General features: G+C 40.1%; 1 long non-coding RNA gene across 2 annotated transcripts; it reads right to left on the bottom strand.

Annotated features, from left to right (window-relative positions):
- Positions 1-7,361: 7,361 nt before the first annotated feature.
- LOC133542403 (uncharacterized) lies at positions 7,362-69,546 on the bottom strand. Of its 2 annotated transcripts, none has more exons than XR_009804155.1 (3): positions 69,431-69,546; positions 19,967-20,037; positions 7,362-7,432 (listed from the first exon to the last, which is right to left on the bottom strand). It is a non-coding gene; the product is annotated as an uncharacterized LOC133542403 (long non-coding RNA). The 2 variants fall into 2 exon arrangements; XR_009804154.1 differs by lacking the exon at positions 69,431-69,546 and adding an exon at positions 20,151-20,222.
- Positions 69,547-128,887: the final 59,341 nt, after the last annotated feature.

Below are 128,887 nucleotides of genomic sequence, written 5' to 3'. Positions count from 1 at the left end.
ACTCCTTTTTTTAATATATATAGATTTATTTATTAAAGGTAAATTGAGCAAATTGGCTATTTCTGGCAATTTATTTAAGTGTGTATCAAACTGGTAGCCCTTCGCATTAATCAGTACCCAAGAAGTAGCTCTTGGTTTCAAAAAGGTTGGTGACCCCTGGTCTATATGAACCTTTAGATTGAGCCAAATATGTCTCTCTGTGCGAACGCTTACCATAAGTTAAGTTAAAGTACCAATGATTGGTGGGGGGAGCAGTGGGCAGCATATTCCTTCCCCTTCGAGCTGTCCTGGATGAACTGAAATTATTTTTTTTCCAATCATTTTGGAACTTGCAAGCATACTTGTTCTTACTCGTCGTCCCCATGTCTGTTCTTAATTATTTTGCTGTTATGTTTTTGGACATTACTACTTGCCGTAGTTTCGTAGCAATGCATGATGGGAGTCCGGATGTTGTGTGTCCGTATATTAACGTGCCGACTGGAATAAACACACTTTGAGAAATAGCTCCGTCCCTGCCTACTTGATGGCTTATAGATAAACCTATGGATAGCGGAGACGTATGTAAGAGTCTCTTTTTCAGGTGAGAAAGGACGCTAAAGGCATGACCCCAATATTTTTGTCCGGGTGGAAATCGGGAGAAATTGGGGAGAATGGTTGCCCCTGGAGATTTTCGGGAGGGGCACTGAAATTCGGGAGAAAATCAGGAGGGTTGGCAAGTATGTCTTCAAGTCGCTTCCGGATGCACCGTTTTGTGGGCGGGTCTTATTTACGTGGCTCACCTCCGACAGCATCTTCTAATGTCATCTTTGTTGTAGCGGTGTAGCGTGCAAGGACGGGATTGGAAGAAGTGGCAAAAGATGGCTGTGGTCCTGCCCAAGATGGCGCCCAGGAGGCGGAGCATGCAGCGGAGCGGAGAGGCGGGGCACGCCTGGAGCGACACTGCAGCCATCAGAGTCAGGTGCGTGAATGACACACCTGCTCTCAATCCCTGCATCTTCGGGTGCAGCATAAAAGGGGAGAAGGAGGACCAATCGTGGCAGAAGTAGGGGAGGAAACACCCGACAACAAAAGCGACCCAGAGAGAGATGAGCCCCCGCGGAAGAGAGGTCTAGCTAGAAATTGGCGCGGCCGACCGGCAAGAAAACTTGGTTATTAAAATAATAAACAAGAGTCGCACCTGCTACAATGAGTCCGATGACGGCTGGAGACATGTCACAATGGCGTTAACTGTTTTAACGACATTCAGACTTTACTTCAATCAATAACGGAGCAGCATCTCCTCATCCGTTGCTCACTAGCGCAACGACAACGCCGGAAATGTGTCCCCATGACAAAACGTCTGACCAGAACTCTCTAATAACTAAAGTTCCTTGGGTGAATAATGTAAATGTCACAGTTTTTTTGGTGACGAACCCCAAGATGCAGAGATGGAGGCAGGCATGGAATGTGAAAACATGATTTAATTAAATACTAAGACAAAAACAAAAACAAAAGGGTACAAACACAAAGCGCGCACGAGGCGGCTAATCAAACAAAAGGAGCTAGCCTGGGAGCTAGAAAATAACGAACAGGAGCTTAGCGTGGAAGCTAGCAGGTAGCGAACAGGCAAACAGGAGCAGGGAACAAAAAACAGTAAGGGACGGTGTGGCGCAGTGGGAGAGTGGCTGTGCGCAACCCGAGGGTCCCTGGGTCAAATCCCACCTAGTACCAACTTCGTCACGTCCGTTGTGTCCTGAGCAAGACACTTCGCCCTTGCTCCTGATGGGTGCTGGTTGGCGCCTTGCATGGCAGCTCCCTCCATCAGTGTGTGAATGGGTAAATGTGGAAGTAGTGTCAAAGCGGTTTGAGTACCTTGAAAGTAGAAAAGCGCTATACAAGTACAACCCATTTATTTTTTTAAGCTACAAACATCAACTGAATATAGCTTGCCGCTACGCTGCAAAGGTACGACACGACAGGAGCGATAACACATCACAAGAGCGACTATACGTGACATCGACAAGACAATACAATGATCCAGCAACTGACACAAGACAAAGCAGGTACAAATAGGAGCAGGCTGATTGGCAACAGGTGTGGCCAGGTGCCAATCAGCCGCAGCTGAGGAGGAACACATCACTCAGGAAACAAGACAGGAAGCTGACAAAATAAGAGCACTAGACAGGAACTAAAGACAGGAGATACTAAACACAGAGGAAACAGAGAAATGCAGAGGAAAAAACTAAAACATAGACAAACTGTCAGTAAACTCAGGTTTTAGCACCTTCAAGGTGAGTTTAATGACAGATATAAGTAAGAACTTTACACTACTTTATATTAGAAATGCCAACAGCGGAGGATGAAAAAGAAGAAGCGGATCGACTCTAAAGGCGGACCCGCGCATTTTCAGGACTTATGCAGATCCCAAATACTGATCAGCAGGTACCAGAAGCTAAGAAAAGTTGCTTTTGAATAATATTCCGAAACAAAACACCAGATAATATGTCTTACCTTATACACACACCATAATAATACTCGTATGTTTAAGCACAGTACAATCCATCAAGCGGTGTGGCTTCATAGCTTACCAAAGTTGTACTAAAACATTTTAATATATTTTTGCGCGCCGTGTGTAATGTTCTAGATTTCCAATGGAACATATACAATGTTGGTGTCGTTTACTTGAGTCATATTGCAGTCCACACGTATCTCTTATGTGTGACTGCCGTCTACCGGTCACACTTATCATTTCTCCTTGTATCAAATAAAATAGTTTCGAGGTCGGTAAGCACAACCGAAATTATTCCGTACATTAGGCGTCCCAGGTTATAAGGCGCACTGTCAAGTTTTGAGAAAATGAAAGGGTTTTAAGTGCGCCTTATAGTCCGTAAAATGCGTTATTCATGATGTGTGCCGGTGGTAGGGATGGGAATTGAGAACCGGTACTTGTTTAGAACCGGTGTATAAATTGCTTGGTAACTAACGCTTGCTATTTTTTCGAATGACTCAAATCAAATTCGAAAGTTTTGCCAGCATTTTGCAAAAAAAAATAAAAAAAATGCAACAGCACGACTAATATTAATTGCAAGGTTGCTATTTAATCAAGAGGAGGACATATGAGCAAAATGCTATATGCTAAAACATTTTAACATAGCTACAATGGAATGTCCCGTTTTTTTTAACCGTACCAATCTCAGAACCGGTGAAGTCGGCACGTCGTGTAAAATGGTAAATAAAAACAGAATACAATGACTTTTCAACCTATATTCAATTGAATAGCCTGCAAAGACGAGATATTTAATGTTCAGACTGAGAAACTGTGTTATTTTTGCAAACATTAGCTCATTTGGAATTAGATGCCTGTGACATGTTTCAAAAAAGCTGGCACAAGTGGGAAAAAAAGACTGAGAAAGTTGATGGATGCTCATCAAACACTTATTTGGAACATCCCACAGGTGAACAGGCTAATTGGGGAAAAAGTGGGTGCCATGACTGGGCACAAGTGGCAAAAAAGACTGAGAACAACGAGGAATGCTCATCAAACACTTATTTGGAACATCCCACAGGTGAACAGGATAATTGGGAGCAGGTGGGTGCCATGATCGGATATAAAATCAGCTACCATGAAATGCTCAGTCATTCACAAACAAGGACGGGGGGGAGGGTCACTACTTTGTGAACAAATGTGTGAGCAAATCGTCCAACAGGTTAAGAACAACATTTCTCAACCAGCTATTGCAAGGAATTCACGGATTTCACTATCTACGGTTCGTAATATCATCAAAAGGTTCAGAGAATGTGGAGAAATCACTGCACGTAAGCGATGATATTACAGACCTTCAATCTCTCAGGTGGTACTGCGTCAAAAAGTGACATCAGTGTGTAAAGGATATCACCACATGGGCTCAGGAACACTTCAGAAAACCACTGTCAGTAACTACAGTTCGTCGCTACATCTGTAAGTTTGAGTTAAAACTCGACTATGCAAAGCCAAAGCCATTTATCAACAACACCCAGAAACGCTGTTGGCTATATCCAGAAATTAGCGAACTTTTAACCTTATAGGCCTACTGAAACCCACTACTACCGACCATGCAGTCTGATAGTTTATATCTCAATGATGAAATATTAACATTGCAACACGTGCCAATACGGCCGCTTTAGCTTAATTTTAAATTTCCCGCTGAGTTTCTTGTTGAAAACGTCACGGAATGATGACGCGTGTTTGTGACGTTATTGGTTGAGTGGACATGTTTAACCCAGCACCACTCACAGCTAAAAGTCATCTCTTTACATCGCATAATTACACAGTATTTTGGACATCTGTGTTGCTGAATCTTTTGCAATTTGTTCAATAATAATGGAGACTATAAAGAAAAAAAATGCTGTTGGTGGAAAACGGTGGATTGCAGCTGCCTTTAGCAACCGAAACACAGCCGGTGTTTCTTTGTTGTGAAGCTTTAGCGAACATGTTTCTCTACCACATGTCAACCAGCAAGTTTTTGAATGAGAAAATTGTGATATTAAGTCGGCTCTTACCGGAGACTTGTGCGAGTTAGCGTCCTCCTGCAGCAGCTGTCATCTTGGCTCCGCCATTGGCTTTCTCAGAGACACTGGCGGGCACCGCAGCCCTCCGACTTTCAGGTATGACTTTATAATATCACTAAAACACTAGTTACACAATAAGCAGATAAGGGATTTTCCAGAGTTATCCTAGTAAATGTGTCTAATAACATCTGAATCGTCCCCACTGCACTCGCCTTTTTTTTCCCCTAGTGCTTCACTCTAACTTTCCTCATCCACAAATCTTTCATCCTCGCTCAAATTAATGGGGAATTAGTCGCTTTCTCGGTCCGAATCGCTCTTGCTGCTGGTGGCCATGATTGTAAACAATGTGAGGATGTGAGGAGCCTTACAACCCGTGACGTAACGCGCACATCGTCTGCTACTTCCGGTACAAGCAAGGCTTTTTTATTAGCGACCAAAAGTTGCGAACTTTATCGTCGATGTTCTCTACTAAATCCTTTCAGCAAAAATATGGCAATATCGCGAAATGATCAAGTATGACACATAAAATGGACCTGCTATCCCCGTTTAAATAAGAAAATATAACTTCAGTAGGCCTTTAAGGCCCAAGCTGTTTGTTTACATGCTTTTTTTTTATTTTTCCTTGCCTATCGGGCTTATTGGACCCTAATTAGAATAAAAACTAAATAAATCATCTTTTAATATGATGTACTTAGTCCAGGGGTGTCAAACTCAAATACAGAGTGGGCCAAAATTTAAAACTGAACAAAGCCACAGGCCAAGGTTGAACAAATTAACCTTTTAATAGGGACCCAAACAAGTTTTTGCATTGAATATTGAACAAGCAAGGCTTATATAACTTTATAGTGACATGTAAAATCGAGTTTTAAATAATAATATTAATAATAAAAAATATCAATGGCATATCAAATAAAATGTAAATACAAATTGAATGCCTCTTTTCTATTTGCAGCCTTCTGAGGTAAATATCAACATAAACTTTTTCCACAGGCTAATAATACATTTGAAAATAAAATAACAATAAGAAATTAATCAAACATTCAAGCCTTGAAGTAGCAAGAGAAAGTGCATGGGTAAAACATTAATTATTGCTTGGGGGGGCTATATTGTAGCGTCCCGGAAGAGTTAGTGCTGCAAGGGGTTCTGGGTATTTGTTCTGTTGTGTTACGGTGCAGATGCTCTCCCAAAATGTGTTTGTTATTCTTGTCAGGGGCGGCATGGCGTAGTGGGTAGCGCAGCCGTGCCAAAAACCTGAGGGTTGCAGGTTCGCTTCCCACCTATTGACATCCAAATCGCTGCCGTTGTGTCCTTGGGCAGGACACTTCACCCTTGCCCCCGGTGCCGCTCACACTGGTGAATGAATGATGAATGAATGATTGGTGGTGGTCGGAGGGGCCGTAGGCGCAAACTGGCAGCCACGCTTCCGTCAGTCTACCCCAGGGCAGCTGTGGCTACAGATGTAGCTTACCACCACCAGGTGTGAATGAATGATGGGTTCCCACTTCTCTGTGAGCGCTTTGAGTGTCTAACAATAGAAAAGCACGATATAAATCTAATACATTATTATTATTATTGTTTGGTGTGGGTTCACAGTGTGGTGCATATTTGGAAGATTGATAACGTTTTTTATACGACCACCCTCAGTGTGACCTGTATGGCTGCTGAACAAGTATGCGTTGCATTCACTTGTGTGTAAAAGACTTGGTTGGCACGCTATTTCTATGTAGGAAAAGCGGACGTGACGACAGGTTGTAGAGGACGCTAAAGACAGTACCGTTAATGCACACCCCCAATATTGTCGTCCGGGTAGAAATGGGGAGAAATTCGGGAGAATGTTTACCCCGAGAGATTTTCGGGAGGGGCACTGAAATTTGGGAATCCGGGAAAATCGGTAGGGTTGGCAAGTATGAGTATTAGTGGTGAATGCGGTGTTACAGCCCTAATGTGAAGTGAAGTATTATTTATATAGCGCTTTTTCTCTAGTGACTCAAAGCACTTTACATAGTGAAACCCAATATCTAAGTTACATTTAAGCCAGTGTGGGTGGCACTGGAAGCAGGTGAGTAAAGTGTCTTGCCCAAGGACACAACGGCAGTGACTAGGTTGGCAGAAGCGGGAATCGAACCTGCAACCCTCAAGTTGCTGGCACAGCCACTCTACCAACTGAGCTATACCGGATTCTTACAAAGTTAATTTCATACAGTCTCAAATTTGGCCCGCGGGCCAGAGTTTGACACCCATGACTTAGTCCATAAGTACACAAACGTGTACTTCATGTGTAGTGACATGCTAATTTAATTTTTTACAGTTTTTTTCCCAAATTCCATTGTATGTTATACTCTTCTGACACCACCAGATGGCAGTAGAAGTGTCCATATGTCGGCATAAAGACCCCCAATTCAGTAGTGTACACAATTTTGGAAATAAGAGCTAAAAAGGTGTTGTCCACGCATGTGGCCACTAAGGTCTTTATTAAGATAGAAATAAATATTTTACTCTGAAAACAAGCTTTGTTCAAATTAAGCATTCCCGATATGTTGCTTGTTTTTCAATCAACCTTTTTTCTATGAGGGGAAAACCAAAATATTTTATTTGAATAGTTATATTCTAAATTTTAACATTTTTAAACTAGTAGAAAAATTATTTTAGGATTAGTCAATGACTAAAAATAAGTAAAATAGCTGATAAAATTAGGGACATTTTTAAATATAAAATGTTTACTCTTGGCATGTGTAGTATAGTAGCTGTTTATTTTGAACATTCTTACAAAGTTTTATCCAAAATGTACACAGTTCATCATGTCCAAAAAAGGGAGTCATAAGAAAAAAAGCTTACCTTCTTCTGTCCCGGTGGTGCATGGTTCCGGTTGTTCGCGTAGTCCCAGGGTGCAGAAAAGCCTGAGGGTCTGCAAGCAGAATATCCCTTTAATAGGGAAGGAACTCATATTCCTGGGTGGGTTTTGGGGTTAACCATTTTGCAATGCAGTCAGCTGAAAATGATGGAAAGCACCACTCTACATAGCAAATGACACTATGGGCAAAATTGAAATTGCACAAAATGCATTTTAAAGTATTTCAACTAAAATTGATAGTGCACCTCCTGGATTTGGAACGTTTCATGTGTCAGGTAAACCGTGACAAATGGGGCCATATGAATCCTCTTACTATAGCTGAGTATCCAAACAAAGACAGCAGTCAACCAATGCAAAAGATAGCAAAAAGCAGGAGAAGAACTCTAAAAAATATGAGTTACAGAACTAAGGTGTGCACTCGAAAGTAGTAATTGTCCGCAGGTGTGAGTCTCCTGATATGCCAAACAGAAACTGGTGTGTTAATCAGCACTCCAGACAGGCTGTGACGTGGCAGAGGAAGCATTCAGGAAGTGAAAAAAAAAAACAGAGAGAAATAATTGAAATGAATTATATTTATATAGCGCTATTCTCTAGTGTCTCAAAGCGCTTTTACATAGTGAAACCCAATATCTAAGTTACATTTAAACCAGTGTGGGTGGCACTGGGAGCAGGTGGGTAAAGGGTCTTGCCCAAGGACACAACGGCAGTGACTAGGATGGCGAAAGCAGGGATCGAACATGGAACCCTCAAGTTGCTGAGCTATACCGAGCTATACCGCCCCATCTCTTATGTGACTGTCATCATATTGCAGTTTACACGTATCTCTTATGTGTGACTGCCATCTACTGGTCACACTTATCATTACACAATGTACCATTTAAAATAGCTTTGAAGTCGGTAAGCACAACCCAAAATTTTCCCTACATTAGACGCACAGGTTCATAAGGCGCACTGTCGATTTTTGAGAAACTGAAAGGATTTTAAGTGTACCTTATAGTCCGAAAAATACGGCATTGTTGATGAATCATCTAGATTCGTATTGGATGGCCATTGAAGGTAAAGATGCCCACCTCGACTATTGAATACCTACTCAGTGGACTAGTGGTTAGAGTGTCCGCTCTGAGATCGCTAGGTTGTGAGTTAAAACCCTGGCCGAGTCATACAAAAGTCATACCCCAATATAAATTGGGGGTTAAATATCCAAAATTGATTCCCGGGCGCGGCACCACTGCTGCTCACTGCTCCCATCCATCCAGCGGTGCGGCTTAATAGCTTACCAAAGTCGTACTTAAACATTTTGATAGATTTTTGAGCGCCGTGTGTAACGTTCTATATTTTCAAATGGAACATATAAAAGGTTGGTGTTGTTTACTTGAGTCATATTGCAGTCTACACATATCTGAAGTTATATTTATGTAGCTCTTTTGTCTTGTGACTCAAAGCGCTTTACATAGTGAAACCCAATATACAAATTACATTTAAACCAGTGTGGGTGGCACTGGGAGCAGGTGGGTAAAGGGACTTGCCCAAGGACACAACGGCAGCGACTAAGATTGTGGAAGCAGGGATCGAACATGGAACCCTCAAGTTGCTGAGCTATACCGAGCCATACCGCCCCATCTCTTATGTGACTGTCATCATATTGCAGTTTACACGTATCTCTTATGCGTGACTGCCATCTAATGGTCACACTTATCATTACACCATGTACCAATTAAAATAGCTTCGATGTCGGTAAGCACAACCAGAAATATTCCGTACATTAGGCGCAGCGGTTTATAAGTCGCACTGTCGATTTTTGAGAAACTGAAAGGATTTTAAGTGCGTCTTATAGTCCAAAAAATACGGTATTGTTGATGAATCTTCTAGATTCCTATTGGATGGCCATTTAAGGTAAAGATTCCCACCCCGTCTGGATGGAAATCTTCCTAAAATTATTTCTTGTGTATACCGTTCGAAATGGTGATGGTAGAGCCCCAGGATAAAAATAGCAGTTCACACACACACACACACACACACACACACACACACACACACACACACACACACACACACACACACACACTTCTTATATCTTACACCGGGCTGACTTGACAAAAAGCCACATTTGCCAGCTCCATCTCAGCGCCTCCTGTTGTTTACACGTCATATCAACCTAACTTAGTGGCAAATTGGTGCAAGCTTTCGCCTCCCTACTTAGCCGCCGGGATTTCTTTGAAAGCTTGAGCAAACAGTCCAGTGGAATCTGGCCACAGTAGGAGGGGGAGCCGGAGTCGATGGTAAACCCCAGCCAACTCCGTACTGCAACGCCCTCTGGGGTCAAGAAGGCCATCAAACACCTAAGTGAATCATCTGAGGTCTGGTGAGGCAACATAGTTCGAGCTGTTTGCCAAGGTCGACCTTGTGAAGCCACGCACATTTGCTTTCAAATAATAACTATTGATTCGGGACCTTGAAACTACCTTTTCACTCTTCCTTTGTTACGTATGAGAGAAATATATATATCAATCAATCAATCAATGTTTATTTATATAGCCCCAAATCACAAATGTCTCAAAGGACTGCATAAATCATTACGACTAAAACATCCTCGGAAGAACCCACAAAAGGGCAAGGAAAACTCACACCCAGTGGGCAGGGAGAATTCACATCCAGTGGGACGCCAGTGACAATGCTGACTATGAGAAACCTTGGAGAGGACCTCAGATGTGGGCAACCCCCCCCCCCCCCCCTCTAGGGGACCGAAAGCAATGGATGTCGAGCGGGTCTAACATGATACTGTGAAAGTTCAATCCATAGTGGCTCCAACACAGCCGCGAGAGTTCAGTTCAAGCGGATCCAAGACAGCAGCGAGAGTCCCGTCCACAGGAAACCATCTCAAGCGGAGGCGGATCAGCAGCATAGGGATGTCCCCAACCGATACAGGCGAGCGGTCCATCCTGGGTCCCGACGAGCGGTCCATCCTGGGTCTCGACTCTGGACAGCCAGTACTTCATCCATGGTCATCGGACCGAACCCCCTCCACAAGGGAGGGGGGGACATAGGAGAAAGAAAAGAAGCGGCAGATCAACTGGTCTAAAAAGGAGGTCTATTTAAAGGCTAGAGTATACAGATGAGTTTTAAGGTGAGACTTAAATGCTTCTACTGAGGTAGCATCTCAAACTGTTACCGGGAGGACATTCCAGATTACTGGAGCCCGAACGGAAAACGCTCTATAGCCCGCAGACTTTTTTTGGGCTCTAGGAATCACTAATAAGCTGGAGTCTTTTGAACGCAGATTTCTTGCCGGGACATACGGTACAATACAATCGGCAAGATATAAACATACAAAACCCAAAACCAGTCAAGTTGGCACGTTGTGTAATTCGTAAATAAAAACAGAATACAATGATTTGCAAATCCTTTTCAACTTATATTCAATTGAATAGACTGCAAAGACAATATAGTTGATATGGGATGAGCTTGGCGTTTCTGGGTGTTGTTGATAAATGGCTTCCGCTTTGCATAGTAGAGTTTTAACATGCACTTACAGATAAAGCGACGAACTGTAGTTACTGACAGCGTCAGGGCGGGGTTTTTCCCCCCGAAATGCAGACGGACGACTCCGGACGAAAGCGTGAGGTAGGAACATGATTTAATTATCAAAACTCAAAGAGGTACAAACAAAACGGAACACAAGGCTAAGGCTAGGGACAAAGCAATACTCATGGAACTGTGGCATGAAACAAATTACACTTACGAAGCAAACAATGACGCCGGGCCGACTGACCGGCAAAGGCAGGCTTAAATAATGCCTCTGATTAGTGCTCGGGTAGCAGGTGAGCGGGCGAACACTAATCAGAGACAGGTGAACATAATGAGCAACCATTGCAACCAAAACAAACTCAAAGGTGTACAAATAGGAACTATCGATCCATCTACTGCTTATTCCCCTTTGGGGTCGCGGGGGGCGCTGGTGCCTATCTCAGCTACAATCGGGCAGAAGGCGGAGTACAAGGACAAGTCGCCACCTCATCACAGGTCCAACACAGACAGACAGACAACATTCACACTCACATTCACACACTAGGGCCCATTTAGTGTTGCCAGTCAACCTATCCCCAGGTGCATGTCTTTGGAGGTGGGAGGAAGCCGGAGTACCCGGAGGGAACCCACGCAGTCACGGGGAGAACATGCAAACTCCAACACAGAAAGATCCCGAGCCCGGGATTGAACCCAGGACTACTCATGAACTTCGTATTGTGAGGCAGATGCACCGTGCAGCCCAAATAAGAACTAAAGGTGTCCAAAACTAACAGAAAACACAAAACATGATCCAGACAACGGATCATGACAGACAGTGGTTTTCTGAAGCGTTCCCGAGACCATGTAGTGATATCCTTTACACACTGATATCGATTTTTGATGCAGTACCACCTGAGGGATCGAAGCTCCGTAATATCATCGCTTACGTGAAGTGATTCCTCAAGATTCTCGGAGCCTTTTGATATTACGGACCGTAAATGGTGAAATCCCTAAATTACTCTTTCTGAAATAAGCAGGGTCGTCCATGATAATGTTGCTCCAAAACCTATATGTACCTTTCAGCATTAATGGTGCCTTCACAGATGTGTAAGTTACCCATGCTTTGGGCACTAATACACCCCCATACCATCACAGATGCTGGCTTTTCAATTTTGCGCCTTGAACAATCCGGATGGTTCTGTTCCTCTTTGGTGCGGAGGACACGACGTCCACAGTTTCCAAAAGCAATTAGAAACCACATAAGAGTTTTGCGCTTTGCATCAGTCCATCTTAGATGAGCTCGAGCCCAGTGAAGCCGGCGGCGTTTCTGGGTGTTGTTGATAAATGGCTTTTGCTTCGCATAACAAGAGTTTTAACTTGCACTCACAGATGTAGCGACGAATTGTAGTCAATGACAGTGGTTTTCTGAAGTGTTCCTGAGCCCATGTGGTGATATTTTTTACACACTGATGACGCTTTTTGATGCAGTACCACCTGAGGGATCTAAGGTCCGTAATATCATCGCTTACGTGAAGTGATTTCTCAAGATTTTCGGAACCTTTTGATGATATTACGGACCGTAGATGGTGAAATCCCTAAATTACTCGCAATAGCTCGTTGAGAAATGTTGTTAAACTGTTGGGCAATTTGCTCACGCTATTGTTCACAACGAGCTTTTATAACCAATCATGGCACCCACCTGTTCCCAATTAGCCTGCTCACCTGTGGGATGTTCCAAATAAGTGTTTGATGAGCATTCCTCAACTTTCTCATTGCCACACTTGCCGGTCTCTGGTTTTGACTCTGCAAGTAGAATTGTGGTACAGCGACTTGAAGATGTTAATATATTTTGGTGGTATGCCATATAGCTGGACCATCTGACCCAGTGATTCCCGGTCGATGCCGTCGAAAGCTGTCTTGAAATCAATGTAATTGACCATGATGAGTGTCTAATGTTCTTTGCACCGTTCAATGATGTTGCAAAGTGTGAAGATTTTCTCCGAGCAGGACTTCCCCTTCCTAAAGCCAGCTTGATCTTCCCTTCAGATCTTATCCACCTCGCCTTTTAGGTGTTGTATTGAACAAATATTAATATTTATCTTTTGATCTATTATTTGTTTACATTATACTGGCTCACCTGCACTGGCTTCCTGTGCACTTAAGAAGTGAATTTAAGGTTTTACTACTTACGTATAAAATACTACACGGTCTAGCTCCATCCTATCTTGCCGATTGTATTGTACCATATGTCCCGGCAAGAAATCTGCGTTCAAAGAACTCCGGCTTATTAGTGATTCCCAGTGCCCAAAAAAAGTCTGCAGGCTATAAAGCGTTTTCTATTCGGGCTCCAGTACTCTGGAATGCCCTCTCGGTAACAGTTCGAGATGCTACCTCAGTAGAAGCATTTAAGTCCTATCTTAAAACTAATTTGTATACTCTAGCCTTTAATAGACCCCCTTTTTAGACAAGTTGATCTGCCGTTTCTTTTCTTTTTCTCCTCTGCCCCCCTCTCCCTTATGGAAGGGGGGTGGGACACAGGTCCGGTGGCCATGGATTAAGTACTGGCTGTCCAAAGTCTGGACCCAGGATGGACCACTCGCCTGTGTATCTGTTGGGGACATCTCTGGTCTGCTGATCCGCCTCCGCTTGGGATGGTTTCCTGCTGGCTCCACTATGGATGGGACTCTCGCTACTATATTGGATCCACTATGGACTGGACTCACACCGTTATGTTGGATCCACTATGGACTGGACTTTTACAATATCATGTTAGACCCGCTCGACATCCATTGATTTTGGTCTTCTCCAAGGTTTCTCATAGTCACTGTCACCGACGTCCCACTGGAATGAGTTTTTCCTTGCCCGAGGATGTCGTTGTGGCTTGTACAGCCCTTTGAGACACTTGTGATTTAGGGCTATATAAATAAACTGTCAAGTTCGTCCCTGACAGTTTGGTTATGTTTTTGTTTTTTCCTTTGCATTTGTCTTTGTTTCCTCTGTGTGTGTTGTATTTCCTGTCAGCGCTCTTATTTTGTCTGTTTCCTGTGTTCCTCCCTGAGTGCTGTTTCCCCTCAGCTGTGGCTGATTGCCACCTGGCCACACCTGGTGTCAATCAGTCCGCTCCTATTTTAACCTGCCTTCCCATCCAGTCTGTGCTGGATTGTTGTCACTTCTGTATTGTCGCTCCTGTCATGTCGTGTCGTGTCGTGCCATTGCAGCAGAGCGGTAAGCTATTTTTTGGTAGCAGTTTGTAGCTCACTGTCTTTTTTGCCGCTTGTGCCAGCTTTTTGGAAATGTGTTGCAGGCAACAAATTCCAAAAAAAAAAGGTAATATTTGCAAATAATAAAGTGTTCCAGTTCAAACGTTAAATATCTTGTCTTTGCAGTCTAAGTTGAAAAGGATTTGCCAATCATTGTATTCTGTTTTTATTCACCATTTACACAATGTGCCAAATTTACTGGTTTTTGAAATGATTTTATGTACATCTCCACAGGAGTATGTAGGATTTTTTTTGTTTAAACAATAGTATTTTTACTTATTTTTTAATATATGACATTCACTGGAATTATTGCATTTTTTCTTTAAAAAAAAGAAGAACAACATATATTTTTGTTTAAAACCTCTTGCAATAAAGAAAAAATAATAATAATACAAAAACAATCAGGGCACCCTGCAATGTAACGTAATATAACGTGTTTGTTTGTGTAACCCATCTCTTCCACTCCTGGAGTGCTGCACACCAAAGGGTAAACATTTGGCAAAACACACACCCCTGCCGTGTTCCCTGTGCTTTTTTTTTTTTTTTTTTTTTTAGACGACAACACCAAATTGTGGTGCTGTTACGAATCACCACCAGAGCTTTTAGGGACCGACAAGCACATGTGAGTAGAAATTCAGCAGGATCGATTGAAAACCTGCAATCAAGCAACATTTTTTTGCAGGAAAATATTGTGGGACTTAACTAATTTTCCTAAAAAATCTGGGTATTATCTTCGACCCAACTCTCTCCTTTGAGTCACACATTAAAAGCGTTACTAAAACGGCCTTCTTTCATCTCCGTAATATCGCTAAAATTCGCTCCATTCTGTCCACTAAAGACGCCGAGATCATTATCCATGCGTTTGTTACGTCTCGTCTCGATTACTGTAACGTATTATTTTCGGGTCTCCCCATGTCTAGCATTAAAAGATTACAGTTGGTACAAAATGCGGCTGCTAGACTTTTGACAAGAACAAGAAAGTTTGATCACATTACGCCTGTACTGGCTCACCTGCACTGGCTTCCTGTGCACTTAAGATGTGACTTTAAGGTTTTACTACTTACGTATAAAATACTACACGGTCTAGCTCCATCCTATCTTGCCGATTGTATTGTACCATATGTCCCGGCAAGAAATCTGCGTTCAAAGGACTCCGGCTTATTAGTGATTCCTAGAGCCCAAAAAAAGTCTGTGGGCTATAGAGCGTTTTCCGTTCGGGCTCCAGTACTCTGGAATGCCCTCCCGGTAACAGTTCGAGATGCTACCTCAGTAGAAGCATTTAAGTCTCACCTTAAAACTCATCTGTATACTCTAGCCTTTAAATAGACCTCCTTTTTAGACCAGTTGATCTGCCGCTTCTTTTCTTTCTCCTATGTCCCCCCCTCCCTTGTGGAGGGGGTCCGGTCCGATGACCATGGATGAAGTACTGGCTGTCCAGAGTCGAGACCCAGGATGGACCGCTTGTCGGGACCCAGGATGGACCGCTCGCCTGTATCGGTTGGGGACATCTCTACGCTGCTGATCCACTTGAGATGGTTTCCTGTGGACGGGACTCTCGCTGCTGTCTTGGATCCGCTTGAACTGAACTCTCGCGGCTGTGTTGGAGCCACTATGGATTGAACTTTCACAATATCATGTTAGACCCGCTCGACATCCATTGCTTTCGGTCCCCTAGAGGGGGGGGGGTTGCCCATATCTGAGGTCCTCTCCAAGGTTTCTCATAGTCAGCATTGTCACTGGCGTCCCACTGGATGTGAATTCTCCCTGCCCACTGGGTGTGAGTTTTCCTTGCCCTTTTGTGGGTTCTTCCGAGGATGTTGTAGTCGTAATGATTTGTGCAGTCCTTTGAGACATTTGTGATTTGGGGCTATATAAATAAACATTGATTGATTGATTGATTGAAGGTATTTACCATTTGTTTATTGATTTTACAGTTTAAGGATAAATATGGGTTAGATTTAGGCTAGCATGTCCTACAAAGCATTTTTAAGCACAGCCTGTCATTCATTTTGTCCAACTTTTTCTCCTAAATTCAAAACCTTATGTTGAAAAGGTGTATTTAGCCTACTGATGTGTATTTACAAACCCCGAGTTGGGAAATTGTGTTAGATGTAAATATAAACGGATAACAATGATTTGCAAATCATTTTCAACCCATATTCAGTTGAATACACTACAAAGAAAAGATATTTGATGTTCAAACTCATAAACTTGATTTTTTTTTTTGCACACCCTCATCACAGGGCCAGAGTTATGTTTATATAGCTTTCATATTTAGTTTGATAGTTATACTGTCATATTGAGTAAAAAAAAAAAAAAAAAAAACTTGTGTCTTTGCAAACCTTACAAAAGATATTTTTCCTAGTAAAACTCACAAAGATACATTCCTCCAGGCATTATTAGCCATTTTGCATGTGTGGTTTAGGAGTTATGTTTAAATAACTGAAATACTGAAAGTGACAGTATACTGTCATGGTGAGTACAACCTAACTTTTGTATTTGTAATTCTTATGAAAACAACTGATTCTAGTAAAACCCACAATGATTAAATATTACAGGCATTTTTAGACATTTTGCATGTTTGGTTTGGGAGTTACGTTGGAATACATTTTTTATTGCTTTTCACGCACAGTATGAAACGTTTGGTGGACAAAGTGAGACAAAAAAGTAGTGGAAGACTTTGCATGTAACCAAACTATTGCGTCACAGTCCACACTACGGTGAGTTCAAGAACCGCCAAAACTGGTAGGACAAAACAACGTTCACCAAATGCTCTCTTCAGTGAAGCATACGTATTAAACAGTGGGCTTTCTATCAATTGGGAACGTTTGTGTCGTGTTTCTCCTCAAACAAAAAACATACTAAAATTTAAAAAAAAAAAGTTTTCACCCCATCTTTTTCAGTTTTTTAATCCTTTTTTTCGAAATGCTCCAGGGAGCCACTAGGGCGGCACTAAAGACGAAGTGAATTATATTTATATAGCACTTTTCTCTAGTGACTCAAAGCACTTTTACATAGTGAAATAACCTAAGTTACATTTAAACCAGTGTGGGTGGCACAGGGAGCAGGTGGGTAAAGTGTCTTGCCCAAGGACACAACGGCAGTGACTAGGATGGCGGAAGCGGGAATCAAACCTGCAACCCTTAAGTTGCTGGCACAGCCACTCTACCAACCGAGCTATGCCGCCCCAAAAAATGCTCCAGGGAGCCAATAAGGTGGCACTAAAGACCTGCATGTTAGTTAGACACAAACTCCATTAAAATGGTATGGCAACTCTAGTAAAACCCACAAAGATTAAATATTACAGGCTTTCTTTGACATTTTGCATGTTTGGTTTAGAAGTTATGTTGGAATACATTTTTTTATTGCTTTTCACGCACAGTATTAAACGTTTAGTGGACAAAATGAGACAAAGGAGGAGTGGAAGACTTTGCATGTAAACAAACTATTGCGTAACAGTCCACACTAAGGTGGGTTCAAAAACCGCCAAAACTGGTAGGACAAAACGACGTTCACCAAATGCTCTCTTCAGTGAAGCATACTTATTAAACAGTGGGCTTTCTATCAATTGGGAACGTTTGTGTTGTGTTTCTCCTCAAACAAAAAACATACTAAATTAAAAAAAAAAAAGTTTTCGCCCCATCTTTTTCAGTTTTTTAATAATTTTTTAAAAATGCTCCAGGGAGCCACTAGGGCGGCACTAAAGACCCGCATGTTTGTTAGACACAAACTACATATTGGTATGGCAACTGATTCTAGTAAAACCCACAAATATTAAATATTACAGGCATTTTTAGACATTTTGCATGTTGGGTTTAGGAGTTACGTTGGAATACATTTTTTTAACTGCTTTTCACGCTTAGTATTAAACATTTGGTGGACAAAATGAGAAAGAGTGGAAGACTTTGCAGGTTGACAAAGTATTTCTAGTAAAAAACCCACAAAACTTAAATATTACAGGCATTTTTAGACATTTTGCATGTTGGGTTTAGGAGTTACGTTGGACTACATTTTTTATTGCTTTTCACGCACAGTATTAAACATTTGGTGGACAAAATGAGAAAGAGTGGAAGACTTTGCATGTAAACAAACTATTGCGTCACAGTCCACACTACGGTGAGTTCAAGAACCGCCAAAACTTGTAGGACAAAACGACGTTCACCAAATGCTCTCTCCAGTGAAGCATTTGCTTTCTAACAATTGGGAAGGTTTGTACTCAAACAAAAAACGTATTAAAACAAAAAAAAAAGTGTTTTCGCCCCATCTTTTTCCATTTTCAATCCATCCATCCATCCCATGGATGGATTGAAAATGGAAAAAGATGGGGCGAAAACACTTTTTTTTTCTTTTTTAAAAATGCTCCAGGGAGCCACTAGGGCGGCACTAAAGACCCGCATGTTTGTTACACAAACTACATATTGGTATGGCAACTGATTCTAGTAAAACCCACAAAGATTAAATATTACAGGCATTTTTTGACATTTTGCATGTTGGGTTTAGGAGTTACGTTGGAATAAATTTTTTATTGCTTTTCACGCACAGTATTAAACATTTGGTGGACAAAATGAGAAAGAGTGGAAGACTTTGCATGTAAACAAACTATTGCGTCACAGTCCACACTATGGTGAGTTCAAGAACCGCCAAAACTGGTAGGACAAAACGACATTCACCAAATGCTGTCTTCAGTGAAGCAAACGTATTAAACAGTGGGCTTTCAATCAATTGGGAAAGTTTGCGTCGTGTTTGTCCTCAAACAAAAACATACACATTTTTTTTTTTAAATTGTTTTCGCCCCATCTCTTTCAATTTTTTAATCATTTTTTAAAAATGCTCCAGGGAGCCACTAGGGTGGCACTAAAGACCCGCATGTTAGTTAGACACAAACTACATATTGGAATGGCAAATGATTCTAGTAAAACCCACAAAGATTAAATATTACAGGCATTTTTAGACATTTTGCATGTTTGGTTTAGGAGTTACGTTGAAATACATTTTTTATTGCTTTTCACGCACAGTATAAAACATTTGGTGGACAAAATGAGAAAGAGTGGAAGACTTTGCATGTAAACAAACTATTGCGTCACAGTCCACACTATGGTGAGTTCCAGAACCGCCAAAACTGGTAGGACAAAACGACGTTCACCAAATGCTCTCTTCAGTGAAGCATATGTATCAAACAGTGGGCTTTCTATCAATTGGGAACGTTTGCGTCGTGTTTGTCCTCAAACAAAAACATACACATTTTTTTTTTTTTAATTGTTTTCGCCCCATCTCTTTCTGTTTTTTAATCCTTTTTTAAAAATGCTCCAGGGAGCCACTAGGGCGGCAATAAAGACCCGCATGTTGGTTAGACACAAACTACATATTGGTATGGCAACCGATTCTAGTAAAAACCCACAAAACTTAAATATTACAGGCATTTTTAGACATTTTGCATGTTGGGTTCAGGAGTTACGTTGGAATACATTTTTTATTGCTTTTCACGCACAGTATTAAACATTTGGTGGACAAAATGAGAAAGAGTGGAAGACTTTGCATGTAAACAAACTATTGCGTCACAGTTCCAGAACCGCCAAAACTGGTAGGACAAAACGACGTTCACCAAATGCTCTCTTCAGTGAAGCATTTGCTTTCTAACAATTGGGAAGGTTTGAACTCAAACAAAAAACGTATTAAAACAAAAAAAAAAAAAGTGTTTTCGCCCCATCTTTTTCCATTTTCAATCCTTTTTTAAAAAATGCTCCAGGGAGCCACTAGGGCGGCACTAAAGAGCCACACGTATACATATTGGTACGGCAACTCCCACATTTAGAACAATGGTTACCTCATTTGCCTTGGATGGTCCTATCAGCCACTCTTCACACTCATCCATTATCCACCCTGACCATCGATGACCTACCATGGACACAAGGAATGCACTCTGAGGACACTGGCACAAGACGAATGAGCGAAGATGCACTCTGAACTATTGACAAATGGCATGAAACACACACCCGACACACACTTACAATGCACAGTTGAAGATGGATGATGGAAGACGGTTGATGTCCGCGACGAACCGACACTGCCTTATCCGAACTGTAGATGACAAATGAACGCTGGCCTCAGCTGGTGTTTTCACCCGACGCGACAGCTGACCGGGGGGGGGTTATTTTTTTGGATTTGTAAAACCTGAAGTGAACATTTTCTTATAATTGACCAGTATAGGATCAGTATTACATTTTAGCTTTGAATACACAAAAAATAACCTCGTAATCATTATAGCTCACGGTAAAATTTGCTTTTGTTTTTTGAGAATTTGGCATTGTTTTCCATCCATCCATTTTCTACCGCTTATTCCCTTTTTGGGGTCACGGGGGGCGCTGGCGCCTATCTCAGCTACAGTCAGGCGGAAGGCGGGGTACACCCTGGACAAGTCGCCACCTCATCGCAGTGGCATTGTTTTTTTTTGTTAAAATTACCGTATTTTCCGGACCGTAGGGCGCACTTCAGATGAATGGTTCTATTTTTTTGTCTTTTTCATACAATAAAGGGCACCGGATTATACGGCGCTTTGAAAGAGTAATATTATCACACACACACACACACACACACACATACATACACACACACACACACACACACACATCTATCCATCCATTCATACATCACTTTCTGTTTTTCATCTAAAGAAAAACACTCATTTTACACACTCCGTTTCCATATGGAGCGGCAGAGCTCGGTTGGTAGAGTGGCCGTGCCAGCAACTTGAGGGTTGCAGGTTCGATTCCCGCTTGTGCATCCTAGTTACTGCCGTTGTGTCCTTGGGCAAGACACTTTACCCACCTGCTCCCAGTGCCACCCACACGGGTTTAAATGTAACTTAAATATTGGGTGTCACTATGTAAAGCGCTTTGAGTCACTTGAGAAAAGCGCTATATAAATATAATTCACTTCACTTCATATGTGTTGGAAATTGTGTTAAATGTAAATATAAACGGAATATAATGATTTTCACATCCTTTTCAACCCATATTCAATTGAATGCACTACAAAGACAACATATTTGATGTTCAAACTCATGAACGTTTTCTTTTTTTCGTAAATAATAATCAACTTAGAATTTTGTGGCTGCAACACGTGCCAAAGTAGTTGGGAAAGGGCATGTTCACCACTGTGTTACATCACCTTTTCTTTTAACAACACTCAATAAACGTTTGGGAACTGAGGAAACTAATTGTTTAATCTTTGAAAGCGGAATTCTTTCCCATTCTTGTTTTATGTAGAGCTTCAGTCGTTCAGCAGTCCGGGATCTCCGCTGTCGTATTTTACGCTTCATAATGCGCCACACATTTTCGATGGGAGACAGGTCTGGACCGCAGGCGGGCCAGGAAAGTATCTGCACTCTTTTTTTATGAAGTCACGCTGTTGTAACACGTGCTGAATGTGTCTTGGCATTGTCTTGCTGAAATAAGCAGGGGCGTCCATGAAAAAGACGGCGCTTAGATGGCAGCATATGTTGCTCCAAAACCTGTATATACCTTTCAGCATTAAATGTGCCTTCACAGATGTGTTTTCTGAATTGTTCCTGAGCCCATGTGGTGATATCCTTTAGAGATCGATGTCGGTTTTTGATACAGTGCCGTCTGAGGGATCGAAGGTCACAGTCATTCATGCTTACGTGGAGTGATTTCTCCAGATTCTCTGAACCTTTTGATGATATTATGGACCGTAGATGTTGAAATTGATATTTGCGCGTTTACACTGGAGTCTGATAAGGATCACATTTGACTTGCAGAGTAAACACTCAGCTGGAAAAAAACTAAATCACATTTTGAAAAAATTTGATTTGAGCCAGTTTGTCTTGCAGTGTAAACCTAGTCAAAGTGTGCTATTATTATTATTATTATTATTAGATTGATTGGCAACACTAAATGTGAGTTCAAACCTTGGCCGAGTCATATCAAAGACTATACAATTGGGACCCATTACCTCCTTGCTTGGCACTCAAGGGTTGGAATTAGGGGTTAAATCACCAAAAATGATTCCCGGGCGCGGCCACCACTGCTGCCCACTGCTCCCCTCACCTCCCAGGGGGTGATCAAGGGTACTGGGTCAAATGAAGAGAATAATTTCGCCACATCTAGTTTGTGTGTGACAATCATTAGCATTTTAACTTCAATTTAAATTGGCCCTAGAGTGTGAATGTTGTCTGTCTGTGTTGGCCCTGCGATGAGGCCGCGACTTGTCCAGGGTGTACTTGCCTTCCGCCCGAATGCAGCTGAGATAGGCTTCAGCAACCCCCCGCGAACCCGAAAGGGACAAGCGGTAGGAAATGGATGGTTGGAATAATGTAAAAGACTTCCTTGCGGTCTACATAACATGTAATGGTAGTTCTTTGGTCAAAATGTTGCATAGGTGATGTTTTACAGATCATCTTCAAGTCACTTCAGGAGGCGCTGTTTTGTGGGCGGGTCTTATTTACGTGGCTCACCTTCGACAGCGTATTCTCCCCGTCATCTTTGTTGTAGCGGTGTAGCGTGCAAGGACGGGAGTGGAGGAAGTATCAAAAGATGGCGCTAACTGTTTTAATGACATTCAGACTTTTTACTTCAATCAATAATGCAGCAGCATCTCCTCATCCGTGGCTCACTAATGCGACACATACTTACCAACCCCGGGAGACATCCCGAATTTCAGTGCTCCTCCCGAAAATCTCCCGGGGCAGCCATTCTCCCGAATTCCTCCCGATTTCCACACGGACAACAATATTGGGGGCGTGCCTTAAAGGTCCTCTACAACCTGTCGTCACGTCTGCTTTTCCTCCATAATAACATGGTGTCGGTCCACTCACATAATATATGCGGCTTTTACAGACGCACACATGACCTGTATGGTCAACATCCATACAGGTCACAATGAGGGTGGCCGTATAAACAACTTTAACACTGTTACATATATGCGCCACACTTTGAACCCACACCAAACAAGAATGACAAACGCATTTCGGGAGAACATCAGCACTGTAAAACAACATAAACACAACAGAACAAATACCCAGAACCCCTTGCAGCACTAGCTCTTCCGGGACGCTACAATATACACCCCCCCATCTCCCGAAATCAGAGGTCTCAATGTTGGCAAGTAGGGTGCGACAACAACACCGGAAATGTGTCCCGTGAAAACCGTCCGAACGGAACTCTGTAATAACTAAAGTTCCTCGGGTGAATAATGTAAACTCACTACACCAGTATGTTTTAGCGCTTTCATGGAGAGTTTACTGACAGATATAAGTAAGAACTTTACACTACTTTATATAAGAAAATGGCAACAGCGGAGGATGAATGTCACATAACAAGAAGATCGAGAAAAAGAAGAAGCTTATCGACTATGGTGTCGCCACGGACTACAAAGGCAGAAGCAGGCAATTTTTCAGGATTCATGCAGATCTCAAATACAGATCAGCAGGTACCAGAAGGTGAAAAAAAAGTTGCTTTAGCATAATATTGCAAACCAAAATGCCAGATAATGTCTTACCTTATACACACACCATAATAATACTCGTATGTTGAAACACATCAAGCTGTGGGGCTTCATAGCTTACCTACTCAGTGGCCTAGTGGTTAGAGTGTCCGCCCTGCGATCCGTACGTTGCGAGTTCAAACCTCGGCTTAGTCATACCAAAGACTATAAAAACGGGACCCATTACCTCCCTGCTTGGCACTCAAGGGTTGGAATTATAAATAAATGATAAATGGGTTGTACTTGTGTAGCGCTTTTCTACCTTCAAGGTACTCAAAGTGCTTTGACACTACTTCCACATTTACCCATTCACACACACATTCACACACTGATGGAGGGAGCTGCCATGCAAGGCGCCAACCAGCACCCATCAGGAGCAAGGGTGAAGTGTCTTGCTCAGGACACAACAGACGTGACGAGGTTGGTACTAGGTGGGATTTGAACCAGGGACCCTCGGGTTGCGCACGGCCACTCTTCCACTGCGCCACGCCGTCCCTATTGGGGGTTAAATCACCAAAAATGATTCCCGGGCGTGGCACCGCTGCTGCTCACTGCTCCCCTCACCCCCCATTGTGACAATCATTGGTACTTATACTTAACTTAAAGTCGTACTAAAATATTTTGATATTATTTGGAGTATATATTCGATTGAACATTTGAAATGTTGGTGCTGTTTACTTGAGTCATATTGTGCAGTTTACACATATCTCTTATGTGTGACTGCCATCTACTGGTCGCACTTATCATTTCACCATGTACCACATAAAAATGCTCCGAGGTCGGTAAGAAAAAACTGAATTATTCCGTACATTAGGCGCATCGGGTTATAAGGCGCACTGTCGAGTTTTTAAATGCGCCTTATAGTTCGGAAAATACGGTAATAAAAAAAACACTGTTTTATAATCGTTTCCCTTCGAGGATCACAGTGTTAGCAGCGATCAGTGTTCACCTACGTCTCCTTCCGCCCGGAACTTCAAGCTAATTAAAGCAAAAGGAAGAAAAATGTCAAATGTGACCAGTTGACATCCTTTGAATCGGGTCGACAGATGATTCTGACCCATCAGTCCCGCATTGATCAGAGCGATCTTTTTAAAGAGCTGTGACCGCGCATTTGAGGCGGCCCGGGACCGTTTGTCGACATGTCAATACACAAACGGTGTTGCTATCTTCCACACAATACACACAAAGCGCGATCATCGAACTTTTGACCCTCTTGTGTGCCAGTCTTTTGGAAAACAACAACTTTTCTCTTTGATTGTTTCTGTGGCTTGCATCAATGTTGTGGTCGACTTTGAGGGCATTTTTCATGCAACGTTTTAAAGGCCTGCTGAAATGAGATTTTCTTATTTAATCGGGGATAGCAGGTCCATTGTATGTGTCATACTTGATCATTTCGCCATATTGCCATATTTTTGCTGAAAGGATTTAGTAGAGAACGTCAGCGATAAAGTTCGCAACTTTTGGTCGCTAATAAAAAAGCCTTGCCTGTACCGGAAGTAGCAGACGATGTATGCGTGACGTCACGGGTTGTAGAGCTCCTCACATCCGCACATTGTTTACAATCATGGCCACCAGCAGCGAGAGCGATTCGGACCGAGAAAGCGACGATTTCCCCATTAATTTGAGCGAGGATGAAAGATTCGTGGATGAGGAAAGTGAGAGTGAATTAGATTAGATTAGATAGATAGTGCTTTATCTATTCCTTCAGAAAAATTCAAATTTTCACCACAATCCCATTCAAGATCAGACAAACATTAGAGGGAGACAGAACAGGATCGCTGCCGTGTCTGCCGGCTTCCAGCGCCCCTTACAAAAAAGATGAGATACAGGTAAACAAGGCAGGGGGAATGGGAGAAAAAATAGAAGATTAAAATAAAATAAAATAAAAAAATATCGGTCTAAGCCTGGGCCCTGGAGAGGGGGTCCAGACTGAGGCCAAGGGAAAAAAACAAAAACAACTCATAGTCATAGTGCACATCCCTCTCACGTGTGTGTAAGAGGGAAACATCAAACATCAAAGAACACAGAGGACATTAAAGATATTAAAGTAGCATACAGCTATGAATAAAAAGAAAAAGTACCCCACCTTCCGCCCGATTGTAGCTGAGATAGGCGCCAGCGCCCCCCGCGACCCTGAAAGGGAATAAGCGGTAGAAAATGGATGGATGGAAGAAACATATACACTGTGTTGGCCTCTGCGATGTTCCATGCCATCGTCCGCTGGGGTGGAGGGAGCATGGCCAGAGACAGGAGCGGACCCAACAAAGCAACCAAGAGAGCCGACTCCACTCTCGGCCGCCAACCAACTCTCAGCCAGTGTCCAGTCCGCATGGATGAACGAGGATACGTCCAAGGAGACTGAGGTCTCGGAAAAAAAAAAAAAAAAACAACTAGACTGCAGAGCAATTCAGATGTTATTAGACAAATTTACTTGGATAATTCTGGAAAATATCTTATCTGCTTATTGTGTTACTAGTGTTTTAGCGTTTTAGTGAAAGTCAGAGGGGTGTGATGACCGCCAGTGTCTCTGAGGGAAGCCACGTTTCTCGACAAGGCGAAGCGAAGGCAGCCATTGGGGCCAGGCTGAGATTTCCCCCCCCCCCTCCTCGGTGGAAGCAATCGACAGTCAGGGGCGGCCGGTTTGTAGGAGGCAAGAGAGTCCGCAGCTGCCTCTTTGACAGGTGCACGAGGAACGATGTCTACGGTAAGAGACGACCTATTACCACAATTTTCTCACCGAAACCTACCGGTTGACATGTGGTCGGGAACCATGTCAAAATGGATACATGGATGAGACAGCAGAGGATTGGGAGAACGTCATGTGGTCAGATGAAACCAAAAAAGAACTTTTTGGTACAAACTCAACTCAAGAAGAATAGTGAGTTGCATCCCAAGAACACCACACCTACTGTGAAGCTTGGGGGTGGAAACATCATGCTTTGGGGCTGTTTTTCTGCTAAGGGGACAGGACGATTGATCCGTGTTAAGGAAAGAATGAATGGGGCCATGTATCGTGAGATTTTGAGCCAAAACCTCCTTCCATCAGTGAGAGCTTTGAATGGTTGACCAAATACTTATTTTCCACCATAGTTTATAAATAAATTCTTTAAAATTCCTGAATTCCCGGATTTTTTTTCACATTCTGTCTCTCACAGTTGAAGTGTACCTATGATGAAAATTACAGACCTCTGTCATCATTTTAAGTGGGAGAACTTGCACAATCGGTGGCTGACTAAATACTTTTTTGCTAATATTTTGAAATTGACACGTCCTATCTCTGCATCTAGTAAAATACATGTGTGTAATAATGGTATATATTGTGTAAATATGGGATGCTCACATGGCAGTAAAGTCCATCCATCCATCCATTTTCTACCGCTTGTCCCTTTTGAGGTCGCTGGAGCCTATCTCAGCTGCATTCTGGCGGAAGGCGGGGTACACCCTGGACAAGTCGCCACCTCATCGCAGGGCCAACACCGATAAACAGACAACATTCACACACAAGGGACCATTTTTTAATGTTGCCAATCAACCTATCCCCAGGTGCAGGTTTTTGGAGGCGGGAGGAACCCACGCAGTCACGGGGAGAACATGCAAACTCCACACAGAAAGATCCCGAGCCCGGGGTTGAACCCAGGACTACACAGGACCTTTGTATTGTGAGGCAGATGCACTAAACCCCTCTGCCGCCGGCCCTAGTTGGAAATACAGCCCAATTAACTCTTGAATTGCCTGAAATGCATCCAATGCTTTCTCATGCGCACGAGATACATATCTAAAAAAAAAAAAAAAAAAAAAAATTTGCCCCCCAAAATTTTTTCCCCCTTATGTCCCTTTAGGGCAGGGGTCAGGAACCTTTTTGGCTAAGAGAGCCATATAAGCTAAATATTTTAAAATGTATTTCCGTGAGAGCCATATTATCAATCAATCAATCAATGTTTACTTATATAGCCCTAAATCACTAGTGTCTCAAAGGGCTGCACAAACCACTACGACATCCTCGGTAGGCCCACATAAGGGCAAGGAAAACTCACACCCAGTGGGACGTCGGTGACAATGATGACTATGAGAACCTTGGAGAGGAGGAAAGCAATGGATGTCGAGCGGGTCCAACACGATACTGTGAAAGTTCAATCCATAATGGATCCAACACAGTCGCGAGAGTCCAGTCCAAAGCGGATCCAACACAGCAGCGAGAGTCCCGTTCACAGCGGAGCCAGCAGGAAACCATCCCAAGCGGAGGCGGATCAGCAGCGCAGAGATGTCCCCAGCCGATACACAGGCAAGCAGTACATGGCCACCGAATCGGACCGGACCCCCTCCACAAGGGAGAGTGGGACATAGAAGAAAAAGAAAAGAAACGGCAGATCAACTGGTCTAAAAAGGGAGTCTATTTAAAGGCTAGAGGATACAAATGAGTTTTAAGGTGAGACTTAAATGCTTCTACTGAGGTGGCATCTCGAACTTTTACCGGGAGGGCATTCCAGAGTACTGGAGCCCGAAACGAAAACGCTCTACAGCCCGCAGACTTTTTTTGGGCTTTGGGAATCACTAATAAGCCGGAGTCCTTATTATATTATACTTTTTAACACTGAATACAACTAAATGTCTGCATTTTTAAGTAAGTATATTATGTCACAAACTCGCACGGCAGCAGTAGTGGTGACCCCAAGTTGCAGGAACCAGGAGTGCAAAGAGCAGGTAAGATCATTTTAATATCATCAACAGAGGAGAATGAAGCAGTCTTGCATGTAGAGTTCTAAACCATAGTCAATCTTTGAGTCCTGAGGACCGCGTGAGACAAGTATAAATAGAAACATACTGATTGGCGGCCGGTGTGGACTGGCTACCAATCAACAGCAGGTGAGGGAAAAAAAAAACACAGCGCCTAGTGCGGGGGTCGCCCTAGTGGCTCTCAAAAATGTATGAAAAATGGAAAAAATTAGGAAAAAAAACATTTTTTTTGTTTTAATATGGTTTCTGTAGGAGGACAAACATGAAAGAAACCTCCCTAATTGTTATAAAGCACACTTTTCTCATTAAAAATGCTTCACTGATTTAAGTATTTGGCCAGCGCCGTTTTATCCGACTAATTTCGGCCGTCCTTGAACTCACCGTAGTTTGTTTACATGTAGAACTTTCTCCGTGTTTTATGTGTTGCCGACCTTGAGACCTCCGATTTCGGGAGGTGGGGGCTGGAGGGGGCGTGGTCAGGAGTGGGAGGGGCGGGGTTAAGAGGGGTGGAGTATATTTACAGCTGTTGTGTGCGCAGTACTTTCTAAAAGGCGTAGATGTTATTGTCACATATGCATGATTGATTGAAAATTTTATCACTAGATTGCACGGTACAGTACATAATCCGTACGATTGACCACGAAATGGTAACACCCCAATACGTTTTTCAACTTGTTTAAGTCGGGGTCCACGTTACAAATATCTACTATCAGCATAATACAGTCATCACACAAGTTAATCATCATAGTATGTACATTGAATTATTTACAATCCGGGGGGTGGGATGAGAAGCTTTGGTTGATATCAGTACTTCAGTCATCAACAATTGCATCATCAGAGAAATGGACATTGAAACAGTGTAGGTCTTATTTAGTAGGATATGTACAGCCAGCAGAGGACATAGTGACTTCAGATAGCATAAGAACAAGTATATACATTAAAAATACATTCGATTTACATTAGGGTATTTAGTAAAGGGTTGAATTTACCTGGAGGTGTTGTAGTGCATTTATAGTAGATGGCAGTATTGTCATGTTTAAGAGTTTCACATGCTGTTCACAGCCGAAGAACTGCCTTACGGTAGACGTAAACGTGACTGCTGTTGTTGTGTGTTGTTACCGCGCTGGGAGGATGTTAATGAAACTGCCTAACAATAAATCCACATAACAAAGCAAGAACTCGCCCTCGATCATTTTACAGTTATAACGTCATTGGGTAGACACACTGTTTATAATGTGGGAAAGCGGACGTGAAGACAGGCTATTTTTACTCAGGTCCTCATGGAGCTGGAGGGGGCGTGGCCTCCAGCTCTGCCTGAATTTCGGGAGAAAATTTGTCCCGGGAGGTTTTCGCTGAATTTTGGCAAGTATGATCGCTGGATCGGTTCGCAGCCGAGTGTGAAGCGACCGGAATGAGAATCAGCACCTCCAAGTCCGAGTCCATGGTTCTCGCCCGGAAAAGGGTAGAATGCCATCTCCGGGTTGGGGAGGAGACCCTGCCCCAAGTGGAGGAGTTCAAGTACCTAGGAGTCTTGTTCACGAGTGAGGGAAGAGTGGCTCGTGAGATCGACAGGCGGATCGGTGCAGCGTCTTCAGTAATGCGGACATTGTACCGATCCGTTGTGGTGAAGAAGGAGCTGAGCCGGAAGGCAAAGCTCTCAATTTACCGGTCGATCTACGTTCCCATCCTCACCTATGGTCATGAGCTTAGGGTCATGACCGAAAGGCGGCCGAAATGAGTTTCCTGGCTCTCCCTTAGAGATAGGGTGAGAAGCTCTGCCATCCGGGAGGAACTCAAAGTAAAGCCGCTGCTCCTTCACATCGAGAGGAGCCAGATGAGGTGGTTCGGGCATCTGGTCAGGATGCCACCCGAACGCCTCCCTAGAGAGGTGTTTAGGGCACGTCCAACCGGTAGGAGGCCACAGGGAAGACCCAGGACACGTTGGGAAGACTATGTCTCCCGGCTGGCCTGGGAACGCCTCGGGATCCCCCGGGAAGAGCTAGACGAAGTGGCTGGGGAGAGGGAAGTCTGGGTTTCCCTGCTTAGGCTGTTGCCCCCGCAACCCGACCTCGGATAAGCGGAAGATGATGGATGGATGGATGGATGGATGGATGCTTTTATGCCACTTCTGTTTATATCTCATTTTGTCCACCAAATTAAGTCCTCTTAATTCAATTTATATCTCATGACACACTATCTGTATGTAATATGGCTTTTAATTTTTTGCGGCTCCAGACAGATTTGTTTTTGTACTTGGCAATTTCAACATTTTGGGTTGCCGAACCCTGGTCTAGTGGGACAGGCAGGAAATGGACACAAAATAAGAGCACTGGTGGGAAGTAAATACAAAACAAAGAAGCACAAACAGAAATGAAGTGACGGATCTTCACATAATAAGTCTGTTTTTTTTTTTAATAACATTGTCATTCGGAAGCTCACTGATGATAAATAAAACACTTCTTACCATTAATGCGACTTCTTGAACAGGCGCGGTAGAAAACGGATGGATAGATTAAAATGTATGAGAATGTTTTATATTTTGAACGTTATTTTTAACACTGTGATTACCAGCGGAACTACCGTATTTCCTTGAATTGCCGCCGGGTATGTAGTATGCACCTGCCTAGAATTACTGCCGGGTCAAACTTGTTTCGCAAAATAATTAGCGCATGCTTAGCAATACCTCCGGCTCAGGATTAATGCCGGGTCGAACTCGTTTCGCAAAATATTATTTTTATTAGCGCATGTCTAGAATTTCCACCGGGTCAAACTCTTCACGTCACGAGTGACACTTCACCTGTCATCATTTTCAAAATGGGAGGAGGCTGATTTCAATCATTTGAAATCGCATAAAGGGAAGACGATTAAGAGCTATTCAGTAGGATTTAAGGTCCAAGCTATTGAATATGCTAAAAAGAACAGTAAGCAGCTATGTTCTTTATTAATATACCGTAGCTGCGTGTGTCAAATATGAGTCATTAAGTCATTAAGTAGGAGTGACAACAAACAGCGATTGTTTATTTTTTCCTCTCGCTAGCACTTTTAACATGGAGGATTACATATCTAAAATAAAACTGTTTTCTAAACTGGACTTTCAATCGAAGCAGGAGGTAATAAAGGAAGATCTCCATCGAGACAGAGAGACTTTTAAAACTGAAGAAACATAAGGAAGACTTCTATAAAAAAGTTATCGATGCTTTTGATCAGAAGGAGCTGCGCATGGACTTCATTTATAAGTAAAGGTAAGACCATAATACCGTTTTAATTTTTTTTTTAATTAAATGTGCTTTTCATGTGAATTATGTGAAGTGAATTATATTTATATAGCGCTTTTTCTCTAGTGACTCAAAGCGCTTTACATAGTGAAACCCAATATCTAAGTTACATTCAAACCAGTGTGGGTGGCACTAGAAGCGGGTGGGTAAAGTGTCTTGCCGAAGGTCACAACGGCAGTGACTAGGATGGCGGAAGCGGGAATCAAACCTGGAACCCTCAAGTTGCTGGCACGGCCACTCTACCAACCGAGCTAAACCGCCCCATGATAGTATCCTTACATCACACAGAAATTTATAAGCGCAGGCCTAAATTTACCGCATGCCTTTGGTAAGTGCCGGAGTGAGAAAAGGTTTTAGAATAATTAGCGCATGCTTGCCTTTACCACATGCCTTTGGTAAACGCCGGACTGAGAAGAGGTTTTAAATCAATTAGCACCCCGGCGGCAATTCAAAGAAATACGGTATTCATTACTTATCATGTTAAAGGGGAACATTATCACAATTTCAAAAGGGTTAAAAACAATAAAAATCAGTTCCCAGTGGCTTGTTGTATTTTTTGAAGTTTTTTTCAAAATTTTACCGGTCTCGGAATATCCCTAAATAAAGCTTTAAAGTGCCTTATTTTCGACTCTCTGCGAAGACACTGGCCATTTCCCTGTGACGTCACACAGTGCTGCCAATGTAAACAAACAATGGCGTATACCACAGCAAGATATAGCGACATTAGCTCGGATTCAAACTGGGATTTCAGCGACTTAAGCGATTCAACCGATTACGCATGTATTGAAACAGATGGTTGGAGTATGAAAATATTGAAGAAGAAACTGAAGCTATTAGCGAATAGCTATTGACGCTATTCGTAGCCATAGCATGGCCGAATAGCTGCGTTAGCATCGCCGCTAAAATGTGCGGACCAAACGATCAGGACTTTCGCATCTTTTGACATCGGAGCAACTTAAATCCGTCGATTGGTAAGTGTTTTTTTTTCGCATTAAATGTGGGTGGAAGGAAACGTAATATAGTTGCAAATGCATCTGCAGGTTATCCATACATCTCTGTGCCATGTCTGCTTTAGCACCGCCGGTAAATAGCATGTTAGCATCGATTAGCGTAGCATATTAGCATCGATTAGCTGGCAGTCACGCCGCGACCAAATATGTATGATTAGCACATAAGTCAACAACATCAACAAAACTCACCTTTGTGATTTCGTTGAATTTATCGTTGCAAATGCATCTGCAGGTTATCCATACATCTCTGTGCCATGTCTGCTTTAGCACCGCCGGTAAATAGCATGTTAGCATAGATTAGCATAGCATGTTAGCATCAATTAGCTGGCAGTCACGCCGCGACCAAATATGTATGATTAGCACATAAGTCAACAACATCAACAAAACTCACCTTTGTGATATCGTTGAATTTATCATTGCAAATGCATCTGCAGGTTATCCATACATCTCTGTGCCATGTCTGCTTTAGCACCGCCGGTAAATAGCATGTTAGCATCGATTAGCGTAGCATGTTAGCATCAATTAGCTGGCAGTCACGCCGCGACCAAATATGTATGATTAGCACATAAGTCAACATCAACAAAACTCACCTTTGTGATTTCGTTGAATTTATCATTGCAAATGCATCTGCAGGTTATCCATACATCTCTGTGCCATGTCTGCTTTAGCACCGCCGGTAAATAGCATGTTAGGATCGATTAGCGTAGCATGTTAGCATCAATTAGCTGGCAGTCAAAATCAACAAAACTCACCTTTGTGATTTTGTTGACTATCGTTGCAAATGCATCTGCAGGTTATCCATACATCTCTGTGCCATGTCTGCCTTAGCACCACCGGTAAATAGCATGTTAGCATCGATTAGTGTAGCATGTTAGCATCAATTAGCTGGCAGTCAAAATCAACAAAACTCACCTTTGTGATTTCGTTGACTATCGTTGCAAATGCATCTGCAGGTTATCCATACATCTCTGTGCCATGTCTGCTTTAGCACCGCCGGTAAATAGCATGTTAGCATCGATTAGCATAGCATGTTAGCATCAATTAGCTGGCAGTCAAAATCAACAAAACTCACCTTTGCGATTTCGTTGACTATCGTTGCAAATGCATCTGCAGGTTATCCATACATCTCTGTGCCATGTCTGCCTTAGCACTGCCGGTAAATAGCATGTTAGCATCGATTAGCGTAGCATGTTAGCATCAATTAGCTGGCAGTCAAAATCAACAAAACACACCTTTGTGATTTCGTTGACTATCGTTGCAAATGCATCTGCAGGTTATCCATACATCTCTGTGCCATGTCTGCTTTAGCATCGCCGGTCAAATGTGGAGACACTCTGGCACATTTAATGGGGGTCTGGTGGCAGACACTTTCGCATCCTCGGGCCGGTGGTGCAACTTGAATCCCTCCCTGTTAGTGTTGTTACACCCTCCGACAACACACCGTCGAGGCATGACGTCTCCAAGGTTAAAAAAAATAGTCCAAAAAACGGAAAATAACAGAGCTGAGACCCGTTTAATTCGCCAAAATTCACACATTTAGAGTTCGGAAATCGGTTAAAAAAAATAGATGGTCTTTTTTCTGCACCATCAAGGTGTATATTGACGCTTACATAGGTCTGGTGATAATGTTCCCCTTTAAGTAATGTCAGCTAAGATTTATCTGAGAGCCAGAAGCAGTCATCAAAAGAGTCACAGGTTTCATACTCCTGCTTTCAGGGCTCCGTAGTCCGTACAAATTATTCGTGAGAAATTTCAGGTTTTCCGTATTTTTGACTTAGTTATGAGTAGTGCCATAATAAAAATCCAGACTTAAGTATTTGAAATAGCATCCATCCTTCAATTGTGGGATCAATATCAAATGTTACAGAACGTGGGCGAGGATAAGCCGGTTTCCGCGGTTTTTACTACGGCTCAGCCAGTGGATAGCCCTGATAACAACGCCGTATCCATTACTCCATATACCACCCAGACACCATTACGGAAAGGCCACGACCTCCGTCCCCTCGCCAGTCTGCGTAGCCAACTGCTGTTCAGCACCACCCTATACCCCAGGTCCGGTTTCTCCAATACGTTACTCCTGTTCCCCACCCCATCAGGGTCTGGATGGCGGGGTGGGGGGGTGGGGGTGGGTGGGTGTTGGTGTTGGCTCGTAACCAGCTGCAGATGTGGCTCCTACAACACCAGCCCCTCATTAACTTCAATGGACTTCCTAATGCGACAGCTACCATATTTCACTGACCACGCACCCGGACCCCGGCGGACCTGACAGGAGGCCCGACTGATACTTCCATGCCTGTAAGCGGGGTGCAGTGATGACAGCGGCGAGGGGGGTCAGGGGGTGAGGTGCCAAGAGAGATGTCGGAAAGAAGACACAGGGAGGAAATCAATTAATTTAAGCTTTTTACGAGGCGGCGATGATGGCTGGGAGCCACGTCGGCAGTAGACTGTACCAACACGGGATTTTTTGAAGTTGCTGACATCGGATAAGTGGATGTCCATTGGGGCATTGTTGGATGGGGTTGAGGTCAGGCCTCTTCTGAATTCCACTCACCAAAACATTAGAACCAAAGAATCTATCATTGTCCCTGGCCCGGATCATGTTATGTTCTGTTAGTTTTGGACTCCTTGAGTTCCTGTTTGTGCACCTCTGGGTTTGTTTTAGTTTCCATGGGGATTAATTGGGTTCACCTGCCTCTGATTAGTGGTCGATATATACACATCTTTGTTGCCTTCATTATAAAACTGATATTAGACTTTAAAAAGTATTTTTGATAGTAGGCTATAATAACTAGTATAGACACCTACATCATGTGTTGCCTTCATTATAACACTTATATGACTTTAAAGTCATTTTGATAGTAGGCTACATCAGATAAGTGGATGTCCATTGGCACACTGTTGGATGGGGTTGAGGTCAGGGCTCTTCTGAATTCCGCTCACCAAAACATTAGATCCAAAGTATCTGTCATATTTTGTTATGTTAGTTTTGGACTCCCTTAGTTCCTGTTTGTGCACCTCTGGGTTTGTTTTAGTTTCCATGGGGATTAATTGGGTTCACCTGCCTCTGATTAGTGGTCGATATATACACATCTTTGTTACCTTCATTATAAAACTGATATTAGACTTTAAAAAGTATTTTTGATAGTAGGTTATAATAACTAGTATAGACACCTACATCATGTGTTGCCTTCATTATAACACTTATATATGACTTTTGAAGTGATTTTGATAGTAGGCTACATCGAAAAAGTGGATGTCCATTGGTACTTTGTTGGATGGGGTTGAGGTCAGGGCTCTTCTGAATTCCGCTCACCAAAACATTAGATCCAAAGTATCTGTCATATTTTGGTATGTTAGTTTTGGACTCCCTTAGTTCCTGTTTGTGCACCTCTGGGTTTGTTTTAGTTTCCATGGGGATTAATTGGGTTCCCCTGCCTCCGATTAGTGGTCGGCACGCTCAGCTGCTGTCAACCACTAATCAGAGAGCTTTTTATTCACCTTGCTCGCCACGCTCAGTCTGGCTTCCTTGTTTGCTGCATGTTTCTTGTTTCTAGTTCATGCGCTAAGCTTCGCAATAGCTCTCATGCTAGCGGAACGCTTTTCGGTATTCTTGCGTTTTGGATGATTTATGGACAATAAAGCATTCCTACCTCGCGCTTTCGTCGGGAGTTTTCCATCTGCATTCGTCGTGACAGTTTTTAAAGCAGGGATACCCAGATTTTTACCATCAAGGCCCACAAAAATTAAAACATTTTAAATATTCATATTGTGTTCATTAAACACACAAAAATACTGTATGCCGTGCAGTTTAACATAATTAAAGAAAAAACAACATACTAAACTAAGATAAAGACCAATTCTTAATTTATAATCTTTACAGTTATATATGATTTTTTTTAATGCACACTATAATTTATTTTTGCTGGTGATAGATAAATCACGATAAAAAAAAAACTTTATCTATTTTTTCCAACTAATTAAACATTTTAAAAATGTGTAGAGTTTTGAATAAGCTGCCTGTCCACAACTTAAATGACAGAATTTTAATATATCAATATTTTGTCTGAAATTATTTGTTTTTACACATACAAAATTATTCACATTATTATTTCAATACTTTTTTGGGGGGATTGTGGTAATAATTACATCACAAAAAAACTTAAATAAATAATTATGACAATAATTGCTAATTATGATCCTATATATATATATATATATATATATATATATATAAATAAAACGAAAATTTGCCTGAGCCTGCGACACAGTCATTTTGATAGTAGGCTATTATAGCTAATATAGACACTTGCGTCATGTGTTGCCTTCATTATAAGATTTATGTAGGACTTTGAAAGTTATTTTAATAGTAGGCTAATATAGACACTTACGTCATGTGTTGCCTTCGTTAAAGACTTATATTAGACTTTTAAAGTATTTTTGATAGTAGGCTATTATAACTAATAGAGACACATCACGTGTTGCCTTCATTATTACACTTATACAAGACTTTTAAAGTCATTTTGATAGTAGGCTATTATAACTAATAGACACTTACACCATGTGTTGCCTTCCGTCATGATCCGCTATTTGGATCATGTCATGTTCTGGTTTGGGTTCGGTTTTCTGTTTAGTTATTTGACGTCCTTAGTTCCTGGTGGCACTTCCTGTTTTGTTCCGTTGCCTAGTTACGCATTTAGTGTCACCTGCTTCTTGTTTTTCGTCGCGCACCTGCCACCTAATTTCTGCCTGTATTTCTGGGTTGTACTTGTATAGCGCTTTTCTACCTTCAAGGTACTCAAAGCGCTTTGACACCACTTCCACATTTACCCATTCACACACACATTCACACACTGATGGAGGGAGCTGCCATGCAAGGCGCCAACCTGCACCCATCAGGAGCAAGGGTGAAGTGTCTTGCTCAGGACACAACGGACATGACGAGGTTGGTATTAGGTGGGATTTGAACCAGGGACCCTCGGGTTGCGCACGGCCACTCTTCCACTGCGCTACGCCGTCCCTAAGCCCACTTCTGTTTGCCATTTGTTCTGGCAGTGTAATTTGCTTTACACGCAACAGGTGACGTCGCAAATACCCTTCGTACTCGATTACCTTCCGTGCTATTTTGTTTGTTGGTTTCCCTAGCTCACATGCTAGCGGATTTTGTTTCTTCTAGCTCATGCTAGTTCAGTTTTTTTGTTTATAGTGCCATTGTGCAAGTCTTTTTGTTCCTAGTCTGTTTTTGTAGTTACAAATAAATCTTTTCTTACCTTCACGCTGTGTCCCTTCCGCATTGCATCATTGCGAGAGCGCAACTTCGCCACGATGCCAGCACAACGTCACACCTTCATTATAACACTTGTATAAGACATTTGAAGTTATTTTGATAGTAGGCTAATATAGCTACTATAGACACTTACGTCATGCGTTGCTTACACTATGAGACTTATATAAGACTTTTAAAGTCATTTTGATAGTAGGCTATTCTAGCTAATATATGCACATCTTTGTCGCCTTCATTATAGGACTTATTAAAGACTTGAAGTCATTTTGATAGTTGGTCAATATAAACACTTCTGTTATGTGTTGCCTTCATTATAAGACTTTTATAAGACTTTTACGGCCATTTTGATAGTGGGCTGTTATAGCTAATATAGACACTTATGTCATGTGTTGCCTCCATTATAGCACTCATATAAGACTTTTACATTCATTTTGTTAGTAGGCTATTGTAGCTACTATAGACACTTACGTCATGTGTTGCTTTCATTATGAGACTTATATAAGACTTTTAAAGTTATTTTGATAGTTGGATATTCTAGCAAATATATTCACATCTTTGTTGCCTTCATTATAAGACTTATAAAAGACTTTCAAAGTCATTTTGAGAGTTGGTTAATTTAACACTTCTGTTATGTGTTGCCTTTATTATCAGACTTTTATAAGACTTTTACAGCCATTTTAAAAGTGGGCTATTATAGCTAATATAGACACTTATGTAATGTGTTGCCTCCATTATAACACTTATATAAGACTTTTACATTCATTTTGCTAGTAGGCTATTATAGCTACTATAGACACTTTTGTCATGCGTTGCTTTCATTATGAGACTTATATAAGACTTTTAAAGTCATTTTGATAGTAGGCTATTATAGCTACTATAGACACTTTTGTCATGTGTTGGTTTCACTATGAGACTTATATAAGACTTTTACATTCATTTTGCTAGTAGGCTTTTATAGCTACAATAGGCACTTTTGTCATGCGTTGCTTTCATTATGAGACTTATATAAGACTTTTAAAGTCATTTTGATATTAGGCTATCATAGCTACTATAGACACTTTTGTCATGTGTTGCTTTCATTATGAGACTTATATAAGACTTTTACATTCATTTTGCTAGTAGGCTTTTATAGCTACTATAGACACTTTTGTCATAAGTTGCTTTCATTATGAGACTTATATAAGACTTTTAAAGTCATTTTGATAGTAGGCTATTCTAGCTAATATATGCACATCTTTGTCGCCTTCATTATAGGACTTATCAAAGACTTAAAGTAATTTTGATAGTTGGTTAGTATAAACACTTCTGTTATGTGTTGCCTTCATTATAAGACTTTTACAGCCATTTTGATAGTGGGCTGTTATAGCTAATATAGACACTTATGTCATGTGTTGCCTCCATTATAGCACTCATATAAGACTTTTACATTCATTTTGTTAGTAGGCTATTGTAGCTACTATAGACACTTACGTCATGTGTTGCTTTCATTATGAGACTTATATAAGACTTTTAAAGTTATTTTGATAGTAGGCTATTCTGGCTAATATATGCACATCTTTGTCGCCTTCATTATAAGACTTATAAAAGACTTTCAAAGTCATTTTGAGAGTTGGTTAATATAAACACTTCTGTTATGTGTTGCCTTCATTATCAGACTTTTATAAGACTTTTACAGCCATTTTGAAAGTGGGCTATTATAGCTAATATAGACACTTATGTAATGTGTTGCCCCCATTATAACACTTATATAAGACTTTTACGTTAATTTTGCTAGTAGGATATTATAGGTACTATAGACACTTTTGTCATGCGTTGCTTTCATTATGAGACTTATATAAGACGTTTTAAGTAATTTTGATAGTAGGCTATTATAGCTACTATAGACACTTTTGTCATGTGTTGCTTTCATTATGAGACTTATATAAGACTTTTACATTCATTTTGCTAGTAGGCTTTTATAGCTACTATAGACACTTGTGTCATGCGTTGCTTTCATTATGAGACTTATATAAGACTTTTAAAGTCATTTTGATAGTAGGCTATTCTAGCTAATATATGCACATCTTTGTCACCTTCATTATAGGACTTATTAAAGACTTAAAGTAATTTTGATAGTTGGTTAATATAAACACTTCTGTTATGTGTTCCCTTCATTATAAGACTTTTACAGCCATTTTGATAGTGGGCTTTTATAGCTAATATAGACACTTATGTCATGTGTTGCCTCCATTATAGCACTCATATAAGACTTTTACATTCATTTTGTTAGTAGGCTATTGTAGCTACTATAGACACTTACGTCATGTGTTGCTTTCATTATGAAACTTATATAAGACTTTTAAAGTTATTTTGATAGTAGGCTATTCTAGCTAATATATGCACATCTTTGTCGCCTTCATTATAAGACTTATAAAAGACTTTCAAAGTCATTTTGAGAGTTGGTTAATATAAACACTTCTGTTATGTGTTGCCTTCATTATCAGACTTTTATAAGACTTTTACAGCCATTTTGAAAGTGGGCTATTATAGCTAATATAGACACTTATGTAATGTGTTGCCTTCATTATCAGACTTTTATAAGACTTTTACAGCCATTTTGAAAGTGGGCTATTATAGCTAATATAGACACATATGTCATGTGTTGCCTCCATTATAACACTTATATAAGACTTTTACATCCATTTTGCTAGTAGGCTATTATAGCCACTATAGACACTTTTGTCATGCGTTGCTTTCATTATGAGACTTATATAAGACTTTTAAAGTCATTTTGATAGTAGGCTATTATAGCTACTATAGACACTTTTGTCATGTGTTACTTTCATTATGAGACTTATATAAGACTTTTACATTCATTTTGCTAGTAGGCTTTTATAGCTACTATAGACACTTTTGTCATGCGTTGCTTTCATTATGAGACTTATATAAGACTTTTAAAGTCATTTTGACAGTAGGCTATTCTAGCTATTATATACACATCGTTGTCGCCTTCATTATAAGACTTATATGAGTCTTTTAAAGTCATGTCGATAGTAGGCTAATATAGACACTTCTGTCATGTGTTGCCTTCATCACAAGACTTTTACAGCCATTTTGATAGTAGGCTATTATAGCTAATATAGACACTTATATAAGTGTTTTAATGAAGGCAAAACATGACGTAAGACTTTTAAAGTAATTTTGATAGTAGGCCACTAAAGACTTTTACATTCATTTTGCTAGTAGGCTTTTATAGCTACTATAGACACTTTTGTCATGCGTTGCTTTCATTATGAGACTTATATAAGACCGTTAAAGTCATTTTGATAGTAGGCTATTCCAGCTAATATATGCACATCTTTGTCGCCTTCATTATAGGACTTATTAAAGACTTGAAATCATTTTGATAGTTGGTTAATATAAACACTTCTGTTATGTGTTGCTTTCATTATAAGACTTTTATAAGACTTTTACGGCCATTTTGATAGTGGGCTGTTATAGCTAATATGGACACTTATGTCATGTGTTGCCTCCATTATAGCACTCATATACGACTTTTACATTCATTTTGTTAGTAGGCTATTGTAGCTACTATAGAAACTTAAGTCATGTGTTGTTTTCATTATGAGACATATATAAGACCGTTAAAGTTATTTTGATAGTAGGCTATTCTAGCTAATACATGCACATCGTTGTCGCCTTCATTATAAGACTTATATGAGTCTTTTAAAGTCATGTCGATAGTAGGCTAATATAGACACTTCTGTCATGTGTTGCCTTCATCACAAGACTTTTACAGCCATTTTGATAGTAGGCTATTATAGCTAATATAGACACTTATATAAGTGTTTTAATGAAGGCAAAACATGACGTAAGACTTTTAAAGTAATTTTGATAGTAGGCCACTAAAGCTAATATAGACACTTCCGTCATGTGTTGCCTTCATTATGAGACTTATATAAGACTTTTACATTCATTTTGCTAGTAGGCTTTTATAGCTACTATAGACACTTTTGTCATGCGTTGCTTTCATTATGAGACTTATATAAGATTTTTACATTCATTTTGCTAGTAGGCTTTTATAGCTACTATAGACACTTTTGTCATGCGTTGCTTTCATTATGAGACTTAAATAAGACTTTTAAAGTCATTTTGATAGTAGGCTATTCTAGCTATTATAGACACATCGTTGTCGCCTTCATTACAAGACTTATATGAGTCTTTTAAAGTCATGTCGATAGTAGACTAATATAGACACTTCTGTCATGTGTTGCCTTCATCACAAGACTTTTACAGCCATTTTGATAGTAGGCTATTATAGCTAATATAGACACTTATATAAGTGTTTTAATGAAGGCAAAACATGACGTAAGACTTTTAAAGTAATTTTGATAGGCTACTAAAGCTAATATAGACACTTTCGTCATGTGTTGCCTTCATTATAACACCCTTATATACGGCTTTTAATTTTTTGCGGTTTCAGACGGATCAGTTCTTGGTATTTTTCATCCAATATGGCTCTTTCAACGTTCCGCGCCGCCGACCCCCGGGTTAAGAGGAGCAGAACAATAACAGGTCAAGGGGATGTGGAGAAAGTACCGATAATTGTCGAGAAGAGGCGATAAATTTCAGGGAAATTGAGATAAAAGGAGGCAAGCGTGGAGTTTAGCGAGGGAAATTTACGATCCCCGGCCTCATTGTTCCTGTACACAAGAAGGTGCACAGCTGGGGGAGTAAAAAAAAAAAAAAGAGGTAAATGGGGTACAGATGTAGTGTATCAAACACTCGGGACTTCAATAGATGCATTACGACGCACTCCCCCGCTGCACAGACATCAAAACCTTTCCTTACCTGACCATTCCTGCACTAATATCCTGCCTCGCGTCCATTTTAATCTCCTCCTTTTAACGGGGCAACCCAGCGTGGCCTCCTTTGAACTGCTTTAAGAAAAAAAAAAAGCTGTGCACCTTAGCAACATCCAGCCCTAATGACACAGTATATCACGCTCACATAAATACTAATCGTTATGAGAGAATACATGGGAGGGGGTGGGGGGATCAGGGAAGGGTGAGAGATTTTCCTTGCTTCCCTGCAGAACTCTTGGATATACAGTAGGGCAAAAAAGTATTTAGTCAGCCACCGATTGTGCAAGTTTTTCCACTTAAAATTATGACAGAGGTCTGTAATTTTCATCATAGGTACACTTCAACTCTGAGAGACAGAATGTGATAAAAAAAAAATCCATGAATTCACATTGTAGGAATTTAAAAAAATGTATTTGTAAATTATGGTGGAAAATAAGTATTTGGTCAACCACTGATGGAAGGAGGTTTCGGCTCAAAATCTCACGATACATGGCCCCATTCATTCTTTCCTTAACACGGATCAATTGTCCTGTCCCCTTAGCAGAAAAACAGCCCCAAAGCATGATGTTTCCACCCCCATGCTTCACAGTAGGTTTGGTGTTCTTGGGATGCAACTCAGTATTCTTCTTCCTCCAAACACGACGAGTTGAGTTTATACCACAAAGTTCTATGTTGGTTTCATCCGACCACATGACATTCTCCCATGTGCTCTCTGGCAAACTTCGGACGGGGCCTGGACATGCACTGGCTTAAGCAGGGGGACACATCTGGCACTGCAGGATTTGATTCCCTGTCGGCGTAGTGTGTTACTGATGGTAACCTTTGTTACTTTGGTCCCAGCTCTCTGCAGGTCATTCACCAGGTGTGGTTCTGGGATTATTGCTCAAGATCCGGTGGCCATGTACTGCTTGCCTGTGTATCGGCTGGGGACATCTCTGCGCTGCTGATCCGCCGCCGCTTGGGATGGTTTCCTGCTGGCTCCGCTGTGAACGGGACTCTCGCTGCTGTGTTGGATCCGCTTTGGTCTGGACTCTCGCGACTGTGTTGGATCCATTATAGATTGAACTTTCACAGTATCATGTTAGACCCGCTCGACATCCATTGCTTTCCTCCTCTCCAAGGTTCTCATAGTCATCATTGTCACCGACATCCCACTGGGTCATTATTGTCACCGATGTACCACTGGGTGTGAGTTTTCCTTGCCCTTATGTGGGCCTACCGAGGATGTCGTAGTGGTTTGTGCAGCCCTTTGAGACACTAGTGATTTAGGGCTATATAAGTAAACATTGATTGATTGATTGATTGATTGCTCTCATGATCATTTTGACCCCACGGGATGAGATCTTGCGTGGAGCCCCAGGTCGAGGGAGATTATCAGGGGTCTTGTATGTCTTCCATTTTCTGATAATTGCACCCACAGTTGATTTTTTTCACAACAAGCTGTTTGCCTATTGTAGATTCACTCTTCCCAGTCTGGTGCAGGTCTACAATTCTTTTCCTGGTGTCCTTCGACAGCTCTTTGGTCTTGGCCATAGTGGAGTTTGGAGTCTGACTGTTTCAGGCTGTGGACAGGTGTCTTTTATACAGATAATGAGTTCAAACAGGTTCCATAAATACAGATAACGAGTGGAGGACAGAAGAGCTTCTTAAAGAAGAAGTTACAGGTCTGTGAGAGCCAGAAATCTTCCTTGTTTGAAGTGACCAAATACTTGTTTTCCACCATAATTTACAAATAAATTATTTAAAATTCCTACAATGTGAATTGTTGTATTTTTTTTTCCACATTCTGTCTCTCACAGTTGAAGTGTACCTAGGATGAAAATCACAGACCTCTGTCATCATTTTAAGTGGGAGAACTTGCACAATCGGTGGCTGACTAAATACTTTTTTACCCCACTGTACCTTTTTAATGCTTCAGGGTTGGGGGCACCAGCCTTGTGCACCGTGACCCTCCCCTCCTGCGTACTCCAGAGGGGCAAAGGGGTTCCCTTAGGACGTCGGATAATTCCCGGTGCTTTCCCCGGTGCCTATAGAGGAAGGGGGGGGGCCTCTCTGGATTTGTCAGCAGTGGCTGCAGCTGTCTGCCGGGGGGAAAAAAAATGGACCACAGTGGACCTGACACTTGATCTCTCGTCTCCGTCTCCGTCCTTTTTATCTCTCTGTTCTCCCGACTTCGTGTACTTCTTGCTTCGCCGTCTCACACTTTATGTGCGGGCCTCTTCTTTCGCCCCGAGCCTCTTGCCGCCGTGTGGAATCTCCACCGGAAAATCAGCCCATTTTTTTTTTTTCCACACCCATGACATTGTTTTTATTCTAGGCAGGGGTTTGCCAGGAAACCTCTATTCCCACGCGGGCCGGACTGGTTCTGTATTTTCCCGGACCATTGGGCACACCGGATTACAAGGCGCAATGTGTATAAACTCTCTTTCCATATGAGTAGGTAAATTGTGTTAGATGTAAAAAGAAACAGAATACAATGATTTGCAAATCATTTTCAACCCATATTCAGTTGAATATGCTACAAAGACAACATATTTGATGTTCAAACTGATAAACATTTTTTTGTGTGTGCAAATAATCATTAACTTTAGAATTTGATGCCAACAAAACATGACAAAGAAGTTGGGAAAGGTGGCAATAAAAACCGATAAAGTTGAGGAATGCTCATCAAACACTTATTTGGAACACCCCACAGGTGTGCAGGCTAATTGGGAACAGGTGGGTGCCATGATTGGGTATAAAAACAGCATCCCAAAAAATGCTCAGTCTTTCACAAGACAGGATGGGGCAAGGTACACCCCTTTGTCCACAACTGTGTGAGCAAATAGTCAAACAGTTTAAGAACAACGTTTTTTCAAAGTGCAATTGCAAGAAATTTAGGGATTTCAACATCTACGGTCCATAATATCATCAAAAGGTTCAGAGAATCTGGAGAAATCACTCCGCGTAAGCGGCATGGCCGGAAACCAACATTGATTGACCGCGACCTTCGATCCCTCAGACGGCACTGTATCAAAAACCGACATCAATCTCTAAAGGATATCACCACATGGGCTCAGGAACACTTTAGAAAACCACTGTCACTAAATACAGTTGGTCGCTACATCTGTAAGTGCAAGTTAAAAATCTGCTATGCAAAGCGAAAGTCATTTATCAACAACATCCAAAAACACCGCCGGCTTCTCTGGGCCCGAGATCATCTAAGATGGACTGATGCAAAGTGGAAAAAGTGTTCAGTGGTTTGACAAGTCCACATTTCAAATTGTTTTTGGAAATATTTGACATTGTGTCATCCGGACCGAAGGGGAGGCGAACCATCCAGACTGTTATCGACGCAAAGTTCAAAAGCCAGCATCTGTGATGGTATGGGGGTGCATTAGCGCCCAAGGCATGGGTAACTTACACATCTGTGAAGGCACAATTAATGCTGATAGGTACATACAGGTTTTGGAACAAGATATGATGCCATCCAAGCGCCGTCTTTTTAATGGACGCCCCTGCTTATTTCAGCAAGACAATGCCAAGCCACATTCAGCACGTGTTACAACAGCGCGGCTTTGTAAAAAAAGAATGCGGGTACTTTCCTGGCCCGCCTGCAGTCCAGATCTGTCTCCCATCGAAAATGTTTCGAGCATTATGAAGCTTAAAATACGACAGCGGAGACCCCGGACTGTTGAACGACTGAAGCTCTACATAAAAAAAGAAGGGGAAAGAATTCCACTTTCAAAGCTTCAACAATTAGTTTCCTCAGTTCCCAAACCTCTATTGAGTGTTGTTAAAAGAAAAGGTGATGCAACACAGTGGTGAACATGCCCTTTCCCAACTACTTTGGCACGTGTTGCAGCCATGACATTCTAAGTTAATTATTATTTGCAAAAATAAATAAAGTTTGAGTTTGAACATCAAATATCTTGTCTTTGTAGCATATTCAACTGAATATGGGTTGAAAAGGATTTGCAAATCATTGTATTCCATTTATATTTACATCGAACACAATTTCCCAACTCATATGGAAACAGGGTTTGTATAAGGCGCACCCGATTATAAAACGCATTAAAGGAGTCATACTATTATTATTATTTTCTAAATGTAAAAGGCTTCCTTGTGGTCTACATAACATGTAATGGTGATTATTTGGTCAAAATGTTGCATAAATTATGTTTTTACGGATCATCTCCTTTAAACTAGTTTTCTTATTGATGCTTTTATTTTTTTCTGTATTGTGTAGTCATAATTAGATGCTTTTATTTGTAATTGTATTGAGTTTGTGGACCCCAGGAAGACTAGTGGGTTGTTTGGGCAACCAGCTAATGGGGATCCTTAATCCATCCATCCATCTACTTCCGCTTATCCGAGGTCGGGTCGCGGGGGCAGCAGCCTAAGCAGGGAAGCCCAGACTCTCCTCTCCCCAGCCACTTCATCCGGCTCCTCCCGGGGGATCCCGAGGCGTTTCCAGGCCAGCCGGGAGACATAGTCTACCCAACGTGTCCTGGGTCTTCGCCGTGGCCTCCTGCCTACTAGGGAGGCGTTCGGGTGGCATCCTGAACAGATGCCCGAACCACCTCATCTGGCTCCTCTCGATGTGGAGGAGCAGCGGCTTTACTTTGAGCTCCACCCGGATGACAGAGCTTCTCACCCTATCTCTAAGGGAGAGCCTTTAGAGATAGGGCGGAGGAAACTCATTTTGGCCGCTTGTACCCGTGATCTTATCCTTTCGGTCATGACCCAAAGCTCATGACCATAGGTGAGGATGGGAACGTAGATCGAGCGGTAAATTGAGACCTTTGCCTTCCGGCTCAGCTCCCGCTTCACCACAACAGATCGATATAACGTCCGCATTAGTGAAGACGCCGCACCGATCCGCCTGTCGACCTCACAATCCAGTCTTTCCTCCCTCGTGAACAAGACTCCGAGGTACTTGAACTCCTCCACTTGGGGCAAGATGTCCTCCCCAATATGGCACTCCACCCTTTTTCAAGCGAGAACCATGGACTCGGACTTGGAGGTGCTGATTCTAATCCCAGTCGCTTCACACTCGGCTGCGAACCGATCCAGTGAGAGCTGAAGATCTTGGCCAGATGAAGCCATCAGGACCACATCATCTGCAAAAAACAGAAACCTAATCCATGCGGCCACCAAACCAGATACCCTATACGCCCTGACTGCGCCTAGAAATTCTATCCATAAAAGTTATGAACAGAATCGGTGACAAAGGGCAGCCTTGGCGGAGTCCAACCCTCACTGGGGATCCTTAATAAAAATCAAAAATCAAATCAAATTCTTAAGTAGCTTTCTAACAGTCGCTTCAAGATTTGCCGGTTTGTCTTAGTTACGTGGCTCACCTTCAGCAGCGTCTTTTCTCCGTCATCTTTGTTGTAGCGGTGTAGCGTGCAAGGATGAGAGTGGAAGAAGTGTCAAAGGAAGGAGCTAACTGTTTTAATGACATTCAGACTTTAATTGAATCAAAAACGAAGCAGCATCTTCTCATCCGGAAACAACCACACCGGAAATGTGTCCCGTGAAAAAACGTCCGACCGGAACTCTCGTAACAAATAAACTCGGGTGAATAATGTAACCTCACTACACCGGTATGTTTTAGCCCTTTCATGGCGAGTTTACTGACAGATATAAGTAAGAACTTTATACTACTTTATATTAGAAATGGCAACGGCGGAGGATGAATGTCCCATAACAAGAAGATCGATAAAAAAAAAACTTATCGACTACGAGGTCGGCACAGACTACAAAGGCGGAAGCACGCAGTTTTTCAGAATAAGTGATTATTACATTTGAACAGAAGTGTAGATAGAACATGTTACAATGGAAAGTAAGCAGTTCTGAACAGTAAATGATCAAGTAGATTAATAATTCATTTTCTACCACTTTTGACAAAATAATAGAATGATAAATGACACAATATGTTACTGCATACGTCAGCAGACTAATTAGGATCCTTTGTTTGTTTAGTTTACTTACTAATAAAAGACAAGTTGTCTTGTATGTTCACTATTTTATTTAAGGACAAAATTGCAATAATACAAATATGTTTAATGTACCCTAAGATTTTTTGTTAAAAAAAAGCCAATAATGCCATTTTTTGTGGTCCTCTTTATTGAGAAAAGTATCGAAAATAGAGATGTCCGATAATTACTTTTTTGCCGATATTCCGACATTGTCCAACTCTTAATTACCGATTCCGATACCAACCGATACCGATATATACGGTCGTGGAATTAACACATTATTATGCCTAATTTTGTTGTGATGCCTTGCTGGATGCATTAAGCAATGCAACAAGGTTTTACAAAATAAATCAACTCAAGTTATGGGGAAAAAAAATGCCAACATGGCACTGCCATATTTGTTATTGAAGTCAGAAAGTGCATTATTTCTTTTAACATGCCTCAAAACAGCAGCTTGGAATTTGGGACATGCTCTCTCTGAGAGAGTATGAGGAGGTTGAGGTGGGCGGGGTTGGGTGGAGGATAGGGGGTAGCGAGGGGGGGGGGGGGGTATATTGTAGCGTTCCGGAGGAGTTAATGCTGCTGGGATTCTGGGTATTTTTTTCTGTTGTGTTTATGTTGTGTTACAGTGCGGATGTTCTCCCGAAATGTGTTTGTCATTCTTGTTTGGTGTGGGTTGACAGTGTGGCGCATATATGTAACAGTGTTAAAGCTGTTTATACGGCCACCCTCAGTGTGACCTGTATGGCTGTTGACCAAGTATGCCTTGCATTCACTTGTGTGTGTGAAAAGCCGAAGATATTATATGATTGGGCCGGCACGCAAAGGCAGTCCCTTTAAGGTTTATTGACGCTCTGTACTTCTCCCTACGTCCGTGTACCACTCTGTACAGCGGCGTTTTAACTTTTTGGAATGTTAATCATAATAAGTTTGAAGAAATATTTCACAAATATTCTTCGTCGAAAACACAGAAGCTAAAATTAAGAATTAAATTGACATTTATTTATTTATTCTTTACGATAAAAAAAAAAAAATTTACTTGAACATTGATTTAAATTGTCAGGAAAGAAGAGGAAGGAATTTAAAAGGTAAAAAGGAATATGTGTTTAAAAATCCTAAAATCATTTTTAAGGTTGTATTTTTTCTCTAAAATTGTCTTTCTGAAAGTTAGAAGAAGCAAAGTAAGAAAAAATAAAAGACTTTTATTTAAACAAGTGAAGACTAAGTCTTTAAAGGGGAACATTATCACCAGACCGTCAATATATACCTTGATGGTGCAGAAAAAAGACCACATATATTTTTAACCGATTTCCCAACTCTAAATGGGTGAATTTTGGCGAATTAAACGCCTTTCTGTTTATCGCGCTGGAGGCGATGACGTCAGAATGTGACGTCGCCGAGGTAATACAGCCGCCATTTTCATTTTCAACACATTACAAACACCGGGTCTCAGCTCTGTTATTTTCCGTTTTTTTGACTATTTTTTGGAACCTTGGAGACATCATGCCTCGCCGGTGTGTTGTCGGAGGGTGTAACAACACTAACAGGGAGGGATTCAAGTTGCACCACTGGCCCGAAGATGCCAAAGTGTCTGCCGCCAGACCCCCATTGAATGTGCCAGAGTGTCTCCACATTTTACCGGCGATGACAGACATGGCACAGAGATGTATGGATAACCTGCAGAAGCATTTGCAACGATAAATTCAACGAAATCACAAAGGTGAGTTTTGTTGATGTTGACTTATGTGCTAATCAGACATATTTGGTCGCGGCGTGACTGCCAGCTAATCGATGCTAACATGCTATGCTAATCGACGCTAACATGCTATTTACAGGCTGTGGTAAAGCAGACATAGCACAGAGAAGTATGGATAACCTGCAGATGCATTTGCAACTATAAAGTCAACAAATTTGCAAAGGTGAGTTTTGTTGATGTTGACTGCCAGCTAATCGATGCTAACATGTTACGCTAATCGATGCTAACATGCTATTTACCGGCGGTGCCAAAGCAGACATGGCACAGAGATGTATGGATAACCTGCAGATGCATTTGCAACCACATTACGTTTACTTCCACCCACATTTAATGCGAAAAAAACACTTACCAATCGACGGATTTAAGTTGCTCCAGTGTCAAAAGATGCGAAAGTCCTGATCGTTTGGTCCGCACATTTTACCGGCGATGCTAACGCAGCTATTCGGCCATAGTATGGCTATGAATAGCGTCAATGGCTATTCGCTCAATAGCTTCAGTTTCTTCTTCAATACTTTCATACTCCAACCATCTGTTTCAATACATGCGTAATCTGTTGAATTGCTTAAATCTCTGAAATCCGAGTCTGAATCCGAGCTAATGTCGCTATATCTTGCTGTGGTATTCGCCGTTGTTTGTTTACATTGGCAGCACTGTGCGACGTCACAGGGAAATGGATAGTCACATCGCAAATAGCGAAAATCAAGCACTTTAAAGCCTTTTTTAAGGATATTTGGGGACCGGTAACATTTTGAAAAAAAACTCAAAAAATACAACAAGCCACTGGGAACTGATTTTTATTGTTTTTAACCCTTTTGAAATTGTGATAATGTTCTCCTTTAAAATATTTTCTTGTATTTTCAAATTCTATTTGAGTTTTGTCTCTCTTAGAATCAAAAATGTCGAGCAAAGCGAGACCAGCTTGCTAGTGAATAAATACAATTTTAAAAATAGAGGCAGCTCACTGGTAAGTGCTGCTATTTGAGCTATTTTTAGCGGGCGACTCATCTGGTCCTTACGGGCCACCTGGTGAAAAAAATCTGTGACTTATAGTCCAGAATACACGGTAAGTCATGAAATCTCAGCAACAAGCTGCAATATCTTACTGAGATCATTTTGGACCTAAACCCTTAAAACAAGTAAGACATAAGATAAAATCTGCTAATTGAAAAGAATTATCTTGTCAGACAGAAAATAAGCAAATATCACCCTTATTTGAGATATTTAAAGGCCTACTGAAATGAAATGTTCTTACTTAAATGGGATAGCAGGTCCATTCTATGTGTCATACTTGATCATTTCGCGATAACGCCATATTTTTGCTGAAAGGATTTATCGACAATAAAATTCGCAACTTTTGGTCGCTAATAAAAAAGCCTTGCCTTTACCGGAAGTAGCAGACGATGTGCGCGTGACGTCACGAGTTGTGGAGCTCCTCACATCCTCACATTGTTTATAACGTGAGCCTCCAACAGCAACAGCTATTGGGACCGAGAAAGCGACAATTTCTCCATTAATTTGAGCGAGGATGAAAGATTTGTGGATGAGGAAATTTAGAGTGAAGGACTGGGGAAAAAAAAAAAAAAGGCGATTGCAGTGGGAGCGATTCAGATGTTTTTAGACACTTACTAAGATAATTCTGGGAAATCCCTGAAAGTTAGAAGAAGCAAAGTAAAAAAATAAATGAATGTATTTAAACAAGTGAAGACCGAGTCTTTAAAATATTTTCTTGGATTTTCAAATTCCATTTGAGTTTTGTCTCTCTTAGAATCAAAAATGTCGAGCAAAGCGAGACCAGCTTGCTAGTAAATAAATACAATTTAAAAAATAGAGGCAGCTCACTGGTAAGTGCTGCTATTTGAGCTATTTTTAGCGGGCGACTCATCTGGTTCTTACGGGCTACCTGGTGAAAAAAATCTGCGACTTATAGTCCAAAATACACGGTAGGTCATGAAATCTCAGCAACGAGCTGCAATATCTTACTGAGATCATTTTGGACCTAAACCCTTAAAACAAGTAAAACATAAGATAAAATCTGCTAATTGAGAAGAATTATCTTATCAGACAGAAAATAAGCAAATATCACCCTTATTTGAGATATTTAAAGGCCTACTGAAATGAAATGTTCTTACTTAAATGGGGTAGTAGGTCCATTCTATGTGTCATACTTGATCATTTCGCGAGAACGCCATATTTTTGCTGAAAGGATTTATCGACAATAAAATCTGCAACTTTTGGTCGCTAATAAAAAAGCCTTGCCTTTAACGGGAGTAGCAGACGATGTGCGCGTGACGTCACGAGTTGTGGAGCTCCTCACATCCTCACATTATTTATAATGTGAGCCTCCAGCAGCAACAGCTATTGGGACCGAGAAAGCGACAATTTCCCCATTAATTTGAGCGAGGATGAAATATTCGTGGATGAGGAAATTTAGAGTGAAGGACAAGGAAAAAAAAAAAAGGCGATTGCAGTGGGAGCGATTCAGATGTTTTTAGACACATTTACTAGGATAATTCTGGGAAATCCCTGAAAGTTAGAAGAAGCAAAGTAAAAAAAGAAATGAATTTATTTAAACAAGTGAAGACCGAGTCTTTAGAATTTTTTCTTGGATTTTCAAATTCCATTTGAGTTTTGTCTCTCTTAGAATCAAAAATTTCGAGCAAAGCGAGACCAGCTTGCTAGTAAATAAATACAATTTTAAAAATAGAGGCAGCTCACTGGTAAGTGCTGCTATTTGAGCTATTTTTAGTGGGCGACTCATCTGGTCCTTACGAGCTACCTGGTGAAAAAAATCTGCGACTTATAGTCCAAAATACACGGTAGGTCATGAAATCTCAGCAACAAGCTGCAATATCTTACTGAGATCATTTTGGACCTAAACCCTTAAAACAAGTAAGACATAAGATAAAATCTGCTAATTGAGAAGAATTATCTTATCAGACAGAAAATAAGCAACTATCACCCTTATTTGAGATATTTAAAGGCCTACTGAAATGAAATGTTCTTACTTAAATGGGGTAGCAGGTCCATTCTATGTGTCATACTTGATAATCTCGCGATATTGCCATATTTTTGCTGAAAGGATTTATCGACAATAAAATTCGCAACTTTTGGTCGCTAATAAAAAAGCCTTGCCTTTACCGGAAGTAGCAGATGATGTGCGCATGACGTCACGAGTTGTGGAGCTCCTCACATCCTCACATTATTTATAATGTGAGCCTCCAGCAGCAACAGCTATTGGGACCGAGAAAGCGACAATTTCCCCATTAATTTGAGCGAGGATGAAAGATTCGTGGATGAGGAAATTTAGAGTGAAGGACAAGGAAAAAAAAAAAAAGGCGATTGCAGTGGGAGCGATTCAGATGTTTTTAGACACATTTACTAGGATAATTCTGGGAAATCCCTGAAAGTTAGAAGAAGCAAAGTAAAAAAATAAATGAATTTATTTAAACAAGTGAAGACCGAGTCTTTAGAATTTTTTCTTGGATTTTCAAATTCCATTTGAGTTTTGTCTCTCTTAGAATCAAAAATGTCGAGCAAAGCGAGACCAGCTTGCTAGTAAATAAAAACAATTTTAAAAATAGAGGCAGCTCACTGGTAAGTGCTGCTATTTGAGCTATTTTTAGCGGGCGACTCATCTGGTCCTTACGAGCTACCTGGTGAAAAAAATCTGCGACTTATAGTCCAAAATACACGGTAGGTCATGAAATCTCAGCAACAAGCTGCAATATCTTACTGAGATCATTTTGGACCTAAACCCTTAAAACAAGTAAGACATAAGATAAAAACTGCTAATTGAGAAGAATTATCTTATCAGACAGAAAATAAGCAACTATCACCCTTATTTGAGATATTTAAAGGCCTACTGAAATGAAATGTTCTTACTTAAATGGGGTAGCAGGTCCATTCTATGTGTCATACTTGATAATCTCGCGATATTGCCATATTTTTGCTGAAAGGATTTATCGACAATAAAATTCGCAACTTTTGGTCGCTAATAAAAAAGCCTTGCCTTTACCGGAAGTAGCAGACGGTGTGTGCGTGACGTCACGAGTTGTGGAGCTCCTCACATCCTCACATTGTTTATAACGTGAGCCTCCAGCAGCAACAGCTATTGGGACAGAGAAAGCGACAATTTCCCCATTAATTTGAGCGAGGATGAAAGATTTGTGGATGAGGAAATTTAGAGTGAAGAACTAGGGAAAAAAAAAAAAAAGGGGATTGCAGTGGGAGCGATTCAGATGTTTTTAGACACTTACTAGGATAATTCTGGGAAATCCCTGAAAGTTAGAAGAAGCAAAGTAAAAAAATAAATGAATTTATTTAAACAAGTGAAGACCGAGTCTTTAGAATTTTTTCTTGGATTTTCAAATTCCATTTGAGTTTTGTCTCTCTTAGAATCAAAAATGTCGAGCAAAGCGAGACCAGCTTGCTAGTAAATAAATACAATTTTAAAAATAGAGGCAGCTCACTGGTAAGTGCTGCTATTTGAGCTATTTTTAGATGTGTTTTTTAATGTGTTTGAGAAAATGGAGGATTGCTACCCATTGTAACGTCAGGGGTGAAAGGTCATCGCTCCGACAGCGAACAATTGAAAGGCGTTTAAATCGCCGAAATCGGTTAAAAAAACATAGTCTTTTTTCTGCAACATCAAGGTATATATTGACGCTTACATAGGTCTGGTGATAATGTTCCCTTTTAATGTTACATAGGTTTTAGTCATCCATTCACCAGAAAACATCAAAGAAAAGTCTCCCAAGACTCCTACGACTGTTTTCCCATCATCTTCTTGCTTATGAAACCTGATTGACGTAGTCACCCAAAAAAAAAGAAAAAAAAAGGTCGCTAACTAGCTGGCTGAGGTGAGCAGAGGTTGGTGTCCCGCTGTGTAAAAGCAACTCAACGTAATGGACATATCCGCGCATGTGGAAACCGACACGTCCCCCCGTGTAATTAGCCCCGTTTCCACCGCGGCCCGCACATCTGGCTCCCAGAGCTGTCCGCTCGGCCCGACGGTCTCTATAAAGTCCCGACTCCGGCCATAAAATCTCCATTAGGCCTGGGTCTGCATGGAGGTCAGCGCGAGGAGAAGCGAGGGGTCGGAGGTGAGCGCTGTTGACATTCCTCCCATGACTGTCTGATATCAGCGTGATTGATCTGCAGCGACCAGGTTCTGGGAGGTACTTCTCCTCGGATTTAAACATTCACGTTCAGCTCCCGCCTCTTTAAATCCCTCTCCCTCACCTCGGGGTCTGGTGGATCTCCAGAGCGGTGTCACGCGGGGATTGAGCCGGGACGAGCGGCACAGGAGTGTTTATCCGTCTTTCCTCTTAGCGGAAGCAGATAAAAGGAGAGGGCCGTGATTGATCGGCCGCTTCTCGCCTCCATAGGCTTTCTGTTAGCACTTCCCTGCGACGCTTCAGTGGAAGGCCGTGAGTTACGGCCTCGTCAAATTCCACACCTTCCCAAGGATGTTGGCCCGGGCGGGGAGCTGAGGACTTGGACCTGCAGTCATGCAAATGACAGCTAAATGTGCCTTTTTCACGTTTGCCAACTCAACAGAACGCCCTTGGATTTGTCGACCGATATCTACAAACCCCGTTTCCATATGAGTTGGGAAATTGTGTTAGATGTAAATATAAACGGAATACAATGATTTGCAAAATCCTTTTCAACCCATATTGAAAGAATGAATGAAATAAGTTTATTTCGGTCATATAATCAATCAAATCAAATCAATCAACCATTGTGTGTGATCAGTTTTACAGTACATGTTATATGTATACAATAATGCACATTTACACACGAAAGAAAAGAAAAAGAGTGACCAAAAAAGGAATAGGCTGAAGCCAAAGCTTATATTTGCCTATCCTATACCTTCACAGAAAATTAGATTGCCTGGAACATCAACATAAACAAATAAATAAATCAAAAATCAATGGGATGAAAGTAATTGGACTATATTTTATCATTTTCAATAATTTCACCTTTCAATGTTTTCTTAAACCTTACCAAAGAAGTGTATGTCTTCAGCTCATCACTGAGCTTGTTCCACCATTTAACTCCTAAAACTGTAATACATTTGTATTTTATATTTGTTCTCGCTTTACCTATTTCAAAAATCAATATCCCCCGTAAATTATAGTTTTCTCCTCTTAAATGAAATAGCCTGAGAATACAAGCTGGAAGGCTGTTGTTCTTTACTCGAAACATAATTTCCATTGTTTTTAAAAACACAATGTCTGAAAATTTTAATACATTTGAACTCATAAATAATGGATTGGTATGTTCATAGTTGCACGCTTTGTGTATTATTCTAATGAATAATTCAGTTGAATGCACTACAAAGACAACATATTTGATGTTCAAACTGAAAAACTTTTTTTTTTTTTGCAAATAATAATTAAAGTAGTTGGGAAAGGGCATGTTCACCACTGTGTTACATCACCTTTTCTTTTAACAACACTCAAACGTTTGGGAACTGAGTAAACTAATTGTTGAAGCTTTGAAAGTGGAATTCTTTCCCATTCTTGTTTTATGTAGATCAGGGGTGCCCGTTACGTCGATCGCGATCGACTGGTCGATCTCGGAGGGTGTGTCAGTAGATCTCAAGCCAGGCATTACAAAATAGACATAAAAATGAGCAATCATCAATCATACCAAGACTTCACTTTCGTCAGTTGTTTGACATTCTCGGCACCCGAGGATCTTGTGAGATGACGCTGGCTGCTGCGAGCTCATATTTAAGAAAAAAAATCACTAACAGGGCGGACGCAGAGAAACACATTTTATTTCTAGAGACTCCGTACCTACTGTCAAAACTCCAAAGACCGACTGCACAGTTCCTGTCTTCACCATAAAATACCTGTTTCATCCTGCCTGTGCTAACAAAATAAGAGTCTCAGAAAGCTAGCGTGCACAAGCTAGCAAGCTACGGAGTTTGATGCCAATGTATTTCTCCCCCGCCCTCAGCGACCGCTTTCTCACTTGCTTGCCCACCCGCACAGTCACTGACGTCACTCACCTGCTGCCAGACATTAAAGGGCCACACACATATGCTACTCTCGTAACAAAGTGTTTAAAAACGAGTATGCAAGTTGGACAAATGAGATGCCGAATCCAACCACTTTCATGTAGTATTGGACAGAAAGGAGGATTTTTTGTTTCTTCCATTTGAAAATGCGGACGTTATCAGCACCACTGTCTGATTCCAATCAATGCAAGTCATCAGAATCAGGTAATACACCAACTTATATTATTGTCTTCATGAAAGAAAGGAATCTATGTGTGTTAAACATGCTTGTATTATCATTAAACACCATTAACTTGTTAACAAAAATGTCTCTTTCATAAATAAATACATATAAATTATAAATAGGAATGAGGTAGATCTCCTCGACTTGGTCAGTTGAAAAGTAGCTCGCCTGCAGAAAAAGTGTGAGCGCCCCGGATGTAGAGATTCAGTCGTTCAACAGTCCGGGGTCTCCGCTGTGGTATTTTACGCTTCATAATGCGTCAAAGGGAGACAAGTCTGGACTGCAGGCGGGCCAGGAAATTACCCGAACTCTTTTACTACAAAGTCACGCTGTTGTAACACTTGTCTTGCTGAAATAAGCAGGGGCATCCATGATAACGTTGCTTGGATGACAACATATGTTGCTCCAAAACCCGTATGGACCTTTCAGCGTTAATGGTGCCTTTACAGATGTGTGAGTTACTCATGGCTTGGGCACTAATACACCCCCATACCATCACAGATGCTGGCTTTTGAACTTTGCACCTATAACAATTATTTCCTATTCTTGTTTTATGGAGAGCTTCAACAGTCCGGGGTCTCCGCTGTCGTATTTTACGCTTCATAATGCGCCACACAATTTTCAAAGGGAGACAGGCCAGGAAAGTGCCCACACTCTTTTTTTTACAAAGCCACGCTGTTGTAACACGTGCTGAATGTAGTTTGGCATTTTCTTGCTGAAATAAGCAGGGGCGTCCATGAAAAAGACGGCGCTTAGATGGCAGCATATGTTGTTCCAAAACCTGCATGTACCTTTCAGCATTAATGGTGCCCTCACAGATGTGTAAGTTACCCATGCCTTGGGCACTAATGCACCCCCATACCATCACTGATGCTGGCTTTTGAACTTTGCGTCGATAACAGTCTGGATGGTTCGTTTCCCTTTTAGTCCAGATGGCACGATGTCGAATATTTGCAAAAAAAAATTGAAATGTGGACTCGTCAGACCAAAGAACACTTTTCCACTTTGCATCAGTCCATCTTAGATGATCTCGGGCCCAGAGAAGCTGGCGGCGTTTCTGGATGTTGTTGATAAATGGCTTTCGCTTTGCATAGCAGAGCTTTAACTTGCACTTACAGATGTAGCGACGAACTGTATTTAGTGACAGTGGTTTTCTGAAGTCTTCCTGAGCCCATGTGGTGATATCCTTTAAAGATTGATGTTGGTTTTTGATACAGTGCCGTCTGAGGGATCAAAGATCACGGTCATTCAATGTTGGTTTCCGGCCATGCCGCTTACGTGGAGTGATTTCTCCAGATTCTCTAAGCCTTTTAATGATATTATGGAGCGTAGATGTTGAAATCCCTAAATTTCTTGCAATTGCACTTTGAGAAACGTTGTTCTTAAACTGTTTGACTATTTGCTCACGCAGTTGTGGACAAAGGGGTGTACCTCGCCCCATCCTGTCTTGTGAAAGACTTAGAATTTTTTGGGAAGCTATTTTTATACCCAATCATGGCACCCAACTGTTCCCAATTAGCCTGCACACCTGTGGAATGTTCAAAATAAGTGTTTGATGAGCATTCCTCAACTTTATCAGTATTGATTGCCACCTTTCTCAACTTCTTCGTCACGTGCTGCTGGCATCGCATTCTAAAGTTAATGATTATTTGCAAAAAAACAAGTTTATCAGTTTGAACATCTAATATGTTGTCTTTGTAGCATATTTAACGAAATATGGGTTTAAATGATTTTCAAATCATTGTATTCCGTTTATATTTACATCTAACACAATTTCCCAACTCATATAGAAAGGGGGTTTGTATTTACACATGTACACACACATTACACTCCTTTTGAAGTCCAATGCTTTGCAACCAGTAGCACAGCCTTTAAAGGAGCATAGGTATGGGCAGCATCGGTCAAATTTTACTTTGCAGGAAAGGAGTAAGTTTAGGGTTGAATTGTCCATCCTTATTCCATTCTCTGTCACTAACCATGCTGAACACCCGCTCTGATGATGCATTGCTGTGTGGCACGCACAAAAGTGCCTTCATCAAATGCACCATAGTCTGGAATATTCCATCTCTTCCCCTTCGAGCTGTCCTGGATGAACTGAAATTCTTGTTTCCAATCATTTTGGAACTTGGAGGCGTACTTCTTACTCGTCGTCGCCATGTCTCTTCTTCATCCTTCTACTTCGTCTCTGTTATGTTTTTGGACATTACTACTTGCCTGTAGTTTGGAAGCACATCACGCGTACGCGTCATCATTCCGCGATGTTTTTAACAAGAAACTCCGCGGGAAATTTAAAATTGCAATTTAGTAGACTAAAAAAGCTGTATTGGCATGTGTTGCAATGTTAATATTTCATCATTGATATATAAACTATCAGACTGCGTGGTCGATAGTAGTGGCTTTCAGTAGGCCTTTAAAAGGAAAGCTTTGAATCTATTATTTACCCAAGATAATTATATTGGCTGACAATTGGTATTCTTTCTCCATTAATATGTATGTCTGGGTCAGATGTCACCTTTTTTTGTTTTAGTTATATACATGCCTACAGTTTTGGAAACGTTTTGCTGCAGACAGTAGCAACAATGTCTTTGGTGTGACCATGAAGGAAGAAAACCGTGTCGTCTGCATACATGAAGCATTCAGCTTCAGGACAAACAGTGGGCAAATCATTAATATAGAGGCTAAATAATAGGGGGCCTAATATAAACTAAAAAGGCCGTATTGGCATGTGTTGCAATGTTAATATTTCATCATTGATATATAAACTATCAGACTATGTGGTCGGTAGTAGTGGGTTTCCGTAGGCCTTTAAATGTGTTCGTGGAGAGGGGCGTGGTCTACGTGTTCCCTGCGGGCGGGGGCCAGCCATGAAGCACCAGACAGGTGAGCAGATACCTCAGCTGGAACGAGTTATCTAATGACCTGTTCCTTTATCAGCAGCGTTGGAGATCATGACGGGGTTGGCCACAGGAGTGTGAGACTGACAGACGGAGGAGAGAACAAGAAAACCGACAAACTTTGTGACTGAGCTGAAATACCTAAAGACATTGTAGCCTGTATAAAGTGTGGTAACATTAAACCGAGCGTAACCACTGCACCAGAGTGCGGTGTGTCCGTGACGTAGGAGAGGATCCGGGTTGGAGACCCTCCGGGTCGGAGACCTTCCACAGTGTTATATAAATAAAGTGGATTGGATTGGGTTGGTGTGTTCCAACTATCGTGGGATCACACTCCTCAGCCTTCCCGGTAAGGTTTATTCAGGTGTACTGGAGAGGAGGCTACGTCGGATAGTCGAACCTCGGATTCAGGAGGAACAGTGTGGTTTTCGTCCTGGTCGTGGAACTGTGGACCAGCTCTATACTCTCGGCAGGGTTCTGAGGGTGCATGGGAGTTTGCCCAACCAGTCTACATGTGCTTTGTGGACTTGGAGAAGGCATTCGACCGTGTCCCTCGGGAAGTCCTGTGGGGAGTGCTCAGAGAGTATGGGGTATCGGACTGTCTTATTGTGGCGGTCCGTTCCCTGTATGATCAGTGTCAGAGATTGGTCCGCATTGCCGGCAGTAAGTCCAACACATTTCCAGTGAGGGTTGGACTCCGCCAAGGCTGTCCTTTGTCACCGATTCTGTTCATAACTTTTATGGACAGAATTTCTAGGCGCAGTCAAGGCGTTGAGGGGTTCCGGTTTGGTGACCGCAGGATTAGGTCTCTGCTTTTTGCAGATGATGTGGTCCTGATGGCTTCATCTGACCGGGATCTTCAGCTCTCGCTGGATCGGTTCGCAGCCGAGTGTGAAGCGACCGGAATGAGAATCAGCACCTCCAAGTCCGAGTCCATGGTTCTCGCCCGGAAAAGGGTGGAATGCCATCTCCGGGTTGGGTAGGAGACCCTGCCCCAAGTGGAGGAGTTCAAGTACCTAGGAGTCTTGTTCACGAGTGAGGGAAGAGTGGATCGTGAGATCGACAGGCGGATCGGTGCGGCGTCTTCAGTAATGCGGACGTTGTACCGATCCGTTGTGGTGAAGAAGGAGCTGAGCCGGAAGGCAAAGCTCTCAATTTACCGGTCGATCTACGTTCCCATCCTCACCTATGGTCATGAGCTTTGGGTCATGACCGAAAGGATAAGATCACGGGTACAAGCGGCCGAAATGAGTTTCCTCCGCCGGGTGGCGGGGCTCTCCCTTAGAGATAGGGTGAGAAGCTCTGCCATCCGGGAGGAACTCAAAGTAAAGCCGCTGCTCCTCCACATCGAGAGGAGCCAGATGAGGTGGTTCGGGCATCTGGTCAGGATGCCACCCGAACGCCTCCCTAGGGAGGTGTTTAGGGCACGTCCAACCGGTAGGAGGCCACGGGGAAGACCCAGGACACGCTGGGAAGACTATGTCTCCCGGCTGGCCTGGGAACGCCTCGGGATCCCCCGGGAAGAGCTAGACGAAGTGGCTGGGGAGAGGGAAGTCTGGGTTTCCCTGCTTAGGCTGTTGCCCCCGCGACCCGACCTCGGATAAGTGGAAGATGATGGATGGATGGATGGATGGATTGGGTTGGATATTCCGGACCGGAGATGGTTAAATCCCTGAATTCCTTGCAATAGCTGGTTGAGAAATGTGCTTAAACTGTTGGTCAATTTGCTCACGCATTTGTTCACAAAGTGGTGACTCTTGTTTGTGAACGACATGGAAGCTGCTTTTATACCCAATCATGACACCCACCTGTTCCCAATTAGCCTGTGGGACAGGGGTCAGCAACTTTTTTGAAACCAAGAGCTACTTCTTGGGTACTGATTAATGCGAAGGGCTACCAGTTTGATACACACTTAAATAAATTGCCAGAAATAGCCAATTTGCTCAATTTACCTTTAACTCTATGTTATTGTTAATAATTTGTGATATTTATCTTTGTGGAAGCACTGATCATCTTAATGATTTATCACAATAAATAAATATAGAAACAGATAAATATATTTTTAAAAAAAAGGCCATTTCTGTCCGTCATTCCGTTTTTTTCAAATCTAGAAAATCTGTAGAATAAAATGTTAATCTTATTTCAAAGTCTTTTGAATTTCTTTTAACATTTTTGTTCTGGAAAATCTAGAAGAAATAATGATTTTTCTTTGTTAGACATAAAGCTTGGTCCAATTTGTTATATATTCTAACAAAGTGCAGATTGGATTTTAACCTATTTAAAACACGTCATTAAAATTCTAAAAATAATCTGAATCAGGAAAAAATACTAATGATGTTCCATTATTTTATTTTTTTAAATTTTTTCAGAAAGATTCGAATTAGCTAGCTTTTCGCTTCTTTTTTTTCGGTTGAATTTTGAATTTTAAAGATAAACTTTCATTTTTTTTCGTGCTTTCTCCTTTTTTAAACCGTTCAATTAAGTATTTTTTTTCCTTCTACGGAAGGTTTTTTGTAGAGAATAAATGAGGGAAAAAAACACTTAATTGAACGGTTTAAAAGAGGAGAAAGCACGAAAAAAAATGAAAGTTTATCTTTAAAATTCAAAATTCGACCGAAAAAAAAGAAGAGAAAAGCTAGCTAATTCGAATCTTACTGAAAAAAATAAATAAATAATGGAACATCATTAGTAGAGTGAGCTATTTTTAGAACAGGCCAGGGGGCGACTTATCTGGTCCTTACGGGGAACCTGCTGTGGGATGTTCCAAATAAGTGTTTAATGAGCATTCCTCACCTCTCTGTCTTTTTTGCCACTTGTGCCAGCTTTTTTTAAAAAACACATTGCAGGAATCAAATTCCAAATGAGCTAATATTTGCAAAAAATAACAAACTTTACCAGTTCGGACGTTAAATATCTTGTCTTTGCAGTCTATTCAATATAATATCGGTTGAAAAGAATTTGCAAATCATTGTATTCTGTTTTTATTTAGCATTTAAACGTGACAACTTCACCGGTTTTGGGTTTTTGCCGTTCCAAAATGTGTCGACCTTAAACATCTGCTGATCTATACGCGTATGCTAAAGCAGTCTAGTGGTGACAAACTTCAAGCAGGAATGAGAAACGTCGACGATTTCCATAAACGGCCCTTGACGCGTACCTGCCATACGGTACAGGGTGAGACATCATGTACCTGACATGTCTCGGTAGCACCTCCCCCCTAGATTGCTAGCGTTCTTGTGCTTTTTTTCCTCCAAAGAAATAAAAAAATACAAACAAGGATGCAATTACGAGCGGCACAGACATTTGTCATTTACAGCGAGGAGACAATTTAAACGAAAAAACGCCCAGTTTTCCCCGAGGCGGGTTCATTAGAGGCCCACTCACGGTGGTTCTTATCTGGCCATACTGGACTCAACCACATATAATTAAAAAGTGTTTTTTTTTCTTTTTTTTTTTTATCTTCCCCCCCGCCCCCCCTAACCCCAGTTTAGTCGGAGCTTTGTGGAGATAACCCCCTCCCTCGCTTGGTGTCTGAGAGAAAACAAACAAACAACGACGGAAACAGACGGCCGGCAACTGGGCGGGCGGGTTCAGTCGCCACGGCAACTGTTTGTTTTCCCCCTGGGAGGTAAAGGCTGGTGAGAATTAAAGGGTGTATTTGGGGTGGGGGGTTGTTGTTTATTACTTTAATTAGTCTGAGTGCTTCTTGAGAGATTTCAAGGCTGTTTGGAGAGAGGATGGAGCGTGGCACGCTGTGCGGGGGCTTAAAGGCAGGCCCGACTTTTAGACCGCTCACGCCCTTCTTTCCCATCTTCCTTACTTTTTTGTTTTTACAGTATGTCATTTACAAGTTTCCACTAATTCCACAACATACAGGTATAAAAACAAAACAAAAATATACATTTTTAAAAAATCAGCGCGGTGGAAACGCGGTTGGCACTGTGGTCTCACAGCAGGAGGGCCGCTTCCCTAATTACATCAGATTATACCCGGCAGCCGGGCAAGCTTCGTCGCTGAAAAAAAAAAAAAGAGCCGCAAAAATTTAAAAGTCTTATATAAGTGTTATAATGAAGGCAACACAACACGAAAGTGTCTATATTAGTTATAATAGCCTACTATCAAAAATACTTTAAAAGTCAAATATAAGTCTTACAAAGTAGGCAACACATGACAGAAGTGTCTATATTAGCCTACTGTCAAAACGACTTTAAAAGTCCTATTTAAGTCTCATAATGAAAGCATCACATGACGTAAGTGTCTATAGTAGCTATAATAGCCTACTAACAAAATGACTTTAAAAGTATAAAATATGTTATAATGAAGGCACACATGACAAAATTGTCTATATTAGTTATAATAGCCCACTATCAAAAATACTTTAAAAGTCTAATATAAGTCTTATAAAGAAGGCAACACATGACAGAAGTGTTTGTATTAGCCTACTGTCAAAACGACTTTAAAAGTCCTATTTAAGTCTCATAATGAAAGCACCACATGACGCAAGTGTCTATAGTAGCTATAATAGCCTACTAACAAAATTACTTTAAAAGTATGAAATATGTGTTATAACAAAGGCACACATGACGAAAGTGTCTATATTAGTTATAATAGCCCACTATCAAAAATACTTTAAAAGTCTAATATAAGTCTTATAAAGAAGGCAACACATGACAGAAGTGTTTATATTAGCCTACTATCAAAATGACTTTAAAAGTCCTATTTAAGTCTCATAATGAAAGCAACACATGACATAAGTGTCTATAGTAGCTATAATTACCTACGAACAAAATGACTTTAAAAGTATAACATATGTGTTATAATGAAGGCACACATGACGAAAGTGTCTATATTAGTTATAATAGCCCACTATCAAAAATACTTTAAAAGTCTAATATAAGTTTTATAAAGTAGGCAACACATGACAGAAGTGTCTATATTAACCTACTGTCAAAACGACTTTAAAATTCCTATGTAAGTCTCATAATGAAAGCACCACATGACGTAAGTGTCTATAGTAGCTATATATAGCCTACTAACAAAATTACTTTAAAAGTATAAAATATGTGTTATAATGAAGGCACACATGACGAAAGTGTCTATATTAGTTATAATAGCCCACTATCGAAAATACTTTAAAAGTCTAATATAAGTCTTATAAAGAAGGCAACACATGACAGAAGTGTTTATATTAGCTTACTATCAAAATGACTTTAAAAGTCCTATTTAAGTCTCATAATGAAAGCACCACATGACGTAAATGTCTATGGTAGCTATAATAGCCTACTAACAAAATGACTTTAAAAGTATAAAATATGTGTTATAATGAAGACACACATGACGAAAGTGTCTATATTAGTTATAATAGCCCACTATCAAAAATACTTTAAAAGTCTAATATAAGTCTTATAAAGAAGGCAAAACATGACAGAAGTGTTTATATTAGCCTACTATCAAAATGACTTTAAAAGTCCTATTTAAGTCTCATAATGAAAGCAACACATGACGTAAGTGTCTATAGTAGCTATAATAGCCTACTTACAAAATGACTTTATAAGTATAACATATGTGTTATAATGAAGGCACACATGACGAAAGTGTCTATATTAGTTATAATAGCCCACTATCAAAAATACTTTAAAAGTCAAATATAAGTCTTATAAAGTAGGCAACACATGACAGACGTGTCTATATTAACCTACTGTCAAAACGACTTTAAAAGTCCTACGTAAGTCTCATAATGAAAGCAACACATGACGTAAGTGTCCATAGTAGCTATAATAGCCTACTAACAAAATGACTTTAAAAGTTTAAAATATGTGTTATAATGAAGGCACACATGACGAAAGTGTCTATATTAGTTATAATAGCCCACTATCAAAAATACTTTAAAAGTCTGATATAAGTCTTATAAAGAAGGCAACACATGACAGAAGTGTTTATATTAGCCTACTATCAAAATGACTTTAAAAGTCCAATTTAAGTCTCATAATGAAAGCAACACATGACGTAAGTGTCTATGGTACCTATAATAACCTACTAACAAAATGACTTTAAAAGTATGAAATATGTGTTATAATGAAGGCACACATGACAAAAGTGTCTATATTAGTTATAATAGCCCACTATCAAAAATACTTTAAAAGTCTAATATAAGTCTTATAAAGTAGGCAACACATGACAGAAGTGTTTATATTAGCCTACTATCAAAATGACTTTAAAAGTCCTATTTAAGTCTCATAATGAAAGCAACACATGACGTAAGTGTCTATAGTAGCTATAATTACCTACTAACAAAATGACTTTAAAAGTATAAAATATGTGTTATAATGAAGGCACACATGACGAAAGTGTCTATATTAGTTATAATAGCCCACTATCAAAAATACTTTAAAAGTCTAATACAAGTCTTATAAAGAAGGCAACACATGACAGAAGTGTTTATATTAGCCTACTATAAAAATGACTTTAAAAGTCCTATTTAAGTCTCATAATGAAAGCACCACATGACGTAAGTCTCTATAGTAGCTATAATTACCTACTAACAAATTGACTTTAAAAGTATAAAATATGTGTTATAATGAAGGCACACATGACGAAAGTGTCTATATTAGTTATAATAGCCCACTATCAAAAATACTTTAAAAGTCTAATACAAGTCTTATAAAGAAGGCAACACATGACAGAAGTGTTTATATTAGCCTACTATAAAAATGACTTTAAAAGTCCTATTTAAGTCTCATGAAGAAAGAAACACATGACGTAAGTGTCTACATTAGCTATAATAGCCTACTGTCAAAATGACTTTATAAGTCTTATATAAGTGTTATAATGAAGCCAACATGACGTAAGTGTCTATATTAGTTATATTAGCCTACTATCAAAAATACTTTAAAAGTCTAATATAAGTCTTATAAAGAAGGCAACACATGGCAGAAATGTCTATATTAACCTACTATCAAAATGACTTTAAAAGTCTTGTGTAAGTCTTATAATGAAGGCAACAATATGTATATATTAGCTAGAATAGCACACTATCAAAATGACTTGAAAAGTCCTATATGAGTCTAATAATGAAAGCAACACATGACGTAAGTGTCTATAGCAGCTATAATAGCCTACTAACAAAATGACTTTAAAAGTATAAAATAAGTGTTATAATGAAGGCAACACATGACGGAAGTGTCAATATTAGTTATATTAGCCTACTATCAAAATGACATTACAAGTCTTAAATAGGTGTTTTAATGAAGGCAACACATGATTTAAGTGTCTATATTGATTATATGCCTACTATCAAAAATATGTATATACATATACATATATATATATATATATATATATATATATATATATATATATATATATATATATATATATATATATATACAGTACATACATATAAACATACATACATACACATACATACACACACATATATATATATATATTATATATATATATATAGCACCTGCTCCTAGGCTGGAACCCACGGCAGCGCCTGTTCCGGGGCTGGAGCCCACACCAGTTCCTGCTCTGGGGCTGGAGACCACACCAGCTCTTGCTACGACGACTACGCCTGCCTCTACGACGACGACGACTACGCTTATCTACACGTCGACGACCACGACGCCTGTCTCCACAACGACGACTACTATGCCTGTCTTCACGACGCCGCCGCCGCCGCCATCCACGGCTGCAGCACCCGAACCTGCTTCCGCGGCGACGACGATTCTTCCGCCTCCTGCTTCTACGACAACGCCGCTACTCCTGCGTCCACGGCGACGACTACGACTCCGCCTCCAGCTTCCACGGCGACGACTACGACTCCGCCTCCAGCTTCCACAGCGATGACTACAACTCCGCCTCCAGCTCCCACGGCAACAACGGCTCCGCCTCCAGCATCCACGCCGACGATGACTCCACCTCCTGCTTCTATGGCGGTGACGACTCCACATCCTGCCTTCATAATGACGTCTCATATGGAGCCTGCAGTAGGCCTTCTCGGAGTTCAGTTTATGGACACCAGTGGCGCAAACAGCAGCAACCCTCAAGACTTTCTCTAAGAACTCTAATGCTGCTTAGCTTTTGGCGCCACGCACGCCCACCTTCTCGGCGGCCACTGATGTGGCCTTTTCGGGGTCGCCCGTCAAGACTTTCGCGGCGGCGGCGGACATGACTTGTCCTCGGTGGATTCGGGGACACATGACTTGGCGACCCTCCACCATGGCCTTCCTCCACCCTCCCTTCGCTTGTGGACTTTCTTGTTGTGGGAGGAGGGTTCAAGTATTTTTGTTTTTGGGACATCTGGGATCCGTCCTTTTTGGGGGGGATACTGTTGGGATCCGATATTCGGATCATTCCATATATATGTTTTATTCCATTATTGTATCACATTCTGTTGTTTGGACTTCCTTATTTCCTGTTCATTCTGTCACCATGGTAGCTTATTAGTTTACCTGCCCCTTGCTTTCTACGCACACCTGTTTCTTGTTATCACCTCCCTTATATAAGCTCGCCCCTTTCTGTCATTCATTGTCAGACTCCAGTTTGCTTTCACGCAACAGCTGATGACTTATTTTTTCATGCTCTTTCTCGCTAGCTTCCAAGCTAAGCTTTATTTTATTCCTAGCTCTCATGCTAGTTGTTTTGTTTTTCCCTTTTTGTGTCTCAGTGCCAAGTATAGCCTCCATGCTAGCGCCATTTGTTTACCTTTCTGTTAGCACCAGTGTTTTTGTTCCTTAGCCTTTTATTCGTTAAATAAATACTTTGTAGCTTACCTCAAACTGTGTTTTTGCCCGACGCATCCTCGGAGGAAAAAAATCCAGCGTCGTTATGCCACACAGTCTTCACATCCTGGGTGCTGCCACCGCTGCTGCCCACTGCTCCCCTCACCTGCCAGAGGGTGAACAAGGGGATGGGTCAAATGCAAAGGACACATTTCACCACACTTAGTGTGTGTGTGTGTGTGTGTGACTATCATAGTAGTTTAACTTTACTTAAATACATTTTAATATCCATTATTATCGGTCAAATATGGAATATTAGGGGGGCGCACGGACGTATTAAAAAGTCTCCCCGGGGTGGGGTGGTGAGAACGGATAAAAGGATTTCAGTGCAATATACTGCATATGCAACCTCATTAATCAACAGCTATAGTGTGTGTGTGTGTGTGTGTGTGTGTGTGTGTGTGTGTCTGCTGTCGTCATTATCCTGGTCGACTTGCATCCGTGGTCGTCACACTCAAGGACAGACACGGGACGCGGGAACAATACCGCTGGGAAAGAAAAAAAGAAAGCCGGAGAAAAGCAAAAGGACGAGCGACAGCTATTAAGCGTTTCGAGTGAGAGAGGAAGCGAGTCGACGGGAAAAAACCGCGGCGCTGATGAGAGATTTTAGCGGGCCGGAGTATGGGCAGAGACAATGGGACAGACTGGGACACAGAGAGCCATGCAGTGTGGAGGAAGTCCCCTAATAAAAGCCTTCCTGTCTCACTTAGCGTCCCGAGTCTCCGAGGCCCGCTTGACACCAATTAAACCTGTTCCTCTCGGACTAACCGACCCCCTCAGCCCCCTCGCCTCGCGACACCCACACAGGACACAGACAGACGAGCACATGATGGCTGGCGGCTGTCTGTGTAAATCCACTTCCTCTGTAATGTATGGACACAATGTTCACTTACTTAGATGATCTCAGGCCCAGAGAAGCCGGCGGCGTTTCTGGATGTTGTTGACAAATGGCTTTCGCTTTGCAAAGTAGAGCTTTAACTTGCACGTACAGATGAAGCGATGAACTGTATTTAGTGACAGTGGTTTTCTGAAGTGTTCCTGAGCCCATGTGGTGATATCCTTTAGAGGTTGATGTCGGTTTTTGTTACAGTGCCCGTCTGAGGGATCGAAGGTCACGGTCGTTCAATGTTGGTTTCCGGCCATGCCGCTTACGTGGAGTGATTTCTCCAGATTCTCTGAACCTTTTGAGGGTATTATGGACCGTAGATGTTGAAATCCCTACATTTGAGAATTGTTGTTCTTAAACGTTTTGACTATTTGCTCACACAGTTGTGGACAAAGGGGTGTACCTCGCCCCATCCTTTCTTGTGAAAGACTGAGCATTTTTTGGGAAGCTGTTTTTATACCCAATCATGGCACCCACCTGTTCCCAATTAGCCTGCACACCTGTGGGATGTTCCAAATAAGTGTATGATGAGCATTCCTCAACGTTATCAGTATTTATTGCCACCTTTCCCAACTTCTTTGTCACGTGTTGCGGGCATCAAATTTAAAAGTTAATCATTTGCAAAAAAATTTTTTTTTTAATCAGTTTGAACATTAAATATGTGGTCTTTGTAGCATATTCAGCTGAATATGGGTTGAAAAGGATTTACAAATCATTGTTTTCTGTTCATATTTACATCTAACACAATTTCCCAACTCATATGGAAACGGGGTTAGTAAATAATGAAGACTAAAAGCCAGTTAAAAACAAAAATATAATAAAAAAATAAACAACAGGTTACTTTTTTATATTTGCATAGCATGTATACATTATCAATGTTCTGAATACACACACCTGTTCCCAATCAGCCTGCACACCTTTGGGTGTCATTACATCCCTAACATATATGCATAAAAACACTTACATACATCATTCATGGGACCGTCTAGCAAGCATGTATTGTTTTAGTTATATTGTAAAATACGCAAACTTGGGATTGATGAATGAACCCGAGCAAAAATGCTATAGACGACAAAATATGATACACTTCCGGTTCAAGGAACAAAACATGGAGCACATTTTTAAACTGCAGCAACTCCAATAGATGGCACCATAGCACAAACAATATTCACCTTTTCAGTTGAATATTCACTATTTGTTGAATACAAAACATTTTGGCCGTTAGCGGGGAAAAATTTTGCAACACTCGCATCGTAAAGCAAAGCCTGGACCAAAGCACACAAAGCACTTTAGTACTACAAAAAAAAAAAAAAAAAAAGTGAAATTGGCACGTTGTGTAAATGGTAAATAAAAACAGAATACAATGATTTGCAAATCTTTTTCAACTTATATTCAATTGAATAGACTGCAAAGACAAGATACTCAATGCTCGAACTAGAAAACATTATTTTTTTGCAAACATCAGCTCATTTGGAATGTGATGCCTGCAAGACGTTTCAAAAAAGCTGGCCCAAGTGGCAAAAAAGACTGAGAAGTGGAGGAATGCTCAACAAACACTCATATGGAACATCCCACAGGTGAACAGGCTAATTGGGAACAGGTGGGTGCCATGATTGGGTATAAAAGCAGCTTCCATGAAATGCTCAGTCATTCACAAACAAGGATGGGGCGAGGGTCACCACTTTGTGAGCAAATGCGCGAGCAAATTTTCCAACAGTTTAAGAACAACATTTCTCAAACAGCTATTGCAAGGAATTTAGGGGATTTCACCATCTACTGTCCGTAATATCATCAAAAGATTCAAAGAATCTGGAAAAATCACTGCACGCAAGCGATGATATTACGGACCTTGGATCCCTCAGGCGGCACGACATCAGTGTGTAAAGGATATCACCGCATGGGCTCAGGAACACTCCAGAAAACCACTGCGAGTAACTGCAGCTCGTCGCTACATCTGTGAGTGCAAGTTAAAACAATGTTATGCAAAGCAAAATCAATTTATCAACAACACCCAGAAACGCTGCATGTTCGCTGGGCTCGAGCTCATCTAAGATGGACTGATGCAAAGCGGAAAATCATTCCGTGGTCTGACGGGTCCACATTTCTAATTGTTTTTGGAAACTGTGGACGTCGTGTCCTCCGCACCAAAGAAGAACAGAACCATCCGGATTGTTCAAGGTGCAAAATTGAAAAGCCAGCATCTGTGATGGTATGGGGGTGTATTAGTGCCCAAAGGCATGGGTAACTTACACATCTGTGAAGGCACCAATAATGCTGAAAGGTACATGCAGGTTTTGGAGCAACATTATCATGGACGCCCCTGCTTATTTCAGCAAGACAATGCCAAGCCACGTGTTACAACAGCGTGGCTTCATAGTAAACCTGTCGTCCGGACCTGTCTACAACTTAAGCTGTACATCAAGCAAGAATGGGGAAAAAAATCCACATTAAAAGCTTCAAAAATTGGTCTCCTCAGTTCCCAAACGTTTACTGAGTGTTATTAAAAGGAAAGGCCATGTAACACATTGGTAAAAATGCCCCTGTGCCATCTTTTTGGCTGTTATTAAATCCCAAGTTAATGAATATTTGCAAAAAAACAAAAAAATGTTTATCAGTTCACCTTTTCTGTGCAGTCTACTCAATGGAATGTAAGTTGAAAAGCACTGCTTCAGTTTAACAGACGCACATATTTGCATAGTCTAATAACACAACTATCTACATGCATGCGAGAGCAGCTGTGTTGTGTCAGCAAGTCTTGGCCTAACCGTAACTCAAACTGTAAACACTGTTACGCAAGCGGGAGCAAACAGAAAACACACGTGTGTGTGTGTGCGGCTGTACAGCGTGTGTTCGCCGGCCGTCATTCAGAGAGCCGCACCTGTCCTGCAGGTAAACGGAAGATATCACAAAACAGACTTAGCTCGTTTGTCTATCATGGGTAGATACTTGTTTGACTACATCATTTTTAACCCTATAACGCACTTAAAATACTTCTACAGCATGATTTGTTGTATCTCATCAAATGTATTATGATTATGACTTTTGTTTACATAATTTGTTTGTTGGCCATAGTAAGCAGACACATTTTATACACAAGGAGACTGAGGGCAACAAGCAAACGGACCATTGGTTAAAATTATTATTGGTATATTTTTTTTGTCATCCTTTTGGAATATAACTGTTGGCCTCAGTCTCCTCTTGTATCCAAGAGGAGACTGAGAAATCTCCTCTTGTATCCAAGAGGAGACTGAGAAATCTCCTCTTGTATCCAAGAGGAGACTGAGGGCATCAAGAAAACTGGGCTGTGTTTATTATTGGTATTCTTATCCGAATATATTTCAGATAATGAGAAGAAGGGACTTTGGATCATGGCAAGGATACACATTTAATCCACAAGGAGACTGAGGGCAGCAAGAAAACTGGGCTGTGTTTATTATTCGTATCCAAATATATTTCAGATAATGAGAAGAAGGGACTTTGAATCATGGCAAGGATACACATTTAATCCACAAGGAGACTGAGGGCAGCAAGAAAACTGGGCTGTTTATTATTCGTATTCTTATCCAAATATATTTCAGATAATGAGAAGAAGGGACTTTGGATCATGGCAAGGATACACATTTAATCCACAAGGAGACTGAGGGCAACAAGAAAACTGGGCTGTGTTTATTATTGGCATTCTTAAATAAATAAATGATAAATGGGTTGTACTTGTGTAACGCTTTTCTACTTTCAAGGTACTCAAAGCGCTTTGATACTACTTCTACATTCACCCTTTCACACACACATTCACACACTGATGGAGGGAGCTGCCATGCAAGGCGCCAACCAGCACCCATCAGGAGCAAGGGTGAAGCGTCTTGCTCAGGACACAACGGACGTGACGAGGTTGGTACTAGGTGGGGATTGAACCAGGGACCCTCGGGTTGCGCATGGCCACTCTCCCACTGTGCCATATCAAAATATCAATATATATTTCAGATAATGAGAATAAGGGACTTTGGATCATGGCAAAGATACCCATTTAATCCACCAGGAAACTGAGGGCAGCAAGAAAACTGGGCTGTGTTTATTTTTGGTATTCTTATCAAAATATATTTCAGATAATGACAATAAGGGACTTTGGATCATGGCAAGGATACACATTTAATCCAAAAGGAGACTGAGGGCAGCGAGAAAACCGGGCTGTGTTTATTATTGGTATTCTTATCAAAATATAATTCAGATAATAAGAATAAGGTACTTTGGATCATGGTAAGGATACACATTTAATCCACCAGGAGACTGAGGGCAGCAAGAAAACTGGGCTGTGTTTATTATTGGTATTCTTATCAAAATATATTTCAGATAATGAGAATAAGGGACTTTGGGTCAGGGCAAGGATACACATTTAATCCACGAGGAGACTGAGGGGAGCAAAAAAACTGGGATGTGTTTATTATTGGCATTCTTATCAAAATATATTTCAGATAATGAGAATAAGGGGTTTTGTATCATGGCAAGGATGCACATTTTATCCACGAGGAGACTGAGGGCAGCAAGAAAACGGGGCTGTGCTTAAATATTGATATTCTTATCATAATAAATGTCAGATAATGAGTATAGGTACTTTGGATCATGGCAAGGATACACATTTAATCCAAAAGGAGACTGAGGGCAGCGAGAAAACCGGGCTGTGTTTATTATTGGTATTCTTATCAAAATATAATTCAGATAATGAGAATAAGGTACTTTGGATCATGGTAAGGATACACATTTAATCCACGAGGAGACTGAGGGCAGCGAGAAAACTGGGCTGTGTTTATCATTGGTATTCTTATCAAAATATATTTCAGATAATGAGAATAAGGGACTTTGGGTCATGGCAAGGATACACATTTAATCCACGAGGAGACTGAGGGCAGCAAGAAAACTGGGCTGCGTTTATTATTGGTGTTCTTATCAAAATATATTTCAGATAATGAGAATAAGGAACTTTGGATCATGGCAAGGATACACATTTAATCCAAAAAGATACTGAGGGCAGCAAGAAAACTTGGCTGTGTTTATTATTGGTATTCTTATAAAAAAATATATTTCAGATAATCAGAATAAGGGACTTTGGATCATGGCATTTAATCCACGAGGAGACTGAGGGCAGCAAGAAAACTAGGCTGTGTTTATTATTGGTATTCTTATCAAAATATATTTCACATAATGAGAATAAGGGACATTGGCTCATGGCAAGGATATACATTTAATTCATGAGGAGACTGAGGGGTGCAAGAAAACTGGGCTGTGTTTATTATTGGTATTCTTATCAAAATACATTTATGATAATGAGAATAAGGGACTTTGGGTCATGGCAAGGATACATATTTAATCCACGAGGAGACTGCGGGCAGCAACAAAACTGGGCTGTGTTTATTTTTGGTATTCTTATCAAAATATATTTCAGATAATGACAATAAGGGACTTTGGATCATGGCAAGAATACACATTTAATCCACAAGGACACTGAGGGCAGCAAGAAAACTGGGCTGTGTTTATTATTGGTATTTTTGTTAAAATATATTTCAGATAATGAGAATAAGGGACTTTGCATCATGGCAAGGATACACATTTAATCCACGAGGAAACTGAGGGCAGAAAGAAAACTGGGCTGTGTTTATTATTGGTATTCTTATCAAAATATATATCAGATAATGAGAATAAGGGGTTTTGTATCATGGCAAGGATACACATTTAATCCACGAGGAGACTGAGGGCAGCAAGAAAACGGGGCTGTGCTTATTATTGATATTCTTATCAAAATATATTTCAGATAATGAGAAAAAGGTACTTTGAATCATGGCAAGGATACACATTTAATCCACGAGGAGACTGAGGGCAGCGAGAAAACTGGGCTGTGTTTATTATTGGTATTCTTATCAAAATATATTTCAAATAATGAGAATAAGGGACTTTGGATCATGGCAAGGATACACATTTAATCCACGAAGAGACTGAGGGCAGCAAGAAAACAGAGCTTTGTTTATTATTCTTATTCTTATCTTTAAATATTTCAGATAATGACAAGAAGTGGCTGTGGGTCATGGCAAGGAGACCACTTTATCTGATAGGAGAATAAGGGTGGCAAGAAAACTGAGCTGTGTTTTTTAAAATAATAGTCATTAAAAAAAATGCATTTTATGAATAAGTGGCTGTGGGCAATGACAAAGAGACACATTTTATCCAAAAAGAGACTAAGGGCAGTTGGAAAACAGAGATGTGTTAATCAATTTCCCTTGTGGAGCCTTTGTCGAAATCCATTGGTACTGTTATCATTTAATATTTTAGATAAAGAGAATAATTTGGCTTTGGGCCATGAGGAGGAGACCCATTTTATCTAAGAAGAGACTGAGGGCAGCAAAACAACAGAGCTGTGTTTTTTATTGCTATTGTTCTTACTAAATATTTCAGATAATGGAAGAAGTGGTTGTGGGTCAGTGCAAAGGGTCCAATTTTATCCAAAAGGAGACTGAGGGTAGCAAAAAATACAGAACTGCGTTTATTATTGGTATTGCTATTATTTAATATTTCAGATAATGAGAAGAAATGACTTTGTGTCAGGGCAAATAGTCCCATTTTCCAAAAGGAGGCTGAGGGCAGTAGGAAAACTGAGCTGTTTTCTATATTGTTATCATTAAATATTTTAGATATTGAGAAGAATGTATACAAGGATACACACTTAATCCAAGAGCAGACTAAGGGCAGCAAGAAAACTGAGTTGTGTTTATTGTGGCTCTGGGTCATGGGAAGGAGACCATTTTATCCACGAGAAGAATAAGGGCGGCAAGAACACTGATCTGTGTTTAGTAAAATAATAGTAATAATTAAGTATTTTGCAACCTAAGAATAAGTGGCACTGGGACATGGTAAGGGGACCCATTTAATCTAAAAAGAGACTGAGGGCAGCGAGAAAACTGAGCTGTTTATCGTTGGTAATGAGAAGTAGTGGCTGTGTGTCGTGGCAAGAAGACACAATTTAAAATGTAATATTAGTTATTAATATTTTGCATCTTAAGAAAAAGTGGCGGTGGATCCATTTTATCCAAGAGGAGAATTGGGGCAGTAATTAACCAATTTTGTACGAGACTGAGGGCAAGAAAATGAAGGCGTGTTTATTATTGTCATTGTTGGCAATAAATATTTTAGATGATGAGAATAAGTTGCTGTGGGTTATGGCCAGGAGACCAATGTTATCCACAAGGAAACTGAGGGCACCAATAAAACAGGGAGGTGTATATTATTGGTATTATTATAAATACATATTTTAGATAATGAGAAGAAGTTGCTATGGGTTATGGCCAGAAGACCAATTTTATCCATGAGGAGACTTTGGGCAGCAAAAAATGAAGCTGTGTTTATTATTGTTATCGTTATCAATAAATATTTTAGATAATGACAAGAGGTTGTTGTGGGCCATGGCAAGAATTTATCTAAGAGGAGACTGAGGCCGGCAAGTAAACAGAGCTGTTTATTTTTGGTTTTGTCACCATTATATATTTAAGGTAATGAGAAGACGTGGCTCTGTCTCGTGGCAAGAAGACACAATTTATCTAAGATGAGACTGAGGGCAGCAAGAAAACTGAGCTGTTTATTTTTGGCATTGTTATTATTAAATATTTTAGGTAATGAAAAGAAGTGGCTGTGTGTCATGGCAAGAAGAATACAATTTATCTAAGAGGAGACTGAGGGGAGCAAGAAAACGGAGCTTTTATTTTTGGTTTTGTAACCATTAAATATTTTAGGCAATGAGAAGACGTGTCTGTGTGTCATAACAAGAAGACACAATTTATCTAAGAGGGGACTAAGGGCAACGATAACACAGAGCTGTTTATGTTTGGTTTTGTCACCATTTAATAATTTAGGTAATGAGAAGAAGTGGCTGTGTGTTGTGACAATAAGACACAATTTATCTAAGAGGAGACTGAGGGCATCAAGAAAACAGAAGTTTATTTTTGACATTGTTATTATTAAATATTTAAGTAATGACAAAAATTGGCTGTGTGTTGCGGCAATAAGACACAATTCATCTAAGAGGAGACTGAGGGCAGCAAGAAAACACAGCTGTTTAATTTTGGTTTTGTCACCATTAAATATTTTAGGTAATGAGATGACATGGCTGTGTGTCATGGCAAGAAGACACAATTTATCTAGGATGAAACTGAGGGCAGCAAAAAAACAGAGCTGTTTATTTTTGGTTTTGTCACTATTTAATAATTTAGGTGATGACAATACGTGGCTGTGTGTCGCGGCAATAAGACACAATTCATCTAAGAAGAGACTGGGGCCAGCAAGAAAACGGAACTGTTTATTTTTGACATTGTTATCAATAAATATTTAAGTAATGAGAAGACGTGGCTGTGTGTCGGGGCAAGAAGACACAATTTATCTAAGAGGAGACTGAGGGCAGCAAGAAAACGAAGCTGTTTATTTTTGAAATTGTTATGATTAAATATTTTAAGTAATGCGAAAAAGTGGCCTTGTGTCGTGGCAAGAACACACAATTTATCCAAGAGGAGACTGAGGGCAGCAAGAAAACGCAGCTGTTTATTTTTGGTTTTGTCACCATTAAATATTTTAAGTGATGAAAAGAAGTGGCTGTGTGTCGTGGCAAGGAGACACAATTTATCTAAGAGGAGACTGAGGGCAGCAAGAAAACAGAACTGTTTATTTTTTTGCATTTTTATCATTAAATATTTTAAGTGATTAGAAAAAGTGGCTGTGTGTCGTGAAATAAGACACAATTTATCTAAGAGGAGACAGAGTGCAGCATTAAAACAGAACTGTTTATTTTTGACATTGTTATCATTAAATATTTAAGTAATGAGAAGACGTGGCTGTGTGTCGGGGCAAGAAGACACAATTTATCTAAGAGGAGACTGAGGGCAGCAAGAAAACGAAGCTGTTTATTTTTGGCATTGTTATGATTAAATATTTAAAGTAATGCGAAAAAGTGGCCTTGTGTCGTGGCAAGAACACACAATTTATCCAAGAGGAGACTGAGGGAAGCAAGAAAACGCAGCTGTTTATTTTTTGGTTTTGTCACCATTAAATATTTTAGGTAATGAGAAGACGTAGCTGTGTGTCATGGCAAGGAGACACAATTTATCTAGGATGAAACTGAGGGCAGCAAAAAAACAGAGCTGTTTATTTTTGGTTTTGTCACTATTTAATAATTTAGGTAATGAGAATACGTGGCTGTGTGTCGCGGCAATAAGACACAATTCATCTAAGAAGAGACTTGGGGCAGCAAGAAAACGGAACTGTTTATTGACATTGTTATCAATAAATATTTAAGTAATGAGAAGACGTGGCTGTGTGTCGGGGCAAGAAGACACAATTTATCTAAGAGGAGACTGAGGGCAGCAAGAAAACGAAGCTGTTTATTTTTGAAATTGTTATGATTAAATATTTTAAGTAATGCGAAAAAGTGGCCTTGTGTCGTGGCAAGAACACACAATTTATCCAAGAGGAGACTGAGGGCAGCAAAAAAACGCAGCTGTTTATTTTTGGTTTTGTCACCATTAAATATTTTAAGTGATGAAAAGAAGTGGCTGTGTGTCGTGGCAAGGAGACAAAATTTATCTAAGAGGAGACTGAGGGCAGCAAGAAAACAGAACTGTTTATTTTTTTGCATTGTTATCATTAAATATTTTAAGTAATGAGAAAAAGTGGCTGTGTCTCTTGGCAAGAAGACTATTTATCTAAAAGGAGACTGGGGCAGCAAGAAAACAGAGCGGTTTATTTTTGGTTGTGTCACCATTAAATATTTTAGGTAATGAGAAGGCGTGGCTGTGTGTCGTGGCAAGAAGACCCAATTTATCTAAGAGGAGACTGAGGGCAGCAAGAAAACTGAGCTGTTTATTTTTGGTTTTGTCACCATTTAATATTTTAGGTAATGAGAAAAAGTGGCTGTGTGTTGTGACAATAAGACACAATTTATCTAAGAGGAGACCGAGGGCAGCATTAAAACAGAACTGTTTATTTTTGACATTGTTATCATTAAATATTTAAGTAATGAGAAGACGTGGCTGTGTGTCGCGGCAATAAGACACAATTCATCTAAGAAGAGACTGGGGGGCAGCAAGAAAATGGAACTGTTTATTTTTGACATTGTTATCATTAAATATTTAAGTAATGAGAAAAAGTGGCTGTGTGTCGTGGCAAGAACACACAATTTATCCAAGAGGAGACAGAGGGCAGCAAGAAAACGGAGCTGTTTATTTTTGGTTTTGTCACCATTAAATATGTTAAGTAAAGAAAAGAAGTGGCTGTGTGTCGTGGCAAGGAGACACAATTTATCTAAGAGGAGACTGAGGGCAGCAAGAAAACAGAACTGATTATTTTTTTGCATTGTTATCATTAAATATTTTAAGTGATTAGAAAAAGTGGCTGTGTGTTGTGAAATAAGACACAATTTATCTAAGAGGAGACAGAGGGCAGCATTAAAACAAAACTGTTTATTTTTGACATTGTTATCATTAAATATTTAAGTAATGAGAAGACATGGCTGTGTGTCGGGGCAAGAAGACACACTTTATCTAAGAGGAGACTGAGGGCAGCAAGAAAACGAAGCTGTTTATTTTTGGCATTGTTATGATTCAATATTTTAAGTAATGCGAAAAAGTGGCCTTGTGTCGTGGCAAGAACACACAATTTATCCAAGAAGAGACTGAGGGCAGCAAGAAAACTGAGCTGTTTATTTTTGGCATTGTTATTATTTAATAATTTAGGTAATGAGAAGGCGTGACTGTGTGTCGCGGCAATAAGACACAATTCATCTAAGAAGAGACTGGGGGCAGCAAGAAAACGGAACTGTTTATTTTTGACATTGTTATCATTAAATATTTAAGTAATGAGAAAAAGTGGCTGTGTGTCGTGGCAAGAACACACAATTTATCCAAGAGGAGACAGAGGGCAGCAAGAAAACGGAACTGTTTATTTTTGGTTTTGTCACCATTAAATATTTTAAGTAATGAAAAGAAGTGGCTGTGTGTCGTGGCAAGGAGACACAATTTATCCAAGAGGAGACTGAGGGCAGCAAGAAAACAGAACTGTTTATTTTTTTGCATTGTTCTCATTAAATATTTTAAGTAATGAGAAAAAGTGGCTGTGTCTCTTGGCAAGAAGACTATTTATCTAAAAGGAGACTGGGGCAGCAATAAAACAGAGCTGTTTATTTTTGGATGTGTCACCATTAAATATTTTAGGTAATGAGAAGGCGTGGCTGTGTGTCGTGGCAAGAAGACGCAATTTATCTAAGAGGAGACTGAGGGCAGCAAGAAAACTGAGCTGTTTATTTTTGGTTTTGTCACCATTTAATTTTTTAGGTAATGAGAAAAAGTGGCTGTGTGTTGTGACAATAAGACACAATTTATCTAAGAGGAGACCGAGGGCAGCATTAAAACAGAACTGTTTATTTTTGACATTGTTATCATTAAATATTTAAGTAATGAGAAGACGTGGCTGTGTGTCGGGGCAAGAAGACACAATTTATCTAAGAGGAGACTGAGGGCAGCAAGAAAACGAAGCTGTTTATTTTTGACATTGTTATGATTAAATATTTTAAGTAATGTGAAAAAGTGGCCTTGTGTCGTGGCAAGAACACACAATTGATCCAAGCGGAGACAGAGGGCAGCAAGAAAACGCAGCTGTTTATTTTTGGTTTTGTCACCATTAAATATTTTAAGTAAGGAAAAGAAGTGGCTGTGTGTCGTGGCAAGGAGACACAATTTATCTAAGAGGAGACTGAGGGCAGCAAGAAAACAGAACTGTTTATTTTTTTGCATTGTTATCATTAAATATTTTAAGTGATTAGAAAAAGTGGCTGTGTGTCGTGAAATAAGACACAATTTATCTAAGAGGAGACAGAGGGCAGCATTAAAACAGAACTGTTTATTTTTGACATTGTTATCATTAAATATTTAAGTAATGAGAAGACGTGGTTGTGTGTCGGGGAAAGAAGACACAATTTATCAAAGAGGAGACTGAGGGCAGCAAGAAAATGAAGCTGTTTATTTTTTGCATCATTACGATTAAATATTTTAAGTAATGAGAAAAAGTGGCCTTGTGTCATGGCAAGAACACACAATTTATCCAAGAGGAGACTGAGGGCAGCAAGAAAACACAGCTGTTTTTTTTTTGTTTTGTCACCATTTAATATTTTTAGTAATGAAAAGAAGTGGCTGTGTGTCGTGGCAAGGAGACACAATTTATCTAAGAGGAGACTGAGGGCAGCAAGAAAACAGAACTGTTTATTTTTTTGCATTGTTATCAATAAATATTTTAAGTAATGAGAAAAAGTGGCTGTGTCTCTTGGCAAGAAGACTATTTATCTAAAAGGAGACTGGGGCAGCAAGAAAACAGAGCTGTTTATTTTTGGTTGTGTCACCATTAAATATTTTAGGTAATGAGAAGGCGTGGCTATGTGTCGTGGCAAGAAGACGCAATTTATCTAAGAGGAGACTGAGGGCAGCAAGAAAACTGAGCTGTTTATTTTTGGTTTTGTCACCATTTAATATTTTAGGTAATGAGAAAAAGTGGCTGTGTGTCGTGAAATAAGACACAATTTATCTAAGAGGAGATTGAGGGCAGCAAGAAAACGCAGCTGTTTAATTTTGGTTGTGTCACCATTAAATATTTTAGGTAATGAGAAGGCGTGGCTGTGTGTCGTGGCAAGAAGACGCAATTTATCTAAGAGGAGACTGAGGGCAGCAAGAAAACTGAGCTGTTTATTTTTGGTTTTGTCACCATTAAATATTTTAGGTAATGAGAAGGCGTGGCTGTGTGTCGTGGCAAGAAGACACAATTCATCTAAGAGGAGACCAAGGGCAGCATTAAAACAGAACTGTTTATTTTTGACATTGTTATCATTAAATATTTAAGTAATGAGAAGACGTGGCTGTTTGTCGGGGCAAGAAGACACAATTTATCTAAGAGGAGACTGAGGGCAGCAAGAAAATGAAGCTGTTTATTTTTGGCATTGTTATGATTAAATATTTTAAGTAATGTGAAAATGTGGCCTTGTGTCGTGGCAAGAACACACAATTTATCCAAGCGGAGACTGGGGGCAGCAAGAAAACGCAGCTGTTTAATTTTGGTTTTGTCACCATTAAATATTTTAGGTAATGAGAAGAAGTGGCTGTGTCTCTTGGCAAGAAGACCATTTATCCAAAAGGAGACTTGGGGCAGCAAGAAAACGCAGCTGTTTATTTTTGGTTTAGTCACCATTAAATATTTTATGTAATGAGAAGACGTGGCAAGAAGACACAATTTATCTAAGAGGAGATTGAGGGCATCAAGAACATGAATCACAGCAGTACTGCAGTGCCTCCCTAAGGCACCACAAGTAGGTCAACTCTGAGTGTTTATTATTGTCATTTCCAGTCCTATATGCTGAAATGATACGGCAATGATTCAACCCATTAGTGACAGGTACGTCACCCAAATGTTTGACCAGGTTATTAAAAAACTACCAATGGAAAAGCACCAACAGCAAGTAGAAGCGTGCCTGTTCAAGTACTGTACAGTCCGCCAGTGCAGGCCCAGTGCCAGACTTGACGCAGTCCAGCTTCCCAGACAGGTTTTATAGCAGGCGTGACTCTGAACCGGAGCCAAGTGATCCGGGACCACAATGGGAGACGTTATGTGGATAAACCATCTCGTCTGCAATAGCGAAACCGGGTCTTGTGGACAAGCCCCAACTCAACCTGCGTCCTAACGGCTATGATGACATGAGAAAACTTTTGTTGTTGTTGTTTTTTTTTTTTTTTTTAAATCTGACAAGATCTGGATGATGTTTGCTTCTACCTGCAGGAAAACCCATTCCAACGGCTGAGAAGGACTTGATTTATTCGACAACCTCTCTAATTATCCTCCTGGCTGCCCCCGTTTTGCCTATTCCCTCAAGTTTTCTTTATTCCTAGAAATCTTTTTTTCTTGGGCGGATCCCACACTTTTTTTTTTCTTCTTTTCTTGCCTCGCTCTTGTTCGATCCCTGACTCGACTTTCACATTCCTGAAGCATTCCTGCAGGATTAGCCTTTGGCGTTCTCAGGCAATGAAGAGGCCACGCCCCCTACTGTGACAAAGGGGGTACCGAGGCACTAAAAGATGACAGTGGAAATGCGTGTGGATGTTATTTTCTCAAAATTATACTTGGCAACCATCGCTCCTTTTAGCAAATTCATATTATTCATCCAGGTCGGGTCGCGGGGGCAGCAGCCTAAGCAGGGAAGCCCAGACTTCTTTCTCCCCAGCCAGCTCCTCCCGGGGGATCTCGAGGCGTTCCCAGGCCAGCTGGGAGACATAGTCTTCCCAACATGTCCTGGGTCTTCCCCTTGGCCTCCTACCGACATCGAGAGGAGCCAGATTGAGGTGGTTCGGGCATCTGGTCACCTCTGTAGCGAGGTGTTTCGGGCACGACCGACCGGTAGGAGGCCACAAATTCATATTGATAAAACAATCACTCTGTGTTGAGCCTGAGGTCAAATAAACGGCCGCATTGTTTGATGGACGTTAGCAGTACTTTGAAGCAGCTTTAGATAATTGTTTTTTTGGTTTCGGTTTTCTTTAGGGCTTCGCTACAATTGTATGATAGAACGAGGAAATTTTAATGGGCCTGCTATCTGTGCCCTGGACCTCTGGACGGGGGGGTCGCCGGAAGCCGCCAGACTTACAAGATGGTGCCGAGGGTCTGAATGTGTGAGTTTTTTAGGTGCAACTGTACCGTATAAGCCACAGAGCTAGCCTAAAACCGTAGCATGTTTACATAAAAATGCTAACATTTAGCATGTGTTAATTAACGGAGCAGCATCTCCTCATCCGTGGCTCACCAGTGCAACAACAACGCCAGAAATGTGTCCTTTGAAAAATCGTCCGACCGGAACTCTAATAACTAAAGTTCCTTGGGTGAATAATGTAAACTCACTACACCGGTATGTTTTAGTTCTTTCATGACGAGTTTACTGACAGATATACGTAAGAACTTTACACTACTTTATATTAGAAATGGCAACAGAATGTCCCATAACAAGAAGATAGAGAAAAAGAAGAAGCTTATCGACTACTACAAAGGCGGCTTCACGCAAATTTTCTGAATTTATGCAGATACCAAATACAGATCAGCAGGTACCAGAAGGTAGGAAAAGTTGCTTTTGCATGATATTGCAAAACAAAACGCCAGATAATATGTCTTACCTTATACACACACCATAATAATACTCCCATGTTGAAGCACAGCACAATTCATGAAGCGGTGCGGCTTCATCGCTTACCGAAGTTGTACTAAAATATTTTGAGAGTTTTTCGAGCGCCGTGTTTAATATTCTATTTTTTCAATGGAACATATACTTTTTTGGTGTTGTTTACTTGAGTCATATTGCAGTCTACACATGTCTCTTGTGTGTGACTGCCATCATAGTGCAGTCTACACATATCTCTTATGTGTGACTGCCATCTACTGGCCACACTTATCATTTTACCATGTTTTACTCTACCTATGTTTTGTACAGCGCTTTGTGACTTTATCCGGGAAAAGCGCTTTATAAATCAAATTTGCTCACTTCCTTACCAAATAACATAGCTTCGAGTTCGGTAAGTACAACCAAGATTATTCCGTACTATCGATTTTTGAGAAAATGATTTTAAGTGCCCCTTAGCTAGACAGGACGTACAAATAAATTATAAAATAAAAAAAAGTATTGTTTGTCTTTGTTTTGAGAGACAAGGTATTGTTTGAAATATCAGGCTTCACTACACATCTTAAAATAAAGCCTGTGGTAAAATAAAAATATATCTTTTTTTTCTTCTTTTCCCAGGAAGAAAAAGTCTAACCTAGAGTGAAGATTCTGCTAAAATGTGTAGAAGTGACTAAATATACGAGAACAAAGTAAAAGGTAAAGAATACGTATTCATGCACTGCGATACGTAATGATTTTTTGTTTCTTTTTTTTTTTGCTTTTTTATTCAGGGCTTTTTAGACACACAGAGAACATGTTCCTCTGCTTTCCGTTTTTTTTTTCTTTTTTTTTTCTATCCGGCCTTTTAAGTTTAAAACGAAGCATTATGAGGTAATCACGGCCGTTTTCCTGTTTGCTCTCGGCTTTCCATAAGGAGGGCTTTGTGTTGAGTCAGTGTTACAAGCCAAACTAGTAGCACTCGCCGGCCACATGTGGAAACACTCACAGGACACACTCTCTCACTCACACACACACACACACACACACACACACACACGCTCAGGCACACACACACACACACACACATGCACACACACATGCACACGCACACGCACACGCACATGCACATGCACACGCACACGCACACGCACACACACACACTGGTTATCATTTAGAATGAGGACCAGGTTTTTGTTCGTGACTTGTGGGGACCCCCCTTTCTACAGGTTGTGGAGGCATAATTTTTTTCAGGTAAAAAGGCCACTGCCCAGTTAGCTCATACACGTCTTTGAATCTCTGGATTGATGAAGTAATGTGCTGATCCGTCTTACTGGGGACCCTGGGGAAAAAGAGTTAATATGGTTCATCGGGACCAAATTTAAATAATTTTGCATAATTCACACACATTTGCACATGACTATTGAGGACAATTTAAAAAAATATATATAATTAAAAAAAAGACATGATCCTCAGAATCATTTAAAAAGGTTACCCTTTAAGGGATCTGTTTTTTTGGTCCCCATACCGTCAGAAGTCTCCTAAAGGTGTGTAAACAGAGCGATGTCCCCATTAAGCCAGAACACACACACTCACACACACATTCTTGTATTTGTTACAGTCTTCTGACCTCCAAGAAATTCCTACCTCTTTAGGTCCACCCTTTCTAGATATATAAAGATTTGTATTTACAACATTAATAATATATACACACTATACAAATATAAAAAAGGCAAGCTTTTAGTACAATTTTTTTGTAATTAGTTTTTAATCTTCATTAAATACTTCATATTATTACACTTGTATTGTATTACACTTACATTTGTTGGACAGATGGGGAGTACTTCAAATTTTTACACACACTTGTTATTTCATATGTTGATCTAAGGGGGGAGCACTTTTAAAACCGACACACAATTTGAAAAATCCCTCCCTTTTGTGACCACCCTTATTTTGCCATGAAAAATGAGTTTGAATTTCACAAGAAAAAGGTCACAAGAAAAACTTCTTGGCAGTGTTATAATAAAAGTGGTCATTTTACGCAACGCAAGTTAAAATTTTATAAGAAAAACGGAACATTTGTGGAATATTATGATACAAAATGGAATTTTTCTCGATAACTTTCGCAATTTTACAAGAAAAGCTTAAAATTTGGCCAATTTTATGAAAAAAGTCGTAATTTAACTCGACAAAAGTCACAATTTTGGCAATATTATGACAATTGGAATTCCACTTGGCAACATTTTAACAAAAGTCATACTTTTACTCTTATAATTTCTCTGTTTTACAAAAACAACAAAATAAAAGTTTTTTTTTTTCATACGACAAATGTCACCATTTTGCATTAAAGTTACAATTTTACGAGAAAATGTTGCAATATTACAGAAAAAGGAAAGAATATGAGAAATTGTTCCCAACTTTAGAAGAAAAAAGTCAACACATTGTGAGAAAAGACTGCTTTTAGTTTTTAGTTTTTATTATTTTTTGTTTGTAATTGTGTCAACGCTCCAAAACATTCACAAATGGTTTTCTACATCAAAATTCATCAATTTATTGTTAATATTATTACTGTTTTTCCCATTCAAAATGAATTGGCCATTTTTCAAACTACCACCATTTCCCCATTTTACTACCTATTCAAACCATTCTACCTTCAACACATTCCACCATTCTGGAAATTTACCCTGCCTTTTTTCCAAGTTAAAAAAAATTCCAGGATTTTTCAGAATTCCTGGTTTTCCAAAGCCCTATTTCCACCCTTTTTTTTCTGGCGACTACTCCTTCCAAAATTTTCAACCCACTTCAAAACATTTCTCTTACTGAGGACCAAAAACAAAGTTGTTTTTTGAACTGGATAAAATTCCCGGTTTTCCCGAAATTCCAGGAATTATGTAATAGCATTTTTCAATTCAACATATTGCTACTTCAACAATTCTAGAACCGATTTGAAAAAATGTAACACCAACGGTTTACAATATTTAGTTTTTTTCAAAATTTTTTTTTAACCATTTTCAACGAAAAATTCCCGCTTTTCCTGCAATTCCCAATTTTGGGGGAAATTGTCATTGAAATTAATGGGACATTCTTCAAAGTCCCACAACTCCCATATTTTTTATCTGATTCAAACCATTCGAACTTTCGAACTTCAAAATATTCAGCCATGTTTGGGAATTGTGTGCTCCACTTCAACAATTCTAAAAAAAAAAATATCCAGAATTACTGTTCAACTTCAGCATTGGAGCATTCACACGCAATTCCTTCAATAATTGCCTCATCTAGTTGGTTTTTAATCTTCATTATTTACTTTATGTTATTACAGCATGTCTCTAGATACATGTTATTTGATTTTTTTTTTTCATTCATTTTGGCTAAAGTGGGCGCATTTCAATTTCTTACACACACTTGTTATTTCATATGTTAGCAAGATGGGGAACACTTTAATTTTTTACACACACATGTTATTTCATATGTTGACCAGAAGGGGAGCCCTTCAAATTTTTACACAATCTTGGTATGTCATATGTTGACCAGGGGGGGAGCACTTTTAAAACCGACACACAGTTAATTTTCATTAATTTTGGTTAAAGGGGGCGCATTTCAATTTCTTACACACACTTGTTATTTCATATGTTAACCAGAGGGGGAGCACTTCAAATCTTTACACACACTTGGTATTTTATATGTTGACCAGAGAAGGAACACTTAAATTTTGTACACACACTTGGTATTTCATATGTTGACCAGAGGGGGAGCACTTTTAAAACCGACACACAGTCAATTGTCATTAATTTTGATTAAAGGGGGCGCATTTCAATTTCTTACACACACTTGTTATTTCAAATGTTGGCCAGAGGGGGAACACTTCAAATGTTTACACACTCTTGGTATTTCATATGTTGACCAGAGAGGGGAACACTTCAATTTTTTACACACACTTGTTATTTCATATCTTAACCAGAGGAGGAACACTTAAATTTTTTACACACACCTGTTATTTCATATGTTAACCGGAGGGGGAGCACTTCAACTTTTTACAGACACTTGGTATTTCCTATGTTGACCAGAGGGGGAGCACTTTTAAAACCGACACACAGTCAATTGTCATTAATTTTGATTAAAGGGGGCGCATTTCAATTTCTTACACACACTTGTTATTTCAAATGTTGGCCAGAGGGGGAACACTTCAAATGTTTACACACTCTTGGTATTTCATATGTTGACCAGAGAGGGAACACTTCAATTTTTTACACACACTTGTTATTTCATATCTTAACCAGAGGAGTAACACTTCAATTTTTTACACACACCTGTTATTTCATATGTTAACCGGAGGGGGAGCACTTCAAATTTTTACAGACACTTGGTATTTCCTATGTTGACCAGAGGGGGGGCACTTTTAAAACCGACACACAGTCAATTGTCATTAATTTTGATTAAAGGGGGCACATTTCAATTTCTTACACACACTTGTTATTTCAAATGTTGGCCAGAGGGGGAACACTTCAAATGTTTACACACTCTTGGTATTTCATATGTTGACCAGAGAGGGAACACTTCAATTTTTTACACACACTTGTTATTTCATATCTTAACCAGAGGAGGAACACTTCAATTTTTTAGACACACCTGTTATTTCATATGTTAACCGGAGGGGGAGCACTTCAAATTTTTACAGACACTTGGTATTTCCTATGTTGACCAGATGGGGAGCACTTTTAAAACCGACACACAGTCAATTGTCATTAATTTTGATTAAAGGGGGCGCATTTCAATTTCTTACACACACTTGTTATTTCAAATGTTGGCCAGAGGGGGAACACTTCAAATGTTTACACACTCTTGGTATTTCATATGTTGACCAGAGAGGGAACACTTCAATTTTTTACACACACTTGTTATTTCATATCTTAACCAGAGGAGGAACACTTCATTTTTTTACACACACCTGTTATTTCATATGTTAACCGGAGGGGGAGCACTTCAAATTTTTACAGACACTTGGTATTTCCTATGTTGACCAGAGGGGGGAGCACTTTTAAAACCGACACACAGTCAATTGTCATTAATTTTGATTAAAGGGGGCACATTTCAATTTCTTACAAACACTTGGTATTTCATATGTTAACCAGAGGGGGAGCACTTCAAATTTTTACACACACTCTGTATTTTATATGTTGACCAGAAAGGGAACACTTCAATTTTGTACACACACTTGGTATTTCATATGTTAACCAGAGGGGGAGCACTTTTAAAACCGAGACACAGTCAATTGTCATTAATTTTGATCAAAGGGGGCGCATTTCAATTTCTTACACAAACTTGTTATTTCAAATGTTGGCCAGAGGGGGAACACTTCAAATGTTTACACACTCTTGGTATTTCATATGTTGACCAGAGAGGGGAACACTTCAATTTTTTACACACACTTGTTATTTCATATCTTAACCAGAGGAGGAACACTTAAATTTTTTACACACACCTGTTATTTCATATGTTAACCGGAGGGGGAGCACTTCAAATTTTTACAGACACTTGGTATTTCCTATGTTGACCATAGGGGGAGCACTTTTAAAACCGACACACAGTCAATTGTCATTAATTTTGATTAAAGGGGGCGCATTTCAATTTCTTACACACACTTGTTATTTCAAATGTTGGCCAGAGGGGGAACACTTCAAATGTTTACACACTCTTGGTATTTCATATGTTGACCAGAGAGGGAACACTTCAATTTTTTACACACACTTGTTATTTCATATCTTAACCAGAGGAGTAACACTTCAATTTTTTACACAGACCTGTTATTTCATATGTTAACCGGAGGGGGAGCACTTCAAATTTTTACAGACACTTGGTATTTCCTATGTTGACCAGAGGGGGGGGCACTTTTAAAACCGACACACAGTCAATTGTCATTAATTTTGATTAAAGGGGGCGCATTTCAATTTCTTACACACACTTGTTATTTCAAATGTTGGCCAGAGGGGGAACACTTCAAATGTTTACACACTCTTGGTATTTCATATGTTGACCGGAGAGGGAACACTTCAATTTTTTACACACACTTGTTATTTCATATCTTAACCAGAGGAGGAACACTTAAATTTTTTACACACACCTGTTATTTCAATTGTTAACCGGAGGGGGAGCACTTCAAATTTTTACAGACACTTGGTATTTCCTATGTTGATCATGGGGGAGCATTTTTAAAACCGACACACCGCCAATTGTCATTAATTTTGATTAAAGGGGGCGCATTTCAATTTCTTACACACACTTGTTATTTCAAATGTTGGCCAGAGGGGGAACACTTCAAATGTTTACGCACTCTTGGTATTTCATATGTTGACCGGAGAGGGAACACTTCAATTTTTTACACACACTTGTTATTTCATATCTTAACCAGAGGAGGAACACTTAAATTTTTTACACACACCTGTTATTTCATATGTTAACCGGAGGGGGAGCACTTCAAATTTTTACAGACACTTGGTATTCCTATGTTGACCAGAGGGGGAGCACATTTAAAACCGACACACAGTCAATTTGAAACATCCCTCCTTTTTGGCACCATCCTCACTTTGACAGATTTCACCACCAGGGGGTGCAAATGAGACATTTTCTATTAGATGCAATGGTTTCCCGTATTGGGACCAAGATTTCGCTCCTCACATGGTAGGTAGTTTTCCTCGTCGATGTGTCAAGGAGGGTAGAAATACAAGAACACACACACACACGTGCGCAACAAGCTGGCAGCGACAGACAGGGGAGGAGGGGAGTCGCGCCGGCCCGTGCGCGGCTTTTTGATGGCGAGTATCACCTTACTTGAGCCAAAATAAAAGTGCGAGCCGAGCCAAAGGCGCACCTCCAAAAAACCTCTCAGCTGTTTCCCCTTTCTCTGCTGCCAGCATGACTCACCTCTTCTCGCTGACAGCGGAAAATCGACTTTATTTTTTTCCCAGGTATTTTTTTCTCCCCCCGCCCTTATGCATTTTTCCCCCCCACTGCTAATTTGGCTCCTTATCCACGGCTACATCTAAATCCTCCTTTCCCCGACTCCAGTTGCAGCTCTTCCTGTGAATGTACAGTACACTACTGTGTTCCTGCACATCAAACTGATTGCTTTCTGTCAGCCTGCGCTGCTGTAAGGGGCCTCCAGCCTCCATCTAAACATCTGTCCATGCCATTACTACTTTTTTTTTTTTTTTTTTTTTGAATGATAGTCAAGGGGAATGCCGGCATTCCCGAGAGTCTCCTCAAAGCTCCTGATTATGTGAGCCAGCTGCTTGATGGAAACGAGCGCTCTATGTTCAGCGGCATTCCGCAGGGCATCGGACGAGGGCCCCGGATGTTTGGAAAGTATGGGTATGGTTAAGAGGATGTATAAGGCGGCGGTGTGAGGATGGGAACCTTCGCCCCGGCTTGGTCAGGAAAACCTATAATGGGCTTCACTGTATGAAATGGACCGCCGTCTTTTAAAGGGGAACATTATCACCAAACCTATGCAAGCGTCAATATATACCTTGATGTTGCAGCAAAAAGACCATGCATTTTTTTAACCGATTTCCGAACTCTAAATGGGTGAATTATGGCAAATTAAACGCCTTTCTGTTTATCGGTCTTTTAGCGATGACGTCGGAACGTGACGTCACCGAGGTAACACACCCGCCATATTCATTTCAACATTACAAAACACCGGGTCTCAGCTCTATTATTTTCCGTTTTTTCGACTATTTTTTGGAACCTTGGAGACATCTTGCCTCGTCGGTGTGTTGTCGGAGGGTGTAACAACACTAACAGGGAGGGATTCAAGTTGCACCACTGGCAAGAAATCTTCCGCCAGACCCCCATTGAATGTACCAGAGTGTCTGCACATTTTACCGGCGATGCTAAGACAGACATGGCACAGAGATGTATGGATAACCTACCCACATTTAATGCCAAACAAACACATACCAATTTTTTAAAAGGGGAACATTATCACCAAACCTATGCAAGCGTCAATATATACCTTGATGTTGCAGCAAAAAGACCATGTATTGTTTTAACCGATTTCCGAACTCTAAATGGGTGAATTATGGCAAATTAAACGCCTTTCTGTTTATCGGTCTTTTAGCGATGACGTCAGAACGTGACGTCACCGAGGTAACACACCCGCCATATTCATTTTCACATTACAAAACACCGGGGGTCTCAGCTCTGTTATTTTCCGTTTTTTCGACTATTTTTTGGAACCTTGGAGACATCATGCCTCGTCGGTGTGTTGTCGGAGGGTGTAACAACACTAACAGGGAGGGATTCAAGTTGCACCACTGGCAAGAAATCTGCCGCCAGACCCCCATTGAATGTACTAGAGTGTCTGCACATTTGACCGGCGATGCTAAGACAGACATGGCACAGAGATGTATGGATAACCTACCCACATTTAATGCCAAACAAACACATACCAATTTTTTAAAAGGGGAACATTATCACCAAACCTATGCAGCGTCAATATGTACCTTGATGTTGCAGCAAAAAGACCATGTATTGTTTTAACCGATTTCCGAACTCTAAATGGGTGAATTATGGCAAATCAAACGCCTTTCTGTTTATCGGTCTTTTAGCGATGACGTCAGAACGTGACGTCACCGAGGTAACACACCCGCCATATTCATTTCCACATTACAAAACACCGGGTCTCAGTTCTGTTATTTTCCGTTTTTTCGACTATTTTTTGAAAACTTGGAGACATCTTGCCTCGTCAGTGTGTTGTCGGAGGGTGTAACAACACTAACAGGGAGGGATTCAAGTTGCACCACTGGCAAGAAATCTTCCGCCAGACCCCCATTGAATGTACCAGAGTGTCTGCACATTTGACCGGCGATGCTAAGACAGACATGGCACGGAGATGTATGGATAACCTACCCACATTTAATGCCAAACAAACACATACCAATTTTTTTAAAGGGGAACATTATCACCAAACCTATGCAAGCGTCAATATATACCTTGATGTTGCAGCAAAAAGACCATGTATTTTTTTAACCGATTTCCGAACTCTAAATGGGTGAATTATGGCAAATTAAACGCCTTTCTGTTTATCGGTCTTTTAGCGATGACGTCAGAACGTGACGTCACTGAGGTAACACACCCGCCATATTCATTTTCACATTACAAAACACCGGGTCTCAGCTCTGTTATTTTCCGTTTTTTCGACTATTTTTTGGAAACTTGGAGACATCTTGCCTCATCGGTGTGTTGTCGGAGGGTGTAACAACACTAACAGGGAGGGATTCAAGTTGCACCACTGGCAAGAAATCTTCCGCCAGACCCCCATTGAATGTACCAGAGTGTCTGCACATTTTACCGGCGATGCTAAGACAGACATGGCACAGAGATGTATGGATAACCTACCCACATTTAATGCCAAACAAACACATACCAATTTTTTAAAAGGGGAACATTATCACCAAACCTATGCAAGCGTCAATATATACCTTGATGTTGCAGCAAAAAGACCATGTATTTTTTTAACCGATTTCCGAACTCTAAATGGGTGAATTATGGCAAATTAAACGCCTTTCTGTTTATCGGTCTTTTAGCGATGACGACAGAACGTGACGTCACCGAGGTAACACACCCGCCATATTCATTTTCACATTACAAAACACCGGGTCTCAGCTCTGTTATTTTCCGTTTTTTCGACTATTTTTTGGAACCTTGGAGACATCATGCCTCGTCGGTGTGTTGTCGGAGGGTGTAACAACACTAACAGGGAGGGATTCAAGTTGCACCACTGGCAAGAAATCTGCCGCCAGACCCCCATTGAATGTACCAGAGTGTCTTCACATTTGACCGGCGATGCTAAGGCAGACATGGCACAGAGATGTATGGATAACCTGCAGATGCATTTGCAACGATTAAGTCAACGAAATCACAAAGGTGAGTTTTGTTGATGTTGTTATTAACTTATGTGCTCATCAGACATATTTGGTCACGGCATGACTGCCAGCTAATCGATGCTAACATGCTTCGCTAATCGATGCTAACATGCTATTTACGCTAGCTGTATGTACATTTGAAACTAGACACCCACATTTAATGCGAAACAAACACTTACCAATCGACGGATTTAAGTTGCTCCAGTGTCACAAGATGCGAAAGTCCTGATCGTTTGGTCCGCACATTTTACCGGCGATGCTAATAAGGCAGCCATGCTATGGGCCACTTCATTAGGTACACCCACGCTATGGCCGAATAGCGTCAATAGCTATTCGCTCAATAGCTTCAATTTCTTCTTCAATTTCGTTTTCGCTATCTGCCTCCGTACTCCGACCATCCGTTTCAATACACGCGTAATCTGTTGAATGGCTTAAGCCGCTGAAATCCGAGTCTGAATCCGAGCTAATGTCGCTATATCTTGCTGTGGTAACCACCATGGTGTTTGTATTGGCAGCCCTGTATGACGTCACAGGGAAATGGATAGTGGTTTCAAAGATAGCGAAAATAAGGCACTTTAAAGCTGTATTTAGGGATATTCCGGGACCGGTAAAATTTTGAAAAAAATTTCAAAAAATACAACAAGCCATTGGGAACTGATTTTTATTGTTTTTAACCCTTTTGAAATTGTGATAATGTTCCTCTTTAACACAGTGATTGCACACAGGAAACCGATTTAGTGCGTGCTATTAATGGTGAGAATTAAAAAAATACTCTATTATACTACAACACCCAAAACCAGTGAAGTTTACCACAATAAGTAAATGGTAAATACAAACAGAATACAATGATTTGCAAAATCCTTTACAACCGATATTCAATCGAATAGACCGCAACACAACATTCGGAATTTGAAACCTTTGTTATTTTTTGCAAATGTTAGCTCATTTGGAATTTAATGCCTGCAATATTTTAGTATGAATAAAAAAAATTAAAAAAACAGTTTTATTCAAAGTACAAACGTCTACTTTTGTGCACTTACGATGTGACTTTAAGGTTTTACTACTTACGTGTCACACCTATGGATCATGTTTTGTTTTGTCATGTTCATCCATTCATCCATCTTCTTCCGCTTATCCGAGGTCGGGTCGCGGGGGCAGCACCCTAAGCAGGGAAGCCCAGACTTCCCTCTCCCCAGCCACTTCGTCTAGCTCTTCCCGGGGGAATCCCGAGGCGTTCCCAGGCCAGCCGGGAGACATAGTCTTCCCAACGTGTCCTGGGTCTTCCCCGTGGCCTCCTACCGGTTGGACGTGCCCTAAACACCTCCCTAGGGAGGCATTCGGGTGGCATCCTGACCAGATGCCCGAACCACCTCATCTGGCTCCTCTCGATGTGGAGGAGCAGCGGCTTTACTTTGAGTTCCTCCCGGATGGCAGAGCTTCTCACCCTATCTCTAAGGGAGAGCCCCGCCACTCGGCGGAGGAAACTCATTTCGGCCGCTTGTACCCGTGATCTTATTCTTTCAGTCATGACCCTAAGCTCATGACCATAGGTGAGGATGGGAACGTAGATCGACCGGTATATTGAGAGCTTTGCCTTCCGGCTCAGCTTCTTCTTCACCACAACGGATCGGTACAACGTCCGCATTACTGAAGACGCCGCACCGATCCGCCTGTCGATCTCACGATCCACTCTTCCCTCACTCGTGAACAAGACTATCCATCCATCCATTTCCATCCATTTCCTACCGCTTATTCCCTTTCGGGGTCGCGGGGGGCGCTGGCGCCTATCTCAGCTACAATCGGGCGGAAGGCAGGGTACACCCTGGACAAGTCGCCAACTCATCGCAGGGCCAACACAGATAGACAGACAACATTCACACTCACATTCACACACTAGGGCCAATTTAGTGTTGCCAATCAACCTATCCCCAGGTGCATGTCTTTGGAAGTGGGAGGAAGCCGGAGTACCCGGAGGGAACCCACGCATTCACGGGGAGAACATGCAAACTCCACACAGAAAGATCCCGAGCCTGGATTTGAACCCAGGAACTTCGTATTGTGAGGCAGACGCACTAACCCCTCTGCCACCGTGAAGCCCGTGAACAAGACTACTAGGTACTTGAACTCCTCCACTTGAACAAGACTACTAGGTACTTGAACTCCTCCACTTGGGGCAGGGTCTACTCCCCAACCCGGAGATGGCATTCCACCCTTTTCCGGGCGAGAACCATGGACTCGGACTTGGAGGTGCTGATTCACATTCCGGTCGCTTCAAACTCGGCTGCGAACCGATCCAGTGAGAGCTGAAGATGTTTTGATTTTGGACATTCAGTCACGTTTTGCACTTCCTGGTTTTGTTTGTTTCCATGCCAACCTATTAGTTTCCACCTGGTCCCCTTAAGTCGCGCCCCGATCCTCAGCCTCTCACACCTGTTTTCTCTTACCACAGCCAGTACTTGTCATTTGCTTTCTGTTCATCATTCTGGGAACTTTGCTATTTGCATTCTGCTTCATGCCTTCATGATTACCTGCTACGCACCCTGCTATCCATGCCCCTTGTTTTGGTCACAGTAAGTGTTTTAGTTTTAGTTGTTCATAGTTCTGCCACAGTGCAAGTTTAAGTTTATGGTTTATCGTCTTTCATGCCATCGGGCAGGTGTTTTGTTTTCCTGTTTGTATTTTTGTAGCCAAGTTTTGTTCCTCTTTGTGAGCGTCCTTAGTTCGATTATTTTTGTATTTAGTATTCAAATAAACCATGTACTTACACTCTCGTTTGGCTCGTCCCGTATCCTCTCTGCATCGAAGGAGTAAACCAAATCCAAGTCCAAGCCTGACAGAAAGTTCCCAGCATGATGAACAGAAAGCAAATGACTTAAGTACTGGCTGTGGTAAAATAAAAACAGGTGTGAGAGGCTGAGGATCGGTGCGCGACTTAAGGGGACCAGGTGGAAACTAATAGATTGGCATGGAAACAAACAAAACCAGGAAGTGCAAAACGTGACTGAATGTCCAAAATCAAAACATAACATGACAAAACAAAACATGATCCATAGGTGTGACATTACGTATAAAATACTACACGGTCTAGCTCCATCCTATCTTGCCGATTGTATTGTACCATATGTCCCGGCAAAAAATCTGCGTTTAGCGATTCCTAAAGCCCAAAAAAAGTCTGCGGGCTATAGAGCGTTTTCCGTTCGGGCTCCAGTACTCTGGAATGCCCTCCCGGTAACAGTTCGAGATGCCACCTCAGTAGAAGCATTTAAGTCTCACCTTAAAACTCATTTGTATACTCTAGCCTTTAAATCGACCTCCTTTTTAGACCAGTTGATCTGCCGCTTCTTTTCTTTTTCTCCTCTGTCCCCCCCTCCCTTGTGGTCCGGTCCGATGACCATGGATGAAGTACTGGCTGTCCAGAGTTGGGACCCAGGATGGACCGCTCGCCTGTGTATCGGTTGGGGACATCTCTACGATGCTGATCAGACTCCGCTTGGGATGGTTTCCTGTGGACGGGACTCTTGCTGCTGTCTTGGATCCGCTTCGAACTGAACTCTCACGACTGTGTTGGAGCCACTATGGATTGAACTTTCACAGTATCATGTTAGACCCGCTCGACATCCATTGCTTTCGGTCCCCTAGAGGGAGAGGTGGGGTTGCCCAAATTTGAGGTCCTCTCCAAGGTTCTCATAGTCAGCATTGTCACTGGCGTCCCACTGGGTGTCTGTTCTCCTTGCCCACTGGGTGTGAGTTTTCCTTGCCCTTATGTGGGTTCTTCCGAGGATGTCGTAGTCGTAGTGGTTTGTACAGTCCTTTGAGACATTTGTGTTTCAGGGCTATATAAATAAACATTGATTGATTGATTGAAAGTACAGCTTTTAGGGGATTGGGTGATCACAGACTACAAAGGCGGACGCAAGCAAATTTTTAGGACTTATGCAGATCCCAAATACAGATCAGCAAGTACCAAGGTAAGACAAGTTGCTTTTGCATAATACTGCGAAACAAAACACCAGATAATATGTCTTACCTTATACACACACCATATTAGTATTTGTAAGTTAAAGCACAGTAGCTTACCAAAGTTGTACTAAAACATTTTGATGGATTTTTGAGTGTCGTGTGCCATGTTCTATATTTTCAATGGAGCATATAACATTTTGGTGTTTTTTTACTCGAGGCGTATTGCAGTCGAAATGTATCTCTTATGTGTGACTGCCATCTACTGGTCACACTTATCATTTCACCATGTACCAAATAAAGTAGCTTCGCAGTCGTTAAGTACAACCAAATTTTTTCCGGGTTATAAGGTGCACTGTCAAGTTTTGAGAAAATTTAAAAATATTAAGTACGCCTTATTGTCCAAAAAATATGGTATTTGTGTTTGGTTTTTTATTTATTTCTTTTGTCAGGAATACACATTTTGGAAAAAGGTTTCCTGAAGGATATGTAATGACATCAATATAAAAACATAAGTACTGAGTTTATGACCAAGCTTCGAAATCGAATATCCATCCATCCATCCATTTCCTACCGCTTATTCCCTTTTGGGGTCGCGGAGGGGCGCTGGCGCATATCTCAGGTACAATCGGGCGGAAGGCGGGGTACACCCTGGACAAGTTGCCACTTCATCGCAGCGAAATAGAATATGAATCTATAAATTCTACTTACACTAAAACACACACATTCTTGTATTTTTTTACCTACTTGAGACCTCTGAAAAATGTCTACCTTTTTAGGACCACCCTTTCTAGATACATAAAGATTTGTATTCACAACATTAATAATGTATACATGCTATTTAATAACCCCGTTTCCATATGAGTTGGGAAATTGTGTTAGATTTAAATATAAACAGAATACAATGATTTGTAAATATTTAGTTGAATATGCTACAAAGACAACATATTTGATGTTCAAACTGATCAAACATTCTTTTTTGTGCAAATCATTAACTTTAAAATTTGATGCCAGCAACACGTTACAAAGAAGTTGGGAAAGGTGCCAATAAATACTGATAAAGTTGAGGAATGCTCATCATACACTTATTTGGAACACCCCACAGGTGTGCAGGCTAATTGGGAACAGGTGGGTCCCATAATTGGGTATAAAAGTAGCTTCCCAAAAAATGCTCAGTCTTTCACAAGAAAGGATGGGGCGAGGTACACCCCTTTGTCCACAACTGCGTGAGCAAATCGTCAAACAGTTTAAGAACAACGTTTCTCAAAGTGCAATTGCAAGAAATTTAGGGATTTCAACATCTACAGTCCATAATATCATCAAAAGGTTCAGAGAATCTGGAGAAATCACTCCACGTAAGCGGCATGGCTGAAAACCAACATTGAATGATTGTGACCTTCGATCCCTCAGACAGCACTGTATCAAAATCCGACATCATTCTCTAAAGGATATCACCACATGGGCTCAGGAGCACTTCAGAAAACCACTGTCACTAAATACAGTCCGTCGCTACATCTGTAAGTGCAAGTTAAAGCTCTACTATGCAAAGCCAAAGCCATTTATCGACAACATCCAGAAACGCCGCCGGCTTCTTTGGGCCTGAGATCGTCTAAGATGGACTGATGCAAAGTGGAAAAGTGTTCTGTGGTCTGACGAGTCCACATTTCAAATTGTTTTTGGAAATATTCGACATTGTGTCATCCGGACCAAAGGGGAAGTGAACCATCCAGACTGTTATAGACGCAAAGTTCAAAAGCCAGAATCTGTGATGGTATGGGGGTGCATTAGTGCCCAAGACATGGGTAACTTACACATCTGTGAAGGCACCATTAATGCTGTAAGGTACATACAGGTTTTAGAACAACATATGCTGCCATCCAAGCGCTGTCTTTTTCATGGACGCCCCTGCTTATTTCAGGAAGACAATGCCAAGCCACATTCAGCACGTGTTACAACATAATGGGAAATAATTCCACTATCAAAGCTTCAACAATTAGTTTCCTCAGTTCCCAAACGTCTATTCAGTGTCGTTAAAAGAAAAGGTGATGTAACACAGTGGTGAACATGCCCTTTCCCAACTACTTTGGCACATGTTGCAGCCATGAAATCATAAGTGAATTTTTATTTGCAAAAAAAAAAAGTTTATGAGTTTGAACATCAAATATCTTGTCTTGTAGTGTATTCAATTGAATATGGGTTGAAAAGGATCTGCAAATCATTGTATTCTGTTTATATTTACATCCAACACAATTTCCCAACTCATATGGAAACGGGGTTTGTAGATATAATTTCACAAAACACATGACTACACATGGTTAAAAAAGCCAGAATTAGCCAGAAAGCTGGTTTTCATCTGTGGTCCCCTGGCCATGATGTAAAAATGGCAGTAAAATTACAATTTAAAAGTAAAAGAAATGAAAGAGAGAGAAAAAGAAAAAAAAACAATGCATATACATTATGATAAAAAATAAAATATAACATCATAACATAACATTTATCTTAGCATTAAAACAGTCATTTTTTTTAGTGCTGGCAGCTCTAGACATTTATAAGCCACATTTGCAATTTTTTTGTGAAGGCCCTGTAAGTTGTGACCAGTTTAACCTCCTCTGGTACTGACTTCCACACATTTGCACTCCTTACTGACCAGGCCCACTTACTGAAAATGCTCCTGCGCGGAGGAATATAACAGTCACATCTGACAGAGCCTCAAGGGCCCCACTAACAGCTGTTTCTTTGACTGCCAGAGGATCTGGAGCCAATTCATTCAGTACTTTATAGGTCACTTTTAAGTCTGCAAATTTGTGAAGACTTTCCCAGTTTAAAATACTGTATTTGTTTAGAATGGCACAGTGATGATAGTGTCTAGATTTTTGTATGCATAACTATAATTGTGTGTTTGTACAAAATTTCCAATGTATTTTTTTTAAACTGATCAGCCGGTAATGCTGGTAATAATTGAAGTGGCTGAAAATCATCCAATGCAAAAAGATTTTTCAGTTTCATTTCGAATTGCAAGAAAATTTTCGCGATTAAACTTGATTATTTTACACCATTTGCCAATATGGGCTCAAAGGCCTACTGAAATGAGATTTTCCTACTTAAAACGGGGATAGCAGGTCCATTCTATGTGTCATACTTGATCATTTCGCGATATTGCCATATTTTTGCTGAAAGGCTTTAGTAGAGAACATCGACGATAAAGTTCGCACTTTTTAGTCGCTAATAAAAAAGCCTTGCCTTTACCGGAAGTAGCAGACAATGTGCGCGTGATCTCACGGGCTGTAGGGCTCCTCACATCCTCACATTGTTTATAATCATAGCCTCCAGCAGCAAGGGCTATTCGGACCAAGAAAGCGACAATTTTCCCATTAATTTGAGCGAGGATGAAAGATTCGTGGATGAGGAAATTTAGAGTGAAGCACTTAAAAAAAAAAAAAAAGCGACGGCTCCGGGCGGAGGCATTGGTAGCGTTTCGGATGTAATTAGACACATTTACTAGGCTAATTCTGGAAAATCCCTTATATGCTTATTGTATTAATAGTGTTTTAGTGAGATTCTAAAGTCAAACCTGAAAGTCGGATGGCTGCGGTGAACGCCAGTGTCTCAGAGAGAAGCCAATGGAGGAGCCAAGATCACAGATGCCTTTTTGACAGCTACAGGAGGAGGTCCCATAATCCACTGAAGTCTCCGGTAAGAAATGACCTAATATCCCAATTTTCCCATCCAAAAACTTGCTGGTTGACGTAGAGAAACATGTTTGCATGAACGCTCTGTATTAAAACTTCACAACAAAGAAACACCGGCTGTGTCTCGGTGCTAAAGGCAGGAGCAATCCACCGCTTTTCACCAACAGCATTCTTCTTTATAGTCTTCATTATTAATTGAACAAATTGCAAAAGATTCAGCAACACAGATGTCCAAAATACTGTGTAATTATGCGATGAAAAGAGACGACTTTTAGCCGTGTGCGGTGCTGGGCTAATATGTCCGCTACAACCCGAGACGTCACGCGTCATGATTCCACGACGTTTTCAACAAGAAACTCCGCGGGAAATTCAAAATTGCAATTTAGTAAACTAAACCGGCCGTATTGGCATGTGTTGCAATGTTAATATTTCATCATTGATATATAAACTATCAGACTGCGAGGTCGGTAGTAGTGGGTTTCAGTCGGCCTTTAAAACGAAAGCTCTGAATCTATTATTTACCCAAGATAATTATATTGGCTGACAATTGGTATTCTTTCTCCATTAATATGTATGTCGGGGTCAGATGATACCTTTTTTGTTTTAGTTACATACATGCCTACAGTTTTGGAAACGTTTAGCTGCAGACAGTAGCAACAATGTCTTTGGTGTGACCATGAAGGAAGAAAACCGTGTCGTCTGCATACATGAAGCATTCAGCTTCAGGACAAACAGTGGGCAAATCATTAATATAGAGCAGTGGTTCTTAACCTTGTTGGAGGTACCGAACCCCACCAGTTTCATATGTGCATTCACCGAACCCTTCTTTAGTAAAAAAAAAAAAATATATATATATATATATATATATATATATATTTATATATATATATACTTTTTTAATTCAAGACAAAGTTATATGTTTTTGGTAACACTTTAGTATGGGGAACATATTCTAAGTATTAAAGACTTAATTTCAAGTTATTTGGTTAGGGTTAGGGTCAGGGTTAGAGGGTTAGGGTTATAATAAGGCCATGCCGAATAAGGCATTAATAAGTACTTAATAATGGATAGTTAGGAGCCAATATGTTACTAATTTGCATGTTAATAAGCAACTAATTAATGGTGAATATGTTACCCATACTGAAGTGTTACCATGTATTTTTTACTGGTGCACAAAATGAACCGTGCATGAACATCCATCCATCATCTTCCGCTTATCCGAGGTCGGGTCGCGGGGGCAACAGCCTAAGCAGGGAAACCCAGACTTCCCTCTCCCCAGCCACTTCGTCTAGCTCTTCCCGGGGGTTCCCGAGGCTTTCCCAGGCCAGCCGGGAGACATAGTCTTCCCAACGTGTCCTGGGTCTTCCCCGTGGCCTCCTACCGGTTGGACGTGCCCTAAACACCTCCCTAGGGAGGCGTTCGGGTGGCATCCTGACCAGATGCCCGAACCACCTCATCTGGCTCCTCTCGATGTTGAGGAGCAGCGGCTTTACTTTGAGTTCCTCCCGGATGACAGAGCTTCTCACCCTATCTCTAAGGGAGAGCCCCGCCACACGGCGGAGGAAACTCATTTCGGCCGCTTGTACCCGTGATCTTATCCTTTCGGTCATGACCCAAAGCTCATGACCATAGGTGAGGATGGGAACGTAGATCGACCGGTAAATTGAGAGCTTTGCCTTCCGGCTCAGCTCCTTCTTCACCACAATGGATCGGTACAACGTCCGCATTACTGAAGACGCCGCACCGATCCGCCTGTCGATCTCACGATCCACTCTTCCCTCACTCGTGAACAAGACTCCTAGGTACTTGAACTCCTCCACTTGGGGCAGCGTCTCCTCCCCAACCCGGAGATGGCACTCCACCCTTTTCCGGGCGAGAACCACGGACTCGGACTTGGAGGTGCTGATTCTCATTCCGGTCGCTTCACACTCGGCTGCGAACCGATCCAGCGAGAGCTGAAGATCCCGGTCAGACGAAGCCATCAGGACCACATCATCTGCAAAAAGCAGAGACCTAATCCTGCGGTTACCAAAACCGGAACCCCTCAACGCCTTGACTGCGCCTTGTTCAAACAACTAAACCAACACAGTGCATAAACTCAGAACAAATTACACACCTGCAAATTTAGTCAGCTGTTGCCGTATCCGTACTTTGCTAACAGGGAGAAGTTTGTATTTACACGATGAGTCGGATGTGTTTGGACCTCTGCCGAACCCCTGAGGCTGACTCACCGAACCCCTAGGGTTCGATTGAACCCAGGTTAAGAAACACTGATATAGAGGCTAAATAAAAGGGGTCCTAATATTGACCCCTGAGGTACTCCGGAGCACTTTTAAAACCAACATTTGAAAAATCCCTCCTTTTTGGGTCCACCCTAATTTTGATAGATTTCACCACGAGGTGAAAGGAGACATTCTCTATTAGATGTAAGGGTTTTCGGTATTGGGACCATGATTTATGTCCTAACTTGTTCACATGGACGGTACTTTTGCTTGTTGACGTCTCAAAACACACACACATACATTCTTGTATTTGTTACCTTCTTGAGACCTCCAAAAAAATGCCTACCTTTTAGCAGTGGTCCCCAACCTTTTTTCCCCACCAGGGACCGGTTTAATGTATGCATAATTTTCACGGACCGCCTTCCTACATGTGGTAGATAAAACCAGCAAAAAAAAATAAATTTGCAAGAAAAATTTGCCTTTGGCTACAATCTGGCACATTAACATTTGATATGACCATTAATTTCCATTAATATATAACAAAAGAATTGCATTAACAATCTATTAACAAGCTTATTGGTTTGGTTACTGGGACTGCATAGCTCGGTTGGTAGAGTGGCCGTGTCAGCAACTTGAGGGTTGCAGGTTCGATTCCCGCTTGTGCCATCCTAGTCACTGCCGTTGTGTCCTTGGGCAAGACACTTTACCCACCTGCTCCCAGTGCCACCCACACTGGTTTAAATGTAACTTAGATATTGGGTGTGACTATGTAAAGCGATTTGAGTCACTAGAGAAAAGCGCTATATAAATATAATTCACTTCACCGGCCAAAGTTAGTAGTTTATAAATTATTTACTGTTTCTGTGCGGCCCGGTAGCAAATGCTGTCACGCCCATGGGATCATGTTTTGTTTCGGTCATGTTTAGTTTTGTTTTTTTGGACATTCAGTTCTTGTTCCTGCACTTCCTTGTTTGTCTTATTTCCATAGCAACTCATTAATGTTCACCTTGCCCTCATGTCACGCCCCTGTCCTCAGTTTTCACACCTGTTTGTAACGATTTTGACAATTATTTAAACCGAAAGTTGCCGGGAAGTCAGCTGGCAACTTTTCATTATCCCTCAACTCGATTCATGCCAAGCCATGCTCTTCATTCATTCTGTCCATGCAACGTAAGTTTTGGGTTTGTTTAGTTTCGCCTTCGTGCTTTGTTTGTTTTCATAGCCAAGTATTTGTACATCCTTGTGAGCGCCCTTTGTTTGCCTTTTTTGAGTTATAAAGTTAAAAATAAACATGTACTTACATTCACGTCTCGCTCGTGCCAATTTTCGTTTGCGGCGGGGAAAACAATCCAAGTCATAGTCCAAGTTTTCCAAGTTTTGGACCAGTGGTTGGGGACCACTGCTCTATCGGACCACCATTTCTAGATAGATAAAGATTTGTCTTTACAACATTAATAATACATACATACTATGCAGATATAAAAAAGCTATGCTTTCATTAATTTTTTTATTTTTTTGTCTGTAATTGTTTTTTAATCTTAATAATTTATTCCAAGTGCTCCCCATATGTTGGCCAGATGGGGAGCACTTCAATTTTTTTTTACACACACTTGTTATTTCATATGTTGACCAGAGGGGGAGCACTTTTAAAACCGACACACAGTCAGTTGGAAAAGTCCCTCCTTTTTGGGGGCACCTTAATTTTGTTACATCTCACCACCAGGGGTGCAAATGAGACATTGTCTATTAGATGCAATGGTTTTCCGTACTGGGACCGTGATGTATGTCTTAACTTGTTCACCGGTCCTCAGATGGACGGTACTTTTCCTTGTTGATGTCTCAAGAAAGCGTAGAAATACAACACACACACACACACAGCTTTTGTATTTGTTACCTTCTTGAGACCTCCGAAAAATGTCTACCTCTTTAGGACCACCCTTTCTAGATATTTAAAGATTTGTATTGTTTGTATTGTATTACACTTACATTTGTTGGACAGATAGGGAGTACTTCAAATGTTTACACACACTTGTTATTTCATATGTTGATCAAAGGGGGGAACACTTTTAAAACCGAAACACAATTTGAAAAATCCCTCCCTTTTTTGACCACCCTTATTTTGATAGATTTCACCACCAGGGGTGCACATTTAGACATTCTCTATTAGATGCAATGTTTTTCTGTATTGGGACCATGATTTATGTCCTAACTTGTTGACGGGTCCTCATATGTACGGTACTTTTCCTTGTTGATGTCTCAAGAAGTGTAGAAATACAAGAACACTCACAAACACACACACAGCTTTTGTATTTGTTACCTTCTTGAGACCTCCGAAAAATGCCTACCTCTTTAGGACCACCCTTTCTAGATATATAAAGATTTGTATTTACAACATTAATGATATATACATACCATGCAAATATAAAAAGGTAAGCTTTTAGTATTTTTTTTTTTTTTTTTTTGTATTTGGTTTTTAATCGTTATTACAGCATGTTATTACATATTTTGGCCAGAGGGGGAGCACTTCAAATTATTACACACACTTGTTATTTCATATGTTGACCATTAAAAATTAAAAATTGTAATACGTTTTTAATCTTTATTGTATACTTGAAGTTATTACAGTATATTATTGCATATGGTTGTCCGTATTGGGACCATGACTTATGTCCTAACTTGTTCACCGGTCCTCATATGGACGGTACTTTTCCTTGTTGATGTCTCAAGAAGGGTAGGAACACACACACACGCACACACGCACGCGCACACACACACACACACACACTTGTCCTGTGTAAGTGAGATGTCTTGTGTTACAACAATGTGTGTAGTGTGCACGGCCTGCCTTTTCTTCCCCTGGCAGAGTTACCCAATCCCCCTGACACGCATTCTGCATGGATGACGGCAAACTCTTCTCATGACGCCGCTGGAGCCACCCGTTTAGTTCCGCTTCGACTCTGTACACGCACAGTTCACGGGGTCAACGGAATGAGTCGGGGCCCGGTTTGGGAGGGTGGGGGGTTTGGGGTGTGGGGGCGACAAAAGGGGGTACCGGCGGGATAGGATGAGAGAGACATATGCCCGGTGGTCCATCCTCATCTGGAGGTGAGGCATGGAAGCGGTCTCAATACAGTGCAGTTCCAGTGTGGACTCGCACAAATAAAGCTGACCCTGGGATGTGGAGCAACAAAGACCTGTGTGTGTGTGTGTGTGTGTGTGTGTGTGTGTGTGTGTGTGTGTGTGTGTGTGTGTATGTGTGTGTGTTCCTGTATCTCTACCCTTCTTGAGACATCAACAAAAAAAGTACCGTCCATGTGAGGACCGGTGAACAAGTTAAAACCATTGCACCTAATAGAAAGCCAAATAACAGAGACTGTGAACATTGCTCCAAAGTCAGGATTTTTTGTTGATTTAAATTGGTTTAAAAGTAAATGTAAATACACATTTTTATATATCTAGAAAGGCTGGTCCTAAAGAGGGAGGCATTTTTTGGAGATCTCAAGAAAGTAGAAAATACAAGATTGTGTCTATGTGTGTGTGTTTTTTTTCTATTTACACCCTTCTTGAGACAACAAGGAAAAGTACCGTCCATATGAAGACCAGTGAACGAGTTAAACCCATCGCATCTAATAGAGAGCCGAATACTCGAGTCCGTGAACATTGCTCCAAAGTCAGGATTTTTTGTTGACTGAATGTGAATCCAAAGTAAACGTAAATACACATCTTTATATATCTAGAAAGGCTGGTCCTAGAGAGGGAGGCATTTTTTTGGAGGTCTCAAGAAGGGAACAAATAAAAGAATGTGTGTGTGTGTGTTCTTGTATCTTTTCCCTTCTTGAGACTTCAACAAGGAAAAGTACCGTCCATATGAAGACCAGTGAACAAGTTAAAACCATCGAATCTAATAGAGAGCCAAATACTAGAGTCCGTGAACATTGCTTCAAAGTCAAGATTTTTTGTTGATTTAATGTGCATCAAAAGTAAACGTAAATACACATCTTTACATATCCAGAAAGGCTGGTTCTAAAGAGGGAGGCATATTTTTGGAGGTCTCAAGAATGTTTAAAATACAGGAATGTGTGTGTGTGTGTTCTCGTATCTGTACCCTTGTTGAGACATCAACAAGGAAAAGTACTGTCCATATGAGGACCGGTGAACGAGTTAAAATCATCGCATCTAAGAGAGAGCCAAATACTAGAGTCTGTGAACATTGCTCCAAAGTCAGGATTTTTTGTTGATTTAATGTGCTTTAAAAGTAGACGTAAATACACATTCTTATATATCTAGAAAGGCTGGTCCTAAAGAGGGAGGCATATTTTTGGAGGTCTGAGGAAGGTGGAAAATACAAGAATGTGTGTCTGTTCTTGTATCTCTACCCTTCTTGAGACATCAACAAGGAAAATTACCGTCTATATGAGGACCGGTGATCGAGTTTAAAACATCTTATCTAATAGAGAGCCATATACTAGAGTCCGTGAACATTGCTCCAAAGTCAGGATTTTTTGTTAATTTAATGTGCGTCAAAAGTAAACATAAATTCACATCTTTATATATCTAGAAAGGCTGGTCCTAGAGAGGGAGGCATTTTTTGGAGGTCTGAGGAAGGCGGAAAATACAAGAATGTGTGTGTTCTTGTATCTCTACCCTTCTTGAGACATCAACAAGGAAAATTACCGTCTATATGAGGACCGGTGATCGAGTTTAAACCATCGCATCTAAGAGAGAGCCAAATACTAGAGTCTGTGAACATTGCTCCAAAGTCAGGATTTTTTGTTGATTTAATGTGCATCAAAAGTAAACGTAAAGACACATCTTTATATATCTAGAAAGGCTGGTCCTAAAGAGGGAGGCATTTTTTTGGAGGTTTCAAGAAGGTAGAAAATACAAGATTGTGTGTGTGTGTTCTTGTATCTCTACCATTCTTGAGTAATCAACAAGGAAAAATACCGTCCATATGAGGACCGGTGATCGAGTTTAAACCATCGCATCTAAGACAGAGCCAAATACTAGAGTCTGTGAACATTTGTCCAGAGTCAGGATTTTTTGTTGATTTAATGTGCTTTAAAAGTAAACGTAAATACACATATTTATATATCTAGAAAGGCTGGTCCTAAACAGGGAGGCATTTTTTGGAGGTCTCAGGAAGGCAAAAAATACAAGAATGTGTGTGTGTGTTCTTGTATCTGTACCCTTCTTGAGACATGAACAGGAAAAAGTACTGTCCATATGAAGACCGGTGAACGAGTTAAAATCATCGCATCCAATAGAGAGCCAAATACTAGAGTCCGTGAACATTGCTCCAAAGTCAGGATTTTTTGTTGATTTAATGTGCTTTAAAAGTAAACGTAAATACACATATTTATATATCTAGAAAGGCTGGTCCTAAAGAGGGAGGCATTTTTTTGGAGCTCTCAAGAAGGTAAAAAAAGAAATTGTGTGTGTGTGTGTGTTCTTGTATCTGTACCCTTCTTGAGATTTCAACAGGAAAAACTACTGTCCATATGGGGACCGGTGAACAAGTTAAAACCATTGCATCTAATAGAAAGTCAAATAACAGAGTCCGTGAACATTGCTCCAAAGTCAGGATTTTTTGTTGATTTAATGTGCATCAAAAGTAAACGTAAATACATATTTTTATATACCTTGAAAGGCTGGTCCTAAAGAGGGAAGCATATTTTTGGAGGTCTGAGGAAGGTGGAAAATACAAGAATGTGTGTGTGTGTGTTGTTGTATCTCTACCCTTCTTGAGACATCAACAGGGAAAAGTACCGTCCATATGAGGACCGGTGATCGAGTTTAAACCATTGTATCTAATAGTGAGCCAAATACTAGAGTCTGTGAACATTGCTCCAAAGTCAGGATTTTTTATTTAATTTAAAGTGCATCAAAAGTAAACATAAATTCACATCTTTATATATGTAGAAAGGCTGGTCCTAAAGAGGGAGGTATTTTTTGGATGTCTCAAGAATGTTTAAAATACAAGAATGTGTGTGTGTGTGTGTGTGTGTACCTGTATTTCTACCCTTCTTGAGACATCAACAAGAAAAATTACCGTCTGTATGAGGACCGGTGATCGAGTTTAAACCATCGCATCTAAGAGAGAGACAAATACTAGAGTCTGTGAACATTGCTCCAAAGCCAGGATTTTTTGTTGATTTAATGTGCATCAAAAGTAAACGTAAATACACATCTTTATATATCTAGAAAGGCTGGTCCTAAAGAGGGAGGCGTTTTTTTGGAGGTCTCAAGAAGGTAGAAAATACAAGAATGTGTGTGTGTGTTCTTGTATCTCTACCCTTCTTGAGACATCAACAGGAAAAAGTACCGTCCATATGAGGACCGGTGATCGGGTTTAAACCATCGCATCTAAAAGAGAGCCAAATACTAGAGTCTGTGAACATTGCTCCAAAGTCAGGATTTTTTGTTGATTTAATGTGCATCAAAAGTAAACGTAAATACACATCTTTATATATCTAGAAAGGCTGGTCCTAAAGAGGAAGGCATTTTTTTGGAGGTCTCAAGAAGGCATCAAATACAAGAATGTATGTGTGTGTGTGTGTGTTATTTTATCACTACCCTTCTTGAGATTTCAACAGGAAAAACTACTGTCCATATGGGGACCGGTGAACAAGTTAAAACCATTGCATCTAATAGAAAGTCAAATAACAGAGTCCGTGAACATTGCTCCAAAGTCAGGATTTTTTGTTAATTTAATGTGCATCAAAAGTAAATATTAATACACATCTTTATACATCTAGAAAGTCTGGTCCCAAAGAGGGAGGCATTTTTTGGAGGTCTTAAGAAGGCAGCAAATACAAAAATGTGTGTGTGTGTTCTTGTATCTCTACCCTTCTTGAGACATCAACAGGAAAAAGTACCGTCCATATGAAGACCGGTGAACAAGTTAAAATCATCGCATCTAATAGAGAGCCAAATACTAGAGTCCGTGAACATTCCTCCAAAGTCAGGATTTTTTGTTGATTTAATGTGCTTTAAAAGTAAACGTAAATACACATATTTATATATCTAGAAAGGCTGGTCCTAAAGAGGGAGGCATTTTTTTGGAGGTTTCAAGAAGGTAGAAAATACAAGATTGTGTGTGTGTGTTCTTCTATCTCTACCCTTCTTGAGTAATCAACAAGGAAAAATACCGTCCATATGAGGACCGGTGAACGAGTTAAAATCATCGCATCTAATAGAAAGCCAAATACTAGAGTCCGTGAACATTGCTCCAAAGTCAGGATTTTTTGTTAATTTAATGTGCATCAAAAGTAAATGTAAATACACATCTTTATATATCTAGAAAGGCTGGTCCTAAAGAGGGAGGCATTTTTTTGGAGGTTTCAAGAAGGTAGAAAATACAAGATTGTGTGTGTGTGTTCTTCTATCTCTACCCTTCTTGAGTAATCAACAAGGAAAAATACCGTCCATATGAGGACCGGTGAACGAGTTAAAATCATCGCATCTAATAGAAAGCCAAATACTAGAGTCCGTGAACATTGCTCCAAAGTCAGGATTTTTTGTTAATTTAATGTGCATCAAAAGTAAATGTAAATACACATCTTTATATATCTAGAAAGGCTGGTCCTAAAGAGGGAGGCATTTTTCTGGAGGTCTCAGGAAGGCAACAAATACAAGAATGTGTGTGTGTGTGCGTGTGTTTGTGTTTGTGTGTGTGGGTGTGTGTGTTCTTGTATCTCTACCCTTCTTGAGACAACAGGAAAAAGTACCGTCCATATGAGGACCGGTGATCGGGTTTAAACCATCGCATCTAAAAGAGAGCCAAATACTAGAGTCTGTGAACATTGCTCCAAAGTCAGGATTTTTTGTTGATTTAATGTGCATCAAAAGTAAACATTAATACACATCTTTATATATCTAGAAAGGCTGGTTCTAAAGAGGTAGGCATTTTTTTGGAGGTCTCAAGAAGGCATCAAATACAAGAATGTTTGTGTGTTATTTTATCACTACCCTTCTTGAGACTTCAACAGGAAAAAGTACCGCCCATATGACGACCGGTGATCGAGTTTAAACCATCTTATCTAATAGAGAGCCATATACTAGAGTCCGTGAACATTGCTCCAAAGTCAGGATTTTTTGTTAATTTAATGTGCATCAAAAGTAAACGTAAATACATATTTTTATATATCAGAAAGGCTGGTCCTAAAGAGGGAGGCATTTTTTTGGAGGTCTCAAGAAGGCATCAAATACAAGAATGTATGTGTGTGTGTGTGTGTGTTATTTTATCACTACCCTTCTTGAAACTTCAACAGGAAAAAGTACCGCCCATATGAGGACCGGTGATCGGGTTTAAACCATCGCATCTAAAAGAGAGCCAAATACTAGAGTCTGTGAACATTGCTCCAAAGTCAGGATTTTTTGTTAATTTAATGTGCATCAAAAGTAAACGTAAATACATATTTTTATATATCAGAAAGACTGGTCCTAAAGAGGGAGGCATATTTTTGGAGGTCTCAAGAATGTTTAAAAGACAGGAATGTGTGTGTGTGTGTGTGTGTGTTCTCGTATCTCTACCCTTCTTGAGACATAAACAGGGAAAAGTACCGTCCATATGAGGACCGGTGATCGAGTTTAAGCCATCGCATTTAATAGAGAGCCAAATACTTGAGTCCGTGAACATTGCTCCAAAGTAGGGATTTTTTGTTGATCTAATGTGCATCAAAAGTAAAAGTAGATACACATCTTTATATATCTAGAAAGGCTGGTCCTAAAGAGGGAGGCATTTTTTGGAGGTCTTAAGAAGGCAATTAATACAAAAATGTGTGTGTGTGTTCTTGTATCTCTTCCCTACTTCAGACATCAACAAGGAACAGTACCCTATGAGGACCGGTGAACGAGTTAAAACCATCGTATCTAATAGAAAGCCAAATACTAGAGTCTGTGAACATTGCTCCAAAGTCAGGATTTTTTGTTATTTTAATGTGCATCAAAAGTAAACATAAATTCACATCTTTATATATCTAGAAAGGCTGGTCCTAAAGAGGGAGGCATTTTTTGGAGGTCTCAAGAATGTTTAAAATACAGGAATGTGTGTGTGTGTGTGTTCTCGTATCTGTACCCTTCTTGAGACATCAACAAGGAAAAGTACAGTCCATATGTGGACCGGTGAACCAGTTAAAATCATCGCATCTAATAGAAAGCCAAATACTAGAGTCCGTGAACATTGCTCCAAAGTCAGGATTTTTTGTTAATTTAATGTGCATCAAAAGTAAACATAAATTCACATCTTTATATATCTAGAAAGGCTGGTCCTAAAGAGGGAGGCATTTTTCTGGAGGTCTCAAGAAGGCATCAAATACAAGAATGTGTGTGTGTGTGTGTGTGTGGGTGTGTGTGTTCTTGTATCTCTACCCTTCTTGAGACATCAACAGGGAAAAGTACCGTCCATATGAGGTCCGGTGATCGAGTTTAAACCATCGCATCTAATAGGGAGCCAAATACTTGAGTCCGTGAACATTGCTCCAAAGTCAGGATTTTTTGTTGATTTAATGTGCATCAAAAGTAAAAGTAGATACACATTTTTATATACCTGGAAAGGCTGGTCCTAAAGAGGGAGGCCTTTTTTGGAGGTCTTAAGAAGGCAACAAATACAAAAATGTGTGTGTGTGTTCTTGTATCTCTTCCCTACTTGAGACATCAACAAGGAACAGTACCCTATGAGGACCGGTGAACGAGTTAAAACCATCATATCTAATAGAAAGCCAAATACTAGAGTCTGTGAACATTGCTCCAAAGTCAGGATTTTTTGTTATTTTAATGTGCATCAAAAGTAAACGTAAATTCACATCTTTATATATCTAGAAAGGCTGGTTCTAAAGAGGGAGGCATTTTTTTGGAGGTCTCAAGAATGTTTAAAATACAGGAATGTGTGTGTGTTCTCGTATCTGTACCCTTCTTGAGACATCAACAAGGAAAAGTACCGTCCATATGAGGACCGGTGAACGAGTTAAAACCATCGTATCTAATAGAGAGCCAAATATTAGAGTCCGTGAACATTGCTCCAAAGTCAGGATTTTTTGTTGATTTAATGTGCTTTAAAAGTAAACGTAAATACACATATTTATATATCTAGAAAGGCTGGTCCTAAAGAGGGAGGCATTTTTTGGAGGTCTCAAGAATGTTTAAAATACAGGAATGTGTGTGTGTGTGTTCTCGTATCTGTACCCTTCTTGAGACATCAACAAGGAAAAGTACCGTCCATATGAGGACCGGTGAACAAGTTAAAATCATCGTATCTAATAGAGAGCCAAATACTAGAGTCTGTGAACATTGCTCCAAAGTCAGGATTTTTTGTTAATTTAATGTTTATCAAAAGTAAACGTAAATACACATATTTATATATCTTGAAAGGCTGGTCCTAAAGAGGAAGGCATTTTTTTGGAGGTCTCAAAAAGGCATCAAATACAAGAATGTATGTGTGTGTGTGTTATTTTATCACTACCCTTCTTGAGATTTCAACAGGAAAAAGTACCGCCCATATGAGGACCGGTGATCGAGTTTAAACCATCGCATCTAATAGAAAGCCAAATAACAGAGTCTGTGAACATTGCTCCAAAGTCAGGATTTTTTTTTTATTTAATGTGCATCAAAAGTAAACGTAAATACATATTTTTATATATCTAGAAAGGCTGGTCCTAAAGAGGGAGTCTCAAGAAGGCAACAAATACAAGAATAGGTTTGTGAATGTGTGTGTGTGTGTGTTTGCATTGCCCGTGGCTATGCCCTCCCCTCCGCTGACCCCACCTCAAGAAGGATCTCAAGGGCACCAAAAGGCGCCATCTAGTGACCTTTGACAAAACCCAAGCCAAATTAAAAAAAAAAAAAAAAAACACGCTCATTTATTATTGTAGGCTCTGACATTTCACGGATAAGGCGGGAATGCGCTCGGAGATCAGCGACCCGCCTGTTTACGTGTCACTGATTACCTTTGATTGATTCGGTCGGCATGCTGCTCCTGTCACACCTTAGTGACGTCACGCCGACATTTTTTTTTTAAGGGAGCTCGCACATGAAAACGCTCAACTCGAGTCCACGATCGGATGCCCTCGGTGCGACACGCAGATTCCCAGAGAAAAATAAGATGCGAGGCTATCAATTAAAAGCCAGCGTTGCGGATTGAGGTCTGGCACGTCCTCGATGTGTGCCTCACTTTTATGATGTTCTCACATCCATAAAGTGACTCATTATACACTCATGCTACCAAAAGCCCTTAAAACAGAAGCTCGTTCTTAGCTTCAAATGTTCCTCATAGGCTTTGGTGGTGAAAGTGCGTTTTTCGGAACGAGATAGGGCAGGAGTCGCGAACCTTTTTGGCTGAGAGAGCCAAGAAGCCGAATATTTTAAAATGTATTCACATAAAAGCCATTACAATTTTTTTTTAACACTGAACACAACTAAAAGCGTGCATTTTTAAGTAAGACTAACATTTCTAGAGTATAATTGGTCTCTTATTCTTTGTAATAACATTGTTAGCTAACTGTGGAGGGGGGCGTGGCCTGCGGGCCTGCAGCAAAGCGGAGTATTGCCAGGACCGGCCTTGAAATCAGCGATAGGTGCGTAGAGGGCCCACGTGGGCCTCGTTATCTAATCACCTATCGCTCTGTAATAAGCAGCAGCCAGGAGGAGAGACAGGGTTGGGGCTGGAGCCAGAGCGAGGACGAAAGAGAAAAAAGAAAATTGCTGTAAAGCAACTGAGAAACTTATTGAATGATTAAACAATATTGTAACCCTGAAACAGGCCCTCATGTCGGTGCTTGGTGCTCTGAAGAACCCCCTGGAGGGTGGGTAAATAAGCTACTTCTTACCATTAACGCATTTTCTTGAATATAAAAATGCATGAGAATGTTTTATATTTTGAACGTTATTTTTAACACTTATCGTGTCAAGCAATGTCAGCTCAGATTTATCCGAGAGCCAGATGCAGTCATCAAAAGAGCCACATCTGGCTCGCCTGTCAAAGGTTCCCTACCCCGATCTGATAGGGGAAAAAAGATGATGTTTATCCAAAAAACCCAAAACCAGTGAAGTTGGCATGTTGTGTAAATAGTAAATACAAACAGAATGCAATGATTTGCTCATCCTTTTCGACCTAAATTCAATTAAATAGACTCCAAAGACAAGATACTTAACATTCAAACTGGAAAACTTTATTTTTTGCAAATATTAGCTCATTTGGAATTTGATGCCTGCAACATGTTTCAAAAAAGCTGGCACTAGTGGCAAAAAAAAAAAAAAAAACCCGGGAAAGTTGAGGAATGCTCATCAAACACTTATGTGCAACATTCCACAGGTGAACAGGCGAATTGGGAATAGGTGGGTGCCATGATTGGGTATGGAAGCAGCTTCCATTAAATGCTCTGTCATTCCCAGCCACTTTGTGAACAAATGCGTGAGGAAATTGACAACATTTCTCAAACAAGGAATTTTGGGATTTCACCATCTACGGTCCGTAATATCATCAAAAGGTTCAGACAATCTGGAGAAATCACTGCGCCCTCAGGCGATAATGCATCAAAAAGTGACATCAGCGTGTAAAGGATATCACCACATGGGCTCAGGAACACTTCATAAAACCACTGTCAGTAACTACAGTTGGTCGCCACATCTGTAAGTGCAAGTCAAAACTCTACTATGCAAAGCGAAAGCCATTTATCAACAACACCCGGAAATGCCGCTGGCTTCGCTGGGCCCGAGCTCATGTAAGATGGACTGATGCAAGGTGGAAAAGTGTTCTGTGGTCTGACGAGTCCACATTTCAGATAGTTTTTGGAAACTGTGGACGTAAAGTCCTCCAGAACAAACAGGAAAAAAACCATCTCGATTGTTATAGGCGCAAAGTTCAAAAGCCAGCATCTGTGATGGTATGGGGGTGTATTAGTGCCCAAGGCATGGATAACTTACACATCTGTGAAGGCACCAAGGTACATACAGGTTTTGGTGCAACATAAATATATTTTATTTATTTTTTTACTTTATTAATTTGTGTTTTTTATCATTTTAAATGATCCCTGCTTTACTATTTACTTTATTATTTATTTATTTAAATTGATTTATTATATATGTATATATACACTCATATATACATACACATGTAAATTACGGTTGTACGCTATAGTAGTAAAGTAAAACGGTACTATACCCCCTTTGAAAAATACTTTTTTTTTAACGGACATGACGGCGCGCCAAAAACGGTTATTTGGTGTTCGCTCTTATAATAACAATGTAGCTACAGCTTGGTTATTTTACAGGTTACAGAGTCTAAATAATGTATTGTTGGCCGATTTTGAAAGCGTTTTTAAAGTGATTTATCGGCAGAATGGATCGCTCCAATTAGCCCCATTTTTAGAAAGTTAAAATGCAAAAAAAAGTTTTGTCTTCTTGTCTCTCATAAGTATTGTGAACCACAGGCACAATTCCCCAAAAAGTGCAGTTGCCCTTTGAAAGACCCCAGTTTCCAAACAAGCACGGATCAGAATCCACGATTAGAGGCTCGGCTGTATTTAACGCGGGCATTTTAAGATGTTTTTTGGCCTTTTTTTTTTTTTTTTTTTTTAAACAGCGATGAATAAAGCACGTTTGTGCTGTCAGGAAGAGGATGAGTCAGCGACGTAAATTGGGGTTTGGACCGGCGTCCCCTGGCCAAGTGGATTAAAAAAAAAAAAAAACTGGCATGGGGTTATGTTGTGACGCCGCATGTCGCAGAGAGAGAAAAAAAATAAACATCCAGTGCAGATGTCAAATGTGAGAAAGAAGAGGGTCAGGACATGCAGCAGGAAGAAAAATTCGGAAAATATACTTTCAGTCCTTCATAGTAACTGGCTTTAAATATTTTCTCTAGGTACGTATGTTTTGTTTTTGTCATGTTTGGTTTTATTTTTTGGACACTCAGTTTCTGTTCCTGCACTTCCTTGTTTTCTTTTTTACCGTGCCAACTCATTAGTTTTCACCTTGTCTTCATGTCTCACACCTGTTTGCACTTATCATGTTCATTATTTAAACCTGTAGTTGCCAGGTGGTCAGCCTGGCGACTTTATTCCTCAACTCGATTCATGCCAAGCCATGCTGTTAAAACATTCTGTCCATGCCACGTAAGTTTTTGGTTTGTTTTAGTTCTGTGCGTGCATTTTGTTTGCCTTTTGTTAGTGTTAGTAATAAATAAATATGTACCTTCATTCACGTCTCGCTCGTGCCAACTTTCCTTTGCATCGGAAAAACAATCCAAGTCAGAGTCCGAGCCGTGAAAACGCACAATATTTTATCCAAAACTTTTTCTGCTTCCCAAGACCAATACTAATAACTTATTTACAGCTATCATTTTTTAGATGTACAAAACCCAAAACCAGTGAAGAACAGAATACACTGTCAAAAATTAATTTTAATCAGAACAATAAAAAAAGGTAATGGTTGAACTGGAAAAAATTCCCGGTTTTCCTGAATTTCCAGGAACTCCGTAATACCATTTCTCAATTAAAAATGTTACAACGTCAACATTTCTCGACCGATTTGAAAAATTCCAACACCAACCATTTCAACTCATTCAGAACAAACAAATTGTTTTCATCATTTTCCCCCCCAAAAATTAAGTTTTTCCTCGAAATTACCAAATTTCCGATTGAAAAGAATGCAACATTTTTCAAAGTCACACAACTCTGACACTTTTTCCCCCATTCGAACCGTTCCAACTTTAAAATGTTCAGCCTGTTCAGGTATTGTGTGCACTCTTTCAAAATTGTTTTTAAAAAATCCTAAAATTCAGTTTCTACAGACATTTTCCCCATTCCAAAAAATTCTCCACTTTTCAAACTTCTACAATTTCCACATTTTTCAACCCATTCACGCCATTCCATTCAATTAATGGTGGAAATTTGAACAACCATTTTTTCCACGTTCAACAAATGTCCCGGAATTACATTTTTTTCTAACTTTATTTCCAACCTTTTTTTAGCGCGATAACTCCTTTCACATTTTTTGACACATTTCAGCCGTTCCACTGTCAATACATTCCTCTTCGTCAGGAAATAAAAAAAACAAGTTGGTTTAAGAACTTGAAAAATTCCAGGTTTTTCCTGAAATTCCGTAGTACCATTTTGCTCTTAAAACACTGTTACTACGTCAACATTTCTTGACGTCCCCTCCACTTATCAAACTTCCACAATTTCCAAATTTTCAACCGATTCACACCATTCCATTCAATTCATTGTGGAAATTTAAACAAGGAATTCTATTTTTTTTTAACCTTATTTCCAACTTTTTTTAACGCGATAACTCCTTTCACATTTTTCGACCTATTTCAACCGTTCCACTGTCAATACATTCCTCTTCGTCAGGACAAAAAAACAAGTTGGTTTAAAAACTTGAAAAATTCCGGGTTTTTCCCGAAATTCCGTAGTACAATTTTGCAATTAAAACACTGTTACCATGTCAACATTTCTCGACCGATTTGAAAAATTCCAACACCAACCATTTCAACTCATTCAGAACAAACAAATTGTTTTTATCATTTTCCCCCCCAAAAATTAAGTTTTTCTCGAAATTACCAAATTTCCGATTGAAAAGAATGCAACATTTTTCAAAGTCACACAACTCTGACACTTTATTCCCCATTCGAACCGTTCCAACTTTAAAATGTTCAGCCTGTTCAGGTATTGTGTGCACTCTTTCAAAATTGTTTTAAAAAAAATCATAAAATTCAGTTTCTACAGACATTTTCCCCATTCCAAAAAATTATCCACTTTTCAAACTTCTACAATTTCCACATTTTTCAACCCATTCACACCATTCCATTCAATTAATGGTGGAAATTTGAACAACCATTTTTTCCACGTTCAACAAATGTCCCGGAATTACATTTTTTTCTAACTTTATTTCCAACCTTTTTTTAGCGCGATAACTCCTTTCACATTTTTTGACACATTTCAACCGTTCCACTGTCAATACATTCCTCTTCGTCAGGACATAAAAAAAAGGAGTTGGTTTAAGAACTTGAAAAATTCCAGTTCCCGAAATTGAGTAGTAACATTTTGCAATTAAAACACTGTTACTACGTCAACATTTCTTGACGTCCCCTCCACTTTTCAAACTTCCACATTTTCCAAATTTTCAACCAATTCACACCATTCAATTCAATTCTTCGTGGAAATTTAAACAAGAAATTCCATTTTTTTTCTAACCTTATTTCCAACTTTTTTTAACGCGATAACTCCTTTCACATTTTTCGACACATTTCAACTGTCAATACATTCCTTTTCGTCAGGACATAAAAAAACAAGTTGGTTTAAGAACTTGAAAAAGTCCGTGTTTTTCCCGAAATTTCGTAGTACCATTTTGCAATTAAAACACTGTTACTACGTCAACATTTCTCGACCGATTTGAAAAATCCCAACACCAACCATTTCAACTCATTCAGAACAAACAAATTGTTTTCATCATTTTCCAAAAAAAAAATCAGTTTTTCTCGAAATTACAAAATTTCCATGAAATTGCCATTGAAAAGAATGCAACATGTTTCAAAATTACACAACTCTGACACTTTTTTCCCCGTTCGAACCGTTCCAACTTTAAAATGTTCAGCCTGTTCATGTATTGTGTGCACTCTTTCAAAATTGTTTTAAAAAAGATCCTAAAATTCAGTTTCTACAGACATTTTCCCCATTCCAAAAAAATATCCACTTTTCAAACTTCTACAATTTCCACATTTTTCAACTCATTCACACCATTCCATTCAATTAATGGTGGAAATTTGAACAACCATTTTTTCCACGTTTAACAAATGTCCCGGAATTACATTTTTTTCTAATTTTATTTCCAACCTTTTTTTAGCGCGATAACTCCTTTCACATTTTTTGACATATTTCAACCGTTCCACTGTCAATACATTCCTCTTCGTCAGGACATAAAAAAAAACGAGTTGGTTTAAGAACTTGAAAAATTCCAGTTCCCGAAATTGACTAGTAACATTTTGCAATTAAAACACTGTTACTAGGTCCAAATTTCTTGACGTCCCCTCCACTTTTCAAACTTCCACATTTTCCAAATTTTCAACCAATTCACACCATTCCATTCAATTCATTGTGGAAATTTAAACAAAAAATTCCATTTTTTTTGTAACCTTATTTCCAACTTTTTTTAACGCGATAACTCCTTTCACATTTTTCGACCCATTTCAACCGTTCCACTGTCAATACATTCCTCTTCGTCAGGACATAAAAAAACAAGTTGGTTTAAGAACTTGAAAAATTCCGTGTTTTTCCCGAAATTCCGTAGTACCATTTTGCAATTAAAACACTGTTACTACGTCAACATTTCTCGACCGATTTGAAAAATTCCAACACCAACCATTTCAACTCATTCAGAACAAACAAATTGTTTTCATAATTTTCCCCCCCAAAAAAATCAGTTTTTCTCGAAATTACAAAATTTCCATGAAATTGCCATTGAAAAGAATGCAACATGTTTCAAAATTACACAACTCTGACACTTTTTTCCCCATTTGAACCGTTCCAACTTTAAAATGTTCAGCCTGTTCAGGTATTGTGTGCACTCTTTCAAAATTGTTTAAAAAAAATCCTAAAACTCACAGTTTCTATGGACATTTTCCCCTTTCAAAAAAATTATGCACTTTTCAAACTTCCACAATTTCCAAATTTTTCAACCGATTCACACCATTCCATTCAATTCATCGTGGAAATTTAAACAAGGAATTCTATTTTTTTTCTAACCTTATTTCCAACTTTTTTTTAGCACGATAACTCCTTTCACATTTTTCGACCTATTTCAACCGTTCCACTGTCAATACATTCCTCTTCGTCAGGACATAAAAAAAACAAGTTGGTTTAAAAACTTGAAAAATTCCGGGTTTTTCCCGAAATTCCGTAGTACCATTTTGCAATTAAAACACTGTTACTACATCAACATTTCTTGACCGATTTAAACGATTCCAACACCAACCAATTCAGCTCATACAGGACAGTCCGGCTTTTCCAGAAATTCCCAAATTTCCAGGAAGTTCCCATTGAAGTGAATTGGACATTTTTCAACCTATTCAATCCATTCCAACATTAAGAAATTCCACTCATCCAACTAACACTTTCCAAAGTTTCAAACCTCTTCAACATTCAAACTATTCTTAAATTCATACTAAATTCTGTCAGCATTTCAGTTCAACTTCAGCATTGGAGCATTCACACACAATTCCTTCAGGAATTTCCTCATCTAGTTATTTTTTAAAAACTTTAAAATTGGTATCGGTGTGACATCATACTTCCTAATATGGGTAATTATCATGCAAAAGTTTTTTTATTCAACAAATATAGTAATAGCTGACAGGTCTGAGACAAATCGAGCAGTAATGGACAGAGCCAGTCTTTCCGACACATCCTGAACTCTGATGCCCCTCAGGGTCTACTTCCTTCCAGGGTGAGGGTCCAGGCCTTGGCCTTTCACCAGGTGGCTCCTGTCAGGCCACATCCACCCTAACCTCACTGTCTGGAGTCCTCCCGGAACCAAAAAAATGTCAGACTTTGCCCTCAACTCTCCTCTTAGCTTGGGAGTCGGCAACCCGCGGCTCAGGTGGCTCCATAAAGCTTTTTCAAAAAATGTATGGAAATGGAAAAAAAAAAAATGGTGAAAAATATATTTTTTGTTGTATTATGTTTTTTGCAGAACCTTTCAAATTGTTAAAAAGCCCACTGTTTAATATGTTTGTGTTTATGCTTCACTGATGACAGCATTTGGCGAGCGCCGTTTTGTCCTACTAATTTCAGCGGCCCTTGAACTCACCGCTGTGACTTAAGTTTGTTTTCATGTACAACTTTCTCCGACGCTGCCACAGAAATTCCTGCTTTACGCCACTGCTTTGTCTCATTTTGTCCACCAAAAGTTTTATACTGTGCGTGAATACACAAAGGTGAGCTTTGTTGATGGTATTGACTTGTTATAACAGTTCGAGATGCTACCTCAGTGGAAGCATTGAAGTCCCACCTTAAAACTCATTTGTATACCCTAGCCTTTAAATAGACCTCCTTTTTAGACCAGTTGATCTGCCTCTTCTTTTCTTTTTCTCCTCTGTCCCCCCCTCCCTTGTGGAGGGGATCCGGTCCGATGACCATGGATGAAGTACCGGCTGTCCAGAGTCGAGACTCAAGATGGACCGCTCACCTGTGTATCGGTTGGGGACATCCCTACGCTGCTGATCAGACGCCGCTTGGGATGGTTTCCTGTGGACGGGACTCTCGCTGCTGTCTTGGATCCGCTTTGAACATTGATTTATTGATTGATTGATTATGGAGTGCTAATCAGGCATATTTGGTCACTGCCTGATTGCAAGTTAATCGATGCTAACATGCTATTTAGGCTAGCTGTATGTACATATTGCACCATTATGCCTCATTTGTAGGTATATTTGAGCTCCTTTAATGTCCTTTACTTATGTTAATTTATATGTGCATGTCTCATGACACATTATCTGTATGTAATATCGACTGCATTTCTGATAGTTGTTAGTGTGCCATATTGTTCCAGACAACAGCAAACATTAGCAAGCTTGCAAATATTGTTATAAATCCATTAGAAGAAGATAGCCTGCCGTTTCCTTTAACTTGGACACAAATATAGATATACACTCACGAAATTACTACAAAAAAAATGGTATTGCACAATAGATCATATCTGTCACAGCCATCCAAAATTCATGCCACGCCCCCCAGGACTCAAGCCCCCCCCCGAAGCCACAATAATTTTTTTCAGATAATCAAACAAAGACAATATGGACAATTTAAAGGGGAAGACTGCCCTCCGCCGACCCCAAAAGACTTTTCCAGGTCATAGTAAGAGTGTCTGGGAGCCACTCCTTGAAGGGGGGGGGGGGGGGTTGTTTGGTTGGTTCTGCCCATATTGCACCATTATGCCTCGTTTGTAGGTATATTTGAGCTCCTTTAATGTCCTTTACTTATGTTAATTTATATGTGCATGTCTCATGAAGCATTATCTGTACGTAATATCGACTGCATTTCTGATAGTTGTTTGTGTGCCATGTTGTTCCAGACAACAGCAAACATTAGCAAGCTTGCAAATATTGTTATAAATCCATTAGAAGAAGATAGCCTGCCGTTTCCTTTAACTTGGATATAGATATACCTTTGGCAATTCTGACCAAGTAATTTCCTATAGTTATGTCACCCTCCGAGAAATTTTACTAATGTTTTCTAATGTTGTAAAAATGTGTAGAATAAATATTAAATTTCAACATTTTTGCCACCGAAGATTTGCGTCAGCCTGCGACACAGTCATTTTGATAGTAGGCTAATATGGACACGTCATGTGTTGCCTTCATCGTAACACTTATATAAGACTTTTAAAGTAATTTTGATAGTAGGCTAATATAGCTAATATAGACACTTACATCATGTGTTGCCTTCATTATAACACTTATATAAGACTTTTACAGTCATTTTGATAGTCGGCTAATACAGCTAATATAGACACTTACATCCTGTGTTGCCTTCATTATAACACTTATATAAGACTTTTACAGTCATTTTGATAGTAGGCTAATACAGCTAATATAGACACTTACATCATGTGTTGCCTTCATTACAACACTTATATAAGACTTTTACAGTCATTTTGATAGTAGGCTAATACAGCTAATATAGACACATCATGTGTTGCCTTCATTATAACACTTATAAAAGACTTTTACAGTCATTTTGATAGTAGGCTAAGATAGCTAATATACACAAATTATGTTTTGCCTTAATTATTGTCATGATCCGTGGTCCCGATCATGTTTTAGTTAGTTCTGTTTGATTTGGACTCCCTTAGTTCCTGCTGTGTGCACTCCTGAGTTTATTTTGGTCACCATGGGGATTAATTGGGTTCACCTGCCTACGGTTCGTGGTCCCACGCTCATCGTGTCAACCACTAATCAGAGAAGTATTTATTCACCTTGCTCGCCACGCTCAGGCTGGTGTCATTGTTTGCTTCACGCACCCTACTACGTGAATCTTGTTTTTTTCATGCCACAGTTTGGTGAGTATTCCAGGTCCATTGTTCTATTATTCCTGCGCTAGGTATTTGCTTTAGCTCCAAGTGCGATCAGCACGTTGTGCCTCCGCCTTGTGTTCCGTTTTGTTGTAGTACTTTGATTTTTGAGAATTAAATCATGTTCTTACCTGCACGCTTTGTCCAGAATGGTCCGTCTGCATTTTGGGAGAACAAACCCTGCAGTAAACTGCACAAACCATGTTGTGATAATTATAACAGTTGTATAAGGCTTTTACAGTCATTGTGATAGTAGGCTTGTATAGCTAATTAGCCACTTATATCATGTGTTGCCAACATTATAACACTTATATAAGACTTTTACAATCATTTTGATAGTAGGCTAGTATAGCTATTTAGCCACTTACATCATGTGTTGCCATCATTATAACACTTATATAAGAATTTTACAGTCGTTTTTGATTGGTTAATATAGCTAATATAGACACTTAAATCATGAGTTGCAATCATTATAACACTTACAGTATATAAGACTTTTACAGTAATTTTGAAAGTAGGCTAATATAGGTAATATAGAAACTTACATCATGTGTTGCCTTCATTACAACACTTATGTAAGGCTTTTAAAGTCACTTTGATAGTAGGCTAATGCAGCTAATAGATACACTTACATCATGTGTTGCCTTCGTTATAATACTTAAAGACTTTTACAGTCATTTTGATAGTAGGCTACAACAGCCAATATAGACAACTCATATATTATCTTCATTACAACACTTGTATAAGGCTTTTAAAGTAATTTTGATAGTAGGCTAGTATAGCTATTATAGACACATCATGTGTTGCCTTCATTATATATGACTTTTACAGTCATTTTGATAGTATGCTTATATAGCTAATTAACCACTTACATGTGTTGCCAACATTATAACACTTATATAAGACTTTTACAATCATTTTGATAGTAGACTAGTATCGCTATTTAGCCACTTACATCATGTGTTGCCTTCATTAAAACACTTATATAAGGCTTTTAAAGTCACTTTGATAGTAGGTTAATGCAGCTAATATAGACACTTACATCATGTGTTGCCTTCGTTATAACACTTATATAAGATTTTAATAGTCATTTTGATAGTAGGCTACAACAGCTACTATACACACATCATATATTGTCTTCATTATAACACTTGTATAAGGCTTTTAAAGTAATTTTGATAGTAGGCTAGTATAGCTAATATGGACACTTATGTTATGTCTTTATCATAACACTTATATAAGACTTTTAAAATAATTTTGATAGTAGGTTAAAATACCTAACGGATACGTACATCATGTGTTGCCTTCATAAAAACACTTGTATAAGACTTAAAAAAAAAAAATCATTGTCATAGTAGGCTAATACAGCTAATAGACACATCATGTTTTGACTTCATTATAACACTTGTATAAGGCTTTTAAAGTAATTTTGATAGTAGGCTAATATAGCTAATATAGACACTTATATCATGCGTTGCCTTCATTATATAAGACTTTTACAGTCATTTTGAGAGTAAGCTAATATAGACACATCATGTGTTGCCTTCATCATATAAGACTTTTACAGTCATTTTGATAGTAGGCTAATATAACTAATATATACACGTGTTGCCTTCATTATAACACTTACATAAGACTTTTACAGTCATTTTGATAGTAGGCTAATATAGACGCTTACATCATGTTTTGCCCTCATTTTAACACTTGCAGTAGGGCAAAAAAGTATTTAGTCAGCCACCGATTGTGCAAGTTCTCCCACTTAAAATGATGACAGAGCTCTGTAATTTTCATCATAGGTACACTTCAACTGTGAGAGACAGAATTTGAAAAAAAAATCCAATAATTCACATTGTAGGAATTTTAAAGAATGTATTTGTAAATTATGGTGGAAAACAAGTATTTGGTCAACCATTCAAAGTTTTGGCTCAAAATCTCACGATACATGGCCTAATTCGTTCTTTCCTTAACACGGATCAATCGTCCTGTCCCCTTAGCGGAAAAACAGCCCCAAAGCATGATGTTTCCACCCCCATGCTTCACAGTAGGTGTGGTGTTCTTGGGATGCAACTCAGTATTCTTCTTCCTCGAAACACGACGAGTTGAGTTTATACCAAAATGGATACATGGATGATACAGCAGAGGATTGGGAGAATGTCATGTGGTCAGATGAAACCAAAATAGAACTTTTTGGTATAAACTCAACTCGTCGTGTTTGGAGGAAGAAGAATACTGAGTTGCATCCCAAGGACACCATACCTACTTTTTGGGCTAATTTACTCTAAATTTTTACTGTAATTTTTTAAATTTTTTAAATAGGTTATAAAACTGTAGAATTGAAGGCATTATCTGTAAATAAACAAACCGCCTGTTATTTTAAGTAATATGCCAGTAATGACAAACTATGTATATTTCTATTTTTTTTACAGAAAAATACCAAATTAATTATACATATTTTAAGTTTTCTCAAATTACTTTCAAATTCATGTAAAATTACAGTAATTAACTTTCA

The sequence above is a fragment of the Nerophis ophidion genome, linkage group LG24 (assembly GCF_033978795.1).
Source record: "Nerophis ophidion isolate RoL-2023_Sa linkage group LG24, RoL_Noph_v1.0, whole genome shotgun sequence".
Classification (NCBI taxonomy): Eukaryota; Metazoa; Chordata; class Actinopteri; order Syngnathiformes; family Syngnathidae; genus Nerophis; species Nerophis ophidion.
Note: the sequence above shows the minus strand (reverse complement) of the source record. Positions and strands in the feature narration are given on the sequence as shown.